At 43.4% G+C, this 135,272-nt stretch overlaps 17 protein-coding genes across 30 annotated transcripts in view; 9 read left to right on the forward strand and 8 right to left on the reverse strand.

The window, feature by feature from the left end:
* Window positions 1-2,008, forward strand: part of LOC117752731 (translational activator of cytochrome c oxidase 1) — a 2,882-nt gene extending 874 nt beyond the window's left edge. Inside the window, exons 4-6 of the mRNA XM_034570325.1 lie at window positions 565-698; window positions 1,141-1,303; window positions 1,607-2,008. Of these exons, the coding sequence (XP_034426216.1) occupies window positions 565-698; window positions 1,141-1,303; window positions 1,607-1,816 (507 nt within the window). The 3' untranslated portion in view covers window positions 1,817-2,008. The remainder of the gene's footprint in view (window positions 1-564; window positions 699-1,140; window positions 1,304-1,606) is intronic.
* A 1,452-nt stretch (window positions 2,009-3,460) lies between these two features.
* LOC117753405 (potassium voltage-gated channel subfamily H member 6) lies at window positions 3,461-9,622 on the forward strand. Its single transcript, XM_034571482.1, has 11 exons — window positions 3,461-3,583; window positions 4,642-5,067; window positions 5,666-6,059; window positions 6,239-6,438; window positions 6,534-6,786; window positions 6,881-7,078; window positions 7,135-7,272; window positions 7,420-7,686; window positions 7,783-7,963; window positions 8,164-8,373; window positions 8,955-9,622. Exons 1-11 carry the CDS (start codon window positions 3,461-3,463, stop codon window positions 9,226-9,228), a joined length of 2,664 nt encoding a protein of 887 aa, XP_034427373.1. The 3' UTR covers window positions 9,229-9,622.
* Window positions 9,623-16,396: 6,774 nt separating this feature from the next.
* On the reverse strand, window positions 16,397-36,827 carry erbb2 (erb-b2 receptor tyrosine kinase 2). 2 transcript variants are annotated; one of them, XM_034570326.1, is made up of 27 exons: window positions 36,552-36,827; window positions 30,094-30,245; window positions 29,821-30,001; window positions 29,470-29,610; window positions 29,019-29,084; window positions 28,806-28,921; window positions 28,558-28,699; window positions 28,156-28,284; window positions 27,468-27,609; window positions 26,739-26,812; window positions 26,540-26,630; window positions 25,724-25,926; window positions 25,354-25,483; window positions 24,750-24,840; window positions 24,364-24,518; window positions 24,225-24,272; window positions 22,882-23,020; window positions 22,629-22,751; window positions 22,426-22,524; window positions 22,147-22,332; window positions 21,502-21,657; window positions 21,344-21,419; window positions 21,012-21,158; window positions 20,588-20,685; window positions 20,214-20,405; window positions 19,649-20,042; window positions 16,397-19,474 (listed from the first exon to the last, which is right to left on the reverse strand). In XM_034570326.1, exons 1-27 carry the CDS (start codon window positions 36,622-36,624, stop codon window positions 19,131-19,133), a joined length of 3,888 nt encoding a protein of 1,295 aa, XP_034426217.1. In that variant the 5' UTR covers window positions 36,625-36,827; the 3' UTR covers window positions 16,397-19,130. The 2 variants fall into 2 exon arrangements, with proteins under 2 accessions (XP_034426217.1, XP_034426218.1); XM_034570327.1 differs by having other exon boundaries at window positions 19,649-20,039; window positions 36,552-36,826.
* A 2,851-nt stretch (window positions 36,828-39,678) lies between these two features.
* pgap3 (post-GPI attachment to proteins phospholipase 3) lies at window positions 39,679-45,245 on the reverse strand. The gene is made up of 8 exons (XM_034570374.1): window positions 45,008-45,245; window positions 43,862-43,959; window positions 43,597-43,750; window positions 43,363-43,448; window positions 42,757-42,818; window positions 42,509-42,645; window positions 42,118-42,322; window positions 39,679-41,975 (listed from the first exon to the last, which is right to left on the reverse strand). The coding sequence occupies exons 1-8, from the start codon at window positions 45,222-45,224 to the stop codon at window positions 41,912-41,914; spliced, it is 1,023 nt and encodes a 340-aa protein (XP_034426265.1). The 5' UTR covers window positions 45,225-45,245; the 3' UTR covers window positions 39,679-41,911.
* Window positions 43,992-54,943, reverse strand: LOC117752756 (sesquipedalian-1-like). Of its 2 annotated transcripts, XM_034570366.1 has the most exons (5): window positions 54,804-54,887; window positions 54,302-54,396; window positions 53,067-53,370; window positions 51,875-52,437; window positions 43,992-44,002 (listed from the first exon to the last, which is right to left on the reverse strand). In XM_034570366.1, the coding sequence occupies exons 2-4, from the start codon at window positions 54,380-54,382 to the stop codon at window positions 52,013-52,015; spliced, it is 810 nt and encodes a 269-aa protein (XP_034426257.1). In that variant the 5' UTR covers window positions 54,383-54,396; window positions 54,804-54,887; the 3' UTR covers window positions 43,992-44,002; window positions 51,875-52,012. The 2 variants fall into 2 exon arrangements, with proteins under 2 accessions (XP_034426257.1, XP_034426256.1); XM_034570365.1 differs by lacking the exon at window positions 54,302-54,396 and having other exon boundaries at window positions 54,804-54,943.
* Window positions 46,260-49,638, reverse strand: mylpfb (myosin light chain, phosphorylatable, fast skeletal muscle b). The gene is made up of 6 exons (XM_034570372.1): window positions 49,495-49,638; window positions 48,856-48,954; window positions 47,734-47,914; window positions 47,392-47,470; window positions 47,253-47,301; window positions 46,260-47,157 (listed from the first exon to the last, which is right to left on the reverse strand). The coding sequence occupies exons 1-6, from the start codon at window positions 49,495-49,497 to the stop codon at window positions 47,056-47,058; spliced, it is 513 nt and encodes a 170-aa protein (XP_034426263.1). The 5' UTR covers window positions 49,498-49,638; the 3' UTR covers window positions 46,260-47,055.
* A 1,433-nt stretch (window positions 54,944-56,376) lies between the features above and the next one.
* LOC117752748 (zinc finger protein 570-like) lies at window positions 56,377-58,824 on the reverse strand. Its single transcript, XM_034570352.1, has 3 exons — window positions 58,562-58,824; window positions 57,570-57,760; window positions 56,377-57,471 (listed from the first exon to the last, which is right to left on the reverse strand). Exons 2-3 carry the CDS (start codon window positions 57,757-57,759, stop codon window positions 56,507-56,509), a joined length of 1,155 nt encoding a protein of 384 aa, XP_034426243.1. The 5' UTR covers window position 57,760; window positions 58,562-58,824; the 3' UTR covers window positions 56,377-56,506.
* Window positions 58,825-58,918: 94 nt separating this feature from the next.
* On the reverse strand, window positions 58,919-61,336 carry LOC117752752 (zinc finger protein 8-like). Of its 6 annotated transcripts, XM_034570360.1 has the most exons (5): window positions 61,122-61,336; window positions 61,012-61,065; window positions 60,388-60,586; window positions 59,466-60,300; window positions 58,919-59,371 (listed from the first exon to the last, which is right to left on the reverse strand). In XM_034570360.1, the coding sequence occupies exons 3-4, from the start codon at window positions 60,575-60,577 to the stop codon at window positions 59,471-59,473; spliced, it is 1,020 nt and encodes a 339-aa protein (XP_034426251.1). In that variant the 5' UTR covers window positions 60,578-60,586; window positions 61,012-61,065; window positions 61,122-61,336; the 3' UTR covers window positions 58,919-59,371; window positions 59,466-59,470. The 6 variants fall into 6 exon arrangements, with proteins under 6 accessions (XP_034426251.1, XP_034426252.1, XP_034426249.1 ...); XM_034570361.1 differs by having other exon boundaries at window positions 58,919-60,284; window positions 60,387-60,586; XM_034570358.1 differs by having other exon boundaries at window positions 58,920-60,300; window positions 61,019-61,065.
* A 520-nt stretch (window positions 61,337-61,856) lies between these two features.
* On the reverse strand, window positions 61,857-66,099 carry pkmyt1 (protein kinase, membrane associated tyrosine/threonine 1). Its single transcript, XM_034570340.1, has 8 exons — window positions 65,916-66,099; window positions 64,488-64,904; window positions 64,058-64,295; window positions 63,656-63,935; window positions 63,453-63,559; window positions 63,192-63,364; window positions 62,701-62,921; window positions 61,857-62,580 (listed from the first exon to the last, which is right to left on the reverse strand). Exons 2-8 carry the CDS (start codon window positions 64,860-64,862, stop codon window positions 62,199-62,201), a joined length of 1,776 nt encoding a protein of 591 aa, XP_034426231.1. The 5' UTR covers window positions 64,863-64,904; window positions 65,916-66,099; the 3' UTR covers window positions 61,857-62,198.
* LOC117752762 (elongin-B-like) lies at window positions 65,763-69,424 on the forward strand. The gene is made up of 4 exons (XM_034570373.1): window positions 65,763-66,215; window positions 67,019-67,153; window positions 67,692-67,800; window positions 68,407-69,424. Exons 1-4 carry the CDS (start codon window positions 66,213-66,215, stop codon window positions 68,517-68,519), a joined length of 360 nt encoding a protein of 119 aa, XP_034426264.1. The 5' UTR covers window positions 65,763-66,212; the 3' UTR covers window positions 68,520-69,424.
* Window positions 69,425-70,754: 1,330 nt separating this feature from the next.
* LOC117752743 (transforming growth factor beta-1-induced transcript 1 protein-like) lies at window positions 70,755-78,998 on the forward strand. Of its 6 annotated transcripts, none has more exons than XM_034570341.1 (12): window positions 70,755-70,955; window positions 73,125-73,241; window positions 73,544-73,716; window positions 73,821-73,876; window positions 74,526-74,662; window positions 74,750-74,831; window positions 75,052-75,136; window positions 76,180-76,371; window positions 76,618-76,791; window positions 76,890-76,971; window positions 77,384-77,532; window positions 78,111-78,998. In XM_034570341.1, exons 1-12 carry the CDS (start codon window positions 70,943-70,945, stop codon window positions 78,375-78,377), a joined length of 1,527 nt encoding a protein of 508 aa, XP_034426232.1. In that variant the 5' UTR covers window positions 70,755-70,942; the 3' UTR covers window positions 78,378-78,998. The 6 variants fall into 6 exon arrangements, with proteins under 6 accessions (XP_034426232.1, XP_034426233.1, XP_034426234.1 ...); XM_034570342.1 differs by having other exon boundaries at window positions 73,544-73,692; XM_034570343.1 differs by having other exon boundaries at window positions 73,191-73,241.
* Window positions 78,999-79,557: 559 nt separating this feature from the next.
* On the forward strand, window positions 79,558-85,562 carry patl2 (PAT1 homolog 2). Its single transcript, XM_034570333.1, has 19 exons — window positions 79,558-79,730; window positions 79,871-80,042; window positions 80,600-80,877; window positions 80,960-81,022; window positions 81,097-81,150; window positions 81,237-81,374; window positions 81,685-81,759; window positions 81,859-82,007; window positions 82,367-82,441; window positions 82,540-82,663; window positions 82,798-82,915; window positions 83,028-83,134; window positions 83,225-83,278; window positions 83,363-83,505; window positions 83,650-83,806; window positions 83,886-84,026; window positions 84,106-84,203; window positions 84,291-84,431; window positions 84,500-85,562. Exons 1-19 carry the CDS (start codon window positions 79,707-79,709, stop codon window positions 84,531-84,533), a joined length of 2,145 nt encoding a protein of 714 aa, XP_034426224.1. The 5' UTR covers window positions 79,558-79,706; the 3' UTR covers window positions 84,534-85,562.
* A 2,499-nt stretch (window positions 85,563-88,061) lies between these two features.
* Window positions 88,062-102,055, forward strand: cmn (calymmin). Its single transcript, XM_034571483.1, has 56 exons — window positions 88,062-88,166; window positions 89,871-89,921; window positions 90,041-90,094; window positions 90,184-90,243; window positions 90,334-90,384; window positions 90,460-90,504; window positions 90,585-90,635; window positions 90,808-90,855; window positions 90,961-91,011; window positions 91,145-91,189; window positions 91,473-91,526; window positions 91,642-91,689; window positions 91,865-91,915; window positions 92,148-92,198; window positions 92,294-92,353; window positions 92,430-92,498; window positions 92,574-92,621; window positions 92,709-92,789; window positions 92,892-92,942; window positions 93,033-93,080; window positions 93,179-93,223; window positions 93,309-93,350; window positions 93,437-93,478; window positions 93,570-93,623; window positions 93,730-93,786; window positions 94,026-94,079; window positions 94,180-94,272; window positions 94,362-94,418; window positions 94,560-94,994; window positions 96,341-96,388; window positions 96,531-96,584; window positions 96,811-96,852; window positions 96,946-96,996; window positions 97,123-97,188; window positions 97,349-97,402; window positions 97,482-97,520; window positions 97,604-97,660; window positions 97,761-97,805; window positions 97,902-97,937; window positions 98,014-98,070; window positions 98,166-98,234; window positions 98,345-98,407; window positions 98,568-98,633; window positions 98,777-98,833; window positions 99,430-99,477; window positions 99,579-99,650; window positions 99,748-99,819; window positions 99,965-100,036; window positions 100,128-100,199; window positions 100,297-100,365; window positions 100,458-100,520; window positions 100,604-100,669; window positions 100,753-100,791; window positions 100,883-101,158; window positions 101,610-101,666; window positions 101,758-102,055. The coding sequence occupies exons 1-56, from the start codon at window positions 88,100-88,102 to the stop codon at window positions 101,760-101,762; spliced, it is 3,678 nt and encodes a 1,225-aa protein (XP_034427374.1). The 5' UTR covers window positions 88,062-88,099; the 3' UTR covers window positions 101,763-102,055.
* Window positions 102,056-102,626: 571 nt separating this feature from the next.
* Window positions 102,627-105,094, forward strand: LOC117752758 (progestin and adipoQ receptor family member 4). The gene is made up of 3 exons (XM_034570368.1): window positions 102,627-102,868; window positions 103,806-104,024; window positions 104,359-105,094. The coding sequence occupies exons 1-3, from the start codon at window positions 102,703-102,705 to the stop codon at window positions 104,793-104,795; spliced, it is 822 nt and encodes a 273-aa protein (XP_034426259.1). The 5' UTR covers window positions 102,627-102,702; the 3' UTR covers window positions 104,796-105,094.
* Window positions 105,095-105,193: 99 nt separating this feature from the next.
* Window positions 105,194-110,514, reverse strand: pelo (pelota mRNA surveillance and ribosome rescue factor). Its single transcript, XM_034570351.1, has 13 exons — window positions 110,088-110,514; window positions 109,228-109,320; window positions 108,524-108,674; window positions 108,221-108,311; window positions 107,739-107,902; window positions 107,389-107,449; window positions 107,034-107,195; window positions 106,901-106,947; window positions 106,737-106,810; window positions 106,577-106,648; window positions 106,269-106,343; window positions 106,140-106,171; window positions 105,194-105,658 (listed from the first exon to the last, which is right to left on the reverse strand). The coding sequence occupies exons 1-13, from the start codon at window positions 110,126-110,128 to the stop codon at window positions 105,564-105,566; spliced, it is 1,158 nt and encodes a 385-aa protein (XP_034426242.1). The 5' UTR covers window positions 110,129-110,514; the 3' UTR covers window positions 105,194-105,563.
* Window positions 110,515-110,573: 59 nt separating this feature from the next.
* Window positions 110,574-117,697, forward strand: ppp1cab (protein phosphatase 1, catalytic subunit, alpha isozyme b). 2 transcript variants are annotated; one of them, XM_034570353.1, is made up of 8 exons: window positions 110,700-110,839; window positions 110,926-111,050; window positions 112,176-112,307; window positions 113,027-113,257; window positions 114,051-114,155; window positions 115,279-115,502; window positions 115,872-116,006; window positions 116,412-117,697. In XM_034570353.1, exons 1-8 carry the CDS (start codon window positions 110,751-110,753, stop codon window positions 116,505-116,507), a joined length of 1,137 nt encoding a protein of 378 aa, XP_034426244.1. In that variant the 5' UTR covers window positions 110,700-110,750; the 3' UTR covers window positions 116,508-117,697. The 2 variants fall into 2 exon arrangements, with proteins under 2 accessions (XP_034426245.1, XP_034426244.1); XM_034570354.1 differs by having other exon boundaries at window positions 110,574-111,050; window positions 116,412-117,308.
* Window positions 117,698-125,861: 8,164 nt separating this feature from the next.
* Window positions 125,862-135,272, forward strand: part of atp2a1l (ATPase sarcoplasmic/endoplasmic reticulum Ca2+ transporting 1, like) — a 10,695-nt gene continuing 1,284 nt past the window's right edge. The window contains exons 1-22 of the mRNA XM_034570332.1: window positions 125,862-126,131; window positions 126,996-127,013; window positions 127,322-127,404; window positions 128,524-128,628; window positions 129,503-129,641; window positions 130,357-130,437; window positions 130,522-130,607; window positions 130,700-130,997; window positions 131,113-131,279; window positions 131,372-131,460; window positions 131,571-131,673; window positions 131,771-131,902; window positions 132,031-132,147; window positions 132,255-132,473; window positions 132,557-132,668; window positions 133,047-133,270; window positions 133,387-133,607; window positions 133,705-133,907; window positions 133,992-134,077; window positions 134,167-134,300; window positions 134,433-134,550; window positions 134,659-134,776. Of these exons, the coding sequence (XP_034426223.1) occupies window positions 126,014-126,131; window positions 126,996-127,013; window positions 127,322-127,404; window positions 128,524-128,628; window positions 129,503-129,641; window positions 130,357-130,437; window positions 130,522-130,607; window positions 130,700-130,997; window positions 131,113-131,279; window positions 131,372-131,460; window positions 131,571-131,673; window positions 131,771-131,902; window positions 132,031-132,147; window positions 132,255-132,473; window positions 132,557-132,668; window positions 133,047-133,270; window positions 133,387-133,607; window positions 133,705-133,907; window positions 133,992-134,077; window positions 134,167-134,300; window positions 134,433-134,550; window positions 134,659-134,776 (2,971 nt within the window). The 5' untranslated portion in view covers window positions 125,862-126,013. The remainder of the gene's footprint in view (window positions 126,132-126,995; window positions 127,014-127,321; window positions 127,405-128,523; window positions 128,629-129,502; window positions 129,642-130,356; window positions 130,438-130,521; window positions 130,608-130,699; window positions 130,998-131,112; window positions 131,280-131,371; window positions 131,461-131,570; window positions 131,674-131,770; window positions 131,903-132,030; window positions 132,148-132,254; window positions 132,474-132,556; window positions 132,669-133,046; window positions 133,271-133,386; window positions 133,608-133,704; window positions 133,908-133,991; window positions 134,078-134,166; window positions 134,301-134,432; window positions 134,551-134,658; window positions 134,777-135,272) is intronic.

Genomic DNA, 135,272 nt, shown 5'->3' on the forward strand with positions numbered 1-135,272 from the left:
TAAAACATCCCATCTCACAACCTTAGTGGATCCATCCCCTGATCCTGATCTGCACCAACATTTAATGGGTTCTCCCCTGACCCATATTTCATCCCTCCACCAAGTTTCATAGATAGATAGATAGATAGATAGACAAAACAGTCAAACACAAGAGCATAAGAATATTAAAAGTTCAAAATGAGTCAAGATTAAGTTCACTGCACTGAGATGAAAGTCCAGCCACCAGAACTACTACAGAGATGTCACTGTAGTATGAGCTGACTGAAAGACATAAGTAACTGAGTATTAAAGCCAAATATAAATACAGATTTAAAGATAAATAACTGAACAAAATCTGTCCTGTAGTTTTTGTGTAATCTTGCTCACAAACAAACCAACCAACTAACAGGGGTGAAAACATAACCTCCTTGGCAGAGGTCATTAAATTTCAAAGTAAATTTCTGTCATTCCAGTGCTCCATTCTCTCAGTCTCTGGAAAAGATGAACACCATTCCTCTAAAAAGACAAAATAAATAACAATATGCTGCACAAGCCTGATTCATGTCCTCTCTCCTGGTTCTGCAGGAGAAATCCAAACCAGTGTCCCAGCAAATGTTTGAAGCTCGGGGGCCTGGTGGATGTCTGCTGCTCATCGAGGTCCTCACCGACAACAACACCCGCAGCCACCAGGAGGTTAAACGCCTGCTCAACAAGAACGGGTCAGGAATCGTACTATATGTCCCGGTACTGGAAGTTAGTTTCAGTGGGTGTTGTGCAAACAGCTGCTAAATAGCTGTGGATTGCACTGTGTAGTATTGTCCCTGCAAGATGCAGGAACATAGAAGTGAAAGTGATGATACATCATTAAATAAAAGCATGCATTAGTATCATGCAATACATAATTATTGCTGAGCACTGTACAAGCTTGTGTCTCCTTCCAAAGCGTAATAACTAGTAACTACAGTTTATTCATTTCCTTCCAGATTCATTAAATTTGCCCCTATATATTTATAAATACATAAATCACAACCACCTGCATGTTACTGTACCTTACAAATACATTGAAAAGTAGAGAGTAAGCAAAAATACAACATACAGAATTGACATATCATAAAGGTTGATGTGACGTTACTGAAGGTGTAATTCTCTGCTTGTCCACAGTGGGATGCTGTCCGACGGGGTCCGCCACAACTTCACCAAGAGGGGGGTGGTGGGGGCGGCGGGCGACACCATCTCGGCGGAAAGAGCTCTGGAGCTGGCCATCGAGGCCGGAGCCGAAGACGTCCAGGAGACGGAGGATGAGGAGGAGCTGCCTCTCCTGAAGGTCAGAGAAGAAGAGACGTCTCCTCAGTGCAGACACACGAGGAGACAAAGATGCAAATAGCAGCAGTTGTGGTTGTGGAATTGAAATTTTAAATGAGCGTATGTGCCTGAACGTCCTCGGACCAGTGGTATTCAGTTAAGATTCAGAGAGCTCCAGATAGAGATCCTGTCACGGTCCTGAACACCCGACTGTCTGAATGTTAATTGGGAGTTTTTCAGTGTTTTCTGTTGCTTCTTACATTTTACAGACTAAAGCTGCATCCTGCTACAGTTTGACTCATAGTTTGATTTGCTCTCCCTCCAGTTCATTTGTGACACGACGGACCTGAGTAAGGTGCGAGCCTCGCTGGAGAAGCTGGGGATGCAGATCACCTCTTCTGGGATGGAGTTTCTTCCCAGCAACATGACGTCTCTGGACCAGGACCAGCTGGATGCTGCCTCATCACTAGTAGAGGCTCTGACTGACTATCCAGACGTAGTTAGAGTGTGGGACAATATCCAGGCTGTCAGCTGAGAACGACCCCCGGACACCGGGCGGGACACGGAGTAATGTGGAATGTTAATTTACACAAAGAAAGGTTTTGATAACCTTGTACATCTGTTGGTTCTGATACTGAAGCTTGTTGCGTCATTATAAGTTTTGCCCATTTTGAAATCATCTATATGGAAAAAATGAAAGAGGAAATAAACATACATTTATTCATAATTTGTGTCTGGTTTGTTTTTTGCCTTTCAAGAAAAAAGTTTGATTACCTATTTAAAAAGTTTAAAGACTAAAATTACTTTTTCCTCTTTGAAAAATCATGCAAAACTGTGTATTTATGTTAAGTTGATGGGGGGGAAAAAAGTATACAGACGACTGAAGGTCAGAGCTGAAGGACATTTTGAGCCAATGTCATCACAGGTCATTACCCCCTCATATTACTGTAGAGTCAATAAGATCCCACATTAACAGTGTGCATGCAGCATATTGAGCGGATACTATACATTCAGCTGATTTTATGATTTTTGCACATGTACGTCACAGCCTGAACTATATTTTAAATGTCCAGTGCCGAAGCCAACTGCCCACGAGAATGTTGAAATGGTAATTTGATGTTAATGGGGAAGTCCTGTGCACCAGCTCTCAGCCCATTTGCTCTGTTTATCAATGCCCGTCATAGATTTTTCTGTCAGTTCCTCTCAGCTATAGTATGGCATCGATTGTTTCCCAGTGTTGGCGAATGTCGCGCCGCAACATGTGAGCTGCAGGCCAGTCCTCTGCCCCGTGCCAGAGCGGAGGGTTCAGCATCGACGTCTGCGTCCAACAGAGAAAACAGACGTGCATTTGTTTTGGGTAAATATGAAGCAAGAAAGAAGAGAGTGAAGGTTTTTTTGAACATACTCGTCCAAACTAAAGTGTTCAGGAGGATGGAAGTTTGAGTGATGGCTGCGCGCTGGTCAAGGTCGAGGAGGATCTGATATTCTGGTGTCAAATCAGGTGAGTTGGGTTTGTGACTGAACTTAAAAACCTGAGAGTTGACAGACTGGTGAGAGCTCATCTTTCTGCTGCTGCCTCTTCTGTGCAGTTACACCTTGTGAGTGAAGTATTGAGACTATCCTGTGTTTGAGGACAGAGTGTTTTTGGGAGGGGCAGAGCTAGATGGGCAGTCTGCGAAATCAGAGTAGAGAGGAAAGGGTGCAGTGAATATTTAACGTCCCTGAGTATAGTTCCCTTTTTTGCATCCAGGGAAAATTCAGAATGAAAAATGATAAGGCAATTTTTTTTTTTTTTTTATGAGGGAGCGCAGGTTTTATTTATAGATTTATTGATTGAGAGCATAAGTCTGAATTGGGGAGAGTTGGGAAGACATGCAGCAGACAGACATGGTTTTAATTTATATAAAGTTTATCTCAACTAAACCTCCGTATATGGAGGTGAACTAGCAGGCGCCCAATATATGGAGGCTTACATTAGAAGTTACATGTAAGTTAATGAAAGGAATAAAGTCCAGTACAGCAAGAAAAGTACGTCACAAACACAATGGGAGTACGAGTTGTAGTGAGCAAATGTCTTCGTTGAAAATTAAAGGAATCAAAGTACCAAAGAGGTTGTTTTACATCTCTGTGGCCTAAGTATAAATAAATAATGGGATAACCTGTAATCCAGCAGAGCTCCATGTCTGAGTCAGACCTTATGAAGAGTGGGGGACCCGGCAGCAGGGGCCCCGAATGCTGCTCGCCTCCAACCCCCAGGGCGGAGCTGCTCAGCCCCTCCAAGGTCACAGAGAAGGTCACGCAGGTACGGGGGCCAGGAACCTCGCACAGGGCTCATGCAACAGTTTACTGTTTACTCATTCTTGACCAAATTTCCAGTGAGAGTCTGTGACATTAACGTCCTGTGATGCTATAGAGGATTGTCAGGTTCATTTAAGATATCACACTTACTCACTTTTGATTTAAAGAGCCTTCCAGGAAGTTGGCAATAATGGAAAACTGCTGTAATTAACCTGCTGGTGGAAAAATCAATAGGTTGTTTAGTGGCTGAATGTTTTTCTCATGGGTGTGAAAAGCAAATTTACATTTAGCCACAGTTCAATGTGAGACCTGCTGCTGCTGCTGCTGCAGCCCCGAGGCTCAGCATTCTGCATCACTGCACCCGCAGGACGCTGATATGAAACAAACACAAAGGAAGTGTTTGCAATGACCCGCGACCTTGGTGCACGGGGTCACGTGTTGATCCCTGTCTGCGTGTCTGTTTATCTGACGGTCTTTCACAGCTACCTGTTTATGAAGCTGCGTGTTATATCAGCGACATTCATCAGGGCAGCAAGCATCACTTTGAAACTGGGCGAGAGAGAACATGAGGACTTTGGTAGCACATGAACTCAGTCGTGTGTCTGTGACGCCCAGTTTATCATTACAGCTCCAGGCCACCAGCATCCTGCCCTCAGTCAGCTCAGGCCGGGTTGATTACAGCACTCTGCTCCTTTACCTTTGCTGTAGTTTAAATATTTTTGCAAACTTGAAATTTAATGCTATAAATACTAAGTGGATGCAAACTTTAGTCAAGTCAGAGATTCACCAATTACACAATGGTCAAGGATTTGTTGGACTTACAAGGTCGTAGAGCGCGCAGCCTCCACCAGCTCCATCAAAACAGTGCGTCTTCTAGAAAGGTCTGTTGGGTAGGATCAGAAACCTTTGGAGAATGTATTTGGTTTAGTGTCTTTTTCTTCAGAATATCTTGTTTTCCCAAATTGCAACTAATAGTTTCACATAAAATTTCCCCCTGAAAGACTCAAATTCTGTGTTTATAAGTGAGAATCATTTGCGTACTGCTGCATTCTTTATGCTCAGGTACTTTCTCTGGAGTCGGATGTACTTCCTGAATACAAACTCCAGGTGCCAGAGACAACATGGTTGATCTTGCTTCACTACAGCCCCTTCAAGGCGTTTTGGGACTGGATCATTCTCCTGCTGGTCCTCTACACGGCCGTCTTCACTCCTTACTCGGCCACCTTCCTCTTGGACGTGCACGGGGATTTACGTCAAAGGATCTGTGGCTACACGTGTAACCCTCTGAATGTGGCTGACCTCATGGTGGACGTGCTATTTATTGTGGATATAGTCATCAACCTTCGCACGACGTACGTGGACAAGAACGACGAGGTGGTGACACAGCCGAGCCGGATCGCCAAGCACTATATTAAAGGCTGGTTCCCCATTGATCTGTTTGCAGCGATCCCCTTTGACCTCCTCATATTCAGATCTGGCTCTGAGGAGGTAAGAACTTTGATTGTTCTCATTGTTTGAATTGATTCATACAATTATTTTGGCAGTGATGCTTAAATGTTTTCAACTCTGTCCGTTTGGTTGTGACCAAGATTACACAAAGACAACTGAACCGATTCTAATGAGACTTGCTTGAAGGATGCAGAATGGGTCAGGGAAGAACTCATTACATTTTGGTGCAGTTTCGAAAAAGGGGGAAGAGGTAACTACTGAATTCGCCAAGGCCCAAAATCCCCTTAATTTCAATCAAGCTTTACCAATTTCGTAGATATCAGATTTCTAAATGTACCTGATTTTTTTCAAGATCCATGGTTAAAAAAATAAATAATCCTGGATCCGCCCCTTGATCGGGATTAGTACCAAATGTTAATGGATTCTTCCCTGACCCAAACCGCATCCTTCCACCAAGCTCTGTGGAAGTCCATCTCGCAGTTCTTCCGTAATCTTGCTTACAAACAAACCAACAAACAAATGGTCAGAGGTAAAAACGTAGCCCCCTTGGCGGAAGTTACGTTTTTTAAAGCTACTCTATATTGAATGGTCATTTCCTTGCCTAACATCTCCTTCCCTGTTTTATCGGACACCAAAGATGGCCACCTTAACAAGCCTGCTGAAAACGGCTCGGCTGCTACGATTGGTCCGCGTGGCAAGAAAACTGGACCGATACTCGGAATACGGAGCTGCTGTCCTCTTCCTACTCATGTGCACCTTTGTACTCATCGCCCACTGGTTGGCCTGCATTTGGTACGCCATCGGCTTTGTGGAGAGGCCGTACACGGAGACCGGCTGGCTGGACAACCTGGCTGAACAACTGGGCAAGACGTACAACGACAGCGACTCCAGCTCCGGTCCGTCGGTCAAAGACAAATATGTCACCGCTCTGTACTTCACACTGAGCAGCTTGACGAGCGTCGGGTTCGGCAACGTTTCTCCAAACACCAACTCGGAGAAGATCTTCTCCATCTGCGTCATGGTGATCGGATGTGAGTTGAACAACACTATTAGGGACACTGTAAAAATTACTGGCCTGGGGATGGTTCACTTTATAAAACTACAAAACAGGATTTTTACTTATGCACCAAATTACAGACACTCATAAACATTAGTTACTGAAATATCCTGGGTCTTATTGTTCGATTGTGTGTGTCCTCTTCTGCCTCAGCTCTAATGTATGCCAGCATATTTGGGAACGTGTCTGCCATCATCCAGCGGCTGTACTCGGGTACAACCCGCTACCACACCCAGATGCTGCGAGTCAAAGAGTTCATCCGATTCCACCAAATCCCTGGTTGCCTGCGTCAGAGGCTGGAGGAGTACTTCCAGCACGCCTGGGCCTACACAAACGGCATCGACATGAACGCTGTAAGTAAAAACAGAGCAAACTTGCATGTGGTTGTTCAGGGTTCAGGTTTTGCTTCTAATCGCTGATTATTCGATTGTTTTTTTCTTATATTCAGGTGTTGAAGGGGTTTCCAGAGTCGCTGCAGGCCGACATCTGTTTGCACCTGAACAGATCCCTGCTGCAGAACTGTAAGGCTTTCCGCGGAGGCAGTCAAGCCTGTCTGCGCGCCTTGGCCAAGAGGTTCAAGACAGTCCACGCTCCTCCAGGCGATACCCTGATCCACTACGGAGACATCCTGGACTCGGTCTTCTTCATCTCGCGTGGTTCGATCAAGATCATTAGGGATGATGTGGTGGTTGCCATATTAGGTAACATCTAATTACAAAGTAGCCCCTGAAAATGTCCTAAATCAAACTTTAAAGACAGCAGCTACTCGAATAAAAAGTGTTCATGCTCTTGCAGAAAGGAATGACATCTTTGGCGAGGCTATCCACCTGTATGACGATCCGGGGAAGTCCAACTCCGACGTGCACACCATCACCTACTGTGACCTGCACCGCATCCAGAGGGAAGACCTGCTGGAGGTGCTGGATATCTACCCCGGCTTTGCAGACAGGTTCTGGAGGAACCTGGAGATGACCTTTGACCTGAGAGACGTACGTTTTGTTAAGAAAACGATTAAGATCTTGGTATTTTGTATTTCACAGAATCGTGAGAATGTCTTTTTCCCCCCTGTGTTCATCAGGCTGATCAAGTGGCGCCAATAATAACAACTGATGACTCTGGAGACGACTGTGGATATCACCACAAGCCAAGACACAAGCTCCACTCCCTGGACTGCAGAATCAGACCAGGTGAGATATGTAGTGACACGAGTTGAGTGTTTTTATATCGATCCTCTGATAAATTGCTGCATAGGTTGTACTGCAAAGAAGTAATACTGATGATCTGTGTAGACAAATACTGTAACTTGAGTTCTTGAAAATATTTTCTGTGAACAGATGGAATCGATCATGAGGATTCCTACCCCCTTCAGTCCTTCCGTCATCGTCACTCCCCCTCCCAGGGCCACTGGGACGACCGCTGCAGCTGTGGATCCCCGTGCTCCCAGTCCAGCGAGGACCTGGAGACGTCTCTTGCTCACGGTGCCAAAGTAGAGCTTTATCCTCCAGAAGATGCCGCGCGGGACTACTCCCCCTCTGTGGTGCAGCTGCGGCCCCCGAGTGGCACATCAGTGGGGAAGGAAGCAGTGGAAAGAGGACCCCAAGGTGGGTGGACAACGTTCTGGATTGTCCTGGAAAGAGACACAAGATGTGAACGTTGTAAACACTTACTGCAACCGGCTGCTATGTTATTTTCCTCAGCTTCATCTTTGAATGTGCCGGCAATGTATCGTTACTGGCCTGACCGACAGTCACAACAGTTTTCTGGCCGCACGTGGCGATCGTCGTCTGTCCGGAACTCATACCATCCACCGCCTTTCACAGAAGAACGGCCCAGTGAGCTGGAGTCTCGACTGGAACTTTTACATTCACAGCTCAACAGGTGAATTTTCTCCTTAATGTTAGACTCTGTTGATTTGAACCCCTTTATATCATCTTATTACATATTGTCTGACAATGTCACCTAGTACTGTATATTCTAAATGCAATATAGCCTGATATTTGAAACTCTAAGATTCATTAAAAGAGTATTTTCTCTGAAGCTTCTGGGTGTAAAGATTCTTTTGCCATCGTCTTCTCCAGACTGGAGACTCGCATGACGACCGACATCAACGTCATCCTCCAGCTTCTCCAGAGGCAGATGGCTCCCGTACCTCCAGCTTACAGCACTGTAACATCCAGTACCCTCCCCTCCAACTCACCCAGCCTGTATGGGACTGGGACACCAGTGGTGCACAGCATGTATCCCATTTCTCCCATACAGATGGACACACAGGTAAAGACTAACGCCACATCTACAACTAGAATGTCTCCATGTGAAACCACATTTAAATTCACTCCATTCAGATTTTTATTTGGATCTGCGCCAAATTAAATATCAATGCCCTAATAATTTTTTTCATAAAGATTCATGAACTGTACTAATACTGTAAAACTCCCAGTCACTCTTCACTACAACATTTTATTCTTGGGCTTTTACTTAAAGGTACAGTGTGTAGGATTTAGTGACATCTAGTGGTGGAGTTGCATGTTGCAGCTAAATACCCCTCACCCCACCCTCCCCTTCTAAAGAGAAAGAGAACCTGTGGTAGCCTTCAGTTGTCATAAAAACTCAAAAGAAGTCTAGTTTGTCCAGTCTGGGCTACTGTAAAAAAAACATGGCTGCCTCCGTAGCGAGGACTCGCTCTTGATGTAAATATAAAGTATTTAAATATAAAAGGCCCATTCTAAGGTAAAGAAAACAACACTTTGTACAATTTAGATGAAACTCAGTAGTGAAAAGATCACTAGGATTATTTTATATTCAGTTTCTGCCACTAGATCCCTTTTACCTAAAAGTTAAACATTCTCATGTCTTCTCTCCTGAACTCGACTGACCTTACATTCACCCAGAGGTCCCAGGAGTCTCTGTCCAGCGGTATCCCCGTGACCGTGGCCTCGGACGACACCATGTTCATGACCGTCACCCCCGAAACTGAGACCCGTCCGGGGTTAACTGCGCAGCCGTCAGACAAATCCTCCCTCGTGGAGAACCCCCGGCTGTGTGGGAGCCTCCGCTGCCCGTCGCTGCCGGGGAACCTGGACATCAGCTCAGGACTGTCTGAGATCCAGAAACATCTGTCTGACCCGGTGCTGCCCGTCCTCTGAACGCCTGCAGTAAAAGAGACAGTGTGACCGAGAGAAAGTAGTAAAACACAGCTGCTTACAGATGTGAGGAAGAGTCCAATAATCTGCTATCAATACAGGACAGGAAGTAGTGTCCCGACGTCAGATAGTGGAGGCCTGCAAGGAATTCTGACTCACACAGGATAACACAGTTATCACACTTCCCACAAGACATCTGCTGATTTACAGTTTGTGCATGAGTCAGATCATCGTGGTTCCGTTTTGTGAAACCACTTCTGTTGTGGTTCAACTGTATTTTCTTCCTGTTGCTGATCAGGTCCGAGCCTCTATCACAGATTAGAGCCTGATAGACACTGAGTCCACAAATCCATCAGCAATATTGTTATTTACGAATAAAGGAAAAGTTTCCACCTTGAAAAAGCTCATCTGGTTCTCTCTAGATTTAGAAAAAAAACAAAATCAGAGCTAATACATCATACCTGGTTTGTTAAATTTCCAACAATGTCTAAATACTCATTTAAGAAAATCTGCTCACAATTCATGGGCTGATTTTCACATGAAATCATTTTGACGAGGATCCATTGAATGTGGAGAATAAACCAAGAAGCATTGGGACACTTGACAGTTTTCAAAAACAAATTTCTCAGATGCACAAACTATGGAATAGGATTTTTTTTCTTTTTAAATTACCGCAAACATATCTCTGACATTTCTGTACGACAACGTGTGGTTAGATAGCGGCAACATTCATTCAACCACTGCAACTGTTTCCATCTGGATCCAATGGGTGAAAATTAAACTATAAATGAAATCATTGATGCATCATGAACACAGACGAAGTGTAAAAAAGTAGAAAAAAAAACTTTCCAATACCGATATATTGATGAAAAATATGAAAAGGATTCATAACGTCATTAGTTATGATAAAGAAATGTCATTGAGGCCTGATATTTTCACCATAAACTTTATAATAAATAACTATAAATAAAAAGAAAACACAAATACAACCAAATAAATGTAAATGAGCATCTTTTCTTATATATCAACATGAAGCCCTGAACCGACACGTCAGTGAAGGTCTTTATTGGCTAACAGATTTATCGACCCGGGCTCCACTCGTGTTTCCCACCAGATTCTCATTCCACTGTCACAACAGCACTGACATTGATTGACAGCGCTCGTGATCTAATGTCAGTTTCCACGCAGTTACCGACTCTTTTCTCTGCAACTTCAGCGTTCTACACTTTTTCAATCTATCATTTCTAACTGTACATTTGTGCGATATAAAATCGTACAAGTGTGTTAATGAGTCACTGAGTTCATATTGTCTACATATAAAAAAACTGTGATGGGGAGGGGGGGGGCTGTTTGTTTCTGTTTATAATTAAGTTAGGTTAATAAAGTTAATGTTGCAGAAATGACAGATTAGGGTCTTTTAATACCATTAAACTGTTATGTAGTGGTTTTCAGTGGAATAAAACACATTTATATAAATCACAAAACGAATGAACATGAATGAATATTGAGGCCAAACAACAAAAGAAGTTTCACAACGTAGCAACGTGTAACTGTCTGTAAGACGACCTGCTGAGAGACTGAAGGGAATTGAACCTTGTGACACTTTGTTTTGTGTCTCGGTGCTCGTTCCAGTTTTCTGATGCAGTGCGATCGTTGTGTAACAAGGTCAAGCAGTGGGATCAGCTGCTTTCACACAAGCAATGAAGTCCGGATATTTTCCAGATATCTTCCTGAAATCTACCAGAGGGGCTCGCATGGGACAACACGAATGCTCATTTTCCGGAGTTCGTGTCTGAAAGCAGCTATTGTAAAAAACTTTACACACATCATCTGCATCAACTTGGCACCGATACAATCCTGTTGCTTTGTCCTTTGTCCTGTGAACATGGCTGAGAACGCTTTTGCCCACTGTACATTATTGATCTCTCCCTCGGCCGTATAGGCCAGCATAGGGTCCTCGATGGCCCCCGGCATCTGCTGGATGTCCCAGATTAGAGCCTGGTGGTCATCCGCTACACGGAGATGAGGGGAAGAGGTTTGATTTGAATCGATTTATCTTGTTTGGACAGGAAGAAAATCATGTTACTAAACACCACATGCTACTGGCCTGATTCTGCTTGGTAACCGTTTTACACCAGGTTTATTTCATCCAGCAGAACAGAAAAACATCCAGACAAGATGAGAGGAAACCCAGAAACAGAGTTACTAGTATTGTACCACAGGAGCGATGCACTGACTGCAAGCTAATTGAATTTCACACAGTATTGTGTGTGTGACTGTGTTGTTTAGTTACTTTGGTCAAACGTATCTCGGGGGAATGAGATTAACTTCAAAAGCATCAAGAGATTTTGTAGCAGACATCAAAGCTTCTTCTCTCTAGTTCCGGCTCATTTGTACTTTCCAGCTTTGATGACGACAAGCGTGTGTTTACTGGCACAAGGTAGAGACGAGTTCACACGTGTGGCAGAAGAAGTACGTCCCCTTGTGGCCAATGTCAGCGGCTGCAGAAATCAAACTTATAATAATGTATAATAATATAGATAATGTCTCTGCTCTCCTCCTGCAACAGCCCCTCGACTTCTGGACTGAAAACAAACTGGAGAGAACGACAAAACACAACATGAATATCGGCAGTTACACAATACATGTGCATGTACCAACATACATTGAACACATGTGGACACATCTGGTACCTGCACCAATTCTTTTTCACGATCATCACTAAAACTCATATTTCCTCCTCATTTAAGCCATGATTTTTGTATGTAATGATATTTAGTACTGACATTCATGGTCCCAGATGATAAATCAAAAGGCAGTTGTGGCTTTTAGTGAAATGTCTTAAAAACAAACATAAATATTATTGGTTTTCACTTCAAACTTAAAATATCTATCAAGTTTTTGATTAGATTTATTTAGCACAGATCAAACAAAAACATGGAAAAATGAAAATGTAATAATGTACAGTGCAGGGGGGAGGCGGGGCTTATTTTAAAAGCCTCCAATATTGTATAAAACAAAGTTGACATGCAGAAAATAATGTGAAATAATGTGAAAATAATAACGCCATCATCAATCCAAAAGTCAACTGACAGAAGCCACAGACTCAGAGTGGACAGCATCATCCACCATCTGGACCTGTTGTGAACTTCACTGTTTTGTTTAATTAAGTATTTAAAAACCTTTTCTTTGTGCTTCACTGACGCCGCTGATCTGCCGTCACCTCAGAGGAGATCAGCTGATGGTGCAGAGTCAACACAGAAAACACTGGTTTGGATAACAACCATTAAACCCATCATTACCCCTGTGAATCCCCTGTAACCTGTGGGTCTGCTCGTTTTCATAAGTGCTTTTGCAAAACAGCTACCGACACATTTGACTGATGCATCAACTCAAACGTGTGCAGCAGCTTCCAAAGACGTTTCCCACTTTCATCGAGGCAACAAGTCGCAGGAATCGGCAGCACAACAACCTCATCGAAAGGTAGAGTGTTCACCAACGTGGATCAGTGTTTTGACGGGGTTCCTGTTTGTTGTAGATTCTTCTTTGTCACGAATGTATTTTCCTGCTCTAAAACACTACACCTGGGTTCCTCAGGTCTTGAAATCTCCTGCTCCGCCCAGTCGTGATGCTTCGGACACATTTTGGCTCCACGCATCCGTCCAACACCTCTGGCTCAACCCTCTATGATTTCACCGAATGTTCGGGTTATGAGACGGGCAAGTACATATGGGTCGTTTGCACATTGCTGTGCTCTGCTGTCGGTTTTCCTGCATGCGTTGTGATCCTCTGGGAGATGTTTCAGACTCGCAGGAAAGGAAGTCCCCTCACACCACATGAGTTTTTCATCCTGAACCTAGCCGTCATGGATGCTGTTTTCTTGGCCTTCATCCCACCTGGGATGATAAATCACTTAACATGGCGGCTTTTATGGTTTGATTATGTCTGGAACGGTTTTTATGCCCTGAACACCTGTGGGAGACCCCTGATGATGGTGTGCGTGTGTCTGGACTGTTACCTGGCTGTGGTTCATCCAATCACCTATCGTACCAGGAAAAGTCTGACGCCCCGGGTAGTGATGGCCGCCGTCGTCTGGACTTTGACGATTGCCTTTGGGCTTGTAGCAATGACTCACCCCAATTTATTCGTAAACATGGTTATCACAGCCCCATTTATAGTAGCCATTGTAATGATTGGCGTGTGTGATTATTTCATCCTTCGCACTTTAATCAAGTCCGGACAAGGCAAGAATAACATCCACCCGCAGAAGCAACGAGCTCTTCAGACCCTGATCAACAGCCTGGTCTTGACTCTCGTCTCGTACCTTCCCCCAGTGCTCATGTACACAATTGGCATTTCTCTCATCAGCGACAAAAAATTCTTAATGTGTGTCATCGCTATTCCGGCCACCATTACTTCCAGTCTGGGATCTATTGTCATGCCTCTTCTCTACCTGCATAACATTGGGAAACTGGAGCGTTTCAGGTGTGGATGCTGCAGGAAAACCTAACTTATCTCTCTCCTTCCTGCCAATTCAGGCTGAGGTAGAAGTTCATGCTTTTTGTCCAATTGCGATATGTTTTTATGGGTTTCCTGTTATTTTATTCTTATATGTTGTTTCTCATTTCCTTTTACAACGTGTGTGTTGTATTTTTGCATGAATATTTGTATTTTGCTGTGATGAAAAAGTACTTTTAAAAGAAAAGTTCTAATGTAGCTCTCCTTTATACTTTGATCTGTATCCTCAAGACTCTGCATGTTTGCCTCGTGACCTGTTTGCCTAATGTTCATATCGAAGTCATGAATGAATAGTTGTGCTACAAAATTAAACGTACAATGAATAATAAAGTTGCTTTACTCAGTAGGAACCAAGCTAATCACACTGTAGGGAACTGCTATGTATGTATGTATGTATGTATCTATATGGTTGTTTCTATATATTGGCCTTGTGATACACTGGATAAGCAGCATGGATAAAAGATGGACACATATGGTGAGATGTAGCATATGTAGTTTGCATCTTCATCACTAGGTGGCAGGATTGTTGTTTACAGTAACTTTCATTGACTCAAGTCTGAGTTTTCACATTTTCTAGCTCATCATACGCGTAATATCAAAATAATGTCTCTGTGTAGATCTCAGGGTTTAATTTCAGCAAAAGTTAGAAAATGACAACTGCACAAAGAAAATCCAGCATCAGAACACGTGGGAGGTTTAAATGTTTTATATGCTTTTGAAAACACACAATGTCTGCAAACGATTCCATATAAAAAAACGACCATTTCTTCATAAAATATTTTCTTATGTATTTACCCCCTGCACATTAGAGCAACTGGTCACAATGTTCAACGTATTTAATCAAATTAGCTACCAGAGTGATTGTTTTTATTGATATATACACTGAATTCATATGATACACATTTACACGATGGGACTTACTGACCAAACGAGTAGGAAAGGATGCGTTATTAAACTCCCAATAAAACAGTTATTATTCATGTCCTGTCACAATCACACGAACTGCGAAAGATTTTTAAAAAAAAAACAATATTCACATGAAAGGTAAAAAAAGATAAAAGTTTTCTTCAAAATGTAAGTTAGAGATATTTCATTTTATTTAAAACCTTCAGCACACTCCTGTTCTTTAAACTGGTTCTTTCTTCCTCTGTGGATAAAAACACGAGAGTTGAGACCCATCGACACACTTAACGTAGATTGTTAACAAATTTATGACGACAACCTTTGTCCGTTTTCATTCAGTTCATGTTTCCTCCTTCCTTGTATCACGGTGACACAATTTAACAGCACCAAACATCCGTGGACCTTTTGGGATATTTAGATAATTCTAATCAAAAAAGCTGATGAGTTCAACAGGGAAACTGAAAAGGTTTCTGAAAAACCACCGGGTCCTCAGGCTCTGTACCAAGGAGGTTATGCTTTTTAATTACTGGATTACACAGAAACCACTGAACCCATTTCCCCCTGGTGGAAGGATGCCGTATGGGTCAAGGAAGAACTCATTAAAGTTTGGCACAGATCCGGACAAATGGGCAGATCCAGAAATTTCTTTTATTGCAAGTTAGGGAGTCTTTTATTATATATTTCCCGCACGGATATCTACGAGTGTGTGCAATCTGGTGGCAGCTTGATTGAATTTAAGGGGACTATTGGACCTTGGCAGAGTTACACGCTCTACTGAGTGCCAGTATATTGAATCTAGAATAGCACACAATAGAGCACACACCTCCACCGAGGCCCAACAGTCCCCTTATGAAACCACCGATTTTTCCCACTCATAAATATGAATCCCTTTAACTTGACCTTTTATTTTTTTATCATGATCCACGAATTATTCTCTGAGAAATCAACAACAATGTTGAAAAAGAAATCCTAAAATCCCTAAATCCACCCTCTGATCTGGGTCCAGGACTAAAGTTAACACACAGACAAACAGGGTAAGAACATAACAACTGTGGCAGAGGTCATATCAGTAAAAGAACAACAGCAACTAACAAACAGTATAAAGGCGAACCGATGAGTTTCCTTAACGATGTGCAGACGACCTCTAAAATGAACAATTCATACAAAAGTGACACTACAGTGTAAACACACACACACACACACACACACACACACACACACACACACACACACACACACACACACACACACACACACACACACACACACACACACACACACACACACACACACACACACACACACACACACACACACACACAAACAAACAAACTGTGGCAGCTTTCAAGCTGTGTGTCGTGGTCTCATCATTTCCAAGTGAGATAGAGAACATCTGCGAGCTGATGTTACCACCCTGTGAAAACCTGGGTTTTTTTCCAGCAGAGGTGAATTCTCCTTCCTCAAAAACACTTGGATGTTTCAGAGGAAATTGAAGATTTTACTGGCGCTACTGGGTCTTTAAATTATGATTTAAGTTCAACACACTCCTCTAGATGCAGAGAAACTTATACATTCATTAGTGTTTTTAAAACTTTTTTTTATAAAATACCACAGAATCAGTGTAATATTTGTGTAAAATCTGCTTTTCTCTTAAAAGACACGAGGTCTTCAACTGACAGCAATAACACAGGAAGGGTCTCATTCCAAAACACTGTAGTGTATATTCATAATAATAATAAAAGACATGAAAAACTGTAATATGAATCTTATCACTCAAAAATAATTCAATCAATTCATTGTTAGTATACAATAGTTGCAGGTACGGATGTAAAGTCTTATGTTTTTATTTAAAAAAAAGAGGTTATTCTTAATTATCTAAGATTAGGTATATTTTTTTTGATATTTTATCCTGGAACAAAACTCTTCAAAACCCGTAAGAGAACATGAAAATAAAAAGCAAGTTTTGCCAAAGACTTAAGGAGTGAGAGTGACGGTGGAGGACGATGTGGATCCGCCTCAGACCTCCCACTCTGGACACACTCTGTTCATTGTGTGGACGACCTCTGAGAAATCACACATCTCAGGGAAGAGAAGTTCCTCCTTAAAGAACAACGCTGAATCTCAGTAGTAGCTGGTGGCAGCTGGAGGATGAGCTGCGGTTTCGTTTAGTGAACGACAAGATGCGAGGAAATTTATGTCGAGATAAAAAAAAGCCCCGAACACTGAAGCACATTCTGCTGCCGGGTCTCAAACCTCTGCAGAAATAAAAACTCGACTTCTCTCTTTTCAAAGCTGCGACAACACCAGTCGCTGGGACGTGTGACTTGGGAGAGCACTGACTTTCCAGCGAGGACATGGGGGGTGTCACACAATGGCTCTATTGACTCGGGTTGACCTCCCCCAGCCCAACGCTAGTTAACATTAAAAAAAAGTCTTCAAAAAAATGCTGTTGATTATTAACTGGGACGCCAGTGTGCTCTCGCTGAGTGGAATTTGAGCCATGCACTGATTATTCAAATCGAGCAGGGAGACATTTTTGTCTCCTCAGAATCACATTGAGCTCCAGTGTCCAGTGCACAAATAGACAAACAGCAGAACGACAACACGTGTTTGTTTACGAGGCAGCGCTTTCCACGAGGATACAGAGAGGAAGGCCAGTGGGAGAACGAAGGCAGCTGGAGGAGTCGGGGAGCAATAACAAACATTTGACAGGCGTTTGTTTAACACCTTGGCGATGTTTAAAGCGTTTATTAAAGCGGCTCAATGCAAAAATCAACGCTCGGCTACACTATGGCTCCCCCTACAGGTTGGAATGCGTAATTCGTAAATACGAGTTGTGGCCTGAGCCCGCCCGGTGAACACGGCTGTACACACGTGCATTTGTTGACAAGCTGAAGGTGAAGAAGCCAAGGAACTATGTTGACTGACCACGGAGAGATTTGACTCAAATACTTGTCCGACGACAACAACAACATCTGTCCTGCAACTTTTGGCCAAAGAGTGAAATATGATCTAATATTCTCCTCGGTTTCTTCGGTGCCAGTAAAGTTGTGTCCACACTGACAATGCCGGTTGTATCTTATAGCTAGCTGCTAGCTCTGGTTGTTGGTGCAGTTCCAGGCCTCCAGGGGGCACTGTGGCGATAACAGACGACGCCATTCTACCGGTCATAAGTTTGTGTACCATCAAAATGATAATGAAGCTTTTATTCTACGGTATAAAAAGTACCTAGTGTAGCTTGAAACAACTGGTTACTTATTGAACGCACTTATTCTCTCACACGCCACAACGAACCTTAAGGAAGTAACTTCAATGAGTAGCTGGTGATTTGTGGAAAAGCGCTGCCTCGGTGACAAACAGAAAGAAATTCTTCATTTCTTGTGGAATATTTAACAGCTCATATGAATTCTTGCACAGTGAACGGCCTCTGAAACTAAAAAAGCTCATTGTGATAACACAATCTAGGGGCGGAGGGGGGGGGGGGGCACACATGAAGTACATGTCCCTGCATAATGCATCATTAAAATGCAAATAATTCTCCCTAATACTTGGCAAAACCGTCAATCCCTGAAAGGTTTCCGCGACCCTAACTACTTGTTCACTGTGTTTTCACAACAAAACAAGAATTTACTGAGATCTGTGCGGTTTAAAATTCAGCAAGTACCTCATATCTCATCTGCCGTACCACAAAGAAGCTGCAGCCACAGACACTAACAACCACATACATCAGTGCAGCACAATGCCTCTGTCTTCTGCATACAGGAAGCCTTTCTTTCTGGGAGCATATCTACTGGCCAGATGGGCTGCAGGGCCTTCTCCGGCCAAAACAAAATGGCTTTGAGTGTACTGAAGACCCCCATCAGGTCCGGGAGAAAGTGACCAGAATACTAAATGCAATCCTGAGTGCACACCATGGCTCACTTGTCAAAGTCTTCTATATGTTTTTTGCCCTGTTTAGCTGGACTGGAGCAAATCAGGACACGGGAGGGAAACATGGGAAATATTTTTTTTAAAAATGCTCCACGTGTAGAAACAACCACAGAGAAGTTAGAAGAAAATTAATGTTTAAAAAAAAAAAGAAAAGGAAATGAGCATTAGTGAATCCAGTCACATGTTGGATTGTGTGATGATCAGACTCTTCTCGTACCATGATGGGTCTCCACCAGTGAACTCTTCTGCTTCTCCAGTACTGGGTTATTTACAGAGGCCAAGTAAACTTCTTTTTGACACTCAACAGATTGCTGAGAGGAAGACAGTAATACAAATGATGCCGCGGACACCAGATTAATTCCACACAGTGTTGATTTGCCAAATATCCTCACCTGGCTTGGATCTTCAGAGGATTCAGCTCCATGTGCTCTTTCCTAACGTCTCACACACACACACGCATCCATCCATCTTCCCTTTCTCTCACTCATCTGTTACCTCAGTAGAACTTAATCTGACTCCTCTTGAGTTCATTGCATTACTTCTGTTCCCTCTCTTCAAGTATGTCCGCTCCAGGTGTCTGCTAGTCCCAGATACTCTGGATTCTCTGCTGTGGAGGTCACAAACCCGTTCACATGCCTGGGCATTCCTCCCGCCCCATCCCCTGCCCCTGCTACAGCGTTGGCTTTGGCCACAAGGTCCAGATAGTACGGGTTGTCAAAGGCCGGAGAGGTTGAGGACCCGCAGCTTGGAGGGACCAAGTATCCTGGGTTTTCCACGCTGTGACCGGAGTTCAGGCCGTTGGGGAGGCGTCGCTCTGCTCTGGAGCCTTTACGAGGCAGCGTGGTGGCACGATCTGGGATTCCCGGTCTGAAATCCAGAACCTCCTGGTTGACGTACTCTGGTCAGACAATGGGAGAAATAGATTTTCAGTTCAGGGACTCAATCATACAGAAGCTAGGCAAATCGTTTATAGTAATCAACCGCTTATAGCGATCATCTTGGCCCAGGGGACAAACGTGATCACTATAAGCAGTTTCCACTGTATTACTTGTGGGAGGAATCAGCCGCTCACCTGGCACAGTTTGATTATGATTGATTTCATGATTACGTCTGGGCAGCGAGTGATGAAACTGATGAGGATGATGAAAGCCGTTCGGCCCATCTGTCTCCAGCTCGCCTTGGCTGCCGCCGGGGTACGTGGGGTCTTTGCAGTAGCGTCCAGGGCTGGCCGGGGGCAGCGAGGGGTCGTCAGGCCCCCCGTCGAGGAAGACAGAGTCAGACTGGCTACCGGCCGAGGGGCTGCGAGCCAGCGTCGGGTACTGAGGAGTCCAAATGCCGTTGGAGTTGTTGGCCCCTAATGGTAGGGTGGGGTACTGGCTGCGGCCGAGAGTGGTCAGGGAGGAGTACATGCTCCGAGGGCCGCCTGTGATGGACGGATCAATGTCTAATCCCTGATCTCTGCTCTGCTGGTGAGAAAAGACGGAAGATTCATGATGGATGAAAAACAGACACAGTAGCGGTGAGAGGACTCGTGATTTTTTCACCCTGCACGTGTCTGTAATCAGGGGAAAAGAAGCAACAACCATATGTGTTGGGACGGGGTAACACAAACTCAGTCCCTGTCGTCCACCACTCACCCTGTGTGACTGGTGTCTGGACGGCCCGTTGGACTGAACCCCGTCTCCTGGAATCCTGGGGAAGAGGTTCGGCTGAGGCACCAGATACTCCTCAGCATCCAGCAGCTCCCTTATGTTGTTCCCTTCCTCCTCCATGAGCGTCCGGAAGAACTGGCTGTCCACAGGGCAGGACATGCTCATCTGCTCATCGTTCTGCAAGAAACAACGTGGATGTAAAAACAGCATCAAATCTGGACATGTATATTTCCTCTTTTTCCCAACCCAACACAGTGACAGAAGATTTCAACTGACATCGAGATACGCTGGACATGTGCATTACATCAGAAAAACAAAACACACAGGAGTGAAACATTTGCAGCGTGAAACACACGTACCTGAATGACTACATAACGAGGAGGGTCTCTGGCCATGACGCTGAAATCATTCACCAGATTTTTGAACTTCGGTCTGCTCTCTGCATCGATCATCCAACCTGCCGTTCAAACATCACAATGTCAGTAAAGTAGTGTTTAAACTACCACTACTATTGGCTCTGATGTGTTAAATTATCCATTATGAAGCAAGTCGGTTCAGAGAGCATGGAAATCTCTTTTTTTTTTATTATTTCCAAAGTTTTTATCCTACAAAGTTCAACTTGACGGTTCAGGAACATTGACTCCTCTGCTTTGACCAAACAGAAAATGTTCTACAACATGAAAAGAACATGTTCATGTGCTGTTTGCATATTTACCAGACCAGTAAATTATTGAATTGCTTAGAACACTGAGATACAAACTGAATCTATCAACAACCACTCACATTTGACCATGATCATGTAGACGTTGATGGTGCAGATGGGCGGCTGGGGAAGTCGTTGTCCTCCCTCCAACACATCTGGGATTTCCCTCGCTGGGATCATGTCGTACGGTTTGGCTCCAAACGTCATCAGCTCCCAAACGGTCACTCCTGAGCAGGAAAGATACAAGTCCAAAATAAGACACACACCAGAACGTTAGCTAACACTCGAAAAAAATTATAATTTACTGATTCACTTCATGAAAACATGCAAAAAAGGAATATTTTATTGCATTATTCTCCAAAAGAAAGTAATAAAATCTGCACAAAGACAAAAAAATAAGTGGGTCACTGACCGTAGCTCCAGACGTCGCTCTGATGAGTGAACCTCCTGTGCAGAATAGACTCCAGAGCCATCCATTTAATTGGCACCTTAAAACAAAGATACACCAGTTCTTAAACAATAAATCGAGCCTCTATGTTGATGCTCTTACAGACACAGTCGTGGTCTTACCTTCCCTCCCTCGGCGTGATACTCGGTCTCGTCTATGTCGAGCAGGCGGGCGAGGCCGAAGTCTGTGATCTTCACGTGGTTCGGGTTTTTCACGAGAACGTTGCGGGCGGCCAGATCTCTGTGGACCAGCCGGACCTCCTCCAGGTAACTCATGCCCTACACACACACACGCACACACACACACGCACGCACACACACACACACACACACACGCACACAGATCCATCACCCGCAAATCCACGTGTCCACAAATATACAAACTGATACCACATCAAATTTAAAAAAGAAAGATAAGGTGACAGACACAATCAACAACATTCAGACACTTGTGTTGTACTAAATATAAATAAACTTCTAGTTGTAATATTATAAGCCCTAATACGACTCTGTGCATCTAAACTTAAGACTGTATGTAAAGATGGATGACATGACGGCTCCTAAAATGTGAAGCCAAAGTGTCTCCATTGCCCCCTGGTGGCTGGTAGCAGTATAGTTTATAAATCCCACCTCCTCCTCGTTAGCGGATGGGACATGGACAAAACTAAAAAGTCAAAATACACGTCAAATACATTTTTCTTTAAGATTTAGGTAGTTCTTATTGCAATAATGTTTGTTAAAGGGGTCAAGTGTTTCGTGCTCACGTACCTTGGCGATCTGCACACACCAGTTGAGGAGGAACTGGGAGCAGATGTGGTCCTTGTTCTCCCTGACGTAGTCGAGCAGGCAGCCATATGGCATCAGCTGAGTGACCAGCTGCACGGTGGAGGTCAAACAGATTCCCAGAAGACGGCACACATAAGGGCTGGCCACCCCCGCCATCACATAAGCTTCCTGGGAGAACACAGACGACGGGTGTTGAGGTGGTTGTGAACTGTATTTACGTGTAACTGTAAGTGTTTACATGTGTATCTGGGTTATACTTACATCAAGGATCTCTTTATTGGCTTTTGGCGAGGTGTTCTCTCGTAATACCTTAATAGCCACTGGTATTTTCACGTTCTCCCCGTCAGGAGCCCACACTCCCTGAAACAGTTATCAAAACCTCATGAAATATGAATAACAACTAAGGCTGTATACGTGTGCATCAGTGAGTTTTGTGGATTCTGCGGAAGAACTGGATCCCAGACCTTGTAAACGGTACCAAAGGCCCCTGCACCCAGCACCCTGAGTTTCTTCAACTCCGTCTCCTTTAGGATACGCATCTGAGCCTGATTGGGTGACGCACCACTGGGTGTCAGAGGCTCTACCAGCTGTGCACGTGGAGAAAGCAGACAACATATTCCTTCAGTACGAACACTTAAGTAATTCCCATTGAAGCTGCTACACGTCTAAAAAACAAAAACATAACTTAAATCATCCATATTGGTGACCCATGCACACCTCATATTCTTGCAGGATCCTCCTCATGGTCTCCTTCTTCTTCAGCTTCTTGTGCCTCCTCAGGTAGAAAACCAGCAGAGCCAGCAAGATGAAGAAGAGCACCACCCCACCCACTGCAGCCGCGATGGTCGTACCCGGTCTAAACAGAGAGAAACAGGTCAACACAGCTCACCAGTGAGCAAATCCTGTTTAAACCTGTTTAAACTGTTCCAGCATCAAATAATCTGTGTGTCTAAATCAGTGATTCTCAAACTGTGTGGCGGAGGCATAACAGGTGGGGCGCGCGACCGGGAGGGGGAAATGTGAGGCGGAACTAATGTTATAGCCGAACTAATATTTTGACGTCCGCATCTCTTTAACAGCAGCTCTTCAAAAACCAAGTTGAAAAGAAAGTAGGATGAAGCCTGTCTTGCTCTTGGGTTCACAGTGAATGAAGGAGGACATGAGGAGAGACCAGTGTGTCTTTTAGGTCTGAAAACTCTATGAGACCCAACAAATTAAGAAGACACTTAGAACATTACACCCCAGTCACATGCTGTGTGCTCTTTTTGGTGGAGCGTTATCATCTTTGTAACAAAGTGATTATAATTGAATATATTTTTTCTCTATTTTTGAAAAAGTACAGACTGATGGAGGAATGTAGTGATAAATGTCACCAAAAGTACTTCAATTAAGTTGAATTTAAGCAAAGTTGTTGCAGTATTTTTTGAAAAAAGCGACAAATGTCACAAAAAGTTGTTTGAAAAAGGTTTTTTATTTGCACATCAGAAATTCCTGAAAGTAATGTGAATTTAATGTTCATGTGTATGTTATGTAAATACACATGTTAAACTTGGCCCATTTTCTTGGGGCAGGGGAGTGGGTGGGGCATGAAAAATATTCTAGCTCCAAAGTGGGGCATGACAGAAAAAGTTTGAGAACCAGGTCTAAGTGAACATTTGTGCCAAATTTGAAAGGATTCTCTTGAGGCATTCTTTAGATAACATGTTCGCAAGGCAAAAAAGGGTTTTATGATATCACAACAACCTTTACCTCCAAAATCTGTTCATCTTCGAGTTCAAGTGAATGTTTGTACCAAATTGGAAGAAATTTCCTCAAGGTGTCTCTGTCCTGTTGCATTCACAAGACCAAAACATGTGTTTTGTATGTTTGTGACCTTGGCCTTTGACATTCAACCAGCAAATTCAAATCAATTCATCCTTGAATTCAGCTGAACGTTTGTAGCAAATTTGGCAGAATTCCCTCCAGGGGCTCTTCAGATATTGTGTTCACAAGGCAAAAACATTTGATTTGTTAGGTCACAGCGGCCTTGACCTTTGTCAGTGATGGTAATGGTCTCTCACCCTGTCCTGTTATCGACGGGGCAGCCTCTGTCGTCCGTCACCGTGCAGCTGAAACAGAGAAAAATTAGGTTTGAGATTGTTCTCATTGTGCGTGCAGCGGGTTCTTACAGCTCTGCGTCTGCGATGTGCGTCCACTCACGACAGCGAGCAGTTGGTGCTGCAGGGAAGACAGTGTCCGGACGCATTGCTGTACTTCCACACAGTTTGCTGATCCTCCTTCACGCCGCTGGGACAGTGGTCCACACAAAACTCACCGTCCTGCGCGTTTTCACACTCTGTGCAATGATCTGCACCCTGAACGCACGGAGAGAAATATTGTAGAAAATATTTTAATATGTTGAGTCAACCAGTGTTCACAGAGGTTACGTTACTTTATGACTCAACACATTTGGATTAGGCTTGAAGTGTGGGGGGGGGGGGGGGGGGGGGGTAACTTCTGACATGCAGCTGGCTGTTTAGATGAGGCCCCTTTCAGATCATATTTAGAAATGAAATCCACCATAATCACACAGAGACATATCTCACCGGTCCGTGACAGGAGGCGGAGCCGTTCAGAGGGCGACACTCTGTGTGACAGACAACGCACAAAGATCCGTCTGCGTATTCACGTGTGTCCCTGCAACAAGCACAGAGGGGATTTAACCCGACAGAGTTATAGTCTTAATGCATCTGACAGTGTCAGGAGGGAATATGTGTTGAGAAAGGTTCTTCTTATCTTATATATTTAAGAAGAGGTTGAACTAACATGCAATATTTAATCAGGTTTACGATTTTGTGTGTGGATCATTACTAGAAACTTTCGTCCTTTGTGTATATGAACTTTAAATTTGTGCCATCTTGTCCCCAATATTATCATCACATGTATTCGCTTCGTCAATGATGTACAGTTGCTTTAGGGCACAATCTGAGCTAAAAGCTTTCACATTGATTTATTGAGATTACTGTCAACCACCCATATGAACTCATTCACCTCTTCACTATCAGCCAATCTGTTGCTAAATTTAGGTTATTTACCGGAGAACTTGTTTGAGGATTATGACTCTGTTCCATGGAACATTATCAGCCGTGTTTTTATCGACGTAGTGCAGCCACACCCTCAGAAAACAAACGCACGTACACACTTTCTTACCCCTGATAGATGTCACACTGCTCTACACACTCAGTGCCACGTTGGAAAGCTTTACAGGACACACACTGGCCGGGGCCCGGACCCCAACAGCCCCCTTTGCACAGCGGGTGACAAATGTGTCCCTCTGCCTCTGAAAACACAGACACAGCAGAGCATGATGCACATGGTATTTCTTACTGGCTCCTTTACAGCATTAACACTTGAATGGACACAATGTGTTACGAGTAAGTTCCTTGTAACAGTGAAAATTGTGAATTTGTACCTAGGTTACTTAAAATAAAAAGTCCAGAAAAGTATTTTCTCTGTTGTTCTTGCTGGATTTCTATTGGAACAACAATTGGGAGTGATTGTTGTATCTGGTGTTACGTACCGCAGACAGTGGCGTCCTGGTTGAGGCTGAGGATGCGTTGGGGTCCCTGGGTGGGATGCAGGAGAGTCCCCCAGGGCAGTGAATTGGTGTAGCACAGCTTGGAATTGTTGTTCAACAGCACCAAACCTCCACTGACGCTGCGTAGTGAACGCAACCCAAGAGACTGGATGTGCAGATTTTGGATGGCAAGTGAAAACACTCCCCTAAAAAAAGAGGATTAGAGGCAGTGTTGGGTTATTTCAAATCAAAAAGGACCAGGAGCAGAAAAGACTGAATCTTGGACACAACTGGAAAAATGAAGAGGAAAGCAAATAAAAGACATTTTGGGTTTGGGTTAGCCAACCAAATACCAGCTTATAAAATCAGACCTTACTGTCTCACAGTTTCAGATCGTACACTTTAAACTACGGCCTAGTTTTGAGCATGCTCGTTATTCCTGGTAGATGTGAGCTGCAGGTTAAATCAACAGTGCTGGGTAATAATTAGCCTTTATGACATTGAAAGTGAACAAACTGGAACCAAACACACAGCTCAGACACAGAGTCGGTTGATGAACATCAACCCTGAAAGAACACAGAGAGAAACAGAAACTCTGCATTGACTAATAAAAACATGTTTTTCTATTCAACATCTGTCTTCCTTCACACAAGCATTATCTTGCAGGAAGCTAAAATAACAATGAAACCCACTCCAGTCTTGTATGAGGAGTATATAAACATATATATTTTTCTAATTGGACAGGACGGGGGGGTTAATAAGAGAAAGAAGGGTGAGCATTATGACACACGGGTGAGGGGGGCAGTTTAAAAGTCTTACTTGTAGAGCATCCTGCCTCGGATCACCTTCAGGTTCTCAAACACACTCAGGTCAGTCCACTCCTCCGGCCAAGCTTCAATGTACAAGTAACCTGCACAACAAAATCAGACAAGATACTAAACACTCCAACAGAAGAGATGTAGTACACTGGGTATAACATCTATGTAGTGTTTAAATACATTGAAACTCTGTCCGGTACCTGTTATCTCCTCCAGTTGCTTGAAGGAGCTCAACTGCTCCAGAGTCACACCTGACGTGTTGGTCTCAGGGTCCCTGGAATATAAAACTTGAGTAAAACTTTCATTGGATTTGAATGTTGTACTAATATATTGTATACTTTGATGTTTTTTACTCCATTTTATGTCCTCCACTCAGGCCAATACCTTTATAATATTTTAATAGCTAACTACAACTGTAATAGGTCAACCACTAAAACCATGTCTACGTATAAGTAAAACTGTGAGTTCTTTGTTACATCCAAACTTTCTTTGTTAGAAAATAATTGTGCGGTTCCAGTCACGATAGCTAGTTCAGACTAATTTCAAGAGAAATAGGACACTGGAAATTGGAGCACAAGATAAATCATACACTTTCATTGTGAACTGTTGTTCCACACTGGAAAAGATCATTTGAAAGGATTTGGCATCTCTGCCTCAGTAGATCACGTATTGACAGATCAAGCAACTTCGTATTAAATGTCCAGAGCACGTACTTTATATATACACTGTATATATTTTAAAGGTACATCATTTTACTCTTTACTGTCAAACTTAGTCTCAATGATAAGAAGAAGAAGAAGAAATCCAGGAGCAGGAAGACTCGTCCATGAATGTCACTGCAAAGGGGAGATGTGGCTCTATGCTGGTGATTCTATCTTTCTGAGCTCAAAATGTACAAAAGTTTGATATTTGGCCGATGTGTCTCTTACCGTGCAAAGCTCTGAGAGAAGAAGGCAAGACTGCCAAAGATCTTCTTGCACTTGTTGAACTCCTCCACATTAGACGATGTTACCATGGTAATGCCGTGGTTGTCCATGACGCCTTGGTTGTCCGTACCCAGGCCATAACACGCTGCAAAACACACCCGGGTAACACATGAATCATAAATTGATTGTGTCCCAAAATGACAGGACCAGCATACGTCCATATAAACCAGGACATTATCAGCATAGAATGAAATACAAGCTGTGTTTAATGAAACCAAAAACAAGTGAAACAAAGAGTCCAGCCTGGGGCCTCAAGCTATTTTGACAAGTAGAGGAAATGCCTTATCTAAAAAAAAAATAAAAATAAAAAAAGAATTCCACCAATTAATCGTATTATTCTTTAAATCACATTATTTAACTCCACTAGATAAAATCCAGCAATCCCTCAAGTGTAGAACTGGAGTAAAAAAAGAAATGTTGCACTTCCTACTATACATAAATGATCTAAGTTATCTAAATCTACCAATCCTTGTTCATGAGATCAGCCCGAGTCACAACAAGGTTATGCAGGAACAGGTTAGTTCACTTTGCACCATCGTCAGCGCGTGATGCATCTGGACATCAGTCAGAAATAATCTATTACATCATCAGAGCCGCACAATATCAAACAGTTCTCCTGGACGAATTGTACCTTTGGGACAGTCTCCTTCACACAATTCACACTTCTGCGTCTCGCTTCCATTAGGATGGGTGATGATAACTTCCTGGTTGGCTTTGGGACAATTCAAAGTACAGGCCACATCCATAGCCAGGTAGTTATCTAGAGACAGGGAGACAAAGGAGGGGGAAAAAATGAAATCATAGATGATTCAATGTGAAGCTGGTAGCCTGAGGTCTTGCAGAAGCAGGACTTCGATAAAAAAAAAATGTTTATTCCTAGAGTGAAGTTGGTGTAAATCTTGAGAATGATCACAAAAAAGAATCAAAGCGTCTGTTATCACCAAGATTCCCTACAAGAAACACTTAATCATCATCTGCACAGTGGCCACGAGAAGAGCACCGTGTTTACTGTGTTTTCAAGAGAAATTCTCACAAGGACACGTCTTGATGCAGGTGGCTCCAAAGTTGAACTTTTTGTTTGGGTTGGGTTTGGACTGATAGGAGATGGGGTCGTAGATCGTAGGTGCAGGACAGTTCCCCCTACACACACCGCTGTCGTTTAAGTGCCTGCACGCCTGGAGGGAGGAGGAGCCAGGGAACACGTTACTCCAGAAAGGACAAAGGACTGTGACATCACATAATGCTTGTGTGTATGTGTGTGTAGAAGTGTGTGTGTTCTACCAGGCAGTCTGAGTCTTTGGGTCCTGTGCATCCAGCAGCACACTGCATGTGACAGCAGTCGTTGGGCAGAGGACCTTTGCACCGCTGACAGCCAGACGCACAATTGATACGAGTCACTTTGAATAAAAAAGGGAAAGGTTTTCACTGCTGTGATTCTTCCAATGTAAAACCAAACAGCGTCACGTTCATGCTGTGCACTTTGTTTTAACTCACGGGCTTGGCAGTCCTGCGCAGTTTCTCCCCAGCAGCTTTTCCCACATTCAGAGGAACAATCTGGACCTGCACCAGGAGAAATAAAAACAAATAAGGAGGGTGAAGCACTTATCACACAATTTAACCAGAAAACACAAGACGAAGGGGAATACTTAGAATCAGAAATACTTCATTACCATTGAGCCCAAAGCCCTGATGTGCTTAATCTCAGCAACATGCCCAGTATTTAGCCATAAAACAGGTATTGGGCAGTAAGAGGTTTAACAAAGTTATCAGAACTTTATCCATGATTACAATCTACAGAATAACTGTCATTACAACTCTGAGGTTCCCCCTGCGTGCTGTTGTTTTGTCATTTATTTATTTATTTACTGTAGCACGGTAGATAGATGCTCTTCCTGCAGTACCCTGTGAGATGTTCATAATTTCAATCTGTCAATTGTCTGCTCACATTCAGAGGCTCGAGCCTGCAGTCGGTGCTGCCTGCTGTGAATGGTCTGCTTGTCCAAGGTGTCCCTCCAAATGATGTGCTGGGGGTCTGGGAAGCACAGCTGAGGGTTCCCCCAGATGTACACACCGCCCAACAGGATCTCTGCAGGGGAGACAAAACATGAGAAAACTCCTCCTCCTCCTCCTCCTCTTCCTCACCCTACAAATCTTCCAATTAACTGTGTTTTTGTTGATGTTTAATTTCCCTGAAATGAAGCTGAATTTATTCTAAGAACCAAATATACACACAGTCCCAGTCCACTCAGGTCACACTGTTGTTTCAACTCTAAGCTCTACTATCTTATTATCTGACCTGTGAGGCTACGAAGCCGCAGTGTCCGGAGCCCCTGTCCGTTCAGAGTGTTATCCAGCACGGCCAAGGTGTAGCTGGAGTTGTACTTCTGGCTGCCTCGGATGATCCGCAGGTTGTCCAGAGGCACCAGATCCACCGACACGTGGGCTACGAGTACATAACCCTGCACCTCCACGATCCCCTGAAGAAGAGAGGCGAGGAGACAAAAAGGATCAAGTGATGTAGCAGAAAGAGGTAGATTGAGTAAAAGCACCATCAAGAACAACAATATACCTGCAGGAAGGAGAGGTCGGGTTTCCCATGAAGGTGTGTAATCTCCAGGTTGCCGTGGACGACCTTGCAGTCAGTGTAGAGCAGCCTCAGGGTCTCGTAGTGGTTTTCCAGGCTCGAGGGCAGGGTCAGCTTCATATCTGTACCCAGGCATACTGCAACACACACATGACCCCAACTACATATAAGTGCACACACATCCATGTGTCAATACAGTCTAATTTAAAAAGGTCTGTCCAAGGGTGTTTTTGGATCAACTAACAATGTTGCTGGGAGAGGAACAGCTAATCTACTGTTCCGGACCATGACCTGATCCCAGATAAGCAGCAGAAAACAAATGGATGGATGGATGGATTTGAAGAGGATATGTTTTTGTGTGTTAGCGGGATTGCGCAAAAACGACTGAACCGGTTACTACGCGCAGTGAACAGTAACGACTTTATGGACAACAGCCCGAGCACAACTGCGGGAGGAACATTTTTTATTCTGTAATGGCGAGATGGGGCCGTTACAGCTCAGCAGAGTAATGTGATCTCTGAGCGCCCTCCTAGTTTGCTGTTTTTCTCCATTTCAAATTGACGGAAAATAAATATCTTTGGGTTTTGGCCTGTAGAGGAGCTTGAAGAGGCCAAATGACTGTAAAGATTTGGACTCTACATATTTTGTGACAGTTTACAAGCGGCCTTGAATGTGTTCTTGTGAAATGCAAACCACATGCACTGCCTCTGTCTGTCTCTTGGTACGTATGATATATTTTCCACTGGCAGCAGAGAGCACAGATTCCCCACAGTTGGTCACACACAGAATTACTCTCAGGGTCACACAGCGTTACAATTCACCGGGGGGGGGCTCTCTCGCAGACACATAGCTCCCATGCTTTAGCAGGCAGTCACATAGTGGATGGTCCCTCCTCTGCTGAGGTTATAAATGACTTCCTCTGGCTTCCTTCCCACAGTCAATAGTCAACCCCCACGTCTCCCGATTGAAACCCCCCCCCTCTCCTTCCTGTGTTATCTCCTTTCGGAGAAGACGAAAACATACATCACCCGGGGAACAGGAAGTGGAGGAAGGGGATATTCACGATACACTGAACCTCAGGTGCGTTCTTGTCAAGTATGCGAGTGTCCGTCCTGTGCAAAGTTTCCTGGTGATTGCAGAACTCCAGTCATTTAAGACCCCCTTGCGTTATTGGGTCATAAAGTGTAAATAAGATCTGCATTAAAATCTGACAGTGAGCTACTGCGGCAAATGGCTCTGTGATTAATGCTGCGCTCGCTGCCAAAAATACACACCCCGTCGTTGCAGCTTGTGTCAAATATCAAATCAAATGACTAATCACGGCCTCCTTCTGCGATGTCATCATGGAAAACTGTTTTACATGCGAAGCCAAGTGGGAAGGCAGGATTTTAATCCTCGAAATATTTTTTTTACTGAGACAGAATATCGCAACCCAAACAGAAGCCGGCTTCCTGAAAATCGAACGAACAAACCACACACACACACACACACGTTACGGCACATTAGGTAAATGTGCCGTAACAGAAAGCACAACAGAGTAGATTTTCCATTTCTACAAGTGTGTGTAAAGCCAGTTCTCAGCTTCCTCTCCTCTAATTCCCTTATTGTTTGCTCTCCAAAAGTCTCTCAGCAACGGCAGTGTGTGTGTCTCTCTGTGTGTGTGTCTTTGTGTGTGTTTGGCCTTGTGAGGAGCTGCCCACCCCTCCATCCCCACGGCCTAAAATACTCTCTCTCTTTTATCACTTACTCTGCCGTCGTGTCACTGTCCCTGCCCTCACATTGTTTTATTTCCTGGTTCAGAGCCAAGTTATCTCAACATTCCCCCTTTATTCACCCATTCTGTCAGTTTCCCTCAGTCTGTGAATTGTTGCCCAACTCTTTTTTTGGGCTCTGCAAAATGTCATTTCACAGGAATGCGTGTCTTCGCATATCTCAACGATGACACACGTGTACGTTTTTCCACCGGTGAGCGAGGAGAGGGGCCAAGAGGAACCAAGCTCTAGTTCAGTGTCTTGTCCAGAGACATGATGATGCCCCTGACCCTCCAGGTCATATCTCACACACACACACACACACACACACACACACACACACACACACACACACACACACACACACACACACACACACACACACACACACACACACACACACACACACACACACACACACACACCGGCTGAAATTAAAATGTCAAATAAGGCAGAGAGTTACAGAAGTTGTCAGCCACAGATCGTTCGATTACAGTTTCAGAGAGGTGGTTGGGGGCTGCTTAAGTTCCTCTGTCATTCTTTATCAAACCATTTTAGAGAGACACTGTACTCTTGCTTTACTTCCAACTCTTCTCTGGAACAGTAGTTTAACATTCGATTGCAACACCTTCTGGCTTTCGTGATGCATCTAGTTAGCATGCAGCTCGTCTGGTCAATATCAGCTGATGAAGTAACTGAACAGAAAGTGGATTGTTCAGTCTCTGTTTCGACACACGTCAGTGTTAGAGGCAGGGAACTCCTAGCTGCTCGCTCTGGGAAGGAGTGCCACTGTTGACTAACTGGGTGATTTACAATGTACTGTGGAGCTGCAGGACAAGTGAATCATGATTCCTTGCAGGTGGTTAGGAGGGATTTCTTCAATATCAGCTGGTTTGGAAACTAGAGCTGTAATAAGTAATCCCCGCATTTAAAAAGATGGCAGGATTAATCGAACATATAAAGAAAAGAAATGAATTGAAAGCACGGCCTCCTCTTTGCACTTTCCCTCCCCTGATTGTTTGTCTTCAAGTTAACTGCTTTAAGCCCTTTGCTCCCTGTTTATGATGTTGGAGACACGACTTGTTTTCATCATCACAGACTGTAACGTCTAAGAATGAACAGTAACTGATTTGATCTTGATCAGTCGAGGAGAGGATGTGTTGACAGTAAGGCGACTGTGACTTCCTGTACCTAGTGTGCTACTCAAGAGCGACCGAAAAACTAGAAGCCAGCTTGACGCCACACCTGTGTGTGTGTGGCAGCGTGCCAGTGAGCAGAGGGAGTGTGTGCATGTGTGTTTACCAGTGAGAGCACGGTAACAAACATGATGGCAGGGATGCTGGTGCAGGAGTGAAACTAGAAGCGTGGTGGAAAAGTCTGCAGAGCAACACACCACAACAGTCAATAAGATCCTCCGGCCTCTGCTCTCCTCTAATGGATCAGATCCCCTCAAATCTCAGCACAAATAGAAGAAGCAGATCCAACAGGACACTCTCTCAGTTTATTAGCTCTCAGATTCCACACGTCAGTCCTGATTCTAATGCAGCGCTAATCCTCGCAGTGAGTCTTGCATAAACTTCAAAATTCTCCCAACCCCCCCGAACACATTCTTTCTTCTCTTCCACTGTACGGCCGAGTAAAAGAAAACAGGTATTGCTCAACAGACAGGCAGAACAGGATCTGTGTTGTTCTGGGACTGCAGACGTGAACTGCTCACTCTGTCACACTGTGATGAACAGACGACAACAACTTACACGTCACAGCTCTCCTGCCTTCTTAGTCTGCTGCAGTTCGAAAGCAGCCGTGCACAGAAAGTGCAGATGAGTTCATAAAATGATTCGATTCACGTTTCAAAACGAGGTGAAAAGAAGCGGAGATGTGATGGAAGAACTAGAAACACTGGAACATTGAACTCTACAGTGATAGCAAGTGTATTAAATGTTAAAATGTTTTTTTCATTTTAGCACTAAAGTTAAGCAGAAATGTCCCTTTGATGAACCATTTCATCACTTGCATTGGTTTTTATTGATTTATTTAAGGATCTTTTACACTTATATAACAAATTATTATTCCAAATTGATATTTTACACAAATGAAAAATGTGTCGGACGTCCAAACCAAGTACGTCGCAATTAAATGAAATCTAAAAACAAAACAAGATCAGCAAAAGAAATAGTTTGTTCCTATAACGAGGAAATTAAAACTGTGATTTCTTCGACAGATTTGTGTCGGAGGAGACACAAGGAAGTGTTGAATGTCTCCTCTGAAGCTGGTGGAATCCCACTGGCCCCTTCCTCAGCCCAGAGAGTTAGATCACTAACACGGAGGCGAGACTGTGACTCACAGCTGGCTGAGTTAACCTGGCACCGAGGCCGATTCAGTAGAGCTTTAATCACTTCACCGTGGGTTCAACTCAATGGGTGAACTGGAGTGTGACAAAGGACATGAACTCTGCGGACACCACAAATACACAGGGGCAGGTTGCTAAAATAATATTCCAACCACAAAAGGAAGGAACAGCAACACAAACACTGACCTTTGGAGTCATACACTTGTTGGCCACAAGTGTGTGTGTGTTCGTGTCACTGACATAACAGTTCCTTGTCACCAAAAGTAGGACTGTTGAGATTTGTCCGCGTGTTGCTTAACTCGTGGTATAACGACCAATCAGAGCGCTCACACAGAACTGATGCACCACAGATCAACACTGTGGAGGAAAGTGCACCGACCTGTTCCCACTAACAATGCAGATGTATTTGGGAACTCACTTCACCTGTGACTGTTGGCTTTGTGTGTGTGTGGTTGTGTGTGTGTTGGACGCTGCAGCTAATTACAGCCACGGGAGCTTCACTGCACTACGTCTCGTCGGTTTATTAGTAAACAGATCTTGAGTTCAATATTCCCTGATGGAGATTGATTGCCAAACTAAAGCCTGGTGGTATCTCATGTTATTACACTTTTAAAAAATCCCTTGTCTCCTTTCTCTTGCAGGTTTTACGATGTTAACAACTGCATTTTAAATACACTAAACTGTCAAGTGCATGTCAATAAAGACTGAATGGAAAGAGGAATTCTCTGTGTTGTTCATGTCAATATTTTTGCCGTCAGCTTTCGCCATAAAAAGGCTTTTAAAAACATCTGAGTGGGTTTATTGATATTCCACCTAATAGATTTGTATCAATACAGAAGCCAGTGCACCCAGTACGAGTATTAACTGGGGCTACAACCAACACTGATGGAGTTTTCCTTGACTATCCAGTCCAAATCTTTAAATATTACATTTATTGTAATGTACTGGAGTAATAAAAAGCAGCAAATACTCTATTTATATTTGAGAAGCTGCAACTTGGGCTGAACGATATTATATCAAGATCATTAATATTTCTTTTCAGTTCAAAGATTTTATAGATGTATTTTGCTCCTGAGTGAAGGTTGTGGTTTTAAACTCTTCTTTATGAGCAGAGAATGCTGTGTTTCCACAATGCATGTACATTATATTGATATGTGTATTGAACCTTTATTATTTTGCTATTGATGACAATTATACTGCTATACTATGTCATACTATTATATGTTTACGTTTATTATAAAGCAGGCGTTTGAAAAGGCAGCAAATCCTCACATTTGAGAAGCTGCAAACATCAAACGTTCCACATGTTTGCTTTGAAATAACTTTTACACTTAATCAGTTGTGAAAATATGTTCTACATCAAACTATTTGTAGTATGGACTGAAAATGTGTATAAATAGAGAGTAGATAAGTAAATAAGATCACACAATTTAATATTTGATCAAATCTTCGGCTTATCTTTATTTTGTTTGGATCAATCTCCTTATCCTCTTTTAAATCTCTCTTAAAAGACACTTTTAATCCTTTTATACTGTTTTATTCTATCTTGTGTTCACTCTTTTCTCATCTGTAACATGTTTTATTTCTGTATCTGTGTTCTAAAGCTTTGTGATTTGCCTTCATTGCATTTTTTTAACTTGTAAAGCACCTTTCTAACTTTGTTGTGAAAAGGTGCTTTACAAAATAAAGTTTGTTATCATTATTAAAGTATTATCAACACTTGTATAATAAACCCGTTCTTTTTATTATGATTATGATTTCTGGGCCAAGTCAGTAAATATGCACTTGTTGCACTTTCAGTTTAGCTCCAGTTTCCCTGGCAGCCTCTCCAGCTCCAAGTGTGACAAGTGGCCCCTCTGTGAGACAATGTCCCCTTTGGGGCCAGAAGGGAATAATTGACATCGTCATGATCCTTGTCGAACAATCACTGCTCTGTGGTTGTTGTTGGTTTGTTTTTGTTGACGAGCTCAGAAGATCCAGCTTCATGTGTGTGTGTCTGTCCTGCAGCTGAGAGGCAGCTCCCCCCGCATGTCTCTCCTGTTTCTGGGCAGTTGTGTGACAGTGTGACAGTGAAGCTCCAGAAGCTTCTGGGTGACAGGTGGGATCTTTCTCCTCCGGCCGCCGCGGGGACTGTCTGCATGGGAGCGAGGGCAGCGGACCCGCGGAGGAATGCGGTCCCGCAGCCAGAAATATCAGCCTCCTTCGGGCCCCCGGCTCGACCGCAGATACCCCCCCCCCCACACACATACGCAGCTCACATGTTATTATTGTGTCATATTCCCGGATAAGTGCCGCGTGTGTTTTCCTGTGAAAGAGCGAGAGGAGCCATGGAAGTTACCCACCTTCTCTGCCCAGCGCGCCCGTCGCTCCGAGCAGCACGGCCCCGACAAACACCAAACTTCTCACCGCCTCCATCTGCCGCGACCCGCCGCCTCTAGTCCATGTTCCGCCGCTGGAGGTCCCCGACGAGGAGCCGCTGTGCTGCGGCTTCTCTTTAGTCCCCAGGTTAAGTTTGGAAGTAGTTTCCAGCTCGGTGCGTCGCAGCTCTTCGTCTCCCAGACTCACGGACTTCCTCCCTGTGCCTGGTGGTAGTAAAGCGTGACAGCGGACGAGGGGCGCGCTCCCGTGAAGGCCTGAGCGGGGAGTGGCAGGTCGAGTCCGCCCTCACTTCAGACTGCTTCATCTGCACAGCCTGCCACTACTTTCATTTAACCTGCAGAACTGAACCTCTGCAACTACTTTCATTTAATCTACAGAATTGAGTTGAGTCTGCAACTAGTTTCACTTAATCTGCAGATCTGAACCTCTGCAACTAGTTTACTTTAACCTGCAGATCTGAATTTAGTCTGCAACTAGTTTAATTTAATCTACAGAATTGAGTTGAATCTGCAACTAGTTTCATTTAATCTACAGAATTGAGTTGAGTCTGCAACTAGTTTCATTTAATGTACAGAATTGATTTTGAGTCTGCAACTAGTTTCATTTAATCTACAGAATTGAGTTGAGTCTGCAACTAGTTTCACTTAATCTGCAGATCTGAACCTCTGCAAGTAGTTTAATTTAATCTACAGAATTGAGTTGAGTCTGCAACTAGTTTCATTTAATGTACAGAATTGAGTTGAGTCTGCAACTAGTTTCACTTAATCTGCAGATCTGAACCTCTGCAAGTAGTTTAATTTAATCTGCAGAATTGAGTTGAGTCTGCAACTAGTTTCACTTAATCTGCAGCTGAGCTGAACCTGCAACTATACTTTCATTTAACCTGCAGATCTGAATTTAGTCTACAACTACTTTAATTTAATCTGCAGAGTTGAACTGAGTCTGCAACTAGTTTCATTTGAGCTGAACCTCTGCAACAAGTGCACTTTCCTCTCCTGGACTTCTGGTATAAAGTCCATAGAAGTCGATGTGAGAACACAACAGGGGATCGTCTGAGTCCTTTTCAGACATGACCTGCGGGTAAAGTCAGGAGGATTGGGAACGGACTTTATCTTTCACGCATGCACAACGCAGTTCAAGACTTGTCTAAGACTTGTATCTACATATTTAGACATACTTAGGACAGTTGGTGGAGGTATGTTCTCTATTGAGTGCCATCCTAGTTTGTTCATCTATTCAACACTCACCTCACACCCAGAATTCATCTAACTTCCCTCAGAGTCCCTTTTTACAATAAAACTTAATCATGGATTTTTCAGTTCTACTCTCTTTACCAATGGGTTTTTGTGCTTCGTTGATTTTTATAAAGGGAAATTTCCATGCCAGGCGAGTTTGCAGAGCATCTTCTTGTTTTCTCATGCCCTTCACTTCGCGATCACAAATCAGGAGTTAAAGGAGGAAGAATAACGTCCATTCATCCCAATCTATCCAGTCTCCCCACCCACGGCAGCCGAGGGTCAGAGTCCAACATGGTGCACAGAGCTATCAGGAAACAACAAAAAGTGACTCACTGAGCCAGACAGAACACGAGTCCCAGGCGAGGGTTAGTGGTTCTGCTGGTGTTTAAATGTTTGATTCCCACAATAATAAGCCCAGTTGATTGCCACTGTGGCCTTCAGGGGACGGAGCGTGTTCAGTATACTGGGTGTGCGATTTACTCATTTGTAAATATCAGTAAAATTAATTAAACCAAGTGTATTGAATTCTTAAGAAATAGTTGAACCCATAAAAACACGAGAGAAGGGTTTCAAAAACTTAGCTTTTATTGTTTGGGAAGAATAAATAAATTATATTAGTTTGGGGGCTTCAGGGGTAGAAAAGTGAGGAGGCTGGTGATACTGTGTAAAACTCATAGAGCCCAAGGACAACGACTACACATACTGAATAAATGTGTTTTTGACAGTTTGACTTAACAGGCATAACAAATACAGACCTTGGGATATTAGTGACATAATGACAAAGAATCTGTGTGTTTAATTCTGGCACAAGGTCAGTAGGACTTTCAGATGGCTGTGGAAAAAGAGAGGAATGATTCACTTCATTCACTCTGGAGTAAATTGTTGTTTTTACAGTGTTATTTAAAGGTTCAGTGTGTGGAATTTAGTGACATCTAGTGGTGAAGTTGCATGTTGCAGCTGAACACCCCTCACCTCGCCCTTCCCTTTAAAACATGATAGAGAACCTGTGGTAGCCTTCAGTTGTCATAAAAACTCAAAAGGTGTTAGTTTGTCCAGTCTGGGCTACTGTAAGAAACATGGTGTCCTCTGTAGAGAGGACACGCTCCTGATGTAAAGATAAAGTATTTAAATGTAAAGGGACCATTCAAGGTAAAGAAATAAACAACTTGTTCAATTTAGATGAAACACAGTGAAAACAACATTCTATTCAATTTCTGCCACTAGATCCCTTTCACCTAAATCTTACACACTGAACCTTATCAGCTACTATCACAACAATGAGTTTATATCATAGACTGATTATAAAGATGGATGATACGTTTCCACTTCCTCCCACTATCCAGAAATTAAGCAAAACTACCCTGGATATAAAAGCTGCCATCTTGTGCATTTGGTAGTCGACCGACCAATCACAATTCAGTCTCAGCTATCAATCATCCCATTTTACCCTTTTGGTCCATGTCCCATCCAGTAACATGGAGAAGGTGGGATGTATGACCAACACTGTAGCCAGCCACCAGGTGGTGATCAAGACGCTGTGGCTTCTCCTTTGGGGAGTTGTCTAGGGCCCCGAGCAGAGAGGGGGGGCCCCCCTGAGAACAGCTGATAACGTCTGTCCACAGTGAAAACCCCCTCACAGTCCAACGGGCTCCGACCATGAGACTGCAACACGATGGTTGGGAAACCCCCCCCCCCCCAACAAGACCCTGTGACAATAACTTTCTGCTCAAAGATTAGTACTTTTAGAGTCTAAATGTGTGTGTGTGTGATAGTGTGGGTGTTGCACTTCAACTTGAAATTGAAGAGACGAATCACATTATCATGTCGGGGAAAAACCACAGCAGAGCCTGAGTCCTTCACAACAAAGAACACTTTTATTTGTTCGACTTGTTAAATATTTTTCTCTTTTTGGTCAAATAATCGGTGCGAGGAGGAGGAAAGTGCCCTCGGGAGGAGAGGTGATGGGGCGCAGGGCAGCAGGCAGGGGGCAGCAGATGAGCGGGGGAAGAGAAGGGACGTGGTTATGAGTCAGGAAGAAGAAAGAACAATGAAATGTGCAGAGCAACAAGTGGAGTTTGATGTTAATTCCTCCAGAAACAAATAACTTCTGTTATTTATCAGGTTAATTCTCAACAGTAGACAAAGTATTTGCAGTTTTGATTAGTGATGAAATTAGATTTTGCTCAAATGGGCTTTTCAGGTGTTTATTGTCCCATTGACACCATTTCACAAATGTCCAATACACATTAACTGATTAAATACACTTTCGCCAATATGAGCTATTTATTGTTTCTTGTCTCCTTTTTGCTACCAGGACCAGTGACGACCTCTCCATGTCTTTTGTCCTCTGTCTTCCCCACCCCCCACCTCACAGGCTGTCAGCAAAGCTAAATTTACCCATCGTCTCACACACAGATTCACGGCAGGCGAATTTCCACACACACACACTTACGTGTACTATTACAAAAAGGGTCGAGCACAATCCTAGCTCCTCCCTCCCTCAAACACACACACACAGAATCAAGTGTATCATGGACAAAACAACACAATGTCCAGTCAAGGCAACGTGTACACACAGAGTGGTCATTGTTCGCATTCTCACACAGGAATACAACGGTAGAGGCAGGATTTCAAACAAAAAACGCATGTACAGTACACACACACACACATAAAGTGCACATATGGAGGGGAAACTCTGAGGGGTGAAGATGGACAAGGTGGGGAACTCGAGAGTTTTGCTGGAAGGAAAAAAACTGATTCCATCCAAACAGTGGAAACATGGTCTTTGACAAGCAGGTTGTGATGTAAGGCAGACAGTATGTAAGGCAGGCATGGAGGGACGTGGAGTGTTTCACATGAGGGGGGGCAGTTTTCTGTGAAGCAGCTGGTTTGTGTGTGTCGTTCTGAGGATGTGCTGCAGCGGCAAATGCAACCAAATCAAAATAATGGACGTCAAACACCTGAACACTTTTCTCGCTCTCTCACACTCACACACACACACACGCACGCACGCACGCACGCACGCACACCTCCTACCTCCAGAATTTATTAGGAAAGAAAAAACACTTCCTGTTGCATTGTTCATAAATCCTACCTCACACTCAAAGGCAATCCAGGTGAATAAAAATAACATTTTTATCATCATCATCATCAGAAATACCCCAAAATACCCAAATTAAAAGTCAAGTAATCAAAGTAAAAGTGTCACAGAATAAAGCACAAATAGGTCGACAACAGTGGAAAATAAAAAAATGCAGCTAACAAGTGAATCTAAAATGGGAAAGACGAATATGAGGAAGAAAAGCAGCGATGGAAACAACAGAGGCACGAAAATAAAGGTGTGATGGTGAGAAGAGAGGAAAAAAAAAAATACACAGTCAGCTAGAACGGCCTCCAAACATAAACCCCCTTCTCACTCTCTCTAGATCAATCTGCTGGCAGCCAGCCGACCCCCCCCCCTCATGTAACCCCCCTCCCCAACACCCTCGCTGGGCCTGCCAGTCCACATTTGGCACGGACGGACCCTGGACACAAACTGTACCAGCACGAAACAGGTAACAACAGCCTGGCAAGTGATTTGGTGCCATCTATTGTCAGAGACAGCAAACTGCCGCTTGTGCAGATACAAGTGTGGTGGAGGCTGGTGACACGGAGCTCTAAAACGTAAAACGTGGTTTCAGGGGATCAATTTCAGAACAACAAAGAGTCACAGGAAACAGGATATTGACCGCAGCCTCACAAAACTGGTTCTGCTGTGGCAGAGATAACAAAACATTTTTCCATCATCCTGTTTTGCAGTTGTGAGCGATGGCAAAAGAAGGTAGCACACGTTTGAGAACAAGGCAAAGTTAAGTAGAACAAGCATCAATGGTGATAATTCTCATTTAGAAAAAAAAAAAAAAAAAAGGAAATAATACAAGTAATTTAAAACCAGGATAAATGTAACAGAGGCTACTTCGAGGGAAGTCATAGCGGTGTCATGCATGTCATCTGGGAGGCTGAGCTACTTCCGTGTTTGGGTTTCCAGCGGCCCCGGGCGCAGGGGAGTGAGGGCGTCGGCGTGGTGAAGAGGCATTGAGCTCCTCCTACTCGACTTTGACACCCATCTTCTCTGTGTTCAATAAGTAGAGGCTGTCGTCGATCAGGAAACTGGAGGAAGAGCAAAGTAAGGATGAATCATCAGGTATTTATCTCTCTATTACTGTTCCTTTTTATTCTCTCCTTCACCCCCTTCAATGTTTTCTCCTCAGTGAAACTATGAAACAAAGAGGTTGCAAATGAGTGGTCGAACCTGTAGAAAAGGAAGTGCACTGGGATGGTGCTGAGGTGCCACACAGCATGAGCATCTAGAACCCAGAGCATCGGGGGGAAGTCCAGCAGCTCCAGAAGGGCCAGGCCGTGAAGCAGCAGCACCACCAGGCCGCACTTCCACCAGTACGGCAGCGTCCGCCGGTTCTGCCAACACCAACACAGCCACCACAGGAGGTTCACCATACCTGGAATGATCAAGAGAGGGAGGGAGATAGAGTCAGGGAGCGTTTGAGGAAAAGTTGCGAGAAAAATGTAATTATTCGACCTGTAGAAATGTAAAATCAGTGGAGAAATTTAGCTTCCAAGCACCGAAAATAACACAACCATTAAAAACCAACTGTTACGAGCAACCAAATACAAAAGGGATGTACCTATGCTGACGTTAGCAGCCATGTTGTAGCCGTAGTCAAAGCTGACGAAGGTCAAGTAGGACACGTGTGAGGTCAAGGCCAGGATGAGCAGCACTCCCACCATGCTGGAGACCCCGGGTCGCCTCAGACCCAGAGTTCTGTCAAAGAGACGAGTTAGACCAGAGTGAATAGAAATAATGACACAGGAATGAGTGTGAGAGTAAAATACTCATGAGTATCATCCATATTCCCCGTGTGTTAGAGCTCACCTGACACAGCACAGGTAGATTGAGTAAAGAATCACCGCTGTTGCACAGAAATAATCCATTTTCTGAAAGAGTTAAAACATTTAGTGAAGTCAGAAATCACAATCAAGGATCAAGAGAAGAAAAACAGTCTGTTGTGAAATATGTAACAGAAAATACAGAGCAAACAGCTGGTGGGGGGGGGGGGGGGGGGGGGGGGGGTTATGGGTAACAGCATTAGGATGTCAGTGGGGAAGACATTTTAGCAGTTAAGAGGTTTAATTTCCAATTAACAATTAATTAACTGGTCCCCTGTTAAGTCAAGAGTAGCTGCTCTTAGCTCATTGTTTCAGTTTGCTTGTCTAAGTATTGGAACCTCACAGCTCTCAACAAGCCTCCATATAAACAACGAGAAGCTGCCGCCAGCTCACGAGAAATATTTTCCTCAGTAGTAATTACAACCAACTGGAGCTATAAAAGCGGAGAGATGATTAAATTGACATTAGTCAGATGGAGTTAGCCCTGTTGCTCTCTTTCTGCTGACGAGGCTATAACTCTCTACTGACAGGCTGCTGATAAACTCAACGAAGCATCAACGTAAAGAAACTCTGAGAACCTGACATCCATTACCTCAGTGAGATAGGTGTCCCGGGTGTGAAACACTGTTGACCAAAACCAGGCATTGAGAGATACCTGAAGAAAAGAAACACACAGGCCTTTGTTACATAAGCTGCTTTCAGACATGCAGTGAACTCTGCGACGTTTACCAAACCTTTCCTGCCGGCCCTCTAGTAAAATGTCTGGGAAACTGACAGTGAGCAAGTGTTCGTGTTAATGACTAAACTGAACAAATCTTGGACCCACCAGAGAGAAGGGCGTTGATAGTGCGGTACATGGGGCTCTGGCGTGGCACCATGCTCCGATAGCGCAGCAGCATGAGAAGGCAAGCCAGGCCGTTGAGCAGAGAGGCCAGGGCCGACGCTGGTTCTTCAAAACACAGGAAGCGTGTAAACGGCCACTATAAAAAAACAAAAAAACACATAAGATATATGTCACCAATACTTTTTGACGTGAATATAGCCTGTCTGATATAGAATAATTTCAGATTAAGCTTTTGGTGAACACGAACCTTGCCGTGGAACTGGGGGACTCTGTAGCCCTCGGCCTGGTAAAGACCCACGGTGGTCCACATGCACTGGTAGCGACAGTCGTCACGGCAAGTCCAACCTGCAACACAGGAACGACAGAGATGCTGAGGCGGTCAGAGATCCTCTTATGTCTCCAACAAATACTTATTCATATCGATATACATATTTATTTAGGTCAAATATGACATCTGTGCTTGTAAAATACACACAAATTATATCATTATTGAACCTTAATTATAGATATTTCTTGTTGTTGTATTGTATATCCCAGCCCAAATTACTTTTTAAACTGATTTGCCAGTTATTATTTTTTTGATTGATTGTGTAGTGTAACCAAATAGTGAAAAAGGGGGCATCACAATTTCAAGGTGACGTCTTCAATTGCTTTGTCCTAGTTACAGTTAAGATAAGATAGATACTAAGTAAGTTAGTAAGTAATAATAAGTAACATGCAATACTTAAGTGTAAGGAAATATAAAAAATATAGACAAATATGAATGGAATAAAAACTAATGTGTAAAAACAAGACAAATACGTGCTTCAAAATATAAATCACAATCCTGAGCTGGAACAAGAGGCCGTTGAGTGTTTCTGCTTGAGAACTGAACATAACTTTGTGATTGACTGATAAGCCAAGGTTTCAGCTCTATTTCCGTTTACTTGCTGACAATTAAGTACAATTTTAAACATCAAGTACAGATGGAAACGTGTATTTAACAGACAGAGTCTCTCTATTGAACTTCTCAGTCTCTTATTAGACGTGTTCTGTTGTTGGACGTGGTTTTGAAATGTGTCACAGGGCCACCACACAACTGGTAGTGACTAATGGATGCATGGGCCTCCAGTGGCACCTGACCCAGCCTGAAAAACTGGATTTACAGTTTCAACCCAGTTAATCAAAGAGCAGCACATGTGTCACGCACCATCACAGGCGAGGACTAAAGAGCTGTGACTTCTGAAGCAGCTGCAGCAGAGAGCCCAGTGAATATAAAGCAGTCAGCTGATGACACGTGTAGTAGATGTAAACATGTACATCATCACAGGGGGGGGGGGGGGGGGCCGGAACCTCCAGGGTGCTAGCCAGCTCAGTTAGCCGGACTCACCTGGCAGCAGCAGCTACCTCTCACCTGTCAGCGCCATGTACTGCGGCTGGGCGGACTGGAAGCCCCGCAGCCGAGCTCCGGTGCAGTTGGTCCGGACGCACTGCTTCACGCAGTCCCGGTACACCGGCTCCTTGTCGCCCTGAGAGGAGCGAACCGCGGTCACCGACAGCAGGAGCAGGGCGACCGCGGCCAGCAGAGCCGGGGGTCGGACAGATGTGCAGCGGGGGGACGCTGGGGCCATGGCGGCGGGGTGGTGGGTCTCGGCCCGGGCGGGACTCGCGGTGGCGCGGCTCGGTCTTCCACTGCCGCCGGTGCTCGTCAGCGAGGAGCCATGTCGGGTTCAGTGGAGACGAGCTGGGCCGGTTGTGTTGAACTGGGACTGTGGGTCCGCTGCCCCCTGATCACACTCACACTCACACACACACACACTGCTTCCGCTTTCTGTGTTCAAAATAAAACACGAAATCTTCCCTGTCCTCTCAGCTCACCGGTAGATTCACTGCCAGATACTATTCTGTACTTTTATTTTGAAGCCTGAACGTGTTGTTCCCTCTGGTTTTACATCCGGTTTCGGTTGGTCACGTCACCTGGTCACGTGACTGCCTGATCTTTGAGGTTACATATAAATATATATGAAATGGTAGTTATAATACTTTTTACTATCAATAATGATAAATAAATAATAATAATAATAATAATAATAATAACAATAATATGTCGGTAAATTAAATTTTCTCAGAAACTTGAAATGTTCATTACGATTTAAATAAATGAAAATAGAATGGGGATTTTGTTTATTCTGAGACTTTCACTCTTGGTCTGTGTGAAAAGCTAAAGATGAAAACTGTTTTACACTTATTTTGACTTATATCTGAACTGTTTTATTTTGTTTAAATTTCCCCAACAGAAGTTGTCATGTTTGCAGAATTTGATCCAGCAACCCATTATTTACAGAATTTCAGAATCTCAACCTGTTCTCAGTTCAGTCAAGGTTCATGATCCACAGGGAAACATGTTGTATGAAGACAGGTTCTGTGTGTTATTGTGTGTTTTTATTATTATGGCCCACTCTCTTGTACATTTATGGCTGATGCAGCAGGGCTCTGCACTGATGTTCGGACTATGAATAGACTTTAAAGCTCAGAAGTTTTGACCAGAAATTATATACAACTATTAATCACCATTAAAATGATCCTATCCCAACCGTGTGCAGTCAGCGTAGTCCCCGGTCAGCCAGCTTTCACCCACACCCCCACTTAAACCAAGAGACATCTCGTACAAAAGATAATGTATTTTATTTCTGTTTCTTTATTTGTTACAGTGGAGGTTACAGACAACAACAGGAGGGGAAACACCAGTGAGAGGGAGGAAGAAGAGTTCAAAACAAAGTTGTTTTACTTTTGTTTATTTCTTTCCTCCTTCCTGCTCACCATCTTTCACCATCTCTTTCTCTATTTACATTTATTTTCCTCTTCTCACTGCAACTCTTCCTTGTATACATGTGTATAAGAGAGGCAGATTTAAAAAGAGCCGGGGTAGGGAAACTATTATAGCACAGTACTCCCACTCTTTCACTGTGCACTCCTCCCTCATACATTTGCAGGGACAAACCCATAAATCACTCTGTGTCAGGTTGAGACTAACAGAGCACATGGGTCAGGTTGCTTACTTGTTTCAAGCAAGAACCATCGCACCCTGAGAGACGCTTCCTGACTGACCGCCTCAACGCAGAGGAGCAGAATGAGTGACGGGAGGAAAAGCAGGAGGAACAAGAGGCAGGGACAGAGATGGAGAGAGAGTTTCAGTGTCACAAGATCATTTTTTATTGAAAAATAATCCCATGTTCCCCCTGTTGTTACTCACACACAAACACCCCCACAGCCTCCATTCCTCTCACTGAGGATCTCGATAAAGGAGACAAGTCTTTTCGTAGTGAGCTGGCAAGCGGAAAGAGTGGGCCGGGGCGCGAGCGTGAGCGAGGAAGCCTGGGTGCTGGAGAAGAGGGAGTGAGTGGATGCTGAGGTGTGAAGGGGCTTGAACGGAGGTAGAGGTCTTGAGAGAAGGGGGACGATTTATTCCTCCTTCTCTTCTCCGTGTGTGATGACGTAGCAGATGTTCTTGTAGTCAACATTGCCAGCCACATCAGGGGGGAAAGCCGCCCACAGGTTGGTCATCTGCAGAGGAGGAATTAAAGATTCACAATCCTGAACAACTGAGGAAAACGACAGAATGTGAACCCCGACGGGGAGAGAAAGACAGAACAGCTCACCTCCTCAGCGGTGAACCTGTCGCACTGGGTGCTCAGGAGCTCCTCAAGGCTGCAGAGGAAAAATAAACATGAGCTGTCGTGTCCAGATTCAAGACAAAGAGACGAAGAAGCTGTGAATTGAAGTGAAAAACCAACTCACAATTCCTTCTTGATGGAGCCAGTGGCCTCGGGGTCCAGGACCTTGAAAGCGCTCACGATGACGTCCTCGGGATCAGAACCTAGAAGATAACACAGCACAATTAGTTGATAAGATAAGATGAGAATAATAAATGTGAGGAAATATAAACATTTTAATATTACATACAAAGTAAACATAATATTTGCAGTGGGTAAAGGACAAAAAAACTCTAATTTATATGAACTGTGAGTTCCTTTGGGCAGATCGGAAGATAAACGTGCCCCTTGAAGTTCCAAGTATTTTATGAAATAAGAAAAGGAAAATAAATGAGAAGATCTGCGTTAAATATCTGCGTCGACGCACCCTTCAGCTTCTCGCCGAACATGGTCAGGAAAACGGTGAAGTTGATGGGGCCGCTGGCCTCCTTCACCATGGCCTCCAGCTCCTCATTCTTCACATTCAGTTGGCCCATGGTGGCCAGCACGTCCCTGAGGTCGTCCTTGCTGATGATGCCATCTCTGTTCTGGTCGATGATTGTGAAAGCCTGCCAGGGAACAAGTAAGACGACACGTTTAATCTACAGGCTTAGCTCATTAGAAATAAAAACAGACATCCTCACATTTCTAACGAGGTCCTTATCGCTTGTGATAATTATTTCCGTGCGGTAGCCTGCCAACACAAACGTGTAAATGTGGCGCTGTTATCCACTGCTCGGGCCAACGTAGCTGGGTGCAGCAGCCAGTGAAACCAAAGATGGCTTTGGAAACCTTTTGGGACTTGGCAGCTGGTCCACCACTTGTCTTTCTAAGGTGTTAAAACGGTCTAGGAATTTGAGACAAGCCCCTTGCGACATTTAAGGAGAAGGTATTGATTACAGCTGTCACCCCCCCCCCTCCCACCCTCGCTTTGCCTCATGACTGAACAACCTGCCCCAAATATTCTTTCACCTTTTGTTGCCTGTAAGGGATCAGCTGACCGACTGCAGCCATTTTGTTCTTTTATTTCTACCTGCATACCAAAGTAAAGCCCCCTAATAAAGCATAAACATTTTGCGCCCCTCTTTCTTCCCTGTGTCGAATCAACATAAGATCTATAACCTTTATATTTTGCCTTTGTTCTTTGGACCTTGATTGCGTCTTTCCTGCTTTGAATTAATCACACTGTCCACCAGCTGTTGGGCGGCATTCCAGTGGGGTCACAGAGTTTCCAGCCTCCGTGGCAGATTACTGAGCTGCCACAGGGGAGAGGTATCTGCCGTCACCAGAAAAGCTCTAATTTACTGTCCTGTCACGCTGATGAGGACATTTCTTTGCCGCCGTGCAGCTGAAACTATCAGGTCTACATCTCTCTGGAGTTTCCTCCTCGCCTTATCTCTGAGGTCAAATGATAGCGCCACTAAATGTCCCTCTTCTCACACGACCTAAAAGGACCTCAAATCTTACGGCTAGAAAACTTTAAGAGATCTGTTGAGGAAGAGGACGTTACCTCCTTGTACTCCTGGATCTGGCTCTGCTCAAACATGGAGAACACATTGGAGGATCCACCCTCACCCTGCTGCTGCCTCCTCTTGGCCTTCTTGGGTGCCTGGGAAAGGATGAGAGGTAAAATACAATTGAAACAAACAAAACATGAACCAAAAAATACATCCTGGCAATCTCAGAGAAAAATTGGAAAGCCTGTGTGTTGTCAAAAAACCAAAGGATGCAGCGGTGCAGGTTTAAGATATTTCTACATCCAAATTACTCAAACAAATAAAGAATAGCCCAAAATAATTATTAAATTGTTCTGATTCTGCCATAAGAATCAGAACAATCTTGGCAGGAGGTGATTTATTTTCCTTGCAAAAGGAAATCTGAGTATTTTAAATCTATCATTTTAGGGTTAACGACTAAATCAAATCTTTGGGGACTATGATATTAAGGCAATTATCCCCAAACAGCTCGTTTCAGAGTTTTATCCTGAGCCAAACTTCGGCTCAAGCCAGCAGGTTAAAGTAAGACTTCGTCCACATCCTCAGTTTAAGAGACGTTTGTGGGATGTTGGTAATCCAGACAGCAAATGCATCAAGTGATGCTTTCACCTCATCAGATCCTAGATCCCTAGAGACCGTTCTTCCACACTCACCATCTCTCAAGTTTGTGGGGTTGTTGTTGATGGTCAAGAAGAGAAGCTTACACAAAGCTGATGGGACTGACATGTAAGTAATGGACACTAGGGGCCTTATATACTAGCCCACAGGGGGCTAACTTTAGCCGCACCATCAGGTTTGGCAGGAAAACAGAGCTGGAGGAAAGAGAAAGAGGGAGGAGCGAGGAGGTGGCGGGACGGATCGGCTTACCGATGCTCAGAAATAGGCCTCAGGAGTCTTGGAATGAGGTGAATTCAATGCCAACAGAGGCCTGACTTTGGTGCCATCTGTGGACTAATATGGCCAAACTGACAGACAGGACATGCTGAGGGACAACTGAAATCCCCCCCCAACCCCCCCAATACCCTTCTTCTCCTCCTCAGGGGTCTTTGTTGTGGCTATTTTTGTGTTTTATATCCACTGCGAGAGAACAAGAGCACGATGACAGGTTACCGCTGCCGCACCGAGAAAGTTATCCTGCAGTCAACCCACACTTTCTATTAATTAACGGTCCTGATCTCCCCAAGGCGCTGACGTGTAGTTGCCGTTAACATATCCTGGAGTCATCGCCTGTCCAGATGATAGGTTTGGTCTGTGGTTTGGGCTCACTATGAAGCGGGGATTATAAACAGTCATAAAACTTGAAATCATTTGGCCGATAGGGTTTGGTCCCGCTCCAGTAATGACACTCGACTACTTCTAGTCCTCCAGAAACAAGTGACCTTTCATCAATGAGAAACGTAAACAACCTTTTAATACTGACACAAGTGGTGGAAACACTTTGTTCAATCCTTTGTAGATATTTTACACACAGAAATAATTATTTTTTGTATTTTCTACAAGCAGCCTGCTAGTTGTGTATTTGATGTTTTTCATTATTTTGTGCACATGTAGAAGTTCCAAACAACTCACAGTTAGAAAACGTATATATATTTGGCACCAACGAGAATTAAGCTTAGTATCACGTGACAGAATTTAAAGATCCTTCACTTCCACTTTTAAATGTCTGACTTCTGATTCCCTGAGATTATGGTGTTTGGACTAAATGAGCAGCTTTCCCACTGCGGACGCACTAATTTTGGGTGCTACTGCTTCAGGCTCCCAGTATAGTTGTTTTAGAATAGGAGGACACCGGCCCACCCACCTCTCTCCATATATGAGCTACATAGGCTGCCATCAATCACACCACCGTACAGCTATGGTATGTTTTGGGATCCAGTGATACTGTTCCCTCAGTCGTTCGTACGCCCACTATTTCACTCACAAAATATGACCTTATTTTTCCCAAAGGTGCAAATGTTTACGTGAGGTTCATCTGATTGAGACGTTAGCAGCGAAGTCGACAGTGAAACGCTGTGCACAGAGGGTTGCCTGTAGGAGAGCGACCACGTCAAGTATGGGCTTGAAGGTGAAAGGAGAGCGAGAGACAGAGGGAGAAAGAGACCAAGCTCAGTCAAAGACCATAAAAACAAGACAGCTGGACAGACAGAAATAGCTCTGCCGCCCCCTGCCATTCTCTTTATCAGCCATTTTGACTCACAGAGAAAATTCAACCGACTTCACCCTTCTTGGCCTGCTCTGCTCCCATGCAACTGGGCGCCTTATTTTACCCACTCACTCATGGTCGGAGAGTCTAATTTAGTCCTACACAGTCAAATCGGTCAATTAAGGGATCAATAACATCTGATTATTGGTAAATATGACCTGGTATCAAACCTCTGTGCTTCTTTCGTATTGAAAACAGAATCTTTCTTGTCAAGAAAGACTCAAAATTAGAGCTGGACAATATCAGCAATAATGATACCAAATAAAAAAAATATCAATAACTATCAAGATAAATGTCACTTTATTTTAGCTTCTGAGTGAAGGTTGTGGTATTTAACTCTTCTTTATGGGCAGAGAATGACAAAAACACTTGATAAAGAGCAAAACATTTTACAAATGTGAGGTTTATCAATTATGTGTTATACCTCCTCACTGTGTTTACACAATTCATCGTTATTATATAGATATATATAGGACTTTAATTATATTGCTAGTGATAAATATATACATATTTTTATTGGCTAATATGCCAATAAGCTATTATGATAAACTTCTAGAAATTGAACAATATAACCATACAGCCCCTGTTAAAAGGTTTTAGAAGACAATTTATTTCCATGACTACTTCTCAAGGGCAATAATGGAAAATGCAGATTAGCAGAGTTTATCCCAGTAAATCAGATAAAGATAAATCAGGTCACAACTGCAGTTGGTGTTTGTCTCTTTATAAAAATGTATGGTGTGTGAGTGTGAGTGTGTGTGTGATTGTGAGTGTGAGTGAAATCCACGTCACTGTCATAAGGAACAAAGGTCAGTAGGGAAGCAGGTCACATTTATTGACTCTATCACATCGTAAAAAAACTATATCTTAAAAATATTTTTCATATTTGTAAAACCTATTTACATTGGTCCTTTGCAATGTTACCATGGATACGGAAATTTAAGTTTAGACCCATCACATTCATCAATTTATCCAAAATCGATCAAGTTCTCTTCCTGAACCTCTTCACCTCCTTGTCCTCGTTTTGACCAATTAACAATCAGTTCTTTGACTTCTCTTCCAAAATCTTCGTGCAGTTTACTGAATTCCTCCAAGCACATCGCTGACCACTCCCCCATGGGCGGAGCAGGGGCGTTAATCGGCACCACGTTGGCGTTCCTCTTCGACCAGAGTTTGGGTGATCTCTTACAGGCTGTTTTGGACGAAACGGTCGGAGTTTGAAGCATCGGACCGGAGCTCAGCCCGGGTACTGCCACCACGGCTGGTGCTGCGAACGAGGGCGGCGTTGAGGGTTGTCTGCTCTGATAGGCTGCTGAGTATCCGGCCTCTGTTGGGCTGAAATTTGGCATCGTGAAAGGGTTTGCTGGTTCGCCGGGTAACTCGGCTAATAGATCTGTGTAAGAAACAGTGAGAAACAATCAAACAGCTGAAGTGACAGCAACAGAAAGACTAAAGCTGAGTTCTGTTGGTTCAGGGAGGAGTCAGGGATCAAACCAGCAATCCTGCAAACCACTGACTGACCCTCTCTGCCACCTGAGTCAAAATCACATTTTAAACCACTTTCAGGAAAATGATAAAATTAATTAAATGTACTATATGTAACTTTACATACAAACACCTGTATCATATAACCTTTAAATGACCCTGTAGTAAAAAAAACAGCCTTTGTCAAGTTCATCAGGTTCATGTTCAGTTGACTCATAAACAAAGAGAAGCTGATTCAACTCTTTTGTGTTATTGTCCCACATTCACAAACAATACGACAAAACAGTTAATATTTTACAATCAAATACAACAGAACCACAAACTCTGCATTAAAAACCTCTACAGATTTGAATTAACGGCTCTCAAACTTGTATCTACAGGAATGTGACAGGTGTTTTTAACGCTGTACCACGGTGTACATGGTGTCTGATGTGGTAAACAGTGATGCAACGCCTCCTCCCACAGCTGCTCTCCTCAACAAAAGCTCCTCTCTTTCACCCACAGAGATAAAGACACCCGGAGCTTCCTGCCGCTCACCTCTGTACTTATTCTCCAGGTCCATGACGAGGAGCGCCAGGTAGCTGTGGTTGGCCGACAGCAGGGCTTTGATCCAGCTCTCCTGGCTGGCCTGGTCCTCGGCAGCGAACTTGTATGTCCGCAGTCCCGGCTCGCTCCACACCAGCGAGAAGGCGAACTGCTCCTCGGACTCGCACAGCTGGATGGTGCAGCCCTCGAGCACAATCACTCCTATCAGGTCGCGGTCGGCCGCCCGGTCCTTGTAGAAGAGGAGGTTCCCCTTCAGCACGCACCAGCGCTTCTGATAGGAAGTCTTTATCTCACCCTGTGTGACATTCGAGTCAGTTACTGACTCATTTATGCAATTTCTTACACAACTGTGTGGGTGACATAAGCAGCTAGCGGGGAGGGGAAATGTTGCAGAAACTGCCAGGAAACTAGAGGCAAAGATATAAAAACAGAAATGGAATGATTATCTATTCGTAGAGACATTTTGAGAGTCTTCTAAACAATTCTAGAATTCTATTTGATTTCATTTTATGCACGTTTATTTGCCTGATTAGGGCTGAGATGTCATTGAGGCCTGGGAGTTTGAGGGTTCTGCCGGTATTTTAGCTGACTGCGCTTTTCTGGACATGACCTTGGATCTGCTGGACATGCTCTCCTAGTTTTGGGGGGTCACAGCCCCTAAAGCTCCCACTACCACATGGATCACATTGCATTTCACCTTCCACATCTGTTCTAGCTGCTCTTTCAGCCCTTCAATCTTCTCTCGCTCCCTTTTCCTGCCTGCTGGGATTGCCCCATCTATCAATAAGGCCATTTTTTGTTCTTTGTCCACCACCACTTTTCTGTCAGTCTGGAATCTGAAGTCCCACCGGATCTTAGCTCCAGGGGTACATGTATATCCCATCGGGACTCGGGCACCTCTAAATCCATACCCGGCCCAGATGTACCTGCACACTATCCCAGCCACCTGGTTCTGCCTGTCAGTGTCCTCTGTCCCAGCCTGCATCTCACACCCTGTCTCAGGGACATCTTTGCATCTTTGAGGTGGACCCTAGCCTCTATGGATCTTGTGCTCAGGCCCTGTTCTTGTGCCTCAGACCAGCCTTTTACAAGCACTGGTAGGAAAAGGTACACATACAATGAAGCTCAAATAAAACAGACAAAAGCAAGTCATGAGGAGAATCATTTCTGTTTTGAAATATAACATGATGTACATGTGCATATTGTGGTATTTGAGTGTGATTTACCTTCTTGAACAGGATCCCCTCCTTGTCCACAGGTGAGCTGCACGATTCAAAATATGCCAGAATCTTCCCACCAATCTTCATTTCAAAACCTCAGGCTGTTCAACACACAAACAACAACAACACAACTTTATTCAGCTCCTACTTCCTCATGTGTTGTTACCATTATACGGACGTGTTCAAAAAACAACAACACAACTTTATTCAGCTCCTACTTCCTCGTGTGTTGTTCACATTGCACTGACGTGTTCAGACTCGTACCACAACATTATTTAACACGTTTAATAAGAAGTCACACGGAGTTTAACTGTGTTGTTTTACTTTCACCGCCATTGACGACGAGGTGTTGTTTTGACGCGTCGGTGCGTTTGTTTGAGTCGCTCGTTAATTTCACTTCCTGTTTGCAACGTGGCGATTTAACAGTGAAAAGAAAGAGAAGAAGAGGAAGAGGAGGATAAGACACAGTTTGTGGTTCAGGGATCAGACACGTGTGGGGTTCACTCACCTTCCTGAAGTGTGGAAATGAGTTTCTGTTTCCTCTGGGTGTGTGTGTGTGTGTCTGTGTCTGTGTGTCCCAATCACTTCCTGGTAGGGAAAGGTGAAGTGACGTCAGCATTACGTCACAACAACAACAACAACAATGTGCACTAAACTTTAAGGATATTGAATTATATATTATAACATTTTAAATCATATAAACTGTGTAAATATAATCTTACCACAGGCTCTTTCCTGTGCAATAATACTTGAATATCTATACTCATAAATATCAATATTCATTTGCATTGTTTTTGAGATTCTATTGTTTTATTGTTTTATTGTTTTATTCTATAGTGTTCTATTTCATTGCTGTTACACCGGCACCTCAGTACTTGGTTTCATTCCCTCTCATGTACCTCATGTTTTGGAATGACAATAAATCCAATAAATACACATTTTAAACATGATATTATCATAATGGCCACATTTCATATTCATACATGTTACTATAAACTAGACAGCATGTATTGAGTATTTTTGAATTTAATATTGTATATTTTGATATTACTTTTAGTTATTCCCCCTAGTGTTAAAATGTATTATTTTTATTTTATTTTATTCTTTAGGGTTCATTTTTGTACATTGATGTTGTAATCTGTCAAGAGGAATAAAGTCTACACACACACACACACACACACACTAACACATATATGTCTTGTACTTGTAATGTAACTTAATACAAGGACCCATGGTTTCTCAAATGTAACTTGATGATGATGTGCACTCTCTGGCCGGGATTGAGTGTGTGTGTGTGTGTGTGTGTGTGAGTGTGAACTCCATTGCGGTCAGTGTTGCATGTTGTTTTCCTCTGTGAAAATCCCTGACATCTGTTGTAAAGTCAAGTAAGTGCAGGCGATAATTTCTCACACGTTCTATCAGTGTAACATGACTCAACACAAACAACTAATGAAGTACAGGACAACACACGTCCACAGGATGTTATTCCTATTTAATGAATTCAGACACAAGATGATGTTTGTTTAAAGAGTCACTCACTGAGCTGTTTGTGCCAGTTTATCATATATTTGCAAGGTTCATTTCTTTTTATCCTAAATAACAAAATTAATCTGCAATAAATATATCCAGCAAACAAGTTTCAGGAAAATTCTGATTATTATAATGACAATCATGCTGTTGAGAAGTATTTCAAATATTCAGTGTTAATCATTCACATTATGCTTTTGTTTTTGCATTTATTTACCACGTTAAAAAAATTACACTGTGCCTTTGTATCACTGCATCTCCAGCTGTAAATTATCAACCTCTTTGGTCTTGTTACATCACAATAGACTTTTTACACAGCAGGGAAAGCCCAGGTGAAAATAATTTCATTAACTTCTCTATTCTCTCAAATGTCCCAATAAGTGATGACGCTGTTTGCATGTGTTTTTAGTGTTATCAGTTACACCTGTGATTTTCATGTTAGGAAATGTCAAAATGTCAGTTGTGATAAAATCGTATAAAAGAACAGAAGAGACTAAAATCCCAAACAGCAAGCGACTACTTGGAACAATCAACCAATGAGTTACAGGAAAGTAACATTTACACAAAGTCGGTAGCTTATTATTTAAATATATTTTAAACTTTACTTTTTCCCCACACCAAAAAGTATCACTCACAATCCAAGTGCGCTGATTTTAATGACTCACACTGAGTCTTGCATCATAATCACAACTGCTGCTCCCTCCACGTCTGCTGTATCTGCAGGCTCTCTCCGATGTGGACCTTCTGGTGTCTCTTCAGATTCTCCCCTCGACTGAAGCTCTTTCCACACTGGTTGCAGTAGTATGGTTTCTCCCCCGTGTGGACGCGCTTGTGTTTTTTCAGGTCTCCTGCCTGACTGAAGCGCCTCCCGCACTGTACGCAGCCATACGGCTTTTCCCCCGTATGACAGCGCTGGTGGATTCGCAAGTTCCCCACCCTGGTGAACGTCTTCCCACAAACAACACACAAGTGCGTGTCATCTTCCGTGAAGTCCTCCCTCTTGATTCTCCTCACGTCAAACAAAGTCCTGTTGGGTTTTGCAAATCCATGCCTCCTCTGTATGCTGTGCTTTGAGTGGGCAAGGACGAGTTCGTAAGGGTCAGCGCCAACTTGTGGCGGGGGGGCCTCAGCAGGGTTATGACGAGAAGAGTTGCAGCTCAAGTCCACACATCCAGGAGATTGCTCTTGAAGAGGTAGAGGTTCTGATGTGCTGCAGTTTGTCAGCTCTGCTTCTATATTGACGGCAGCCAGGTTTACCTCAAGTGAACAGATGGAGGGAGGATTGTGCAAATGGTCAGATGAGACAGAACTGATTTCTCTGTTTGCACTGTGTGATGGTTGGACAGTCATTGCCTCCTCAGTTACGTACGTCCCCTCCTCAGTTATGTGCATCCCCTCCTCAGGTTGTGCTTTGCAATATTCAAGCGATGTTTGTGCTAAGTTGAATTCAGCCAGTGATTCAGGATTATTGTGGATTTCATGTTCTCTGCTTTCCTGCTTCATGTCATGGTCAGGTGTGTGGCTGCTCATCGGCTGTTGCTCTGTGTGTGTGACACCTGAGTTGTGCCTCTGAGGGACACTGAAGTCCTGCTCGTGAGTCTTTGGGTCTGGTTTTTCTTCAGGCAACGATCCACTGTCAGGCAGAGCAGCTGAGAAATGAAGCATACAAAATCAATTACTGTTTAATCTTGTTTAATAACTCATCGAATGGAACTGATGCATTATCTGCCATCACGACTACACTCACGTGCACTCTCTCTTGTTATTTTGTCCTGAAGCTCCAGCAGTCGTCTCTTCAGACTCTTGTTCTCCCTCTGTGTCCTGGCAGCCTTCTCCTGGTACTCCGACACCGTCTCCTTCACCACCTCCAGAACCTCCTGCACCGCTTCAGTCAGCAGCTTGGCCACACGAGCATTCAGACGCTCAAGTTTAGACATCCTGAAATGAAACAGCACCCAGGCTGAGAAATGACTGTTTGGTGAGACAGCTTTTAACATGGAAGTGTTGCGATCTGTTCAGCCTGGCTTCGGATTAAGTAAGTTTTCTAAACGTAATTCTTTATTGCATCTACGTTGTACATTTTAATCAATTTGACACGTCTGTTAATATTATCAGTATATGTTTTTACCCCCTTTTATTGAACCTTTCTTCTATTTATTGTTATTATAGCTTTGTAAATCTAATTTATGGTATTTTATCATCAGCATTTACATGTGTTTAGTCTGTTCTTGACTCATCTGTCAGTTGTGAAGCACTTTGAACTGCACTAACCTGTATGAAGTTTGATTGACTGACTGTTTGATGACTGTGGACCAGTTATGCATCAAGTCTCTGGACATGTCATTACACAATAATTAGTAGGAAAGATTTGACAATTATTGCTGTTTTGTTGTATGATTTAAAAGACAACATACTTCCAACCTTATTATATAAGCTATGAACACCCACTGTTAAGGTGACAAGTTGAATAAGCATTAAACATGGACGAAAATCGTTCCTGATTTGGAAATTACATTTACAAACATCCCATGTTAGCTTAGCTTTGCAGTTATTTTATCTATTTATTAGCAATGTGGCTGCAAATTAACACTTCACTGTTTCCCAAGTGACACAGAGGCTGTTAGATTTAGCATTTCCACAGGAAGGTAAAGTTAATGTTTACTTATCTAATGACAGTTGAGTTTAATTCCTGCAGTGAAACCAGTTAAACCAGTGTGTGAGACGGAGGAGCTGCAGTACCTGGGAGCTGGTTCTGAACTTAGAGGCTAAGTTTGACACGTTAGCTTCACGAGCTAACTCCGTGTTTTCCTTTTCTCTTTAAACATCGCAGAGCTTCAACAAACACGTCGCACGATCTCCGTCAGAAACACGTTCACTTTCAATCAAAACGCGTCATTATCAACGGATAAATCCCAGAAATGGATGAAACAGAAACACAAATGAAATCGCATCATCGGATCATAACAAATACGCAACACCAGGAAGCGGAAATGGATTCTCTTGAGAAGGGAATTTATTTTCACAATAAAAGTCCGAGTTTAAGGCGTTTGTAAATTTGAAGTCAACATTTCTGTTTAACATTTCTGATGATCTGACTTTGTTCATTTGACAACAGTAACATAGTTATTACATCTAATAACCTCATATTAACTTGTGTTTTAAAATGACATAAGGCAAATGATACAAGAAACAACCAAATCAAGTCAATAAGTTAATAAAGTCTTAGCAAATTAAATCTAAAACACAGTGTGGTACGTTAAAAGTCAAACAATCATATACGATTGTCAAACTCTGCAAAAGAAATATAAAAGAAATAGGAAGTGGTCTGATAACCTACATGAACTACTTGTCATTAAACACAGTTCAAGAGAAGAATCCCTGGATCTTCCACCTAATTTGTATTTGCATCAAAATGTAATGGCTTCTCCCATCCTACCACAAAGTTCAGTGGATATCAGTTTAGAAGTTTTCGTGTACAATTAAACCAACAAACAAATACAAAGTCCAGTAGCTCCAGTTTTTGCTCATAGAGAAGCCAGCATTTTACAGTTTATTAACTTTCTACAGTAGATTAAAAAACGTAAGTAAAACATCAGGATATCACAGCAGAACGACGTGGCTCAGTAGCTTTGTAAAAACACAGCACCCTCACAGGTGCGTTTGTTGGTGTTTCTTCAGGTTACTCGAGTGGCTGAATCTTTTGCCGCAGTGGCTGCAGCCAAACGGCTTCTCTCCCGTGTGGTAGCGCAGGTGCACCGTCAGGTAGCCTGACTGACTGAAGCTCTTCCCACACACCGAGCAGCAGTACGGCTTCTCCCCTGTGTGCACCCTGCTGTGTTTCTTGTAGTCGCCCGCGTGTCCGAAGGTGCGACCGCACAGCGAGCAGCAGTAGTTTTTTCTGACGTTTCTCTGGAAGGATGCCGAGTCCGAAGAGCCAGAGTCTGCACCAACAATGTTTGTGTGACTGTATATTGGAGATTGAGGCTCTTGGCCCCGACTGAAGATGAACCCCGACACGTTGTAGAGTCCTGAATTGGGTTGAGGGGGTTCAAATCGGTGTAAGAGTGTAGAGCTGGTCGCGGCATCATCATAGACATGATTAATGTGTGTGTGCACGGCCTCTTCTTCCAACATGGGCTCCTCTTTCATTTGATTTGATGTAAGGGATAAAACAGAGACATTTTCCTTGATTGTAATTGTAGCAGTGGGTTCTATGGGATTTGTAGTTGGTGATGATAACCTGTCATCATTCTCAATTTTGAGAGTTCTGGTATTGCTCAAGTTATCATCGTGCAAATGTGATTCTGTCGTATCTTTAGGGGAGAGGCAAGGAGTAGTGAGGGATGCTTCACAGTCAGTGTCTGCAAATGAATCTGAAACGTCCTTATAAGCAGGTTCAGTGTCATCGACCAGCTCCTCGTTCTCTCTCTGTTCCACCTCCGCCTGCTGGGTTGCGGTTGGAATTTGCGGCACAGTCCCTGCAACACAACAAAGGCCATGAAGAGACAAAATAAATGATCAGTTTCCACATGTCTGGACGCCAGTGTTGAGCTGTGCTCTCTTACCACCGCTCTCCAGGTCGATTTTGTGTTGGAGCTCCTGCAGCCTCCTCCTCAGACTCTGGTTCTCCCTCTGGGTCCGGGCTGTTTTCTCCTGGTACTCCCACACCGTCTCTCTCACCACCTCCAGAACCTCCTGCACCGCGCTACACAGCAGCTTCTCCACTCGGACATTCAGACGCTCAATTTTGGTCATTGTTATGAACTGAGAGGAAGAAAAATATGGAAACACTATTAAGAACAAGATAAGATAACATAACATAATAAGGGGAAATCTGGGTATTACAGCAGCCCGAGTAAAGAATAGATACAGGTATAAAGAATAGGATCAAATTGAACTATCTAAGAACAATCAGACACAAACATTCAGTAATCTCGTATAGAGCGTGGTGAAATGTTGTGATGTAATATTATACAGTTAATAGTGCAGCAATATGGGTCAGCTCCAGGTATATAATAGATATATAGAGAAAATATACTATGATCACAGTACTAATAGTAATACGACTTAAATTTGCCACCACGCTTCTATCTGATCATCTTTCTCAGTTCAGTCAAATGTAAACACAACAAAAATCTGCACCAGTATTACAGATGTATTATGATTCTTAAATGTAAACAGAAACCAACCTCACACCCAGTTCAGTCTGTGGTTGGATCCTCTTTATTTTCAGTCTGTGGTTGGATCCTCTTTATTTTCAGTCTGTGGTTGGATCCTCTTTATTTTCAGTCTGTGGTTGAATCCTGGTGTTTAACACTGCAGCGGCGTCTTCAGTGTGAATCCCAGCTCGTGTGACCCGGATGTGAAACATTCATGTATTTACAATATTGACATAAACTTAGATGCTCGCGCTGAAGCTGCAGAATCCTCAACACGAAGCAGATCCATGAGTGAAAACTGTTAAAATCACACATGTAGCGAAAGAGTGCGAAATCCCGATGTGTGCGTCAGACGTCATCACGCACAGCCTTCTGATCTTCTTCCTGGGTCTTTAAAAAGGGTTGAAATGCAGCAGCTGGTGCGTTGCTGCCACCTACTGGTCAACAGGCCAACACAAATACATCAAGAACACATGATCTCCTTGAAAATATATTTAAATCCAAATTTTCAAATGTGTAATTTGCTTTTGGTTTTTAAAAGGATGATTAACAGACGTATTTTTAATAGCTACAAGTGTACACATGTTTTTGTTTGTTTTCCATTGTTAATTCAATAAGAATAGAAGCATATTATATAAACATATATATAAGCATTTGCTTATGCATGAACCTTCTCAGTCACTAATTTAAAAATAGTTTATATATTGCTTACACGTCTATATTGTTTATACTTATTCTACAATGTGTGATTAGGACATTTTATCAAGTGACTCCTACACTGTCACTTGTCATCTTCCAGTCACATGAATCTTGAACTTGAATAAGAGATTTTGTATTTTTAAGTCACTTACAAGAAAAAAAACACTTTACACAGGTTGACATTTTGCTTGTTCTCCTTGTTTTATTTCCCTTTGCAGCTCTTGAGATACACGACTCAGAGCACACCAAGCTAATGATAACTTATACAACAATAAACCAGGACTTAAGTAACAGATTGCATTTACCCAAACATAAAAAGTGCTTTAAAGGTTTGATTACATGTTCAACGCTAATCCCTAAATCTTTTTTCCATCTTTTCAAATACACGTTAAAAGAAGCTGTTGTAAGACTGTAACAATATGGCAGAGAAAACAGTTCATACAAGCTGATTGGTGAACGGAGTACATTCAAACATCAGGTGGTTGTTAACCTGACACCCGACAGGCGAGCTGGCAGTCTCACTGCTTGTCCTCGAGAGTCGTTTCCTCGAACAGACTGAGCAGGTTCTTTGGTTCAAAGCTGGGTCGGGGTACAACCTCCTCTACTCGCACCGAGTCAGGGCCGCGCCGCTGTGACGACTTGGCGGAGGAAGAATGGTGGCTGTGCGCTGACTTCTCATTCACGCCGTCTGTGTGAAGCTCTGTGTGTATGGGGATGGCACTTGGGGTCAGAGTGCGGCAGGAACCATTTGAGTGGATGCTGGAGGGGGTCTGAGCCAAGTTACAGGACCAGTCGCCCAGATTTGAGAGAGTGGGTGTGCGGGCAGGACTTTGATGACTGCGTGTCGGTGAAACTGGAAGAGGAGTGGATGTGCTTTCCACAGACATTCTGGATCTGACCCTGTGAAAAAGGAGCAAATCAAAAATAAATAATATAAGTGGACTGTAAGGTGTTTCTACAAGTAAGACATTTCTAAAACACTACAATAAACAACAACTTGTGGACACAGTGATTCTCTACCTCTGTGAGAAGGTGGGGGAAAGCTCTGGGTTGGTGCGATCCAACAGAAACACTGCGTCATCCCCTGGGCTGCCTGGCTCAGCATGCATGGCGCTGAGGGACAGGGACAAATCTCTGTCCCAGCTGTCCTTAGGAGGGGTGCAGGGAGCTGGTTTGGTCCAACGAGGAAGAAAGGACAAGTGAAGGGAGGACAGGAGTCTGCACCCAAAGCACAACACCAACTGTGGGAAAAAAAGAGAAGAAAATATTATTAAAAAGGGCAGAAAAGACAAAATTTCTGCTTCAGGTTTATAATTTGTTTTCATGTAAGAATATTTCAATCTTGTGAGCTAATTTTCTTTGCAGAAAGCAGTGTTATATTTATGAATATTACTCAGTAGAGGCTGTTGATCATGGACTATGCCAGTTGAATCACTCTTTGTAAAGCCACATAACTAATATGTTAATGATTATATTATTCAAACTCCAAAAGTTAAGGTTTGAAAACTTACCTGGCAGAGGCTGGTCAGAGTCAACAAAGTCTCTGTGACCACGAGATAAATGCGCCTCTTCCACCTGTGTTTCCTGACAGAGGGAAGAGCCAGAAGCTCAGCGACTGTTGGTCTCTCAGAAGGTTCTGGGACCAGCATCATCTTCAATACTGTCTGCAGCTCAGTCGACAGGCCTGCAGACACAGATCGAGGAGGTAAAAAGTCATCGAGATAAATAAAACAGGAGAATTCACGAGGACTTAAAAGAAAAGTGGAACCTACTGCTGGTAAACTCTGAGGGGAGGCAGCCTTGTCTGAGCTGTTGCCAGCCCTCGCCACCATTTGGAACTTCAATATTACAGGCAAGCTCCAGAATAGACACGCCCAGGCTAAAGGAAAGAGGCAATATTCAGGCACAAATTTAAATCAAATCAGTTAGGATCATTTTAGAATTACACTTAATCTTTCCTTTGTGGCATTTGTACCTGAAAACATCCGCAGCAGGTCCATATTCCCCACGGAGGAGCTCAGGGGCCATGTACCTGGGGTCCCCCTCCTGAGCATCGTCTTTCACTTTCCCCTCCACAGACTCTGAGCTCTTGTGTTTGAGCTGAAGCAGCAGCCCGAAGTCCCCCAGCTTCAGACGACCAGAGTCAGTGATGAGGACGTTGGCCGGCTTGAGGTCCAGATGAACAAAACCACGAGAGTGCAGGTGCTGCAGTGCTGAGAGGAGGTCACACAGGTAGGCCCAGGCTGCAGGCTCATCTGGATTGGAGAGTTTAATTTGACAGACATGTCAGTAGTGCCAACTGTCTAGAATATAAAACTTAACTGGGGTAGAAAGCACATCATGTTATGCATCTCGTTATTGTCCTGTTCAGACAGACCTGGGCCGGGAGGCTGGTTCTCAGCATGGAGCAGCAAGCTGGTGCTACACAGCTCTGTCTGAATGTACAGTCGACCATACTCCTCCCAGGCTGCCACAAATTTCAGGATGTGGGGGTGAGGACACAGACGCTCATGGTTCCTCGCTTCCCTCACACTCAGGTTCCTCTCACTGTTTCCCCTGAAGCGATGAGCCGAGCGCTTCACTGCGTACTGGCGACCATCCTCTCTACTTAGCACCTAAAGAAAATACAGAAAATGAGCTGAGGTTTCTCTTCTAGTCTGGGATCTCTACATCATGTTCACAGACAAAATAAATTCTCCAAGATAAACATTAGTATTTTGAAATTGTAAATCTTGTTGTAATGTTTTGGTCTGAACTGTAGTCCTTAAAATGCAGAATTCAACTTCCACAGCTTTTGTCTTGCTCACCTTGTAGACCTCTCCAAAGGATCCTCTTCCCAGGAGACCCAAATTAGTGAAGCACTGACTGAAATAGGACTTCTGTTTGCTGGGATCATACACAGAATTTGTCCTGGGAGATTTACTAAGGGAACAAGACAGGGGCGTCCAGGGGGATGGATGCTGGGCGAACACCCTGCTCAAAGGGGGGCATCCCTTGGATGGTGGCAGCGGGGGCAAAGAATGTGAGACCCGGGCTGGGGAAGAAAAGGACAAGTTGGACAGAGACGACGAGGAGAAGGGGACATGTCGCTTTTTGAGGGAGAAGGACTGCTCTGCATGGGAGAAGTGGGTCGGGAGAGGGAGAGGAACCCTGGACGCCGTGGTCTCCATCGCCACTGACATTGTGTCGGTTCTTTTTCAGTTCCTCTCTCTGAAGATGGCGTGCTGCAACAGACAAAAAAGAGATATTAGTTTTGATTGACAGTTGAGGATGTACCACTGTGTTTTTTTGCAATGCTCATCCAATGCACTTTTTTTTGAATAGTAGTAAAAAATAACTAACGAACACAATAAAAATGCGGATCAGGGTCAGTAACACAAGGCAGAGCTTGCAGAACAATTTCTGTCATGTGTCACATCTCAGTTTTAAACTCCACGATGTAATTTCCATCAATATAGATCCATATACTGCTCATGCATTGCATAAGCACAGAGAGGACATGACACAAAATACACTGACCTCGGATTTATGAAATGTTTCTCTGTTTGTTGTTCTCAGAGTTTAAAACCTAAACGTTCACTCAGGAGCCAAAATTTGTTTTTAAACTATCAAAGTGATATTATCATGATAATTATCGATATATCAACTGGTGTGAACATTTTTATCCTGACACATGTTTTGGACATATCGCTCTGTCCTTTTTGCCACTCAACAGAATCAAAGACTTACTACTATTTGACACTTTGTATAAATCTGTATTTATTTTTGGCTTTAATACTAAGTCAGTAAGTAAGTAAGTATGTATCTATGTATCTATGTCTGTATCTATCTATGTAAGTCTTAATACTGTCATACTCATAGAGACATCCACCCAGGTCCTGTAGTAATTATATCTGAGTTGAAGTAAATAAAGTGAAGGTTTCGCTCTGACGTCCTGATTGACAGGTTCAGGACCTGAAACCAGGATCAACAGTCTCCCTGATGTTTTGATGCTCACGTGTAGAACATCAGGTCTCAGCTGTGCGCGTCACGAGCCACAATCAATGTAACGTAACGCGCACGATCAACATGACAAGCGTGACAACCTCCGTGTTAACCTCTGAAGTTGCTGAATTAGCTCCGTGCTAACAAACACGACTCGTCCTCAAGACACACGTCACCTCAGATGTTAGCTAACGTCACTCGACAACATCTCCACGTTAGCTCGCCCTCTCGCTCACAGACAGGTCACGTACCGCAACTGACGGCGTGTGCGAGGTGGGCTTCAGGAGCACCATCCCACCGACATGGATCCAGTCACAAGCACCGACGGTCTTCAGCCCCGTGGGAGTCGCTGAGTCGCGGATCCAGCTGCTCGTGCTCGTCCTGAACTCGAACAAACCTGGCGCCAAATCCTCCCCACGGCCACGCAGCGCCTTCGTAGCGGTCCTCCGTGAATACCCACTTCTTATCTGAGTTGCGCAACATCCGCAAGCGGTGCAGTCTGGGCTTGAACACAGAGGGCTACGTGCCTAGCTAGCTGACCACTTGAAATGGTAACTTCGTTATTATTGTCGATCGCTCTGTGGGGTTTTCTACCGACACGTGAACATCCGAATTAACGTTCGGCGCGTTATCGTGAATACCCGTGTCAGGATAACGAACCGCAGGGTCGTTTCTTTGGGGTGTTTATTTTCAGTTTGTGCTAGCTAGGCTGCTAGCGCTAAGTTTGCTGTGTTAGCTTAGCCTTCCATCTGTGAGGAGAGGTGTTAGCGAGGTAACTTGTGTTAGCTTGGCAGACATGGTGGTGGTGGTGTGACGGGAGACGTCTCACCCAGCTAGACACACACCGCGGACACACACTGTCACAGCCGCAGTGTTTATTAACGCAGAGCTAACTGTCAGGCCCATGTTTGTCTCTATAAAGTCTCTATGCTAAGCTAGGTTTGCGTTAGCTCAGGGCTACGTCTGCCTGCTACTGCTCCCCGTTGCTAGCCAGATTAGGGAATCAATGAATTACAAGCGGCTAAAAGAATCACTCCAACACGTACATGTCCCTTGTCCCTCTTTAAAAAGACACGCTGAGGGGACCCGTGTGCTCGTGATGTATTAGGACCAGTCGCCAGATGGACGGTAGTTAAAGACTTTCATGGCCTACTGACATGTTTTGTCAGATAAAGACGATTTAATGTCATTTAATGTGAATTGTCACTCGAGCCACACAATCTGTCGTCCTGCTTGAACCTGTGTTAAATTGAGAATAACGTGTTTTTCTCCCCCAATCTGTGAATCTGTCATCTTCACGTCCGTGCACTGAATTTACTTTGACTCATTGTCCTGTTGTGCTCTTTTCTTTCAGGACGTGTTCTTAATGATCCGGCGTCACAAGACTACAATCTTCACAGATGCCAAGGAGTCCACCACCGTCTATGAGCTGAAGCGTATTGTCGAGGGAATTCTTAAAAGACCACCGGAAGACCAGCGGCTCTACAAAGTATATCACCAACACCAAACTAAGTCCTGTCACGTGACCAAAAATAATTAAAACATCAGAGTTAAAGGGATCGTTCACCCACAAATAGAAATCCACTCATTATCTATTAACCACTATGCTGATGGAGGGGAGGGTGAAGTGTTTGAGTCCACAAAACACTTTCGGAGTCTCAGGGGTGAACAGCGTTGCAGCCAAGTCCAATAAAATTGAAGTAAATGGTGACTCATCTTAAAATGTGAAAGAACAACAGGAAAAAAAACCTTAAATGCCTCCACACTGCTCCTGTGGTGTCATCCAAGTGTCACAATTCGACTCGAAACAGCATCATTTACACCGCGTCTTTAGCCTGAATGTCCGCTGTTATCCTCCTTCTAGTGACTGCTGCAGTTCTCGCGAGTAACTGACAATAACGGCACATTACTTTGTAATTTTCAGTGTTTTGTAATTGTTTTTTTTGGGGCTGTAAATGTTTCACAAATATTCATACACTTTGGGTCCATTAGGTGATTTTGAGAAATTTTCCTCTCTTATTCCACAGGATGACCAGTTGCTAGAGGACAGCAAAACTCTGGGCGACAGTGGATTCACCAATCAGACTGCCAGACCTCAGGCCCCAGCTACTGTGGGTCTGGCCTTCCGTGTAAATGGTACGTGTAGTTTATGTTATTTGTGTGAGTCAGGGATGTTTCGTTAACTTTCTTGGTGTCATGTCTTTCCTGCCATTACGCCTCTTTCCAAATGGGCTATGGATGAGGAATTCTTCTATAAAGTCATAAGTAGACGCAAACTCTTGAAAATGTCAGGATAGTTTGTTCCGAACAGTTTCTGGGGTTTGTCTTTTGCGTATGAAGAACTCAGCAGGAGATTGTTCTGGTCAGGCAGGTTTACAACCACATAGCCTGAAGCCACAGCTCTCTCAGCTGCTCCATATGTCTGTGATATCAAGTGTCTCTTGAATCTATATCTGTCCAGACTTGATAAGAATCCGATTGAAATACAGATTTCCTAAAGATCGCATTTTAGCTGCCAGTTTAAAATACTCACTGTGGCTTGAGAAAATAAATGATCCTTCTTGAATTTTAAGCTGTGGCTTAAACACTCAAGTCTGAGTGCATGAGCCACATTATTTGTACATTTTAACTTGAGTAACAGTAAATATTTACAGAAGCAAATTTGTGACGTGAGTGATTTATCCATGTGCAACTCTGCCTTCATGATGGAGATATGGTTTCCTTGTCGCCTCTGTCCTCCAGATGAGATGTTTGAGCAGCTGCATGTCGAGGCCTTCTCCAGCCCCCCGGAACTCCCCGATGTGATGAAGCCGCAGGACTCTGGCAGCACTGCCAACGAACAGGCTGTGCAGTGATAGCAAGGAGGGGAACCGAGCAATGGAGGGAAGGATGGAAGTGGGTGTGTGTGGATTAACTGCATTGGAGAAGTAGCGGGGGCGGAGGATGTGTAATATAATTTCAGTTGATGGATGGGAACACTGTAGGTAACCAAGCCTATCCATGTTACCTTCATGCTATCATCCCAACACCCTCCCTCCTCAAATTTGCTTCACAAATGATTTTTTTTTTTTTTTAAACTCTTAATAATTTCCACATCACATGCAGTTCCTGTCCTTGACTTTGCTCCTAAGCACCAACTTGCTCAAACCTGTAGAGGGAAGAAGGTGGTTTGGAAAGTATGATTGTGTGTATGTGTGTGAGTTATTATAATTATTCTCATTAATCTTTTTTGGGAAAGGTGAAGGCGTAGTTGTGTCACAGTGCTCTAGAAGTAACATGCATGGATAAGGAGTCTGGCGTCCCAATCGGCAAACTGCATGAACAAATTCAAAAAACGATGGCTTTACTTTCACAGAAACAGATGAACCTTCATGCGTTTCCTTGGTCCGATTCTCCCAGTTTTGTTGTACATTTTGGATTTGATTTCATACCAGGAAAAAAAACACCTTTATGGTAAAAATGTTACTTTTTTGTTGGTGTTGTCATTTTGTGTCTTTAGTATGTTTTTACTTTTCAGTTCTTTTGTTGTGTGTTTCATGCACTGAGACCAAAGGCAGGTACCTCTTCAGCAGCAGAGGGACGTTTTGGTCAGAGGACATTCTGTCTGTGACATACAGTGGACGCAGGAGGAGCATTCTCTTGTGTTAAAATACATACATCACATGTCACCAACATCAGTGTGGCACCTTCCTCTAATCACATAAATATAGCCTGTAACTGTAAGTTTGCTTAATTAAAAGTTTTCCTGTTTTGTTTTTTATGCTGCTGACTGATTCTTATTTTAGACACAGGTTTGGGTCAACATTTAATGAAAATAACTGAATTTAAGGGGTTTACACTTAACAGAAGTCGGGCGGACTGTCGCTGCCACAGGGAGTTTTATTAAAACAGACATTTTGACTCGTCACAATATGAAACCGTAGCAATGGCTCTGTTCCTTTCAAGTGTCACAATAAGCGGTGGCAGCGAGCCAGCATGCACACGACAGGGAGCCTCAAAGTCAAGCAGCTAAATTAAATAAAGCCATCATTCATTTTATTATGTACACTTGCTGTGACATGTCACAATGTTTTCAATGAGACGGGTCCACTGAGGAGACAGTGATAATGGCCTGGGTATTCTAATGTGCTGGAAACGTAACTGCAAATAATAGTATAATATATAGTATACATTTAAGTTTCAAAGTCGGTTTTTAAAAAAGGCAGATATATTTTTAATTCAGCCCAAGAAAAATAACGATATTTAAAAATGCATATATACAACAAATTAACAGTTTTCCTATATGGTGGAGATGAATAAAGCAGGATTACCAGAAAGTCCCAAATTCAGTGGGTATCAGTCATTAGATTAGATTAGATTACCTTCAAATTAGCTGGGGAATTTGTACGGCTGTTATCAAGCGTGACCATCTTAGTATCATCTGAGTCCAGCACTACAGACCATAAGTCTTATGACTGAATCTTTCAATTCATAAAGACCAATCCCAACACTCACAAACACCAATGTAAACAAGCTCAATATTATAAGCAAAGCATTTGTTTTATTCATCTATCTAGCTATTTATATTTACACACACACATATATATATATACTATATGTGTAATCGTTATATATGTCTATGGCCCCCTATACACGTATGGGATAGGAGTACATACATATATACATCTATCTATTTACAGCTAACAAAAAAAATGCACATACTCATGTATATATATACATACACATACACAGATAAACGTTTGTTGTGATATCACAGTTTCCAGAGTTGGATCCACATGTTTGAATCCAGATGTGTTTACAATCTTCTTATTATTAATAGTGGGTGTTGTTCTGACAGGGATGTTGTTGTTTGAAGGTCAATAAAATCCATTTCACAACATTTCCCCCTGACACAAGTTTACAAACAGCAGCAGCAGCTCCTCAGCGCCACGGAATCCTCAGATCTGCCTCCCAAATAAGGACGAGGAATGTCCGGGGTGACGTCTGTGTCCGGGGTTTGTGACCACATTTATTTAACTACGCCTTCCCCGCTCGGAGGTCCTGTATTACACAGGAAGACAGCGGTGTAGGAAAAAGAGACGGGACCTCCTCCTCCTTTTCCTCCGCCTCCGCCTCCTCCTCTCGGCGGATAACGGTGTCCAAGAAGTTGTGGAGGAGCGACGCAGACAATAGCTCCCGAGCCCCTGTGTGTCTGATTCTCGTCCATCACCTCTGTCTCATGCTGTCCTCCTCCACCCTGAGTCTCACACAGAGGAAAACACTCGGCTGAAACCACATCATGGACGATCTGGGTGAGTAACCGAGCTGTTCTCCGTCTGCATGATATCTGGAGGGGGATCTGTGGGAAGGGCTGGTGTGGCCAAACAGAGGAAATGAGCTCTGTGTTGATCCTGGCAGTCAGAGAGGACAAGCTTCCCCCTCTTTTCCCCTCAAGGACATGCATGAGGCTGGAGTATGAAGGGAATATTCTCTGTAAACCTTCACTTAAAACTGTCTCACAACTTCTCTTTTGTCTGAGGATCCTGGTTCAGAGCGATTCTCCTTCACTCCAGATGTTTATACTCTCATCCTCCTCAGACTTTACTTGCAGACACATTCATACAGGTAACACAAGAACTGGTGCTACACCGCTCGGTGTCCGCCCGCCCGCCATCGAGTGTTTCCTGCAAATTCAATAAATTCTTGGTAAATTAGATTTGAAGGGTTCCACAGCTGGTCGCCTCCATCCATTAATATTAACAAGTCAGGGGACGGAGGGAAAGCCACATAATGTTGAGCAGAGAGTCGTCCATTTTGAAGGATGAAACATCAAAGAGGACTGTTCTTTCTTTTTTCTTTTTTTTTTAACTGATAAAGATGTTGAAGGAGGATTTTTTTCTTTCTCTCCGTCTCAGAACAACATTATGAGAAGCTGCTGAAGAGGCCCTGAAATACCCCCGGGGCCACGCTGCTATTTCAAAAAGCCACAGAGTTCAATGAAAATAGAAAGGGCCCTTTTGCCTCAGCTGCCCATTTGCTCGCCCGAGATAAACATTTTTTGAAAGAAACGTGGGGATTTATGCTTTTCAAGCAAGGCTAGGAGGAATGGCGAAATGCAGCCAGGCACATCTGGATCAGATTGCACACACAGTCACTGGGAGACTGGGTGAGTGGCGGAGGTGGTGAGGCAGTGGCCATGTTCGCGAGGCTCCGTTTATGCTGTTGTCCGACAATGTTGTAAGTTTATGTATTGGATCTGGCGACCGCTTGTACGAGAGGCCGTCGGCCAAGACAAACAAGTCGGCAGGCAGCTCTAAATATGGTCATAATTCCCAATGAGAGAGGTTCAACTCCTTATATGAGCAGTTGAGTCTGTACAAGTATGTGTGTGTGTGTGAGACAGCGGCTCACAGCAGGAAAGGAGGAGGGCAAGTCGTATGTGCACAAGATCCACAGCACATGGTCGTACCAGAGGTGTGAATCATCTGGGACTGAGGTGACGTCAGGCCTGGTAAACTGGTCACGTTTATGTTCCACACGTCCTCCAGCGACTGGGATGACCACAGATGGTTTAAACCGTACTTAACACGCTCTACTCAACTTTCATCGTGCATCCACGGAGGGTTCCCAGAATCTGAGAAGCAGGGGGGTTAATGTCTGTTCTTGTGCTTGGAAACAGCAGTTGAACAGCAGCTTATTAAACAGAAACTATGACTGTGACTATAACATGCAGCTCCTGTCTCCATTCTCTGTCTATTGAGGCACCAGATGTCTTGTTTATGTCGTCTTACTTATGGATACTCTGAAAAAAGAAAATTGTTGGACCAACAATACCTCAATTGTTAACACACCAATGAATTAAGCTGTTTCCAAAGTCAAGAATAAAGTTTGTTCAACTTAAAGTTAACAAGTGACACAAACCCAATTGTTAACTTTGTGTTGAACAAACTTTTTTCTTGTTAGTGTGTTTTTTTTTAAAGTTGGGGTTCAAAATTGAGTTCAAAGTTGCTGGATTGTCCCTTTAATGGTGTTAAACAATATATTTGGTGACCTGTGCCCTGCCTCTCATCCAGTGCCAACTGGGATTAGCTCCAGCTCCCAGCAACCCTCAAAGGATAAGTGGTACAGATAATAGATGGATGATGTAGAACTTTATAAAGGAGCGAGGTTGAGGTTGTAATTACTCACGTTCAGGCCATTTTTCACCTACTCTACAAACCTACATGGATTGAAGTCACACAGCTCCACACACTAACACTTCAGTTTCAGTGTCCACCTCGTGTGCAGTGAGCGTTTGTGCTGCTGGTGGAGTCGGTTCAGATATCAGCTACCAAACACTCTTCCTCCGCTGCTTCCTTTCCCTACTGGCATGTCTCGGGCACGAATGCAGAAATGTTTGTGTGCTGAAATACATCGGCTGTGTTGAAGGTTAATCTCGCAGTCGTGCCGGCTCTGACTGTTCCTGTCCTCTGACTGATTAGTTCATTGGGAGGCTCATTGTGTTCCATGTCATGCACCGGTCACACGGGCTGTCTGTCTCTCCTCAGAAGGGCCTGAGCCACCTAACTACCCTCTCAGTCCTCGCATTGTTGTGTTTGGTACGTAACTGCCTGTGCACGTGTCTCTCTGTGTGTTATACTCTCTATGCATGTTTTCACTTCACATGTTCTGTCCGTCTTCCAAGTGTGTTGCATTGCATGATTTAAACATCCTTTCATTAACTTGTATGTCTTTCTGTCCACCTTTAACACCCCATAAACAACTAGAGTAAATGTACTGATATATTATAATTCCCTGCACTGTAAATCCAGCCAAACCTTCATCCCATCCATGCTGTTGTGTGTTATATCGATTTCTCTCTCTTTTTATTCACTTTCTTTTCCCTCCCTCTCCCCTTCAGACGCCCTTCTGGCTGATCTGGAGAACACCGGCTCTCCTCTAGCTCGGTGTCCCGTCCTGCTCACCTCGGAACCCCCTCAAAATGCTGACCCTGTCACCCAGGACCCAGCCGAGGCCCGGCCACCACCACCTGCCTACACCCCGCAGCAGGTAGACCATCAACAGGGACAATTGGTACTCGTCAAGCCTTACGTAAAAACATTTAACGTGATTTCATATCATTTAAAAAAAACATTTTCACTGTACATTTGGATCGTTCCTCTGTTTCTGTCTCTCAGACTGTTTCTGGTGCAATCAAGTCCTCCCAGAACTCCAACCCAGACAAATTATACAGGTAACTTCCTCCTTGATATTTCTAACTCTATCTGACACCATGTAATCAAACCCAACATCAACATGTCATCTCTCACGAAGCAGAGTGAATTATGGAATACATTTCTGAGCCTGATTCCAGTCGAAGTTGAACCAATCCCAGTTACATTGGGAAGGCGAGGTACATGAAAGATCGCCAGCCAATCACAGAGCTAGATTTGTTCTGTTTTTGGGGGGAATATATAGATCTAGTTTGAGAATTACAGCCCCTTAAAGGAAAAAAATGGGATTTCGAAAAGTCTTAATTTTGTGAGAATAAAGTCGTAATATTTCGTCTGCGTGATATTCAAAGGGATTTTGTAGTTTTTCAAGAAACAGTAAGATTGGTTCAAGATTTTGGATCCAGAACTTTTTTTCCTCATATTGTCTGGCAATATTAAGACGTTATTCTGGAAATTGAAGATTATTTAAATCCAGTATAACTTTAATACTCTGTCACAATAATCAAATTCAGTTCAGTCTGATTACCAAGCAGTAAATGTTTTTGTTGATCTCACTGTGTTTGGAGCTTAAACCCTTGTTATAGACAGATGAGAGAACTCAGCTGTGATGAAACCAACATCAGTGATAAGATGCTTTATAAACTGTGTCACTGCCTCTTTATCTTACAGCACAGTGTGTAAACCGCGGTCTCCCCGCACAGCCGACCCTCCTCCAGCCTTCTCCTCCTCCTCGCTGTTGGGAGGAGGTCTGAGTGAACTGGACCATCTCTTACAGGAGCTCAACGCCACCCAGTTCAACATCACAGGTTAGCGGTGTAGTGTGTTTTTTTACGTCCCTGTGTTTAACTCTGAAGTGAATTTATTTTCTTATGGCCTCGTTTTGTTGTCATCAGACGAGATCCTGGCTCAGTTCCCTTCTTCTAAGAAAGATGAGAGGGACAAGATTAAGGACAAAGCCACAGCCTCCTCCTCCAGGTACAGAATCTAATCAGTTGGGATTTATCTCAAAAACACAGATACTCTTGAAATCCCTTGTTGAGAAGGCATCATAGAGAAAGACAATAGATGACAATACACTGTGGATTATATCAGTAATACCAGAATTTACTGTGTAGGTTTTATTTTGGACCCTGTTCTTGGTGGGATCAGATGAAAATGTGTATTTTGTGGGTTTGAATCATCCTTTGTGTTGTAGCTCTGCGAAACCTTCAGCCACATCAGCCACTCTGGAACTGGACAAACTGATGGCGTCTCTGTCTGACTTCAGAGTCCAGAGCACGGTAAGAGTCCACTTGTCAATGTCTGCAGGACGAGATGTTTGTTTCCTGTTTAAAACCACCCACGCAGATTCACTGTGTATCCATGAACACGTTCACTAGACTTGGCGCTGTTACAGTGTGGCCGGGCCGCAGCACATGCCTCCGGGTCATAAATCAGTCAGCAGATAAGGCCTGAAGACGGAAATTAGTCTTGCTGGAGAAGATTTCCAGCGTCGTAAATAGCTTAAGATAGAAGTGAGAGTTATAGATCTGCATTTGCTTTGGGATATAATCTGGTTATTGTGAGTCAATGACGAGCATGTGAGCGAAGGGCGTGCTTCTGTGATTATGAGGCTGCTTGGATCCAGTTCTGTTGTCAACAAGAGTTCAGGGCGGCAGAAACAGAAGAAAACACATTATTGGATATTATCATCACTGACATGTGATGTTCAGTACTGCAGTGTTGACATTGACCCACTTTCAGTCAAACTGTTGACAGCCAACAGAGAAAAGCATGAGAGGCTCACAACAAGCCTCTCGTCTAGTTTCTTAAAAGTTTGTTTGTGATCAGGTCCATGAGACGTCTTTCATAAAATGAACTGAAAAACTGTGTCATGGCTGCAGAGCATTCTCTTGTATTACAGTTACTCTAGTGTCTATTTGTTATTTAGGATTACGCAGAAACGACTGAAACTATTTCCATGACATTCCCCAATTAACAAATTTCACACACTCATAGATATCAGTCCCCGGGGAAAACAAGAAAAAACTAAGAAAAACGTAAAGTTAAAGAAAGTGATAAAGAAAATCCTGGGTCCGCCCCCTGATCCGTGTCCCTGGAACGTTCTTTCCTGACCTACAACACGTCCTTCCTCCAAGTTATGTGGAAATCTGTTGAGTTGTTTTTGTGTAATCTTGCTTGCAAACCGACAAACAAATGGAGAGAGTATAAAAAACACAACTTCTTTGGCGGAGGTAAAATGAAGAAACAATGACAAACTCCTGAAGAATTAAAATCCCCCACACATATGTGCCATGCATCATTTCTCTGTCTCCTCCCACAGCCAGCTGCACCCGTCGTCAGTCCAGTGGTGACGGCACCGCTGCAGCCCGCCGCCACCACCCCCCCACAACCCTCCTCTGGCGGCTCATTGGACAGCATGCTGGGGCTGCTTCAGTCAGACCTGAGCCGACAGGGCGTTCAGACGTCCTCCAAGGGAAACTGTTCAGCCTGTCAGAAGCCGGTAGTAGGACAGGTGAGGTGTCAGTCTTTTTTTGTGATTTGTGATTTGTGATCACAATATCTCAAGAATACCTTGAGAGAATTTCTTCAAATTTGATACAAACGTTCATTTGATCTCACGGATGAACTGATTCGAATTTGGCAGTCAAAGGTCAAAGGTCAAGGTGACAGTGGAGGGACTGAAACCGCTCTGAGGCACACAACGTACTTCTATTTTTCTTTTTTAACCTAAATTGATTTTAACCATCTCCTGGTGCAGGTGGTGACGGCTCTGGGGAAGGTGTGGCACCCAGAGCACTTTGTGTGCACCGAGTGTGAGACGGAGTTGGGCAGTCGCAACTTCTTCGAGAAGGACGGACGACCGTACTGCGAGTCGGACTACTTCACACTCTTCTCTCCTCACTGTGCGCAGTGCAACAAGCCCATTCTGAACGTGAGCCTCTTGGATGTGCACATGTCTCTGTCTCAGCTTATGTTGCTCGCATCAGCCCGTGTGAAACCAGTTTCCTCCTCATTCCTCTTGTTGTTTAGAAAATGGTCACCGCTCTGGACAAGAACTGGCACCCGGAGTGTTTCTGCTGTGTGAAATGCAGCCGGGCGTTTGGAGAGGAAGGTAACAGGCGGTTCTGTTTCCTGTCTGGGTTCAACACACATCTGTTAACAGTAAACTGCAACTGCCAGGTCACACGTACATTGATTCCTCTTATCAAACATACACAGATATTCTGTTAATCATTCATTTAATCAGGGATTTAAAGTCCATGTTCATTAAATTGGTGATTGGTCAATTGGTCATATTCTTCTCATCACATTCACCATCAGGGTTTGTGTTTGAGTTAAAAATCTCAAAAACTGGAGAGAAACACTGAATCTTTGTTTTCATTTAGCATGAAAATGTACAAATTTATAACATTACAATGTTGAGACAAAAAAAGAAATACTGTCGACCATAATGAGAAAAGGTTCAGACAGTGTTCTGCATTTATCTAAACAAGTGCTTACGACTGTGACTGTGTCTCCTGCAGGTTTCCACGACCGTGAGGGGCAGCAGTACTGTCAGCAGTGCTTCTTGACTCTGTTCGCTTCTCGCTGTCAAGGCTGCACTCAGCCCATCATGGAAAACTACATCTCAGCCCTCAACTCGCTCTGGCACCCGCAGTGCTTCGTGTGCAGGGTGAGTGTTTCCCCATGGTCATAGTGAATGTCTGTTGCATTTAAACATTTAAAATGACAAAGTGTTTGTCTGTGTTGCAGTTCTTATAGGTTTATTCTGAGAAAAGGTCAGAGAGGCTGGAGCAATAAGGACATTTATTTAGGGACATTACTTTGTATGGGGTTTTGTAAAATACACATAGGCATCAGCTGCTAGCATCTGCAACTGACTCTGACATTTGCATTCTCACATGCAGACCCTCAGGATAATCTCTGGAAAATGTCTAGTGCACGTCTGACAGCAGCTTCATGTGGTTGAGGTCCTGCAGTGGCAGTGAGGACCTCTGCTATGGGACTGGAAATGGCTTAATGGCACATCTCTGATATTTGTCTCTATTTGCCTAAGTGAAGCTCAGTGACCAGCAACCCAGAATGTGGTTCCTGAGTAAAGGCGTCACTCTCAGTAAAAATAACATGTTAAAAGGGTTTTAAAAATAGAAGGAATTATGTCATGAGAAACGTTGTAATTGCAGTTTCTGAAGCCAGGACTCGTTGCCGTGACTGAGTTTCGCTTTCTTTCTCTTTCCCTCTCGTCTCCAGGAGTGCTACACCCCCTTCGTCAACGGCAGCTTCTTCGAACACGAGGGCAAGCCGCTGTGCGAGGCCCACTACCACCAGTCCCGTGGCAGCATGTGTCAGGCGTGCCAGCAGCCGATCCTGGGCCGCTGCGTCACCGCCATGGGGGCCAAGTTCCACCCCCACCACCTCGTGTGTCACTTCTGCCTGAAGCCCCTGAGCAAAGGCTGCTTCAAGGAGCAGGAGAACAAGCCGTACTGCCACCCCTGCTTCATCAAACTCTTCGGTTGAGGACACATCAGGACTTTGCCCACTTTTCCATCCTCAGGGTTAGAGAGGCTGTGTGACTCTGAATTCTCAATGTGTGTTTTTTACTGTGGGAATGAGGGTGGAGCTGGTCTCTTTGTTGATTTTAAGAATATTTTGGAGTAAGTGCAGTAATGGGGGGGAAATCATCCAACCCAACTTATTTCTACGTTTAGACTGACAGGATGACACTTAACTCTCTTATTGGTTAGACACGTACAAAACAATGCCAAATGACTTTTTCATGTATGTGAATCTTTTGCATACTGTATTGATTCAAATTGAATATATTGAAAATTTAATTATTTTGCCAAAGGTAGAAAAACAGAATGAGAACAAATGTACTGTTGCAGTGAAATACTTTGTACTGTTGTGCAAGGAAATCCCCCTTTTAATATATTTGCTTTGTATTGGAAAAAGTAAAGTGTCGAGTAAGTGTCGCTGCAGTTGCTTTTTATATATTGAATGCTGATCGCCATGTTTATGTTTTTGTGTAACAAACAAAGCTGTCATATGTTTAAAATTTGCATTATTCTTTCACTTTTGCTCTATGCAATACGCCAAAAACAATTCCAAAGAATAAAATAAAGGAGAACACAACTTGTTTTTGCTGTTTCATTGGTGAATCGATCACAACATTAAAGATAAGCACATGTAAACAAGTCACATGAGGAGTGTAAGTATCTGAACGAAGTTTATTGGGAAGAAGGAGATTTGATCAAATTACAAGTATGTACATTTTTGAAATACAAATGGGGAGATTCTATTCACATGACTGAATTCATCTATCTATCTATCTATCTATCTATCTATCTATCTATCTATTCTATTTTATTTTTGAAGCACTTTGATGTTATGTATGAAAGGTACTATAAAATACAATAATAACAACAACACAACAAGTAGTAATAGTAGTAGTAGTAGTAGTAGTAGTAGTAGCAGCAGCATTAGTATGAATCCGGTTTTAAAATGCTGTCACCACTAGGGGTCAGTGTTGGCTCGCTGCTTTTCCCATAGTAACAGACATTTAAACAATCTGCGTTCTGAGCTCGTTCTTAATTTAAACCGGAAATTGTAACTTCATAATTCAACAAAAATAAATAAAAACGCAGAATACAACGTGGATAAATCCAAATAAAGTCCATCATACCGGGGTTGAGCTGACGTACAGCGTGATGACGTGGGCACGCCTCCACAGGTGAGTTCATTTAGAAGGTGATGAGGCGCCTCGCGCTCTGAGCAGAGGAAGAAGAAACCCTCAGAGGAAAGTCACCGTTTACCAAGAGTTACAACAAGAGTAATAATAATCACACAATGAGTGATTCAGAACAGAAACAGGTAAGTCTGTGCATCCAGCTGCTGTACACACTGTGCCTGTTGGTGACGGGAGCAGGGGCTGGTCTCAGTTTGGGGCCCAACACCACAGAGAGCATGTGTTGCACCTCCATGTGAAATGTGTGTGTTTGTGTTGTGTCCAGTCGTGTCCCTCCACCCAGCAGGCCGAGGAGGTGAGTGAGTCCCAGTGGCCCGAGAACGGAGATGAGTGGAGTGATGCAGAGGAGGAGACCCACATGGACTGTGGTCTGCTGCAGGCCATGGTCGAGGAGGACGAGGACATCAACGTCCACAACGAGGAGACGTTCGGAGCCGGTGGGTTCAGGTCTCATTCCACACAGGGTGTAAAGTGGATCGTGTGGTTCTCAGGGGTTGATTCCCTCCACACTGTAAAAGAGACATTTTAAAGGGATACTTTGACATTTTTGGACATACGGTCATTTGCGTCTCATGACTCTGCAGCTGGGCCGTCACTTGTTATTCCAAATTTGAACATTCATATTTGATCTGTGAGGACCTGTTTGAATTCACAATGATCAGTCGAGTAGTGCATCTCTGATTTAGTTTGCCCTGTAGTCCAGCAGGGGGCGCTCACTGTCAGTCTAACCCATTACGTGCCCTCTTGATCTGTCAGTAATGTTACGTTTTTACTATGAAGTCAAGTCTATTTTTTTTATCTATTACCTCTAATGATGATTTAAATTTATTACAAAAAATAAATGTGCTTTCCACAACAGAAAAACAAACTACACAACAAAAATTCACTTTTTAACTTTGATCACAGATGAACATGATCAGGACCGAGTCTAGTTCCTTCAACTCTGATCATTTTATATTTCAAAGATATTTGTAAAAACTCGACTGTCTCGTAGATCTCGACGCGAATGAGACTCCAGAGGATCCGGGCGGCAGTCTCCTTTCGTTTGAAGAGCCGCCGCCTCCCCCGCCATCGCCACCACTACCGGACCCCTCCCCGCCGTCTCACCACAGCTCCCCCTCCCCTCCCAGACAGAAGACACAGGACCTGCCCCGGGCCCCCCCTCGGCAGTGCAGCAGCAGGGGCAGGGGATACAGGGGCGGGCTGAACAGGGGACAGATGTTTGAGGATCCAGCTGTGATGAGGATAGTGGAGGGACGACCCAATGTCAAGGTGACAGAAACTGAATTTATTTATTGCAGATTGACGTCTCCCCTCAAAGCAGCTTCTCATTTTGCTGTGTTGTGCTTCTAAGACTCTTGACAGTGCCATCGTGGACTGTGGGGACACCATGTGCCAGGAAATCTGTGAGGACGATGTAGGTGTCAACCTTTAAAGACATTTTACTTCTCGCTTGTGCTTTTAAATTCACTGTTTAATTTTTGCCCTCAGTGGATGGCGCCCTCTTACAGAAAAAACAGGCGGATCTCGGGATCGCTACTTCAGGTTAAAATCACAAAAGAGCACATGTGATCTTCTGAATGAGTGTTTTACTCAAACAAATAGCTGTTTTATTTTATTCTGTTTCTCAGGACAGTGCTATAGTTTGTGTGATTGATGGTCACAGAGGCGGAGGTCAGCACCTCCTGGATTTGCCATATGCTGTCAGGAGAGGGGAACCCAGAAGTCCCTACTGCAGGAGACAGTTTGGCGAAAGAGGCCCGACGCAGGTGGAGAATTAATTTATTTAGGCACAGATGTTCACTTAGACTCACGATGAACTGATGAGATGTGGGAGGTCAAAGGTCCCGGTGGCCTCACAAAACATGATTTTAAACCCTACATTTCATGAACTCTAAGTAATTTCTTCAAACGTGCTGCATCTCATTTGTTAAATCCATACAGAAACTTGTAATTTAGTCACTTTTCTTGAGTTTCACCATCACTCAAGGCAAAATATAGTAAATAAGCATATTTCACAAGTGGGAATCGTCACATCTGGTCAACTTCCTCACTCTGAATTTCTGTTTCTTCTTGCAGATGCATTCACCACTGATGCCAGGGTCGCCCATCTTCTCACGTCAACCTCTGACCCCACGGCAGCTTTACAATCAGGTTCATTCCACATTAAATCTGTCAGATGCAGTAAAACATCAGATGTATTTACACTGACGCAGTTTGTCCTGACTCATGATGTCATTTGTGTCGAATCAGACGGGGAGGTTCATGTTTCCCTTCAGCCGCCCGTGTCCGTCCACTCCTCAGTCTCTGACTCCTAAGATGATGCAACTTCGCTTTGGTGCCAACTCCCCGAGACCGTCCCCCTTTTACAGCCCCTCGTCCATTCCGGTGCAGCATTTCAGGTGCGTGGTCAAATGTTTGATTTGTGGATTTGTCAGCAAAGTTTGAATATCAAGTGTTTTTCTTTCTTTCTTCTTTGCTCACGAGTATATAAAACATCCACTTGACATTCAGGGATTTCACACAATCTGCCATTAATGTGTATTTACAAGATTTACTCTGCTGCAGCTGTTCCATTGACCAAATATAGAAAATATCAATACACCACTGTTTTGACTTAGAGATTTCATGTAAATAGGATGATTGAGTAATGAATGCATTGAGATTAAAACAATGACCACAGGCATCTTTTGAGTGTCTACATGTCACAGAGCACGACAACGTGAAGCTTCTGAATGTGACGTCTCTCTCTGACCCTCAGGTACCCAGGTCCCGTCACTCAGCTCCACCCCCAGCACAAACGATTACTCAGTCAAAAACAACGAGGGTTCCAAAGGTTGGTTCGACATTGAGTTCAGATTTTTTAAAAATGAATCGTATTCCGTGTGCTGAGAAAGAGGAACGGGCTCATTAACAGAAAAGATCTGTTTGTAGAAAGATGGACGGCTGGGATCCTTACTGTAATCTCATGACGATCAAAGAGAGGGAGTGGATCACCAGGCTGCAGATGATTCAGCTGCAAAGTGAGAATCCTTATCTCGAGGATTATTACTACCAGGTAGGAAATATTTGCTCTAGCGTCTTTTATTATTAATTCCATTTGAGATGAATTAAATATCAAATAAGGAATATTTTATATGCATAACCAAAAAGTGAGACTTTTCTTTGGCAACTAAATTTTAACTGTCGTAGGAGTACTATCGACGAATAGAAGCTAAGATGGCCGAGGAGGAGCTCGGCATCAGGAGCAAGAGGGAGCCGCCCAAGCTCACCACACCGTACATCACCAAGACCGAGTGCTACGCACCAGGTTCTTCTCTCATCACCGTTTGAAACCAAACCTAGAATAGTGCAAGATCTTTGTCTATATAAGCTTTCAATGCTCTGCACGTTTTACTACAACTCAGTCTTTGCTCTTCCAGTTGTGCACATCGAAGGCTCCTTGGGTCAAGTGGCTGTCTCCACATGTTACTCTCCTCGTCGAGCCATCAGTGCAGTTAATGCCATCCAAGCTCAGGGTCCACTTGAGGTGACTGGGCGACGAGACACATTCTGGTAACTTTGGAAGTGTATTAATCTGCCGCCTGTGACACTGACACCGTTATTTCCCACGTTAAAGGAGCAAAAAGACATAAGACAGCAGCGGTTAGAGGTCCTCAGCAAAATAGAAAAGGTAACGGCTGGTTCGTTGTTTTAAAGCAGTGAGATGCTTTTCTTTTAAAATTCTCTAATATTCAGTCCCACTTGTTTCCTGCAGTTGTTCGTGGCTCTGCTAGAGGTGGAGGAGACGGAGAGAGTAAAAACCCCCGTCCTGTCTGAAGCAGAAGAAAGACTGCTGGTGGAGAAAACCCAGTTTAAGGTGCAGCGCATCTACTCCCAGCTGCAAAACCACCACCCTGCGTGAGTCACATACCCCCCCCCCCCCCCGTTTGTGGTTATTGTTTGGAGATTATTTTTATGATTCTGTTGTAGATCTCCCAAATAGTTGAGGTTTTAATTGGCACTGAATTTGAGTAATAAACATTCTCGAACTTTTTGATGTAGAGATTCAGGAGGGGAGTTTCTTCCTTTCCTGCACGTCTCAAAAGGCAAAAAGCTTCTCTCTCGTCTGCTTCCGTTCCTGAAACACGATCCTGCCCTGAAGATCTTGCGTATCGTGACGTCGAACCTGCCAACGCTGATGAGCAAAGATACAGAAGAGGTAGGGGAAGTGGATTGTGGGTATTTAAGATGGTGACTATATTATTGAATGAATCTCACCATCGTCATTCACCTTTTAGGCTCTTCCAGTTCTTTACCCTCCCCTTCGAAATGTAATCGGAGGTCTGACGTTCAGTCAGCTCATTAGAGTCCTCAAAGATCTGACGTCCTCGGAGGCTCTGTCCACATACGAGTGTCTCACGCTGGCCTGTCAGAACAAGGTCGGTGCTTTCTGTCTTTCTTTATTAGTTCTTTATTAGAAGTTTCTGGTGTTTTCTCACCTGCTGCTTCTCCTTTCAGTTCGGACTGTCGCTGCTGTACGCTCTCCTCTCCCAAGGAGAGAAGCTGCTGTCCTCAGGCCTCCCTCTGGAGCCGAGCATCGGGGACTTTGAGACCTGGTGCGCCCTTTGAGTCTAATATTCCATGAAGGGAAGTCATTTTAACATTTGTGTTGGGATTGTGACGTTTGTGTTCCTGTGGTTTAGGACCGACACAATATTCCAGGTGGCGGGGCAGCTGTCCCAGTGTTCGCTGGTGGAGCCGCTCATTCTGCCCTCGAACCTGCTCACTCTCTTCTGCCGTTACCTGGACAAGCGCACCGTGCATCAGCTGAAAAGCAACATGGAGTAAGTTGATTGTTTTTATGCTTTACAGATAAATTTGCTGGCTCCTGACTCAAATGTGATTAATTTAGGTCTGTGACTGGATTCCTGGCTCTTCCGTCGTAAGCTGGACTGAAGCTGACGAGATGCTCGGCTAATGACCAGGTTGTAGTGAGCAGTGAGAGGAGCAGAAGCACAAACTCCTCAGTGTTCGTTATAACAGAAGCTCTGTAACATAATGTGATTACTGTTAAAAAAAATGCTTTAATTCTTATTCCCCTCCCTCCCTCGTCCCTTCACGTTTCTGCACACTCCAACTGTTTCCCTTTTTTATTTCCTTTATCTGATCTTTTTTACTTTCCTCCCATTGGTCTCCAGTCAGTTGTCTGAAATTACAAGCTGCGTTTCTTTTTTTCATTTAATTATTTTAACCTTAAAGTGTTGATCATTTCATTAGATCGCCACGGTAACATTAACTGGTGAATGAAGCGGTTTAACGTCAGCATTCTATCAAACCACATTACATGTATTTATTTCTGAAAGTATCATCTTACTGCTAATTACATTTATGACAGTAAATCTGAGATAAATGTCCTTGCTCAGATATTTTACTTAAACTAAACACAAAAAGCAAAGTAATTTATTTATTACTGATCTCAGAAAAAAAACAAATACTCTGTTAAGAAGTGAATCCTTCTTTCTTTGAATACCCAATTTTTTTTCTGTAATACAAAATATAAGCACATTGTGGAACTCCTACGTTTCCAAAAGTAGCATCTCAGTTATTTAGGACAATAAACTACGTGTTGTATAGGACAATGGTGACCAGGTTGAGGATTGTATAGTAATGATTGTACAGATGAACCTGTGTGTTCATATATATCGTTTTTTGTTTTGTTTTTGCAAAAAAAAGCATGCATTGTGTATACATGTGTTGGAATACTAAATATGATGTATCTGTAATTTTCCCTCTTAGATGTTTCAGTTGTAAAGAGATTTTTATTTTATTGTATTCATTTGGAAACAGGAAATAATTTAAATTGCACCATTGTAGAGCACTTGCAACATAAATAAAAAAAATATTTCAAAATGCTCAACGGTTTGATCTGGTTTGCAGAAAACGCTCCGGCATCAGAGTCCTGGACGTCGTATTGGGTCTTAATTCTCAGTATAAAGTTGGAGAGGCAGCAACATCGACTCGACTCACATCAAATCAAGTCTTTTCTCTTGATAGTGTGTGTGGTGTGTGAGTTGCTGAGTTGAGATTGAACCAAACTAATTGGCCTGTGTTGAAACACCAGTGTGTTACATTCCTATTGGGAGAAACTGGCGGCAGCAGCGAACCACAAAGTTGATGTGGTTACGGTTCTGGCATTAACAATATATCTACTTTTACATGGACGAAAACGTACTGTAAATTGTATACAAAAGAAAAACGAACATTTAGTTAATTGTGTTATATAGAGTGGTTAATTTTTTTAACACTGCATGTTTGTGTTTATCGAGGCCTCTGTTGTGTCCATATCTGGATTCTGGAAGATTTGTCCCAGGACCTCAGGCTCCAACAAATAAACCGGTTCATGTGACGATAAAATGTGGATAGTGTTAAAAAAGATTGATCTTTTTAAACTCACTAAAACTCTCTTCATATTGAAGTGACAGTTTTTCAGACCGCTGCTCAGCCCTCTCAGCTGTGGGTCTGTCAGCTGGAGTTCACTACAGTATTCCCAGTGCCCACCAGCTCTGGACACTCAACAGTTGGCAGATTCCACTGGCTGTTAACCAAACACTGAGTCAGAACACAGTTGGCCTGGTTCCTTACAGCTGCACACATCTGGGCAGAGATTCACGGTGCAGACGTGATCGTGTAGCGTCAGAATCCCTGAAGAACAGTGGTTTCACTGTGGACTGTAATTATTTGTCTTCTTGAATTCTGACAGTCGACATAAGATATCTCTGTTAATCTGTACCATAAACTGTATATTAAGATGGACAGCCCGTTTCCACTTCCTCCCACCATCCAGAAATGATGCCAAATATCCCAGACACGAACGCTACCATCTTGCGCAGCTGTCAATCATGAAGTTTCACTCTGTTTTTATAGCATTAAATAACTAGTTCCTACTTCCTGTGCCAAGAACTACCTACGTTTGACTGACGTGTACTTTGACTTTTCAGCTTGGCCCACGTCCCTTCAGAGAATATGGATGAAGCAGTGTTTATAACCTATATTCGCCGTCGTGTCATCCTTATATAGATTTTATCTGCATAAGGACAGCAGGGCTCTGAGATTGAAGTCTCATCCTCTGGGAACCATGAATGTCTAAAGAAATTAGTAATCCATACAACAGTTGGATGGGCTGCCGGGGCTCAGGGGTAGAGTGGGTCGTCCACACACTGAAGGGTCCGGCACTGAACCTCAAACTGCTCTTGACAGATGTGCCGGCAGAGTGTGAATGAGATTCATTAAGACTTTGAAAGTGCTTCATAAATGTCTGTTCCATTAGTTGTGAATGTAAAAACCTTTTATTTAAGAATTAGTTTCTGTCCCATGAGGTTTTCATGAATGATTCAAACTTATCACACGAGAGATGAGGGCTCAGAGACGCTTCGAACCGGCCGGTGAGGAGTTACAGACCCCTGGTTTGTCAAAGGCAGCGAGTTTGTGGAGAGGCCAAGTATGTGAGAGGTCTGGGGGGGGGGGCTGCGAGGTGAGACATTAACCTCTCCTTGAGCCCATAAGAGGAGGATTTGGACTTTAGGTGAGGAATCTATGTGAAAGGTGAGACATCTTTTCTCTTTTCACCTGCTTTTTTCTTGAAGTATTCAAAGGGGCCGCTCTCGTCACCATGGAGACATTAGGGCTCAAAGGAGCCTGAATAGAGGATGAAGACCAGTCACAGTTTCCATCACGTTACCATGGTGATGTGACGTTATTGTCAAAGTTCATTCACAACTAAAGCTGCCGTCCAGACAGGTGGCACGTTGAGCTGCACACTACAATACTGTAAATATACATGCAATAGAGTTTCTGTGTAGTACTATACTAAATATTGGACTCAGCTGCTTCCTCTTCAGGTCTTTGCATGTTTACTTCCCTTGTGTTCTGTCGCTGTGGTGATTTAGCTGATATTCATCTGAACCAGTCTGAAGTTTAAACCGTTCAAATCGTCCTTTTAAAGCTGTTTTTATATTTAACTATGTGTCTCCATGTGATCTCTGTCATCTTATACATTAAACAGACACTAACTTAACCAATGGACTGTATTTATATTGAGCTTTTCCACTCATGAGCTTTAGAAGTTGCATTCAAGCATTAGCCAACATTACCATAGCCACCAAATCACAGTAAGTATATACACAAACTATTTTAAACGATGGCAATGATCACAAAACGCTTCTAAACAACTGGGTCTTCCTTCATCCATCTTGTGTGATGGACCCTCCACAGTTAATCAGTCACTGCCCTCGCTCTCTTTGCTTCTCTACCTCTCCCTTATGTGTTAATGTACTTTAACTGTCCAATTATTCAGTTGGTGTGTGTCTCCGCTCACAAACCGGGGGGAGGATCTGGAGACGTGAAGAGGAGGTGAGAGGAGGAGCGGACCCCGGACCAGACTGTATATCAGACCCTCACTCTCAAGCTCTGCTCTCCTGCTGGGTTTAAAATCCTTGTTTCCTCCGGGTCCACTATGTTGGGACAGCTACTTCTTCAGAGTGCGGTGATCCTGTGGCTGGTGCAGTCGACACGTACAACTGGTGAGTGTCTGAGGCTCCTGCTGCGTAAAACAATAATCCACTCAATAGTCAGGTTGATTTGTCAAATATTGGATTTAAATTCCTATATTTTGCAAGATTAAAAGCATGACATGACTGAGGCCTTGGATCAGGGAGGTCAGTTTGAGGAAAGTGCCTTGTGTAAATGTTGACGTTAGAGTTCAACTTATCATGCAAACGTGAAGGTGGTTAAAATCACTGTAAAGTTAATACAGGACTGTAATTGGTCAATTAAGCAGCTTTGGACTTAGTTATCACAGTTATTAGAATCCTAAAAGAAACTGAGCTTTGTGGTTTATTGTTGGATGAAAAGACATAAAATATACAGTGAATGTGTCCATGAAATAGTTTTACGTGCAGCTTTCCCTCTTGAAGATAAATCTGTTGATAAAAGTTTATTTCATCAACTTTTTACACTGTATTATCTTGAGAACGTCTTAAAACCACCAACGTGTTTTGTGACTTCTACTTTAGTGATATTTACCTCCACCAAGGAGGAAAAGTTTTCGTTTGTGTTTGTTTGTTAGCAGGATTACGCAAAAACTACTTAACAGATTTCCAGAAAACTTTGTGGAAGGGTGCGTTGTGGGTCAGTGAGGAACCCATACCGTTTTTGTGCCCGTGAACATCTTGCCCGTTGATTTCTCAGAATAATTCACTGATCTTGATGAAAAAGGTCAGGTTTGTTTAGGGGACTGATATTTGAGTGTGAACAATTTGGTGCAGATCCATATAAAAATCCAGATCTCGTGAATTTAAATGTAGTTTCTTGAGGTGACTGAGATATAGTTGATTGTAGCATTCAAATCATTCGCACCAGTCAGTTATTTACCACATTGCTCTTTAAATTGATTGGACACCATCCAGTCAGATTCCAGAACTGAATCGTGCAACATTCGTCCAGATTTTAAGATATTGTTGATTGAGATGAGCAGAAATCACCAAAAGAAGTGTTTAAATATTTTTCTTTCAGTCTCAGGAGCAGACTCAAACTGTGTTTAAATACCTGCTGCTTCCGTCTCGTGCGGTGCGACCTGCTGAGACGAGCGAGAGACGACACAGATGTCTCTCTGATGGTCGGGTTTGCCTGTCAAATTTCAAATGATGATGTTAAACTGAAATCTTAGCAACGCGACTTGTGAAACTCCTCCGTGTGTCTGGCGCTCCTCCAACTTTTCTTATGATGATGCGAAGCAGCCATATATCCAGTTTTCTCTTTAGGCCGCGGCCTCGGCTCCTGAAATCAAAGGCCGCTCGGCTCCAGTGGCAGCAGCAGTCTAAATCTAACATCCCCCTGTGAGGAGGCAAGAGAATGGTTTTACTGCTTGTACACAGTCACTCCACTGAGTCCGCTTCAGTCTCACAGAAAATGTTTGACAGACTAGTGACTCACCAACAAACTGACTTTAATGAACATTAATGTGTAATTATAATCCAGGGACCTTATGAAAACTACCGGGGATGGAAGTGGGGCTGAAAACTTTACTTTTTAAAAACACAAGGCCCTTTCCATCATGATAATATTTTTGAATACCCAAAATAAAAACATTGTAAGACAATAATCTAGAAGTAAAACGTCACACTGATTTTAAAGATCCACTCGACATGTTTCATCTTATTTCCAATATTTAGCAGATGAACTGTTTGAACTGTAGTGACCTGACAGTAGTTTTATATGTGTTTAAGGTTATGGAGCTGCATCAGGAGTATCCAATGGACAAGGGCAGCATCCTTACGGTGAATCCTTCACTTTCTTTACACTTTCTATCTTTATGAAACATGAAAATTATTGCAATTGTGTAATTTTGACACAAGCCGCAGCTTTAGTTCAAATGTGTTGCTTCTCTTTTCTTTAGGAAATAAACCCCAAAACGGTGGAGGACTGGGAAGAATGCTGATTCCATCAAAAGGTAAATTAACAGTAAATTTCTTTATCTCTCACCTTTTCCTCAGAATTACAGCTTCTGTTTGTCTTATTATTACATTTCTTGTTTTGAAGGTGTGGGTCAGGCCATGGGAGCACAGCATGGACACGGTGGATACCCTACGAAAGGAGCAGGTCAGTGGCTACAGAGCGTGAACACTGAAGAAATCTGTGACGGCAGGTTGATCTCGTTTGAGAATATAACTTTCCTAACGTTTACCTCAGGTTATGGACGAGCAGCTGGAGTTCCAACAGCAAACGGAGCGAAGTCTAATGGTAAATGTGTTTTCACACCATATTATCAGTATGTTAAATAAAACTTTTTCTGACCACATATATGATCTGATTAAGGCTACGGAGCCGCTGCTGGTGCGACCAATGGAGGAGGAGTGAAAGGTGAGTTCACCGTGAACCTGTCTTTATTTAAACAAATCATCAATATATAAATATGCTGAATGTTTTGATTCTGTTTTAAGGCTACGGAGCAGCAGCTGGTGCGACCAATGGTCAAGGTGGCAAACCACAGGGTACGTATTTTATTCTGAAACCAAACTCACTGAAGAAAAGTGCTGTATTATACTGAATGTCATCATCTCTGGTAACTTAGGTCATACAGGAATTTAAAAAGGCAGATCCATCCCTGTTTCCCACTGTTAACCCGTCTCTCTCTCTGCTTTGTGCTTTGTGTTTCTAATGCAGGAGGAAACCCAGCACACGTACCAGGTGGAAATGGAGCTAAATCCTCTGGTAGTTACACTTTATTGAATAAATCTCTGCACCTTTACACCGATGGCAGCCGTCGTTACGAAGCCACTTAATGATGGATTGATAAGATACAATCATTCTTTGCAGGATATGGTGTTCAGGCCGGCCCAGCTAATGGAAGACAAGTGAAGGGCAACGGTATGATACTGATGACACACACACACACACACACACACACACACACACACACACACACACACACACACACACACACACACACACATACACTGAGCAACGACACAAATTAAATGAAATTATCTTTACGTTCCAGGCTACGGGGCTCAGGCTGGTGGATACGGTGGACAAGGAACTAAAGGTATTTTAGTGTATTAGAGGTGATGATGTACTAAAAGGGTCATCGATTGTATTTTGGGGCCAGACTTTAACTTAAAAGAATATTTAGGCATATTGTTGTTGTTTTATCAGCCTGTGTCAGTGTGAACAGATTCAAACACATCTGGGATCAGTAAATCATGCTTCTTAACAATATAGGGGGTTTAATTAACAATATATCTGTTAAATAAGTTATTAAAATCACATGTATAAGTAATATTTTCATTGGGTTTAAGTTAATCACACTGCGTCTCTTTACTCTGCAGGTTACGGAGTTCCTGCTGCTGCTGCACCAAATGGAAACGGTGGACATTTGAATGGTGAGTCCACGGTTTCAGTCATTATCAGTTTGTTGAACGTTGAAATTCAGTGAATCAGTTTGAAATCAATCAGAAAACTACACGAGACCGAACGAGTGTCTTGTCTGGTTTTTAGGTTACGGTGCTGCAGGTGTTCTGGGAGGGAACGGAGCTAAATCCAATGGTGAGTGAGATTCCCACAATGCTCCGGATTCAATAAGATATTACAAAGAAAGATACAGTAGATTTCACATGCATCGACAATCTTAAGTAGATGAATCATGACAAATGTAAAAAAATGGGATTTCTTTTTTGCTTGATTTCAAGATGAAATGTGTTTGTGTTGTTTGTATTTGTAGGAAACGGTGCCGCAGCTGCTGCACATCATGGGCTCTTAAATAAAGGCAAAGGTAAGATGCTTTTATGTGAATGTTCATTGATCAGATTGATTTTTGATTAACTTGGCAAGAATTCAGTAAAATCAAAAAGGAGAATTAAAATAAATGAAACCCCCAGTACAGTTTTTCTTAAAACGCTTGGGGGTACCTAATATAAATGTGGATAAAACTGACAGAGCTTTAAAACACACATTTAAATAAATAAATTGGTATCAGATGTTTGAATATAATAATTGTTCTTTAGGTCAAGGAGCTGCAGCCGGTCCTTCCAGTGGAAATGGGGCGAGACCAAATGGTGAGACGTGTGAATGGGCGGCCTGACGCCATTTGAGTTTCTATAAATAAAAGATGTTCGTCTGTTTGACTGAAGTTGTCTCTCTCTGCTAAAAGGACACGGAGGAGCCGGCAGTAAACCCATGAATGGATACGGGCGTCCACCTTACGGAGCAGGTAAATCATGACCTGTCACGTTCTCGTCCAGGGAATCAAACGTTCACTTTACACGTCTGTACTGGTGTGATTTAAGGTGCAGGTGTGGGAACGGGACCCTCCAGAGGTGCGGGAGTGCCTCAGCTGGCCCGGAACCAAGGGAAAGGTGAGTGGAGGTCATGACACAGAGCGGAGGTCACCTCCTGATTCACCAGTTAACAATGTGTTTCTGTTCTTCCAGCATATGGCGGCAATGGTTATAATGGTTACGGAGCTCAGCCCATGGGAGGTGAGTCATACACACTTCAGGGACCATGGTGAATAAAACATAAATGCTATTTGTTAATATATATTTGTGTGTGTGCTTTATTTATAGCCTATAATGGCGGTTATGGTCAGGCTGGTATGGGTCTGGGGTCTCGGTATGGAAATGGAGGAATGAAGGGGCCGAAGCACGGTAAGGTTATATCTGCTGCCTGGTGAAAAATAAATGATCTTATTAGTGATTATTACATGTTTGTTAATTCGGCTCAATTCCAATTTGATGTTAAAATGTCAGGTTCCAATGGGGCTGCTGGTGTGCCCAATGGACAAGGAGCAAAATCCAATGGTAAATGTTATATAATACAAAATATCACACATAGCAACAATAATAATTCCTCAGATCAACTATTTAAATCATTGTATTTTAAATGTAAAGGTTATGCAGGAGTCAGAGGCCCTGGGGGAAATGGAGCCAGGCCCAATGGTGGGTCAACCTCCAGGATATTTCCAAATTCTATTTTATTCTTATCACATTTAAAGTATAAGATCAATAATCCTCTTTGTGTTTGTGGAACTGTTCAGGTTATGGATTCCAGAATGGTGGAGCCACCAGGCCGGCAAATCCAGGTTAGTGCATGGTCACAATTACATAACCTCGATGATTTTCAGAAATTACACATAATGTAAATGTTTAATGTAATGTAATTTTTAGGGTATGGTGGCTTTCCTAATGGGTATGGATCCAAACCCAAAGGTGAGACTATTAATCCTCTTTTAAATGATTGATGATGATCGAACACATTTCAATCGGATGAAGAAGTGGTTTGTTTTGATTGACAGGTTATGGAGCCAACAGGGGAGGAGCAGTGAGAACTCAACCAGGTACAACTCGTATTTCACACGTGTCACAAACTTGAGTTTTAAATATAAAGTCAGTTTTAGATCTTTCTATAACGATTTCTTTGCTCTCAAGGTTATGGAAACGGAAATGGAGCTGCTCCCAATGGATATGGAAATAAACCCACTGGTGACTGGTTATATTTAATGTTAGAAAGTACTCATCATGTAGAAATGACGCCTTGTGATTCAGTGTGATGGTGAATTATAATATGTTGTGTTGTGTTTGACCTGAGGTTATGGAGCTGGAGCTGGAGCTGGAGTTCCCAATGGATACGGAGCAAAACCCAACGGTACATCCTGTTAATATGCAACTTATATACAGAAGTAAATAGTTCGAATTCAAAACAAATCTAAAAAAGAGATTAGTTGAGGAAAGAAATATTAAATATAAGAAATATGATTAAGCATTCTTTTTGCATTTAATCATGACACCATAAATGCATCTTTAAAAAGAAAATACATTTTACAAAGTTAATTAAATTTCCTTTTTTACCAGCCTTGCTCACTTTGTGTTAAACCTTCTCTCCAGGTCATGGAGTCAGAAACGGGGCTGCACTCGGGGGATATGGAAGCCGTCCCAATGGTTCGCTCCAGTTTGTATTTAGGAAATTCAAGAATTCCTCATTTGTGTATAAGTTCATCTTGTGAGGTTATTGGTCAGTTCACAGTGTCACTGTTTGCAGGACATGGAGGAACGAGAGGAGGCGCCAAACCTCAAACTACCAAAGGAGTTGGAGCCGTGTCTCCGGGTGAAGGAGCTAAAACACTCGGCACCGGTGAGAAGTCTTGTTAATATTAATATCTATATATAACTCATTCAATGTCTGCACTGCTTGTGTGATTTGTGAAAATTGTTTTTTGTCAGGCTATGGTGTTCCTGCTGGTTTACCCAATGGACAGTTGGCTAAAGCGGCAAATACTGGTAAATGCACTTATTCTGTTCTGTTGATGAATATGTGATGTGAGGCTGTGAATTTATTTATTTTTCATTCTTCTAAATGATGCTCTGAGTGTTTTTTTACTCAGATGTGGTTTGGACGTCTCTTGTGTGTTTGGTTCTCAGGTTACGGCGTGATGCCAGATGCGATGGGTACGAAGGGGGCAGGTGCTTCCAGTGGAAAAGGCCTCAAGGGTGGAGCTTTCCCTCCGATGCAGCCAAGTGCAGCACCACAGGAGGGCGCTCCGCCTCAACTAGCAATAACTCAAGGTGCAGCGCCTGTTGCCCCTGCTGCCCCAGCCCCTGAGCCAACCAGTGGCCTCCTTGTCATGGTGACACAGGAGAAATATCAGAAGCAACCGTCACCTGTGCCACAAGGAAAAGGCTACAAGCTGATGCAGCTAATCACCACACCAGAGCCAGCACCAGCACCTGAAGCCACACCTGAACCAGCACCCGTGGTCCCACAGGGAAAGGGTCTGAAGGAAATCATATCCGGACCTGAACCAGGGATTTCCCACAGTGACCCAGAACCAGAGCCGGCAGCAGTCGTCCCTCAAGGCAAGTGCTGTGAACTTTGCTCCACTTGATTTCTAATGCAACATTTCCAAATTGTCTCTCAACTAGTTTGCAGGATGTGTCGATTATTGCTTTGCAGATTCACTGCAACACAAAGTGTAAATGCGAGAAGACATTTCTTTTAATGTTTCCTACATATACATTGTATTCTGTTTATTGCTGCAGAGTCATTGGGTGTAATCGATCTTAAACCTCTAGGTTATGTGACAGGCAGTGCTGTGCCTGAGCAACAAGGTGCAGAGACAGACGTTGTTTTGGGGGTAGACAGCACTGGGGAGGGGGGTGCGTCCCCTGAAAGCACCACAGCTGTTCCTGAAACAGCTACAGACACAGGGAGCACCGTTGCTGAAGAGACACCGACTGTGGGTGTGACTGAGGTTTCACCAGAAGAGGAGGACGTCCAGAGTCCCCCTGAGGCGGGACCCGACAGGCTCGGGGTCAAAGGTGTCCCTGCAGGGGGAACAGGGGCAACTGGTAAACTGAAGCTCCATATGGGTTCTGGTGTTGGGCTGCATGTGGAAACTGAAACCTGCATCCGTCCTAACCTGCATCCGTCCTTAGCAGAATGTTACATGATTCATCAGACTGCAGGATTAATGTTGTTTTAATGACTAGAATTCAGTCCAACGTGCCTGTTCTAGTTTTGTAAATGGCATCGGAAAAATGCTTCATGAGTATTTATCTGAAGTATTGAATGTATATATATCTTTGAATACAGCTGTTACTATTACTACAGGAACTATTTAATGTCATGCAGGCTCACAGCCGACCTGAGACTGAATCCTAGTCATAATGGTTATAGTTGTTTCTACAAATTAACTGTGATCATAATTTACGTATGTTTCTGTGTTGCATGAATAACTTTATTTTTCTTATCCTGTGTTCCTGTTGAATTCTCACTCTCAACTTTGTCGTATTTAAACTAGAGTCAGTAAAGCTGTTTTCAGATATGACCTGAGCAGCGTTACATTTGATAGACAGATGTGGTTGTTTTCTATCTTCTCAGTAACAAAGTGAAAAAGGGAATTTCCCAAAACATGGAGGTATTCTGTGAATGTTTGAAGCAGTTTGTGTGTTGATATTATGGATTCATTCTCAGTGTGTAAGTGAGAAAAACTGTTGGTTGTGTTTGTCTGGAGTTATTTGTGCACTTTGTTTATTTAAACATTTCAGTTGGTGCGTTCAGTGCATGAGCTGTAAAGTACTTTATGTTTAACCCACTGACTCAAAACCACAGTCTTTACTTGAAGATGTTGAAATGTAAAGAGATTTAATAGCTGGTTCGTTTCCATCTAAACAGATTTTTATTCTGTCCTTCTGACTTTCAGAGAACGGAGGAGGATCTTCAGTTTCCAAGGGAAAGGGAGCGAAACCTGGTAAATGTTAAATTACTTTCTTGGCATAAATATAAAACTTCCAGGGAGATGTCAGTGAATCAGAAGTGATTAGTGTTGGCCTAATCTTACTGGTAGTACATACATGTATGTGTTTTAATACATGTTCCCATTGTTATTATAGACTGTGGACCATCAGGAGTACCAAACGGACAATGGATGAAAATACCTAGACCAGGTGAGCAGAGTATATTTCATGCCTGGTGATGTGTTGGATGTGTACTTTCACTTTTTACTGCACGTACAATATAATCCAAATGGATCAGGACAGTTTTGAAGTAGTTCAGTAACATGGACACAAGTTGAGAAACACAATATGTACTTGATCACGACCCTTATTATTAACACAGAGTCGGAGCAGATGATGAAAACTGAGTGTGCATGTTTTCTCTTTGTCATTTGAGGTTACAATGAAGGTGCTGGAGCAGCTGGCTCGAATACAAAAGGTACTTGTACACTGAGTTCACGGTATAACACAGGATATTTTACATATAGAGAGGTTTATATAATTCATGCATGATCCTTTCATTCATTTTGAGGTTATGGAGCCGGAGCTGGTGTTCCCAGCACACATGGGGCTAAACCCAACGGTAAATCTACTTTATTCTTCATTACCAATATTCATGTGTATGAAATACTCACAATGGAACATTACTGCAGGTTTTATCATTGTATAAAAGCAGAAATGACTGTAGGTGTGTGATGTCATTGTTTAGGATACGGTGCAGGTGCCGGTGCCGGGGCATTTTCAAATGGAGGAGGAACTAAAGCAAACAAACCAGGTGAGGAACCTGGATCTGACAATCTGGACTGCACTGATCTGCTAGTTATTCATTTATATAACTGTATTCTTTTGGTTTCTACTGTAATTCTACCTGTTCACTTTTCCATGATATAAATAAAACACCTTAGATATCTGAATCAAGTTGTTTTTCTCCGCAGCTTATGGAGCAGGAGGCTACCCTGTCCCTGGACTCGGCAACGGATATGGAGCTGGTAATATTTACTGTCAATATAAACATACAGTGAATAATTTAAATGTGTTTTTACACGTGTGTTTGTTTTACATGTGTAGGGTTCAGATTTCCTTATGCAGGGAACCCTAAGCAACCTGGTGAGTTGAGAGAAATTCACCCCGACAATAATTATAAGTAGACGTGTGCTGTGTATTTTGATAATTGTTGTGTCTGATCTCAGGTTACGGACAAGGAGCGCACCCTGGAGCCGGATATGGAAATGGAAATTCATACGGAGGTGCACTTTCCAAGGATATCTATAAATTATAAAACATACATGAGGCTGTGAACTGGTAGATGTGCACAGAGGTAGTTTTATGAGTTCTTCTTCTTTGCAGGATATGGAAATGGCTACACCGCTGGTGTACAACCTGACTTTGCAAGCAAGTATATTTTTATATTAATATTTAACTAAGGAAATATTTTTGCAGCAGTGGCACATGAATTACAGTAGAAGTCAACATTTCTCTTTCCCTCAGGTCTCGGCCAGGGTTCACCCACTGACGCCAAATCAGGTGAGATAGAGACAGAGAACATGAGATTAACAAGACACAGATAGTGGAACTGTGATAATAACACATGGTTCTACAGGTGGTGCAGCACAGGTTCCTTACAACGGAGCCCCAGTGGTTCCTGCTGGACTTGATGGTAAGACCATAGCATCATGTAAAACTCCTGCAAAGTGTAAATCAGCTCATGGGGTAAACGTTACCAGGTGTGATTGAGATATGTTGTCTGTGCAGGCATTAGTCAGTTTGAGCCTCAGGCTGCTGGACTCGGACCAAATGGAAAGCTGGGCAGCGTGTACGGTGGTATGTACTGTGCAGCTTCACACATTCAAATCTTTATCGACGCAATAAAACTTGTGAGGAAAGGATTTTATTTCAGGAGAGAATGTTGAATGCTCTTCCCAATGTTACAGGAATGGGCGGCTTGCCTTTCGCCGGTCATGGAATGGGTGCAGAGAAATTCAACGCCAAGTACGGTGAGTTCTTGGAGAAGCTTGGAGAACTTGACTTGACTTCATGGGTTTATAGCTAATATAATTCTGCCTTACTTTGAAAACAAGACACTCTAAATCTTTAATCTTTCAAGTTTCTTTCTCGTTATTTATGTGCCAACCAACTCACTGCTCCTTGCTTCAGGCATTGGTGGGTTGCAATTTGGTGGACAACCCCTCAGTACAGGAACTAACGGAGCAGGAAAGCACGGTATGTTTCTGTTATTGTTGCCTTTATTTGTGTGTTTTGAATGCATAAGCTAAAATGTCCACTCTCAGGTGCCTCTTAAGAGTAAGTACAATCAGTCTTCAATGAGGCCATGTGCGTCCAGTAACTGTCTCCATTCCCTCCAGGATACGGTGGAGGACCATATGGACCTACAGGTGACGGGAAATCAGCTGGAAACTATGGTGAGAGTCTTGAGCAGCCATGAAACAAAAAGTCAACAGCGTTACAAAAAGATTTGTTGAACTACGAAGAGACTGTTTAAGAGATTGATGGACTGTAAATATCAATGGACGACGCGTCTCCTCAACCTCCCACTGATCAGAAATGAAGCTAAAATATCCCGGATACCAACGACGCCATTTTGTGCGTTTGGAGCCAGAGTCTGTGCAGCAGCGCTAATTGTCAGTCCCAGCTGTCAATCATGATGCTGTCAATAACTAATTAAAACCAAACTGAACCAATCAGAAACAAGAGCACTTGAACATACATCAGTGTGAAAACATCTTTGAGAAAAAAATTATTTGATGTGTACCGGACGGTTTTTGGTTTGATCCACGTCCCATCTCCTAACATTGTGGAGGCAGGATTTATGACCTATACCGCAGCCAGCCACCAGGTCGCAATTTAGATGCTTTGGCATCACTTTTGAGGTGCAGTCATGTCGGCCATCTTTATTTATAGTCTACTAGTTGGATCCATACCAATATTTCTGGCATGTTGGCCCCATACTGAGCTAGTTGATATATTAATGTTGATTTTAATGCCAAAATTCTTTCAGGCGGCCTCGGTGCCGGCATGGGAGGGGAACCTGCCCCTGGACAATATGGTCAGTTCTTGCTGTGACTCGTAGTTTAATCTTCATTACTGTAGACACTCCAGAGAAGTCATGTGATCATTTTATACTGTTTTCTCTCCATCCCTGCTCAGGACACACTGGGTTCCCCAATGCTGGCCAACATCTCGGACTTGGCAGTAATGGAAATATAGCTGGAACATATGGTGAATAATTTGACGCACAGAATCCCAGTCACAGTTTTGTTTTTGTTCTTCATTTGTTCATTTTATTTCTGTTCCTGTTTCTCCTCTTCCTGTGCAGGTTATGGAAGAATGCCTTATGAAGCTCAGCCAGCTGTAATGAGCCCCGAAGTCAAATCTACTGGACAATATGGTAAAACACATTTCAGAAAAGAAAAAAAAACATTATGTGGTCATGACGTTTTTCTGGCCACCAGATTTTGTAGAAACATCCACGTCCACAGTCTGTATTTATTTATTATTCATCTATAGGTTCAGTTATATACACTTTCTTCCAGGTCTGCCTGCGTCACCATATCAGCCTGAACATGTCGGTCTTGGACACAATGGAAAGTTGAGCAGCCAATATGGTGAGCTGCAGCAGACATGACAGCTACTTTCTACACGTTTCCACATGTGTTGGTTTAACTCGTCGTCTTTGTGCGGCTGCTTCCTGCTCAGGTGGCGGAGAAGTTCCCTACACACCACAAGCTCTTGGTTATGGGGGCGAAGCCAAATCTGCTGGGAAATACGGTACGTCCTTTTAAATGTTTTCGTTTTTTTCCGTTCTCATATCAGTTTTATTTGGTTTCCATGTTTGCTGAATGGTTTCACATCAACCTCTTCACAGGAAACCAGGGGGCGTATCCCTCACAACCCCTTGAATCTGTATCTGAAGGCAGATCTGTCGGAGATTATGGTATTTTTGTCATTATTGGTACCATTTATCCCTCATGTCAGATTAGAAATGTGCCAACTAATCATTTTTTTATATGTTTTTGCTTAAAACAGAAACGGCCGGTTTACCTTACGAGTCCCTGCCCTCCGAGCCAGATTCACCTGGAAAGTCTTATGGTGCGTCAGAGGAGGTTTCACTGCACAAATAGACCGAACACCTCAACCTCTTCTAATCTCATGTGTTTTTACTCTGATCTTAGTGAAGGGAGAACTTCGGGCTCCAGTGGCTGCAGTAGAGAGCGAGGGGATGTCTGTGGATGGATATGGTCAGTTTACTGTGTATCTCTACATGTCTCTTGTGGCTCCATTGAACTTAGATCAATATTCAGCTGTTGTTTGTCCCTTTCAGATAATGTGGGCTATATAAACGGACATGTGCAACCTGAAGGTAAAACTAGAGACAATCCTTTTAACATTTTAACTCCCTAAATAATGCATTGACAAAAAGGAAATTACATTAGTTAAAATATTCACTATAGCTGTGTCATTTCCTGCAGCTCTCACTCCCGACCCCACCCTGGCCTACCCCTCCGTCCCGTCCTATCTGCCTCTAGAAGCCTCCTTCGCACCTGATGTGTTGCCTGGAGCGGGCGTGGAAGACCTGCCCGATTCTGACCTCGGTCTCGATTCTGCAGCCGCCACGGAAACGCACGGTGTGGTCGAGGTGCCTGAAGAATCCGAGGACCTGCTACAACAGCAGCTGCCACGGCAGATACACATTCAACAGCATCTCAAGCTGCATTTTCACCCACAAGGTGAGTCCTGGAGAGGTAAAAGAACCACTGACAGAACTTCTAGACTCCAGTAAAGTAGTATCGTGGAAGGGAGAAGATAAAAGAGAGGATGAACTATTCAGGATTGCGTTTATCTTCTCATCTCACTCTTCACCACACTAGAATTACCATGTTGTGCTTGTATGCCTCCTCCAACCAGTGCAGATTTCATTTTTTTTAATCTTAAATCCAACTGAACATTTGGACCAAATGAAGAAATTCCGTCAAGGTGTTCTTGAGATATTGTGCAAGCATGTAACAGACAACAGGAAAACACAATTCCTATGTCCTCTTGTGGTTGCCGGAGCAAGATATTTAGAGATATTCAGAGATAAAATAAGTTATTGGTCATTTGCAGACTTGCCAAAATTTGAATTCAGGAAGAGGCTGTAAATTTGATTTGTAATAACATGTAAAATGTCTTTGTCCTCAGGAGCAAAGGATAGAAAATATGATCTGAATAGCTTCTTTGGGAACAGTGGTTATCAAGGTGAGAACAGACTCAGAGTAAAACATCGTTCACTTTGTATTTTCCTCAAACGTCCAACTCATCGTTGTCCTGTTTTCTTTTCTCCTCGCAGGTTAACTGTGCCGACAGGGACAACATCTGTGTATCTCACTTTATCTCCTTCTCTTCTGCTGTATGATATTTTTTAACTTTTTTTCCTAATTGTATATTAATTTTATTTTGTCTCTGGTATCGTCGTATTTTTTGTGTTTGCTTGTAAACCAAGAGATAAAATAACATTGAAGCAATGTTGAGTTGTTAGGTTTTAGTGTAAATTTCTGCGTTTCCTATTTGTCCTGCACTTACTGTTCACTCACTATAGCAAAGAAGTGGTTGATGAAGACACGGAGATGAATTGCTACACGCAGTCAGGGATTTAGTTGAATTGGTCAGTTTTGCCTGGACGTTCTCAACTCAATACTTCTATAAACCTTAATTCAGTCTAATTTATTTTGCACGGAAATGTTTTTGTTAGTTCTTCATTGTATAGTATTTGATCGATTAAAAACCATCTAAGAATCCCAATGCTGTTTCACTCATTTGTGTGCATTTCCTACATTTATTATTACAATTTATTATATGTTTAAACGTACAGTCAATCATTTGTGAGCCACAGATCATCCCGAGTGCAGCAGAACGTGAGCAACAGGTGAATGTTGCTGACTACACTGAGGGAAAATGCAGAATGTCTCTGTTTAGGATGAAGTTCAGGTGAGAGTGGGTTATGAGCCGCGTTAAGGAGCAGCTGTAGTCGTGCACGTGGCTTTCCTTGAGGATTACCCCAGATTAGCGGTAAGATCTGCCCTCGGATTGGTCCCACTGAAGGCATGCCACTTGGCCAGCTCAACAGGTTGCTCGCTTGGACTTACACCTGCCCAATGATGGGTCTCGGGAGCCGTGGTCATGACTGTGCGACAGCGGAGTCCTGAGCAGAGCGCGGCCTCTTCTAGGATGTAGATGGTGAGGAAGCTGTTCCGTCAACTAAATGTGAAGGGGGCCTCGGCTGCAGGAAGTAGTGATGGGGCTTTACAAAGGGCCGCGGCTGTTGGACTTTGCAAAGACCCCTCTGTACCTCCAGTTCAACAAATATGTCCTGACGGGCTACCGGCCGGTGTCCTCGGCTCAGGAGTGCCTCAGGAGTCTCTTCTACATGCACAATGAGCTGGGAAACATCTACACCCATGGTAAGTGCAGAAATAACTGTGCACACACTTCAGCTCTCGTGGTGTCAGTCCTGACCAAATTTAAAATATGTTTTTAAAATGACCTTTAAAAATACGTCTCAGTTAAACACGCTGCACAATGTTCATCTCATCTTTGCACCCAATTAAAATACTCAGCGGATGTACAAATAAAACAGTTCACAAATGTGCACTACTCTCACTTGCAGCCAGATAAGTACACTTGACAAGGGTGTGTAATGAGGATAGGGGGTATTAGCCATAATCTGCCCCGGGAATACCTGCCATGGAAATATCCTCCTGTCAACTAGGTCCTCAGAGGTTTGTGTTTGCCCGACACTTTTCAGCTGTAAATGCCCCTAAGTCTCTTCAGCAAAGCATCCTGGACTCACACATGAAGCGTAACTGCACGTGAGCTAAGACCCATGCAGACTTCTGAAGGCATCTCCTGCTTGATCCATTTTCTTTCCTTGGCTATCCCCTAAGACCATTAAGACTAACGCTCTTACTCAGGGGAAGTGAAGGGCATTAGTGTTGGAGCGTTACTCTGGGTTTCCTCTGTGCATCAAGCCAACAGCCACATCTTCCACAGTGATCCTGATAAAACACTAACAGAGGAACGGTTCCTCATATTGATCCGAAAATGGCGATGCATCTTTTTAACTGTTACAACTAGAATGTTGGGCTTAAACTAGACAACTAGCACATATCTCCACCAAGGGTCAACAGTAACCTGACGTTCAGTCAAAAGGCACCAAATTGAAACAAACAAAGCAATCAACAATTGGACAGGTGTCCTGTCGGCAGTAACCATAAGAAGATACCACTCATCTTTTTCTTTGAGGTTAAGAATGAAACTACTTTGTGTAACTGTCTCCTGTAAAAATGTAAACGAATTCAAACTGTTTTCATTTCCTTATCTTCTTTCCTCCCACCTCAGGAATCCCCTTTTTCCTCTTCTTGGTGCTAATGCCTTTCAGCATCCCCTGGATGGAGGTGGACAACATCTGGATCTGCCTGGTGCACTACCTGGCCTGTCTCTGCCCCACCGTGGGCTCATTGGTCTATCATGTGTTCATGAACCACGTGGGGGGAGAACACGTGTACGACACCCTGCTGTCCCTGGACATGTTCGGGGTCTGCCTGGTGAACACCCTCGGTAGGTCGTTCAAGTCTTAGGGTTTTTTCAGTGACTGCAACGACCTTAAGTTTGGTCGGTAATATTCAGAGCAGTTTTTCAAGTAAAGCAAATTACACGGCTCACTTGTCGTGACGTGGTAAATGCTAGAATAACTACACTGTGGTTGTTTGCAATATAGACTCAAATCAGGTCTGCAGAGATCAAATATCAAGAGTCAAGTTCAAGCCAAGTTTCACATCCTCATTTTCATGACTTCAAACGTCCGACTCCTGTGGTAATAACAGTCAATAATATCCGGGTTAGTTTCACTGACATGGTTTGTTTTTTGGTGCATCTTCCCTTTTCTGTGTAGGAGCACTTCCCATCATTTACATCACCCTCCTGTGCTACCCCATCATACAACAGGCCGCCCTGCTGACCTACATCCTCCTGTCGGCCTATGGTATCTACTGTGCCACCACGGCCCGCACCAACGTCCTGCGCCTGCAAGCTTTCATCTGGCAGGCTCTGTTCCGCTTCAGCCTCTTCCTGTTCCGAGTGTACGGCAGCGGGGTGGGCAGCCCCAACTCCCTGCGCCTCTTTGTCATCATGGACTCGCTGGCTGTGCTGGGAGGGCTGGTCAACATCATCCAGATCCCCGAGCGCTTCAGCCCGGGCCTGTTCGACAACTGGGGCAACAGCCACCAGATAATGCATGTCATGGTTGTTTGCTCCATCATCTACCTGCACTGGGGCACCCTGGAGGATTTAGCCTGGATTAAGACCTACCAGTGCCCGAATGAGGGTTAGGGTTATTCTGGGTGTGCCAAGCAACCATGAACTAAACGCTGATAGAAATGAGATTAAGTTTGAAAAGAGAGGCGAGTTGAGTCAAAATGCACTTTAGTCCTATAGCTGCTGAGATTCTTCATGAGGGAAGTTTATGATTTGACATTTTGCGAGAGAAGAATAAAAGGACCTGACTGTTGTAACTGTGAAACTCATATCAATTAAAAATCCTGAGCTTACTTGATTTTTAGTTTGTTGAAATGCAGTAGTTCTGGGTATTTTTAACCCATAACCAAAATAGATATTAAATGGACAATGAAATTATTATATGTAATAAATTATATTTTTCTATCTTGTTTCAGCTTGTTTTTTTTTCTTCCATGCATGATGAGAATGATTTTGTGACAAAGTGAAATAAGTCGAGTGGTTGAATGCTTCTGTTGTTTAATTGCAGAAAAGATATATTGTATATACACCGAAAAAGATCGGTTAATTTATTGCTGAAAAACTGTTTTGAAACTCATTTGAAACGTGGCAAAACATAACATTCCTTTTCATTGGCATCCTTGTGAACTGAGAGCTCTGCGACTTTAGTCAAGCCAGCACCTTCTCAAACACAGTCACCTCAAACCAAAAGCAGCATTCTCATAATGTGCAATTGTGGCCACTTTAGAAAATTAATTAAGTCTGAGAGACATGTGCAGTAAAGGTGGAAAACATAAACCATAACACAGCAGCGTCAGTGTTTTATAACACACTTGTTTTCTCCGGGCGAGCGTGCTGCGCTGATCAGTCTTCGTCAGAGCTGGTGTCGTCCTCTGGCTCCGACAGGTCGGCGATGGGAAACCGCAAGATGGCGGCCACTCCACTCAGCTGGGTCAGCTCTGAGGATGCAGACGGAGATAAATCAAGAGGGGACGACACCAGCGGTACAAAGGTTGACTTAATGTTTTAGTAGAGAAGTGCAGAGGGCGTAGCTTCTGTCCGTCCTTTACTTCCTGAACTGAGAGCGACATCGACGGAGAAAGTCACCCCATGTGTGGCGAGTGCTTTTGTTTCAGAGCGATTAAGTGACACCAGTAAATCCCTGTTCACAACTGGTATTAGCATTTGGGATCCGATCTCACTTCCCTGTTCTACATGCAAATAATCACATGCGTCATTTGTGGTCACGAAGACAAATGTGTGTTGTTTTTTAGCCAGAATGACTTTACAGATGTGTCTGATGATGTTTGTGTGTCTGCGTGATTTGACAGTATGTTGCTGGGTTGTTAATCAGATGATGAAGGATTGTGTAAGTTTATATAAAAAATGTAACTTATTAATATAGATTGAATAACAATTTGAATAGTTTGTATTACTTACGTTCACCAGACACATGAAGGCTCGAGAACATTCTGCATGAAAAAACAAAGGACAGGAAAAATGTCAAGTTTTGTTGTGTACTTCCTGGTGAATGATAACATAGGGAGTCTTTTGGAAGATCACTGGTACCTGACGGTGCCGCTGTTGTCTCTCACACTGTCCACCAGGCGGACGTAGCGGCTTCTCGTGGGGACGTCCTGATGTCTGCATATACACACAAAACATGTGACTGTGTTTAGATCACAAACAATCTCTTGCCTGACCAGTTTAAAGCCAATAGAGGTGCAGGTGGGTTTTATTCTTCTGGCATAAGAGGGAAATAAACAGTTCATTCCAGCTGCAGCCAGTTCTGTCAGTAAAAACAAACTGTCCCCTGCTGTGTGTATTTAACATAGATAACCTAAAGATATCTGGCAGTGACACCTCAGAGCATGTACCTGAACAGGTTGTCACTTATCAGCAAGGTGTCGACGGCGAGACCTTCAGCAGCTTTCTCCACATGGGCCAGTCTGAGAAGATGCAAAGATACGAAGGTTGTTGGTTCATCAGTGAGAAGGAATGAGGCTTCACTGGGTCACGGTCTACGTCACCACTCACCCATAGAAAGCTCTGTCTGGCTCATGCTGGAGCATCTTGTAGAAATCCTCCAGGGCTCTCACCTCTCCTGCTGCCTGCATGTTACATTTCACACCAGTTAACACAACAATAATAATATATCTAATATGTATTTACTGGACGATGTGTAAAACAAACTGATTTACCTTCGTATCAGACAGTCGACTTGTCACAGAGGGATCAGAGAGGATTTCTACAAAACACCAAAACACATTGTACTAAGTTTACATGTTCTGATAAGATTGTATTGTGTTATTGTCAGAGTCCATCGGCTCTTACCTTTTAGTGAGTACTTGTGACCTGATGACGAGTGCACCAGCATGAATTTGGGGCGATTCTCCAGCAGGAGCTTGTTGTCCTGTCGCACTGCCTCTTTATAGAGATATGCAATGAACTGGTCCTTCACAAACCCTGGACTGGCAACAAGGATGCACTTCACCACTAGTGGAGGACGAGAATTCAAAATTTGAACTTCTCATGGTAGAAAACCAGCAAAAATGTTGATAATAATAAACCACAATTGTGCCACAAAACTGACAGACACAGAGTTAGATGTGAGAGGAACAAATAAAAATAAAGGAGAAGAGTGTGATGCAAAAGAGGAACAATGTATGCGAGTGCACAGCAGCCTTACCATCAAAATTGATGTGGCGAAGGATCCCCTGCATCACAGCCTCATAGAACCTCTCCAGCGCCTGCAGACAGAGGGAAAAACTGTCTGAGAGATGATATAAATATATATATAAATATCTGTTGATCTTGTTTTATTAAAAAAAACACAAAAAGGGCTGTCCCTCAATTAGGGTTGACAGACGGACACACTTCCTTAACCCGCCGACTCCCTGTTCCATCAATCTGTCCACCATTCCTTCAGCTGCCTCTCTTCATAATTCAACCCTCTATGACTCACTGTTTATAGCGACCCTCTCTTTCCTCCTCTTTGCTTTGGAAAGGTGGAGCTCATGTTTCCGTGCAGTGACGTACCTTATCGTGCTGAGTGCAGCTTCCCCGTCTCTTGCGCGGAATGGTGACCTCCACTTTCGCTCGGAGCAGAGTCATGGCGGGGGTCACCAGCACCAGGTTGGCCAGGCCCTCCTGCATGACCACAGCTGCCACATCTGCCTTCTGTGTGGCATCACATGCCTGCTCTAAATGTTAAGAACAAACAAGGCAGCGATAAATAGATCATCTGGTGGTTGGTACTGTATAAACACATTTAAACTGTCTTGGTGGAAAATTACAGCAGCAATGACTCAATAGACCCCCACTCCATCAAATACATGAGGCCCATCTGTCAGCTCTTGTTTCACCAAATTCTGTTTCCATGGCAACACACTGTACTTGGTTATGTAAAAAAAATCTAAATAAGGACTGTGGATTTTCTGTGAGAGAAAACCCACTGAAATGTCACCCTGTCAGTCAGGATCAGCTGGGATGGATCAGACCAGGCTGAATAAATCGCTTACCGATTCTGTCCAGGACGACGCTGTCCCAGCTCTTTTTAGCCAGAGTGAACTTCCTGTTAACTTCAAGCTCAATAGTGTGGTAAGCCCCCATCTGAAGAGAGAGGAACACATTATAATCACATCCTCTCATTTTAAACAGAAGTTAACATTAAGACCAAATGAATACTAAACTTTTTACAGTTATAATAAACCCTCAAATAGAAAAATTGAGTTAAACACACTTATCAGACACTATCTATATGTGTAATGTTTGATTTGAAACGTCTACCAATGTGACACAGCTACAACTGAATGTTTGCAGACCTTGACATACTGGTTCTCCTCTAAGTTAGTGCCCTTTACTCTCAGCCGACAGGCCTGGGAGTCAAAGTCGATCGTCTCCACACATAAGGTGAGAGTAGTGCGGATTCTGGAGCTGCCCACGCTTCCGGTGGTGGACTCTGTCTGCACCTTCCTGTAGGAGCAGGGGGAAAGGGACTTGATTTGTGATGCTGATGACAAGTTGTTTGAGTTTTCCAGACCAAAGCCCAGAGTGATACGCAGGAGGAAAGGGTGGAGGGAAAGAAAAACATCTGAAGGACAATCGCAATCATCACAAACACAGACTGAATCTAATAACAGACGCTTTATTAAAGCTAAACTGGACACTGTAATATAAGCCTTACTGGAGTAACCTGCATTAAAGTTGACATAACATTGAGCTGCACCTGAACCGACAGTGTCTGCTTACTCATTTTCCTAGAATAATAATATAATAGCTGGCTTCATTCTTTGTGTTGGGTGTGTCTTGGGTTCATTGCAGTGGTTGTAATTAAGCAATGGGCACTAACCCTATGCCATGATATCCTACAAATGCACACAGTGACAGAGCAGCATTTTTAATGATGACTAACTCAGGGAAGAACAAAGCAGTGGTTAGTGAAACAGGTCTAGCAGAAAGATGCTGCACTGGAAAAGTAGTGTACGTGGCTTCACGTCACGTTTGCGTGCGAGAGGTCAGTGGTTACCTGATAGTGGAGGCTCTCAAGCTGTCCCCGACTTGCAGCAGGTTGTAGGTGTGCCACATGTCCTCCGCCTCCTCGGGCATCAGAGTCACCTGACTGGAGAAACACATGCAGTCAACTAAACAGCTCCTGTGTTGACGTGACCATGAAACTGTGGATGTCTGCTTACTTTAAAAAGGATAGTTCACCCAAAAGTGAAAGTTCACTCATTATCTACTCATCACTATGCCGATGGAGAGGAGGGTGAAGTATTTGAGTCCACAAAACACTTTTGGAGTTTCAGGGGTAAACAGCGTTGCAGCTAAATCCAATACAATTGAAGTAAATGGCGACCAATTCTTCTAGGTGTAATTTGAACCAAGTTTTTAGCCTAAATTTGCATGTCTGCACCACAGGAGCAGTATGGAGGCATTTCATGTTTTTGCCATTTACTTCAATTGTGTTGGATTTGGCTGCAACACTGTTTATCACTTAAACTTCAGCAGTGTTTTGTGGACTCAAAAACTTCACCCACCCCCCCACCAGGATAGTGGTGACTAGATGATGAGTGTATTCTCATTCTGGGTGAACTATCCCTTTAAGATAATCCACATTATTTGGGGGTAAGATGGCTCAGGAGGTTTGTTTTGATGACACATTGAGGTGTGTTAGCTCATGAGTTACTGAAGCAGTAGCCACATAGTCTGATCGCTCGCGCAGTGATATATTGTGTTATTATCTGTATATATTAACGATAACAGGGACTGTTTCCCCCCCACGCGTCTCTGTGGGTGCAGCTCGATGTGAGCTAAGTGGACACATGTACAGTCAGCTGGAAAGAGGCATGCTGGTTAGCTTGCTAGCATTAGCCGTTAGCCACTCACCCGGCATTGTCTTTCTCAATGTCTTTGTGCAGCAGCTTCATGGCTGGACGGGTTGTGTCTCCGTGTTATTACAGTGAAACACGCGGGTTAACGTGTGTCCGGCTCATGTTTGTGCGGAGCCGAAGTCGCCGACGAGCCGAACCATCTCCACAATGAATCACTCGATGTTGTCAGGACCTGTGACGACACGTCATGGCGTCAGTTCTCCCATCTTGGTCACTTCCGTGGGTGTCGCTCCTGCTGCGCCACAAATACACAGCGATACACGCGCCGTTTTCTGACTAAATGAGGATAAACGCGCAGAATCTGACGCTACGTAACAAAATCATCCATTTAAATCCAGCAAAAATGCGAAATAAACCCGAGATTCGTTGTTCTTTTCCACGGAGCGGTTTGAGATGAGCAAATGCTGACGGGCGTTGCGCTCAGCCAATCGGGGAGAACGGCGGGCGGTGTAAATACCGCCCACTGGCTAAGCCGACCAATAGGAGCGAGCGAACCGCCAGCCCACTTCCGTTCATCCTCGCTTTTTCTGCTAACGCTCCCTTAGCCTCTTTTTGTCGATGGCATGGTGCTGCTAGCTTCGGCTGAAACGGCGTCTTCACGGGAAATCACGCACATTTAACGTGAATCCGGACATGTAACGGGGGAGTAACTGACTTAATGCGGTTTTCTGAAGTGCGCGGCCCGCCATCACGTCTTTCTACGAGCCAGCGCCTCGCGTTTTTGAGGTTGCCATTTCTGCCCCCAAGGTTAGCTAGCTAGCGGGCTAACGATAGCCGATTAACGCTGAAGAGAGAAGAGAGAAAAAAAAAAAAAAAAAGCTAACGTTTTTCAGCTCGTTGGTCCCGGTACGACGACTCGAACTCGCAGAAGTGACCAGAACCCGACCGAGTTTGAGGATTAGCATGGCCGAAGCCGACAAGTTGAACATCGACTCCATTATACAGCGTCTGCTGGAAGGTAAGAGCCAGAGTATCGGTCGATATCTGTTCACCGAGGTAGCCATCTTAGCTAACACAGGGAGGCTAGACAACGGTGCCCCGCTCCGGCTTTCGCTCAGTGTCTCTCCTGCTTCCTGCTGAACCACCACTCAACGTGTTTTGAATTAATAACAAATCATCATCTGTTGATCCAACGCGCACGTTATGAATATTTAAGTGTTTATTGTGCTCTGCTCCGGGGGAAAGTGTCCACTCGCTAGACAGAGTTGGAGTTGGGTGTTAATCCTGAATTGTAGCACGGTGCCTCTGATCGGTGGGTAAAATGGAAAATTACCAAGTGGGTTGTGAAGTTATTTCACATTTGTTTGTGTTGGTTTTGTCTGATTCGTGGTGGTGTCGTGTTTTTTTTGCTTGATATTTACATCCAGAGGTTTTAAAGGCGGGCTCAGAACAAAACACCATTTTACTATAAGCTCACTTGCCTCAGAATCCTGAGCTGATCCAGTCCTCGTCTTCACGGGGAGTTTCTCAGTTTTACACTTTTATTCCTGCTTTATTCTTCGATGTTAGACCAAAGTTAACAACACCCTGTGACACAAGACATGAAGCATTTTAAATATTCACTTCAGGCGTTTGCAGATTATTGTTGCAGATGAGGGCAAAACAATCACTCCTTTCAGTCTTCAATATGGACACATTTTTATAGATTTTCAAAATTTGCTAGTCCAGCTGATGAACTGAGACAAAAACATTCAGCTACTTTGATAATCGTTTAATAATTTTGCTCCATGACAGTAAACAGATGGTTGTGAACTGCTGATCAAACAAGTTTGTAGATTTCATAACATTGGGGCGTAAATTGCATTATTTACATTCGACACTTAAACGAGAATTCACCTGTAGGTTTCAGCCACAGATTTTATGATTATGGTTTTGAGACATAAAGGTCATAAATGAATATTGAGCAACATGCTCGTGCTCGTGTTAACCTTCCAATGGCGAAATGCCTTATTTTGCAATACGTGAACTCACGGAAGTAAAATTCAATGTATGTACTCGTAAACTGTAGAAACGGGGAATAACAATATACTTTAATGTTTCCCGATGCACCGTTTCTCACTCTCTGTCCATTTCTCTCTCCCAGTGAAAGGCTCCAGACCTGGCAAAAATGTTCAACTGACAGAGAATGAAATCCGTGGTCTCTGCCTCAAATCCCGGGAGATCTTCCTCAGCCAGCCAATCCTGCTCGAACTCGAGGCGCCACTCAAGATTTGTGGTGAGGCTTAGTTGTGTTCTTGAGAGTTGAGGGAATTCTCAAATTTGGTCACACAGCTTTCACTAAGACCATTAGATGGCTGTTTTTTAGAGTTTTAGATTAAGAGTGCTTGAGTATTATGAGAAATCCTAAACATGCTATCATTTTAAATGTTTCAATTGCAAGTGAAGTTTCAGGATCTAACTTAAAAAGAAAAACAATGTTTGAGTTCACAGGACAGCCCGCAGTGTGTAGCGGTGACCTTGCCATGTAATTGCAGGACTGAAGAAACGAACAGATAATATAGGCTTGTCTGCACAGTGCTGTTTTGCACTTCTAGTCTCCTGGGACTCGCCCTCCTGTGTCATTCTGCTGATGCCAGTTAATGAGGAATGCTAGTTTAAAGGAACAAGGAAATTTCAGGAACAGGCCAAGTTTGCACTGCAATCAGAATTACCACCATCCTCACCCTAAATTCAAGCTTGCACATTCAATTAGTTGTTTCATCATCATAAAAAACGAGTCAAGCAACACAGGAATAACAGTGTTCATCTTAAATTATGCATTGGCAACAGCCGATTGTTGTGTATTATTGGTGTTGCTGTTAATTTGCAACGTGCCAAGTGTTGTTGTACCTTTATCTGACTCCCTTACCTTTTGTTGTGCTCATACACACGGCGTGATAATCACCCCCTTGACCAGCATTGCGGTTTCCACTCTAACACTGCTTTTCTCACCAGGTGATGTCCATGGGCAGTACTATGATCTCCTGAGGCTGTTTGAATATGGGGGCTTTCCACCAGAGAGCAACTACCTGTTCCTGGGGGACTACGTAGACAGAGGCAAACAGTCCCTGGAGACCATCTGCCTGTTGCTGGCCTACAAGATCAAATACCCAGAAAACTTCTTTCTGCTGAGGGGAAACCACGAGTGCGCCTCCATTAACAGAATATATGGCTTCTATGATGAGTGTAAGTCTTGTGACATGCACACAGATACAGACATTAATCTTACCACTGCTGTCAAGTTACCACTAGATTTATAAAAGTACAAGGCTTAACTTAAAGGCCTCAGAGTAATGCAGGTCTTTTGCAAATGTAAACACTGAAAGATGAGATCAATTATTTATCAGTAAACAAGCCCTTGTGTTTGGTTAAGTGGTGCATGTTGAGCCACAGTATTTGGAATAGCATTATTTGCATATCTACTTAATTTACTTGTATATTTTGGTATTATCTTTAAGTGTTTAGCACCTTTTTTACATTCAAAGTTATTTTATGTTAAACGTATTGTCCGTTTAATATAAAAAAATGTACATTTAAAAAAACAAACTTTGACTAGTTGCTGATGAGCAAAAATATCTTCCTTGTTTATGTCACCTATGTGGTTGTCAGCATTTTATTAACGTTAACAAACATGCCCTTCACTTTAAGCTGAGTCTACAAATGTAGCCTCATTATACTTCAAAAATCATAAGAAACACTAAATAAATCATAAATCTGACTGAGCTGTTCCTTTTAAAGCTGATAGAGAATCTGGCTCATTAGTCAAACACAGATAACCTCTCAGTACACCAGGCTCTGGGCTAAGGAGCATGATCAGGCAGAACGGGCAGTGATTAATCACATGCCTTTCTCTGTGGTTCACACAGCCGGGATTATGTAAAATGTTGTTTGAGATGTGATGCAACATGTGCAGCGGCTGTTAAGGTTTTATGGCTCCTGAGATTAGATTGTGACAAAGTAATTGTGTTTCCTTTCACAGGTAAGAGGCGATACAACATAAAGCTGTGGAAGACCTTCACCGACTGCTTCAACTGTTTGCCTGTTGCCGCTATTGTTGATGAGAAGATCTTCTGTTGCCATGGAGGTATCCTTATCAAACAGTTCATTTGCCTTCTATCCTCAACACACACACAGTCGCCTCTGCTCTGTTGTTGCTGTCAACACCATAGTCAAAAGCCTTCAGGACTGTGGGGTCTTTATTTGCTGTTGGAGTATATTTAGATTTATTTTCCCACGCATAAGCAAACTTCCGATTATATCTTTTTTTATTTTATCTATAACATATCGCCTGGCAACACTTTAAAAAAGCAAAGATTTAATATACCTTCACAAAATAGATTGGATCGTGGACATAGCCAGATAACATGGGAACCGAGTTGCCACAGACAAGGCCTTTGTAAACATTCTGGCTTTAACACAGTTCATATTATGAACTAAAGATTAACCAGAGATTTTCCAATCAACAATATAAGCTTTGCAATTTAAAGGGATTTAAAGACAAGGCTAAGTAAAGAGCAAACAAATCAAACCGCTTGTTTAAGAAACACGAATAACAGATATCATGTATTTTGTCACCAATTTGACTTCTTTAGCAGTTCAGAAAATAGTATAATAACAAAGACCAGTCACAGTTATCTAATGTCTGTGAGAGACACGATACAAAGTATGTAAACAGGCCCTTGTAATCATGAGGGTAGACACAACCGCCCTCTTCAAACACGAGGTTTCATAAGACGGCTCACAGATAGGATATTGTATGTTTGCTTGGATTTGTTCTGCATATTGCAGTTGAATCCCCAGCTCATATATATTTTAATCGCAGTAATTTTATACACTTGGAATCGAAACAAAAAGTCTTTATAAAATTTAAATAAAAGCTTTTTTGTGTCTCAGGTGATCATAATTTTATATAGGCGCCATAAAACCATTTCTAATGTTGACACAAGGCACAAATGTGTCGTCATGGGATTGGATTTGTATCATTTTGCTCAGACAAGGCCTTCGTCTTATCAAACCACTTCTGTGATGACTAGTTGCCTTGGTTGTCACATGTCAGACCCGCCTCATTTTTACAGTTAAGATAAAAACGAGCAGTAAACCTAAATCCAGGCCTCAGAGCATGAAGAAATGTATCGTACGTGTAGAATCACAGACACCTGAGTTCAAGTTTTTCTGCTTTCTGACTCCACACATGTTTTCCCCTCCAGGCCTGTCACCAGACCTCCAGTCTATGGAGCAGGTGCGAAGGGTCATGCGTCCCACTGATGTGCCTGACCAGGGCCTCCTCTGCGACCTGCTGTGGGCAGACCCGGACAAGGACGTGCTGGGCTGGGGCGAGAACGACCGCGGCGTCTCCTTCACGTTCGGCGCCGACGTCGTCACAAAGTTCCTCCACAAACACGACATGGACCTTATTTGTCGGGCCCATCAGGTCAGCACAAGAACGTGTATTCTGGGGATGTTTTTTTAAAGTGGGAGTACAAGGTCGTAAAGAAAGAAACAAGCACGTAAAATAAAAAGTAAACCACCCCTCTTCCTTGTACCTCTTTTATCTGGTAAGCTTTGGGTGTGGAACTGAGAGTCAACGCTTGTGTTGTGGAGGTCCAGATGTTTAGTGATGTTTTGGGACAGTAAGGTGGAGCTGTAGCGAAGTGGGGTCAGCTCAGTTTTACTGGTGGCAGGTCGGCAGAGCGACCATTAGAAATGTATTTTCTCTCTTCATAAGTCCATGCTAAATTCCAGTAGTATCCCCGTAAGGCTAAAAAACCCATTCACTAACCTGTGTTGTATCTGCTTTCAGGTGGTTGAGGACGGATATGAGTTTTTTGCAAAGCGGCAGCTGGTGACGCTGTTCTCTGCTCCTAACTACTGCGGAGAGTTCGACAATGCCGGAGCCATGATGAGCGTAGACGAGACCCTCATGTGCTCATTCCAGGTAAACAAGAGACCCCAGAGAAAGTTCTAACTCTGATCCCCGTGGCCCACCGGATCTATACTGGCAAAAATGAATGATTGCACTTTGCTTTGTAAAATGGCGACATATCTGCTCTGGTGACAAACATGGCAAGAGGCATTATGTTGTCTGGTTGTGCGTCTTTCTGTCGTGTTCTTATGAATGCGATGTTGCAGTCAAAGGTCGACTTTACAAATGTGTCTTTGGCCATAACTCACTAACTTATTACCCATATTAAATTCGTTCCAAGTCTTCACTACACGTATGATGAGACGGACATTGTTGTAAACTGCAATCTGACTGCTTGGCGTAGCTGTGAGGCTGTAATTCAGTTGTTGTTGTTGTTGTTGTTGTTTTTTTGCTCATTTTGTCGTCTTTGTTTCCCAGATTCTCAAACCTGCAGACAAGAAGCTCTTCTACGGTGGTGGAGGGGGAATGGGCTCTGGCCGCCCAGTCACTCCCCCAAGGAAAGCTAAGAAATGACACGAGTAGTTTGCCCTCGACCTGCGACCCTTCCCTCCTGCCCTCTCTACCTCTCTTCTCCTTTCTTTTCACCAAACAGCCAGAAATCAAACCTATACCCAGGGCTTTTTTCCTTTTTTATCTGTACTTCTTAAAACATTTAATGTTATGAATTGTCTGAATGAGTGCGTGCGCAGGCGACAAACGCGTCCTCTGCCGGTGAGCATTAAAATCATGTGTGCACGTGTACATTTTGTGTGAGAGTATTAGAGATTTATACTTTCCCCTCTCTCTTACCACTCTTCCCGTGGAAAGGTTGAACCACAGTGTCTGTCTGTACAGTAATTTTGACTGAAGAAAGCAGGGTTTGGGAGACAGTGGGAACATTGCTGGACATGAATTTTAGCAGCAAACCCTGCCAGTAGGTGGCGTGTGTGTGTACTTGTGGAGGGGGGGGAGTATTTTGGTTTTTTTTTCCCTGTCCTCTGTACTGTAAAATCTCAAAACACAGGTATGTGCATGTGAGTGTGTGCGTGCATGTAGAGTCTTGTCTCGGCCCGAGCACGGCGTCTCTGAATCCTCGGAACAGGAAAGAGCGTTTCACCTTTTCTCAGGCGAGCAGGCACATGATTATTCACTCGTGCACGCACACATACACACACCACACATGCATATGACTCTCCAGATTCATATGAGCCAGAGCTGTAAAAACCCCATACAGTTTAGGTTTGTACAGATTTGATTACTTGAAAGAGATTTTTTGTGAATTCGTTTTGTAGTCTTTCATCAAGTTGACCAATAAAGCGAGAATCTGAGCTACAATGATGACTTGTTTTTATTGTAAACCTGTATCTGATGATATAAATATGGATTTGTTATTGATCTCCTGCAAGTAGCTGTTTTTATGTCTGGTCACAGTTACTCAAACTACTGGGAAGTAACTGCTGATTATCAATAGTATTCAAACCCATACTTCTGGCGTATGATATTGGATAGTATTTGACAAAAAGTAATAAGTATAAATTCACATGTTTGATTTTTAAACATTCATGGGGTTAAATTATTGATTGTTATTTAATCCTCCCTCTTCAGAGTTGACTGCGGTCAGATTTTATTTCTTTACAGGTCTGAAATAAAACCTGCTGCAATAACATGAAAATATGACCTTATGTAAGGATGCATAATAAAAACTGAAATTTCCGATAGCAAAATGAGTTTTAAATGTATTATTTCATGGTTACACTGCTTCTTTTGTCCAAATGTATTCATATAATTACCTTCATAAAATGTAATATTGAGAAAAACATTGAAGTCTTGACACTGTGGCTTAACTCAGTGATAATTACTTTTTTACTGGGACAACAAACATCCATCAACGTCACTGTATTTGTGGCAATTGCAGCCAAAAAACTAATTTCAAATTGTCCCTTTGCATGTCCAGGCAATACAAATTCTAAAATATTCTAAAAATGCTTTAAAAATGTTACTCTGTTTATACTTTGCTGAAAGGGGTTTGGAGTGAAGTGGTCGGGAGAAAGTGTAACATTGATTTAGCAGTTAAAAGCCATTTTATACGATTTCTTTTGCATTTTCAATAGATGCAGCTAAAAAAATGACCTTTAAAATCAATAAATAGAAAATAACTTGACTGAGATCTGATTGGCAGATGAGTCAAGTGGCTGCTACGTCATCCACACTGTTACTGTCTGTCACCACAAAGTCCAGGATGTGTGGTCCAGCTGTTCTCCACAGGGAGGCAGTGCTGAGCTCCTTTTCCTCCACCAGTCAGCAGATCCACTGTATGAAGCAGAAACAAATCACTGAGCTGTGGTTAAAATGGTAAATGGTCTGTATTTAAATATTTTCTGATAGTGATGACGACTCAAAGCGCTTCCCAGTACAGTTTACTGCCGTTCCCCCATTCACTCACATTCACACAGCGCATTTATGGGCATCACTTTTATCTATGGGGGCAATTTGGGGTTCAGTGTCTTGCTCAAGGACGCTTTGGCATGCAGATGAAAATTGGGAATCAAACTGCCAACCTCAGGTTAGAGGATGGCTGCTTTACCTCCTCAGCCACATGCTCAGTGCTTTACATTGCCCCCAGGGAACACAGACATGTCATAAGCACTTGCATTCAGTGCAACAACACTGATCTGCTGCTGCTTTAATTGCGGTATTTTGTCCGAAATCCATTTACGTAGGTGTTAACGAGTAATATTTGTCTCCGGTCGCTATACAAGGGCCGTGCAGAAGACTCTGTATCGCTCTTTTTCATTCCTCATTCTATTTTTATCAAAAAAGGATCCCATTTCTTTCTTAGGCATTTCTCAGGCTCTTTTTGCATTCATTCGTCTTCCTGTCATCAACACCCTTCTTCCCTTTACAGGGCCATGGAGGTGAGGGGTGAAGGGTATTGGATTAGGACTCCTATAATTATTTTTTAAAAGTGGAAGCAGATTTTCTGTACATTCTCTGTGTTGTAGTTTGAAAATTTCAGCTAGAGTGCATGACATCCAGAGTAAAACCAAGGGAAATAGTTTTACTTGATAACATCCTGATGCAGGAACCATTGTAATCCTCTGTACATCTAAGTGTGGGTCCGCGGCCTCATTCTCCTTCACTACAATCCTCTGTACATTTATAGCAAGTCAATGGAGACTTAAGGTCACCCTTGGTCATCAGAATTTGTCGGTGGCTATGTGGTCTCAAATTCTTACTGTGGCCCTTGGACAGGATTATGTTTCTAGCTTTCGTGATGGATAGTGAGTCTCGGAAACATGTGAACTTGTTTCTTGTGTGTGAATTTGTTTTCACTTCTCACAGAGCGGGATAGAAAAAAAGAAAAAAGAAAATCAAACTTTGGTCCAGAGATAATGGGACTATGACTTCACATCAGTCATAGTGATCAACCCCAGAAATAGAGTCCTGGTTAGATAAGAGTTCTCAAAATAGACAAGATATTGAAGACGTAGTATCCAAGAGTTCATCTTTCAGATGATACCAAATACTGTACATACTAGTCCATATAGCTATTCTGGCCTGAAACACTAAACTGATGAATTTATGACGCTATTATCAAGCTTCAGAACTATTTTGTTCTCGTGCAGACTACTACAAAAAAAACATAATAACCCAACCTGCTGTTTGGGAGACGTACATTTATTTGTGCCAATTAAAAGCGTTACGATTAGAGGGACTTCCTTTGAATCAAAGCTTAAAACAAACTTATTTATCGCATATCCTGATTTAACCTAATTCTAGTTTTTATTTTTATTATTATTATTATTTCTATGGGTTCTATCTTTATTTTATAATTATTTATTATAGTCATAATCTCCAGATGAGAAACATTGTGAAATGTGTGCAAACACAAAAGAAACCCAGTCCTTTTCTATTGGGTTATTTGAATATCATTTAAGAAATAGGAGTAGATGATGAATATTTACATTTAGTGCAATAAATCTAACTAAAAGCAGAGATTATTCTCTTTGAATGTGTTTGAATAAGAATAATAAAATTAAAATAAAACGTTTTATATTGCACATTTTAAAGTGCTTTAAAAGTTAGACATGATGAATTCAGAGAAGACAAAGGGAAACAATTAAAAGCTATTTAAAGATCTCATCAGCAATAACCTGAGAGCTTAAATATAAAAGAATAAAAATGTTACAGATTAGAAAAGACAATAAAAAACATTATGAAATGATCAGAGCCAGATTAAAAGCAAATAAATGAATACAGATAAAAAGTTGAAAGTGAATTCAGACTTAAAGTGCAGGAAAATGTTGCTGCATGAAAACTACTGCAACAAGTAGAGTTTACTCAAACTGTTCCAAATAAACATGTAATGGAGTAAATGGAACTAACTGTAGTTCGGACCATCGGAACAACTTCTCTGCAAAACTCTCCCTCTCAAATTCACTGCACATTAAAATCTGAATTGATCCTGTGAAGCTAAATGACCAACTTCCTCAGCAGCCATTGATTTTTCCCGATCAAAACGTCTTTGCGTGTCATTGAACGACGGCGGCCTCTGGAAAACGCGGAGCCGGCCACGCAAACGACATTCAATCAGTAAAACCGAAGCCACTTTTGATCAACAGGCTCGCTCTCCTGTTGGCTCCCCCGTGGCTTATATAGTACAGCCCTAAGTGTGAGGAATGGTGTGAACAACCAGGAATCCTTTCGGCCCAATGTACCACGTAGGCACTGATGACACAGTGGAGTCAAATGTGTCCTCCGACATCCCGTCTTTATTTTCTGCATGAAAGTCAGACTTATACGAGCAGGAACCGAAGCTCCAGCATTCCGCAAAGCTGTGGTGGTGCCAAACCCGGCAGCACGGTGTCACCTGCTCTATTTATATCTCGCGAAGGAATTCTGGATTCAGAGACTCAGCTGCCACTTCTATTATTACTATTAGCTAATGCTGTAACAAGTACCCTGCTAACACTGATGCTGTAGCTGCCTTATAGCCCCAGTGCTAATTATGTCCTCACTGTCAATACCACACGTGTCCTATGTTATTAGGTTTGATGCTGTTGCTCAGCGAACATTTGTCGATTTATTTTGTATGTGCATGAACGTTGAAAGGGATAGTTCACCGGAAAATTCAAATTGACTCATTATCTACTCACCCCTGTGCAGATGGAGGTGGTGGGTGAAGTGTTTGAGTCCACAAAACACTGTTTGGAGTCTCGGGGGTGAACAGCGCTGCAGCCAAATTCAATACAATTGAAGTCAATGGTGACCAATTCTTCTAAAGTAAAAAAAATAGTGAGGAAAGAACATAAAAAGCCTCCACACTGCTCCTGTGGTGTCATCAAGTGTACGGAGGCCCTGACATTCAAATTCGAAGCGGCGTCTTTTAAGCCTAAATGTCCCCTGTGATCCTCCTCGGGACATTTAGGCCCAAAAAATGCATTTTATGTGTTTTCTGTTTTTCACATTTGACGAATCAGAGAAAGAGTGTATTTTCATTTTTGGGTGAACTATCCCTTTAAGAACGAGAGAACCAGGAAGTTAATGGATTTAGTTCTGTGACGATGCTGCATTTACAATGACTGCCTGGAGCTTGAGTGAAATAAAATGTAATATATCAATTAAAGTTAACATTCTAATTTGCCACGGATTAGTGTTGTGGGTTGTGTTTCGTAAGACTACAGAGGAATGTGTTTATGGCTGACGACTTTAAATAAGGGTTCCCTCACTTGATTATCTGCCCACACAAGGATGGCATTGACCAGCTGCTGGTCCAGTGTGCGACCCACAGAATGAGCCGTTAATGATAATACAGTGGGGTCCAAACGTCCGAGACCACGCCCCCCCCCCCTCCATTCAGACTTATAGGCCCCGCTGTATGTCTGTCTTTCCTGGGTCCTCATCTTAAAGGTGACAAATGTCGCCTTGTCCCTCTCACTTTGCTTGTACCATGCAAGTCAGCAGAGACGGACTTAGTTGCATAAGATAGCTGCGCGTACAGCTGCACCTCCACAGTACTTAACACTTGTACAGAACTGGGAACACGTATAGAGTTCACAAGCCGAGGAGGGAGGGAGGGTGTGCTCGGTTGGGGCTAAGGCGGCACATGGTGATCCCTCAGCCTGGCACGAAGGTGTGGCATGTTAGTGCCGAGGAGGGGGTCGCAGTTGATGGGTGTCCCAGCTTGCAGGGGGGGGGGGTTACACTGTAGTAGTCGCCGCACACGCGCGCCACTGACACTTCACAGATAGACAGAGGCGGAAGATGGAGGGGAGTGAGGGAGAAACCTTATCCTTCTGGGATATTGAGTTAAATGTCACTGCTCTGCCCTGAGGGAGACACTGACAGGCCGACCCCTATCACAGCCCCCAAATCTCAGAGGTCACAACGGCTGTACGACAGCTGAGGCCCGGAGAGCGGCTGGGTGAAACGGAGATGGGGACACTGGCAGAACAGAACAAATATAAATGTTTTATCAACTTGTCAAGGAACGCATAAATAAATAGAGCCTGTGCCAAACGTTTATTTTGCTTGTAGATGTGGGAACAAATTGATAATTGTAATGTGCTTGGCTGACGCACGCGTTTGGCTGGGGTGGGGATATCTTGTTAAGTGTAGTGTGGATTGTTGGTTTACATGAGTTTACACACTCATCATCGCACCCAACGCACTCATACCTTTTGTAGTGAAAGTGAAATCAAGGAAAATGTTTAAAAAAAATAACTAAAATTTGGATTAAAAATTTAAATACAGTATATTTGCAGCATTAATGTTTATTTGATGATATGTATTCACACCAGCAGTGTTTAAATTCCATCCTCTGTGTTACCTTGATGCTATTTCTGGGCTTTCTCTGCTTCTGCTTTAAAATATGCATTAAACTAAGTGCTTTCATCATTGGTAATTTATGGCACCCTTCCGGAATGGAGCTGCCCCTCAGCCGCAGGCCACAGGGCCGAGACTCAGTTGGTCAACCGGCAGCTGATCGGAAACTTGAAAGCTGCAACAAAAAACACTTCCAATTTTAGAAATTCTCTGCGAAAGAGCAGCAGAAGCATGTTTGTGTAACAAGGAGGCCACTACTGTAAATTCTGTAAATACATTCTTATAGTTACAAAGTGTATCAGGAGTAAGTCACTCCACGTGTCCATGAAAATATCTGAGGCTTAGACAAATGAAATGTATATAAGATTGTTCATATATATATATGTTTGTGTGTGTGTGTGTGTGTGATTGTGTGTGTGTGTGTGTGTGTGTGTGTGTGTGTGTGGTGATATGGTGTAAAATTAAATTATGAGCTATACTCAGTTTAGAGAACATTGTAGTAGCTCGTCTTTTTTATAATGTATGTTTTTTAACCTTGCACTTTTAGTCAGATGATTGGCAGACTCAAGAACCAGCGATTTTGTTATTATCATTCCTACATCTTTATATTAATTATTTCCATTATTGGGCCGGCTGTGGCTCAGGGGGTAGAACGTGTCATCCTCTAACCAGAAGGTCGGTGGTTCGATCCCAGTCTTTCCCATTCCGCATGTCAAAGTGTCCTTGGGCAGGGTACTGAACCCCAAATTGTCCCTGATGGCTGCCCATAGATACACATGTGAATGGGTGAATGGCAAAACTGTACTGTAAAACTATTTGAGTAATCAAGACTAGAAAGAGTGATATATAAATACAGAACATTAATCAAACTGAATCTTTATTTTCATATAAATCAATTGCGGTTAATTGTTTAACTAGGCTGTAAAATGTTTAAAACAATAATAAATCTCAATATTAAATGTCCAACTCTATCAGAACCAAAAGTAAGTTCTAGCTGTTTTATTAATTTGGGGAATTTTTTGTGGATAATCAATACATTTTCTGTCATTTGTCCAAATGATTTGACAGTTATCTAGATTTATGGCAGGTTTGTAATGTACACAGATTTTCTCCGTGTTTTTTTAACTTTACAATGTTTATATTACATAACCGTTAACATATGCAAGGACACAAATGGCTTTTGCAGCTGTTTCCCTTTAGCCCACTTTCTTTGACCTGATTTGTTTGAGTTCGCTCACCATCCAGTCCAAATACACTTTGCAACTGGTTGTGCAACAACTGCCAATAAGGGCAATTTCAGACGAAAGCCCATTTCACAGCCTTGATGTAGCTTGACACTGCGACACTTCCCACAAACAACACAGCCCAGTAATAAATAGACTGCAGCAAAAATGTGTCCTGTAGCTGTCAGTGGTGCTGAGCACTGGCCACTGCTGTTCCTATAGGGACACCTGTCAGTGTATTGATTAGCAACAGCAACTTGGATTCCTGTCCTCGGAGGAGTCTGCACCACCCAGCAGCCAGTTTACTGCTGTTCAAACAAATAGTAAATCAGGACTCTCAGCTCGCATTCACATCGTTCAATGTTACACTGGATCTAGTGTTTGAACTACAATGAGTCGTTTTGTTGTCAGAAATAACAAAATCCATCAGGGAAATAAAAAAAGAGCAAATTATGTAAATGATAAATTACCAAACTGTTTCTTTATAGAGCTAAACGAGACTGTTCTTAACTTCACCAGGGAGGTTACGTTTTCATTGGCGTTTGTTTGTTTGCAGGATTATGCAAAACTACTAGATTTGGATTACCATGAAACGTGGGTCAGGGAAGAACCCATTAAATTCTAGTGAGGATCCAGATCCCAGGGTGGATTCAGGAATTCTTTCTTTAACATTGCATTCTTTTAACGTTTTCGTTCATTTCTCAGTGTCAAGATCCTGATGAAAACAATCAGACACTTTTAGGGGACGGATATTAACGGGCGTATGCAATTAGTTGCAGATCCAATTAAGAATTTGGAAGCAGTGAATTAAAACGTGGTTTCTGTTCGGCCTCGTTGGAGGTTCTAGTTTTCTACGCTGAATCATGTGGACACTTGTTTGCTGGGTATAACCAATTCAATGCTCGGACTCCACCACAAGGGGCCATTGTGCCTCGCTGAATGGCCGTTTGTGGCCCGGATCATCTGTCCCACATCTACTGAGGCCGAGCCATGTCTCCCTGCTGCCTTCCCCTCATAAAAAAAGAGAAATAAAACTTGATCCCCCTGTATCTGCAGCCAGGGCTTCTCCACTGTGCTGCACTAGTATGACACGCTGACTGTCCTCCTGGCGTCCCTGTCCCCCAGCACTCGTTGCTCTACTACACACTTTTCTCTAAGATTCCCATATCTTACCCAACATTAAATCACATTATCATGTGTCTGGTATCGTGAGTTGTCTCTGGCTCTGTATGACTTGAGATCTCATGTGCACATGTTGATTCACAGAGGACACACAGAGGATTCAAACTCCTGGTTTGTGCTTCGAGCTTCACAGTCATGGAGAACTTCACGTGTCAGTGTGCAGACATGTCTAAAAAATGCCAGCTAATTCTTGTCTGGAATTATTCGTCCACTATCTCGTTCCGTCTGTGTGTCTCTCTCTGCCTCGGCCACCTTCCTCAGCAGAAACCAGTTGAGCCGTCACTCAATGCACCCCCCCTCCTCCCCTCTGGATGATCTCCTGTCTCACTCTCTCACCTTCTCCCCCTTCGTCTTATTCCACTGACCATGCATGTTCCAAAAACAGATCTCATTTTCATCCACGGTACGACACCCCCCACCCCCACCCCCACTCAAGCCCCCCTGCACCACCACTCTCCTGCAATACCTCCTTTCCAAATACAAGCCTGGTCCCAAGTTCCTGTCCAAGTCCACCTCACCTCCCCATTGCTCCACCTCGAGCCCCACCCTCACCATGTCCTCCCATGCTGGAATTTGGAGGCGTGTGTCGACGGGGTGTCCACCAATCCCGAGCCCTGTGGGGGGTATATAACCCTGTGGAAGGATGCGGCCATTCGCTCTTTCTGTCAGTCCAGGATTCCTGAATAGGAGGGTGCCACACTTAAGGTGAGGGTGGTGGATCAAGGTTAAGACCTGCAGAGAACAACAAAGAAGTAAAAGAGGGACGGAAAGACACGGTTAGACGAAAGATACCTCGTCTATCCAGCAAGGATGGAGAACTCTCACATGAAGCTCCCGGCGGAGTGCCTGACGCACTTTGGGGTGAACGAGATCACCGGTCTCACCCCCGACCAGTTCAAGAAGAACCTGGACAAATATGGCTATAATGGTGAGAGTGTGGGCGTCAGGGATGGGGTGGGAGGCCTACGGAAAGAAGTAACGTTGAGAAACTTATCACTTCACAGTTGAAGATGTTTGCATTCAGGCTACAGCCACTGCTGCTGAGACTTTTGCTCGGGCCGGGTTGAGATTTTTGCATGTGATGCTTTTTTAGAGAGGAGCTGCAACAGCTGGTAGAAATGCAGAGACATTGAGAAGCAGAGACTTTGAGGGCTTTGAAGAGCTATTTAAAGATAGCCAAAGAAGATGGCTGGAGAGCGAGAGAGACAGGTGATGGCTCAAGAAGCTTCCTGGGTGATATATGGGGCGGGCGTGAACAGGAGAGGTGGATAATTTTAGGCCAGGCAAAAAAGGGAGGTCCTTAGATGGCTTATGGCTAAATGATCCCTAATATGATTGCAAATCAATAACTGGTGTAAAGGCAAATTAGATAGCCCAGGCTTTGTGATATGGTTCAAAAGCAGCAACACTTGTGTTTCTGTTTTCTTTTCATGTTTTATTTTGTTAGGGACTTTATACAATGAGCAGCCACTTCAGGGAGGTTTTCCTCAGGCCTAGACTTCTCATCAAAATGATCTGATGTCAATTGATGATTCAGTTTAATGGACTTCTTTAATCGTTTACAGCTCTTGAAGGGATCAAGTGTGAAGCTCTCAGGGAATTTTGAAAAGGTGGACGTCAGGGAGTCTTAGAATCCAGTGACCTTGTGATCACATTTAGGATCTTCCACCAAGAAGTAAAGCTTCTCTCCGGACGCTTCCTGATGAACATGAATGATTTTAACTCACCATCTTTTTTCCCCCTGTCTTTCTGTTTTCTCTTCCGCCTCCTTCACCTTTGTGTCCGACTCCAGAGTTGCCGGCTGAGGAGGGTAAGTGTTCGTCCGTGCAGCCCCATTAATTAAATCAATACTCCACACACCTGGTTTGACCCAGATGGATTTGACCATCATTACTACTCTGAGCTGGCCCTCTTCCACAGACGGATTGTTGTAAAAACATGGAGGCAGCATTTTGATTGACCCCACACGCTAATGAAATTGCATTTAAGATCACTTCTCAATGAATTTGACTTGAAGTAAATCCCTTTGCATACAAATACACACTCAGGTGCACATTTCAGTACCTGCATTGAATTGTCTGATTATTATGTATTGATTAATGTTTTTCTTTGTCTCAGGTAAGAGCATCTGGGAGCTGATCATGGAGCAGTTCGAGGACCTGCTCGTCAGGATCCTGCTGCTGGCTGCCTGCATCTCTTTTGTAAGTGAACAAGAGTTAGGATTATTTCTCATCCATGCCGCACATTTCAAACTGTGATCACTCCTGTCACATTCATTTTAAACTCAAGAAACAGCACTAGACAGGATAAGTAGCAACAAATTCCACGAGACGTCACATGGGACCAAGTTCCAGTATCTCAGCTTTAGCGACTATTTTCCATGAAAGAATGGTTTATGCACATTATATTAAACTTATCATCAGCAAAAAAATCTACTCTTAAGGTTAAATTAATTTTCATTTATTTCACTTTATGGCACAATAACCTCTGGCTACTCTCCTGTGTACCATCTGGAAATGAGTAATTAATTGAACTTGAAAACCCACAAGGAGGAAACCTATGACACAAACTAATCCAGCACACAAGCATGCATGTACTTGATCATTTCAGTCTGACCACTTTACCAAGACAACTTCTTAAACCGCCTCCAAGTCCCTCCACCCTTCTGTGCAATTTTGAGGACAACAACTTGAGAGGAGGGAGGCAGATTGCAAAGGCTTGTCGGAGGTGTATTAATTCCTATGCACAGCTTTCACCCCTTGGGCCAGCTGTCACGATGGCCTTAGAAGGCGAATATTGAGGAGCCAGTGAGAGACGGGGGTCAGGGAAGTATAGGGGGGCTGAGGGGTAAGGGTTTATTTTAAGAAAGCCCAGAGCTGAGGAGAGAAACTGAATCCTTCGGGAAAGGTCAGGCCTGAAGGAAGGAACGAAGGGCCTCCGCAGAAAGAGGGTGGAAGTCAGAAGGAGCAATGAGTTATGGGACGATGAGATCAAGTTAACAACAATTGCGTAATCAGATTGTGACATTCAAGCTAGCATCAAAATAACAGCCTTTATTACTGAGCTTATACTGTAAATGTTATCCCACATTTTATAATTAATTTCACAAAGTCCTGGTGGTAGCCTCCACATTCCATAAAGAAAATATCATCTAATTATTCATCTATCACACGTTACATACAATCACACACTATGAGCCGGTCGTTCTGGTGCAATGAAAATGTTTTAACCATGTAACTGGTCCATTCAATATAAATGTATGGAGGTATGACCTGCTGTCTCCACCCCACTGACTTTACTCTCCACCGCTCTGACCTCAGGTGCTGGCCTGGTTCGAGGAAGGCGAGGAGACCATCACCGCCTTCGTGGAGCCCTTCGTCATCCTTCTTATCCTGATCGCCAATGCCATCGTCGGAGTATGGCAGGTCAGTGACAGGGCGCCGTGCATTCAGCAATCAGATGTATCCATTGCAAAGCACACGGGTTCCAGTTACTGCCATGTGGTTTTCCACCCACACGGGCGCAGTTGCTCAACTGGAAAACGATCACTTTTACAGCTTTGAAGGTCAAAGTAGTGACTTTCAAACCCGAGTAAACAAAATCATTGGCTAACATGCACATGAATCCAAAATCTGACGTGATCACTGTCTGATTTGTTTTAATTATTTGCAGACATCATGCCCAGTTTATGTTTTGACTGCAGCGTTTGGATGATTCACAATATGCAAGTCATTCAACCCATTGAGCAAACAGCTCTGCTATCATTAGACATCAGTGGGGGGGGGGAAATCAGCTGCTCATTAAAGTCAGACCTGACTCCAGCAGAAACCTGCTGTAAAGAGATCTATCTTCTGCATCTCGGATCAAATTTTATTGTTTGAAATATTATTTCTGAACACAGCATATGGCATCTGTCTCAGAGTCTGTGTCACGTGATGCTGTGGAGCATGAACACAGAATTCCATACATAAATTTGTATTTATAAAAAGAGGCACATGGAAACCTGGTTCAAAGTAACTTAGGTTGGAATATAACGTTTAATATATAAGTAGGTTGTGTTTCAGTGTGTCATCGCTGTGTTTAAGACTCAAAGCCTCTTAGAGGACATTGCCAGTGACACATCAAGGACAAACTGAGTGTAGTTTTCCATCAAACCAGGATAAGCATCCGTGTTGAAAATCTGTTTTATGATATTCAGTGTGCATCAGACCTGTTTACTTTTTCTGAATTAAATACTATGCTTGTTAACCCCTAACCCTAAATAACTATTTATGCTTGTTTTGTCTGTGTTTGCCACAGGAACGTAACGCTGAAGACGCCATTGAGGCTCTTAAGGAGTATGAGCCTGAGTTGGGCAAGGTCTACCGTTCTGACAGAAAGAGTGTGCAGATAATCAAGGCCAGAGAAATTGTCCCTGGAGATATTGTGGAGGTGTCCGGTAAGAAATGTCCACTTGTTATTTTGCCCAATCCTGCAAACATTCACGTCATGTTTGTCACAGTCTCTTGTGGCAGAATCGTCTTTTATAACAATGAAGCTGTGAAAAGACAGTTCTGTGGAGAGAAAGAGAGACAGACACAAATTCAGGATAGATGTGTCTGGTGGAGGCTGACGCCAGAACCTCGTGTCTTTTTAAGGCAACGAGAGCAGGGCAGGACGGGGCAGCACTGCTGTGAAAACATGCTGACTGGAGGAAAACAGAATCATGAATATAAATACCCTCACTGGCACCTGCCGCACCTCTTCTCCCTGCCATTGCCCACGTCTGTTCATTTGTCAGCGTACACCTGTTGCCTCTCTGGCCAGCTGCCCCCTCCCCCTCAGCCACGGGCCATTCTCATTGGGCCGAGCGTGTGTCACTTCAGGTTTAGCCCCCATTATGAAATCCATGGATTAGTATAGAAATTTAGCGAGCTGTCTGAGTATTTGGCTTTTATTTTGGGAGTCATTTACAGTATTATTATCAGTAGTATTATTTTCAGGTTTGGTTTACACACATTCACGAGTGAAATGATTTGTCATTTGCAACTATTACAGTCACTTGGGTGTAATTGGAAAATAAGTCAATAGAAGATATTTCCTGACCATATAAAAATAAATAATAATAAAATGATGAATTAATCTCAGTGCTCTCTTCTCTGTGATTCCCACAGTTGGTGACAAAGTCCCCGCTGACATCAGGCTTGTTTCAATCAAGTCCACCACCCTGCGTGTTGACCAGTCCATCCTTACTGGTAAGCCTTACAGAAGCACTCAATCTGCCTCTACTGGTTTTGTTCATCGGCCGTTTGGATTTAATTTCCTGTTTCCTCTCTCAGGTGAGTCCGTCAGTGTGATCAAACACACTGAGGCCGTCCCAGACCCCAGAGCTGTCAACCAGGACAAGAAGAACATGCTTTTCTCTGTAAGTGTCCCATCACCAGCAATTACGATTTGATACCTGCTACCTCCACCTGTTTTTGTTTTCTTACCCTCCTCCTCCTCTCTCCGCCACAGGGCACCAACATCGCTGCTGGCAAGGCCATCGGTGTGGCTGTGTCCACCGGAGTCTCCACTGAGATTGGCAAGATCCGTGACCAGATGGCCTCCACCGAGCAGGAGAAGACTCCTCTGCAGGCCAAGATGGACGAGTTCGGCGAGCAGCTGTCCAAGGTCATCTCCCTGATCTGCGTTGCTGTCTGGGCCATCAACATTGGCCACTTCAACGACCCCGTCCACGGAGGCTCATGGATCCGTGGCGCCGTCTACTACTTCAAGATCGCTGTCGCTCTGGCCGTGGCTGCCATCCCTGAGGGTGAGGAAAAGCAAAGAAGTTTACTGAACGACATGTGTTTCTCCGCCACTTTTTTTTTTTTTATCACACTCACACTTTTTTTATCACACTCACACTTTTGACCAATGTCTCCCAGGTCTGCCCGCTGTCATCACCACCTGCCTGGCCCTCGGTACCCGCCGTATGGCTAAGAAGAACGCCATCGTCAGAAGCCTGCCCTCTGTGGAGACCCTTGGCTGCACCTCCGTCATCTGCTCTGACAAAACTGGCACCCTCACCACCAACCAGATGTGTGTGACCAAGGTGGGTGATTGAATCAAAAAGAAATCGCTCCACAGACAATTTAACAGAAACCCTTTCGGCACAGAAAAACCTCTTTGTTTCCTCCTTCACAGATGTTCATTGTCAAGAATGTTGATGGCGAGCATGTTGACCTTGATGCCTTCGATATCTCTGGATCTAAGTACACCCCCGAGGGCGACGTGTAAGTTGATTTTCAGTGCCATTTATCATCACTTATTGCAGCCAACCACTAAAACATCAACATTCATGTCTTTGTTTATGTCTTATTTTGTTCTTTTCTTTGTCCATCAGTTCCCAGGGAGGTGCCAAGACCAACTGCAGTGCTTACGACGGTCTTGTTGAGCTGTCCACCATCTGCTCCCTGTGCAACGACTCATCTCTGGACTACAACGAGGTACAGTCATAAAGACGTGCAGACTGTTTGCCGTCCTGAAGTCTCATGACCTCCCACAGCTTAACACATTCTCTCCATCACGCTCCTTTTTCTCCAGACCAAGAAGATCTTTGAGAAGGTCGGTGAGGCTACTGAGACCGCCCTGTGCTGCCTGGTTGAGAAGATGAACGTGTTCAACAGCAACGTGAAGAACCTGTCCAAGATTGATAGAGCCAACGCCTGCTGCTCCGTACGTTTGATTCTCCTCTTTAATCCAGTTCATTGTGATCCACTGACAGTCATTGGATCAGTCCTTTTTCCATCAAGGAATTACTGCGTATTTAACTAAACGCCTCTTTTCTCGGATTCCTCCATCAGGTGATCAAGCAGCTCATGAATAAGAAGTTCACCCTGGAGTTCTCCCGTGACAGGAAGTCCATGTCTGTGTACTGCACCCCAAGCAAGGGTGACGGTGGCGCCAAGATGTTCGTGAAGGTCAGTTCCGGCTCTGTCATCCCTCTCACAGCCTTTGATCAGACATCTGCGCTCTGACTGTGCTGCGTTCAACGTAACAATCAAGTAATCGTCTGTTCTCTCCACAGGGTGCCCCCGAGGGTGTGATTGACAGGTGCGCATATGTGCGTGTTGGCACCACCCGCGTGCCCCTGACCAACGCCATCAAGGATAAGATCCTGGCTGTCATCAAAGACTGGGGTTGCGGCCGTGACACCCTGCGTTGTCTGGCCCTGGCCACATGCGACTCCCCACTGAAGCCAGAGGAGATGGTCCTTGAGGACTCTACCAAGTTCGCCAACTACGAGGTGAGAACACAACATGTCGATGGACTGGTTGTTGAGGCCGTGTGGACACAACTGTGACTACATGTTGAAATTTCTCTCCTCAGACTGATATGACCTTTGTTGGCTGCGTGGGTATGCTGGATCCCCCCCGTAAGGAGGTCATGGGCTCCATTGTGCAGTGCAGACAGGCTGGAATCCGTGTCATTATGATCACTGGTCAGTATTATTGATTGTATAGAATATTCTAAATGCACTTGTAACAATAAGATTACATATAACATGTGCTGGATTGTGTGTTTTACATTGTAATTATGGTATTTGGGTTTTTTATGGCAATTATTGCTATTTTGAATTGCATTTTAAGGGAAAATCTACTTTCTAAAGAGTGCAGCTCTATAAACTTTTAAACTGTGAAAATTGAAAACTTTTATAAATGCAGAGACTGAATATAATTCATATACAGTATTATATTGTATTGTATACTGTATATTCAATTCCCATTTACTGTGCATAGTGTTTAAAAAGTTTTAATCCACCTCTCCTCAAACACATTTCATTAACTCTCTCCCGAACTTCTCCCTCTCCACATTTCAGGTGATAACAAGGGAACCGCCATCGCTATCTGCCGCCGCATTGGCATCTTCACCGAGAACGAGGATGTTTCCGACAAGGCCTACACCGGACGTGAGTTTGACGATCTGCCCAGCAGTGAACAGGGAGAGGCCGTGCGCAGGGCTTGCTGCTTTGCCCGTGTGGAGCCAGCCCACAAGTCCAAGATTGTGGAGTTCCTGCAGAGTTACGATGATATTACTGCTATGGTGAGAGTTCGGCAGCAAACTTAACTACACTGAATCGCATTGCTAGTGTTTTTCAGTTATCGTGTTACTGGTTTTGCAGCCTGTTGTAGTGCTCACAGTAATCCCTCCGTCCCCAGACTGGTGATGGTGTGAACGATGCCCCTGCCCTGAAGAAGGCCGAGATCGGCATCGCCATGGGCTCTGGCACTGCTGTTGCCAAGTCTGCCTCTGAGATGGTCCTGGCTGACGACAACTTCTCTTCCATTGTGGCTGCTGTTGAGGAGGGCAGAGCCATCTACAACAACATGAAGCAGTTCATCCGCTACCTCATCTCCTCCAACGTTGGTGAGGTCGTCTGGTGAGTGGCCTGAGGAACACACGCTCTGATCCACAGCCGAACGCCATCTTTCTCCCTGCCTCAGTCTAAACTTGTATTTTCTTCTTCACTCTCTCAGTATCTTCCTGACTGCCGCCCTCGGTCTGCCCGAGGCCCTGATCCCCGTCCAGCTGCTGTGGGTCAACCTGGTGACTGACGGTCTGCCCGCCACCGCTCTGGGCTTCAACCCCCCTGATCTGGACATCATGGGCAAGCCCCCACGTTCCGCCAAGGAGCCCCTGATCTCTGGCTGGCTGTTCTTCAGATACATGGCTATCGGTGGTAAGCATCACGCTGTGTTTGCATTTCATGTCATATGCAGGAAGAATGTTTACCTACACTGACGCCGTTACCTTTCCCCGTCAGGATACGTCGGTGCCGCCACTGTCGGTGGTGCTGCCTGGTGGTTCATGTACGATAGCACTGGTCCCGGAGTCACCTACTACCAGCTGGTGAGTCATTTTCCTGTGTTGTCTTTCACAAACACTCACACGCAGATGGTCCAGAACCTCCCCTCACCTCTTGCTCCTGCTCTTTTCAGTCCCACTTCATGCAGTGCTGCGATGAGAACGAGGACTTCGCCGGCCTGGACTGCCACATCTTTGAAGCCTCTCCTCCCATGACCATGGCCCTGTCTGTGCTGGTCACCATTGAGATGTGCAACGCCCTCAACAGGTAATGACCTTAAAATGTGTTTGAAATATTGAAATGACAACACACCAGGCTTCCTGTTCGGCCTTGGATCACGACTCCTGTGGTTTCTTCACATGTCACAGATATTTATTCTCATTTCTTTCCTTTGTCCAGCTTGTCTGAGAATCAGTCTCTGCTGCGCATGCCCCCATGGAGCAACTTCTGGCTGCTTTCCGCCATGACCCTCTCCATGTCCCTTCACTTCATGATCATCTATGTTGACCCCCTGCCCGTAAGTCAGACAGCCATGCCCTCTGCACTTTGTGGTTGTGAGTGTAAATCTCACAGTTTTATGGATTTATTTTGTCCTCATCCTAACTCCCACTCTTCTCTCCCCTAGATGATCTTCAAGTTGACCCATCTGAGTGTTGAGCAGTGGCTCATGGTCCTGAAGCTTTCCTTCCCCGTCATCTTAATTGATGAGGTCCTGAAGTTCGCCGCCCGTAACTACGTTGAGAGTAAGTTGTGTTTTTGTATTTTAACTCTGACATATTAAAAAACAATTCCCAATATAACAGATAACCTTTTACTTCTACTTAATGATTAATTAATTAATTAATACTGTCATACTTATATTAATTATTCATTAATATTAAAGTGTGATCCTTCTTCATCTCACTGTAATTACATTTTTATTACATCATCTCTGCATCTGTCTAACAATCCATCTTAAGCCCAATAATACCTGTTTTCATCTGCCTGCTCTTCTCCCCATTCATCATTAACTCACTTAACCTCTTTTTATTCACAGAGTAAATTCAATCAACCCACCAACATTAGCCTATAACTAAACCAAGGTATTCTATCGTGTACTTGTAGTTTGTGTGTATGTTTCTGTGTTGTCGTGTGTGTTACTGCTCTATTGTCAACTCTGGGTTCTCCCTCACAACTCAGCAACACCACTGAATCACGTTTTGTATCACAAACTGACCAGGTGTCATGGTGATGAGTTGA

Source organism: Hippoglossus hippoglossus, chromosome 19 (assembly GCF_009819705.1).
Source record: "Hippoglossus hippoglossus isolate fHipHip1 chromosome 19, fHipHip1.pri, whole genome shotgun sequence".
Taxonomy (NCBI): domain Eukaryota; kingdom Metazoa; phylum Chordata; class Actinopteri; order Pleuronectiformes; family Pleuronectidae; genus Hippoglossus; species Hippoglossus hippoglossus.

Bases quoted from the DNA above. Each gene is read 5' to 3' on its own strand.
- LOC117753405 (XM_034571482.1), top strand. From the start codon at position 3,461: ATGTCTGAGTCAGACCTTATGAAGAGTGGGGGACCCGGCAGCAGGGGC. The intron at 5,068-5,665 runs GTAAGAACTTTG...CGGACACCAAAG, and splicing joins TCAGATCTGGCTCTGAGGAG to ATGGCCACCTTAACAAGCCT. The intron at 7,079-7,134 runs GTTTTGTTAAGA...CAGAATCGTGAG, and splicing joins CTTTGACCTGAGAGACGTAC to AATGTCTTTTTCCCCCCTGT.
- erbb2 (XM_034570326.1), bottom strand. From the start codon at position 36,624: ATGGAGGCGGTGAGAAGTTTGGTGTTTGTCGGGGCCGTGCTGCTCGGA. The intron at 28,922-29,018 runs GTGAGTTAAAAC...TTTTATTCAAAG, and splicing joins TGCGCAGGACTGCCAAGCCC to TGACTCGTATCAATTGTGCG. The intron at 27,610-28,155 runs GTACAATTCGTC...TGTGTTTTGCAG, and splicing joins TGAAGGAGACTGTCCCAAAG to CGTGTTATGGCCTGGGTACG.
- pgap3 (XM_034570374.1), bottom strand. From the start codon at position 45,224: ATGGCCCCAGCGTCCCCCCGCTGCACATCTGTCCGACCCCCGGCTCTG. The intron at 43,449-43,596 runs GTGGGTCCAAGA...TATGTAACAAAG, and splicing joins TATCAACGCCCTTCTCTCTG to GCCTGTGTGTTTCTTTTCTT. The intron at 42,819-43,362 runs GTAATGGATGTC...TAACTCTTTCAG, and splicing joins GGGACACCTATCTCACTGAG to AAAATGGATTATTTCTGTGC.
- mylpfb (XM_034570372.1), bottom strand. The intron at 47,471-47,733 runs GTGCGTCGACGC...GTTATCTTCTAG, and splicing joins GTTCGGCGAGAAGCTGAAGG to GTTCTGATCCCGAGGACGTC. The intron at 47,302-47,391 runs GTGAGTTGGTTT...TTTCCTCTGCAG, and splicing joins GGCTCCATCAAGAAGGAATT to CCTTGAGGAGCTCCTGAGCA.
- LOC117752756 (XM_034570365.1), bottom strand. From the start codon at position 54,914: ATGCTGACGTCACTTCACCTTTCCCTACCAGGAAGTGATTGGGACACA. The intron at 53,371-54,803 runs GTGAGTGAACCC...AATGTCACACAG, and splicing joins CATTTCCACACTTCAGGAAG to GGTGAGATAAAGACTTCCTA. The intron at 52,438-53,066 runs GTGAGCGGCAGG...TTTCTTACACAG, and splicing joins CCTGGAGAATAAGTACAGAG to ATCTATTAGCCGAGTTACCC.
- LOC117752748 (XM_034570352.1), bottom strand. From the start codon at position 57,759: ATGTCTAAACTTGAGCGTCTGAATGCTCGTGTGGCCAAGCTGCTGACT. The intron at 57,472-57,569 runs GTGAGTGTAGTC...TTCATTTCTCAG, and splicing joins AATAACAAGAGAGAGTGCAC to CTGCTCTGCCTGACAGTGGA.
- LOC117752752 (XM_034570360.1), bottom strand. From the start codon at position 60,577: ATGACCAAAATTGAGCGTCTGAATGTCCGAGTGGAGAAGCTGCTGTGT. The intron at 60,301-60,387 runs GTAAGAGAGCAC...GTTGTGTTGCAG, and splicing joins AATCGACCTGGAGAGCGGTG to GGACTGTGCCGCAAATTCCA.
- pkmyt1 (XM_034570340.1), bottom strand. From the start codon at position 64,862: ATGTCAGTGGCGATGGAGACCACGGCGTCCAGGGTTCCTCTCCCTCTC. The intron at 64,296-64,487 runs GTGAGCAAGACA...TATTTTCTTTAG, and splicing joins CCTTTGGAGAGGTCTACAAG to GTGCTAAGTAGAGAGGATGG. The intron at 63,560-63,655 runs GTACAAATGCCA...TCTTTCCTTTAG, and splicing joins CCTGCTGCGGATGTTTTCAG to CCTGGGCGTGTCTATTCTGG.
- LOC117752762 (XM_034570373.1), top strand. The intron at 67,154-67,691 runs GTATATCACCAA...CTTATTCCACAG, and splicing joins AAGACCAGCGGCTCTACAAA to GATGACCAGTTGCTAGAGGA. The intron at 67,801-68,406 runs GTACGTGTAGTT...TCTGTCCTCCAG, and splicing joins TCTGGCCTTCCGTGTAAATG to ATGAGATGTTTGAGCAGCTG.
- LOC117752743 (XM_034570341.1), top strand. The intron at 76,372-76,617 runs GTGAGGTGTCAG...CTCCTGGTGCAG, and splicing joins AGAAGCCGGTAGTAGGACAG to GTGGTGACGGCTCTGGGGAA. The intron at 76,972-77,383 runs GTAACAGGCGGT...TGTCTCCTGCAG, and splicing joins CCGGGCGTTTGGAGAGGAAG to GTTTCCACGACCGTGAGGGG.
- patl2 (XM_034570333.1), top strand. From the start codon at position 79,707: ATGAGTGATTCAGAACAGAAACAG. The intron at 83,279-83,362 runs GTAACGGCTGGT...TGTTTCCTGCAG, and splicing joins TCCTCAGCAAAATAGAAAAG to TTGTTCGTGGCTCTGCTAGA. The intron at 84,204-84,290 runs GTGCGCCCTTTG...CCTGTGGTTTAG, and splicing joins ATCGGGGACTTTGAGACCTG to GACCGACACAATATTCCAGG.
- cmn (XM_034571483.1), top strand. From the start codon at position 88,100: ATGTTGGGACAGCTACTTCTTCAGAGTGCGGTGATCCTGTGGCTGGTG. The intron at 91,527-91,641 runs GTGAGTCCACGG...TCTGGTTTTTAG, and splicing joins AAACGGTGGACATTTGAATG to GTTACGGTGCTGCAGGTGTT. The intron at 91,916-92,147 runs GTAAGATGCTTT...ATTGTTCTTTAG, and splicing joins GCTCTTAAATAAAGGCAAAG to GTCAAGGAGCTGCAGCCGGT.
- LOC117752758 (XM_034570368.1), top strand. From the start codon at position 102,703: ATGGGGCTTTACAAAGGGCCGCGGCTGTTGGACTTTGCAAAGACCCCT. The intron at 102,869-103,805 runs GTAAGTGCAGAA...CTCCCACCTCAG, and splicing joins GGGAAACATCTACACCCATG to GAATCCCCTTTTTCCTCTTC. The intron at 104,025-104,358 runs GTAGGTCGTTCA...TTTTCTGTGTAG, and splicing joins CTGCCTGGTGAACACCCTCG to GAGCACTTCCCATCATTTAC.
- pelo (XM_034570351.1), bottom strand. From the start codon at position 110,128: ATGAAGCTGCTGCACAAAGACATTGAGAAAGACAATGCCGG. The intron at 106,172-106,268 runs GTACCAGTGATC...TTTTTCATGCAG, and splicing joins GACAACAGCGGCACCGTCAG to AATGTTCTCGAGCCTTCATG. The intron at 105,659-106,139 runs GTAAGTAATACA...CTGCATCCTCAG, and splicing joins CCTTCATGTGTCTGGTGAAC to AGCTGACCCAGCTGAGTGGA.
- ppp1cab (XM_034570353.1), top strand. From the start codon at position 110,751: ATGCGGTTTTCTGAAGTGCGCGGCCCGCCATCACGTCTTTCTACGAGC. The intron at 110,840-110,925 runs GTTAGCTAGCTA...AACGTTTTTCAG, and splicing joins TTGCCATTTCTGCCCCCAAG to CTCGTTGGTCCCGGTACGAC. The intron at 112,308-113,026 runs GTGAGGCTTAGT...TTTTCTCACCAG, and splicing joins GGCGCCACTCAAGATTTGTG to GTGATGTCCATGGGCAGTAC.